The sequence below is a fragment of the Oncorhynchus clarkii genome, chromosome 33 (assembly GCF_045791955.1).
Source record: "Oncorhynchus clarkii lewisi isolate Uvic-CL-2024 chromosome 33, UVic_Ocla_1.0, whole genome shotgun sequence".
Lineage (NCBI taxonomy): Eukaryota > Metazoa > Chordata > Actinopteri > Salmoniformes > Salmonidae > Oncorhynchus > Oncorhynchus clarkii.
The window spans coordinates 2,734,288-2,870,617 of NC_092179.1; the positions used below are offsets into that span (position 1 = coordinate 2,734,288).

Genomic DNA, 136,330 nt, shown 5'->3' on the forward strand with positions numbered 1-136,330 from the left:
CATCTCGGCTCCTCCCATCTGCATATAACTACTACTGTACACACTTTCTATTCATGTACTGTCCATACATATATTTATATTCCAGACTAATATTTATTTTGTTGAGTGTATTGTTAGGTATTAATGCACTTTTGGAGCTAGGTACATAAGCAGCTGCAAAATGTGTAAGCGACCAATAAAACTAGATTTGAAATACAATGATCTATAATCACATGAAATAAGAGAAAAGACAAACTACTTTAATTCTAGAGAACTTTATTTAGAATTCAAGCCAAAGTGACAAATTAAAAAGCTAACTTTCTATAAGGGGTAGGGGAAACCAGGGAGAAGCAATACAGAAAAGCCACACCAATCACTGTTCACACAAACACATGTTCAGATTTGTTTTTATTGGATATTCCGCTTTACCAAGCAAAATTGCATTTCCCCCCCTCAAACCTCTGCAAAAAAAGAAACCCTGCAAAAAAAGTAAAAAAAAGATATCCAACTGAAAGCAATTAGAAAGCAGGATCACAGAATTGTGTAGAAATGTTAGTTGCTAGCCTTGTCGTGCCGTATGTACACAGCAGTGTAGAGAGATGGTCGGAAAATTATTCCTCCTTACCTTTTGTAAACTAACTGCTACTTTTGAAATTAATTTACTATTAAGGCTAATTCAGAAGCCAAATTAGTAATTCATTAATTCTCTCCATCAATTCCTTGCCTCAATGGCAACCAAATTCTATTTATATATACACAAATTATTTTTACTTGGGAGGAAAGAACAAACTCATTAAAGCAATCTTCTGGGATTCTTAAGTCACACCCCCTTTTTATCAATATTACAACAAAAGAATACCAAAAATAGCTTTATTTATAAATTAAATCTTTTACATACATCTTTTCCCCAAAAGTACATATTTTTGCAAAGGTAAAATGTTTAAGTTCAGGCATTCATCATTCATTCATTTACACAGCAAAAAAACACCTGACATTCACAGGCAGATTCCAAATACAAAAATGTATTCAAAGTTATGGCTGAGGGCCCTGCCTCAGAGGTGGTCAAATATAAAAAATACCTCTTCCTTACAAAACAAAGGGAGGAATGGAGGGAGAGCAGCCCGTAAAAGAGGAAAAGAAAAAGCAGCATGGTTTTTCTTTGTTTTTTTTTTAGGAAATTGCACTCGTTTCTCCCTCCATTTTCACCTGAACTTCATCCTTCACATTTTGAGCCTCACCGCCCGTCTCAGACAACGAAGACTCCACTTCCTGTTTCACCGCAGCACAGCAGGAAGTGACCTCATCGCTCTCACGTTTAATGAACGCACCCAGCGGGTTCTCCATCAGCTTAATGGGGGACGGGGTGACGTCCAGGAACGAAGATGTCTGGCGGGACAAGGAGGAAGAGAAATGACCAGTTAAAGCAGCATAGAAAGATTTGGAACATTTCACAGACCAAACTAAACAAACAGATCAAGTGACCAAGTGGTTACTTACATTGTTGTAATCTTCAAAACATGAAGGATGATATGTCTGTGGAAAAAGACAAAAACTTATTTGATTAGTATTTCCTTCACAAAGAGGACAATTTTGCTATGAGTGATTCCTCTAAGGTAATACAAGCTAACCACAGTACTTAAGTTGCAGTCTTTCTTCAAATGTATGTACAATGTATGTATCCACAGGTTGTGTTGGTACATTAAGAGAGGAGTCGGAGATCATGCTACGAGTGATCTTTTTAGTGAACACCCACCTTCTCGTCAACTCTGATGGCATCTCTCAGGTGCCACTCCTCTTCCTCCTCCTCCCAGTACATCTCAAACTGCTCCTGGCAGATCTCACACGTCTACACACAGACAGTGGGGGAAAGAATGGAATCTTACAACATTCTGACAACGTGCAGTGTCTACCATTAAAATAATATGGCAATATACAGGCTACAGCAGCATGATACGAGAACGCCCCAGCGCCTGAGGATAGAACCAGAAGACAGGGAACACTGCCACCGAAGCCATGGCACTGGACTTGTTCTACCTCCATAACACATACACACGAGTACAAAGGAACAGCATGCATGCCAAGAATGGAGGATCAATCAACTTTAACTATAAGTTCATCTTCACGGTTAAAGCTTTAGTTGTTTTAACTTCTAGAATGGCAAAAACAGCAACAAAACAAAGATCCAATGAAATTTGAGCGGAGTATGGGTCAAGACTAGTACAAGCCAATGAAAACAGTCAGTTGTAGCCCTAAGAGGCCCTGTGTGATATCTGGGATGTAACCATTAGTCCAAACAGTTGCGTTATGCGAAGAAAATAAGAGTTTATATTGGACAAATTCAGGTGTGTCCCTCCTGGTTTTGTTTGCTTCCATTTAATAAATGTTGTGCAACAAAATCAGTTGTAAAGAATATATCCCTGGTTGTAGCCCTGAGAGTGAGACTTATTTACATGAACTATACATAAACAAAAGTATGTGGACATGCCTTCAAATTAGTGGATTTGGCTATTTCAGCCACACCTGTTGCTGAAAGTAGGGATGCACAATATACCGATGCAAATTGGAAATCGGCCGATATTTGCTAAAAACACCAACATCGGTATCAGCCCGATGTCTAGTTTAACGGCGATGCGCAAAACCAATGTCAAAGCGGACGTGCATACCTATATAACATAGGTACATAAAATTTTGCGCTACACGTCCAACACAGCATTCCTGACCTAGCCCACAATGTCCGCTGTGTGGATCGAGCTGTGAACAAATCGAGCAGTCATCTGAAAGAGTAAGAAAATTCTAGCGAGACAATCCATTAACGCCAAGATAATGGAATTCATTGCCCTTGACAAATCAACCGTTCTGTTGCGGGTGATGTTCGCTTTCGCGACTGGTCGAGCACCGGTACACACTACCAAGTGAGCCATTTTTCAGATGTTGCCCTACCGGAGTTAAACCTACCGGAGTCATTTTCAATCGTTGTAAGTATTAGCTAGGTAGCTACTTGTTGTTCGCCTATTGAAATTGAACTTCAGTTCATGAAAATAAATAGCCATCCAGCCACTTAACCCTGTTGCCCAAAGATAACATTATAAGCAGCCAGCTAGCTTCATCTGGCTAGTGAGGCTCGATCGAACTGGGTTACGTGTTGTGAAGCTAGCCACAAGAAGGATTAGGCACAAGTGGAATTTGCGGTTTGCCTTCAAAATAAAAGTACCTCGGAAAGTGACACAGGTTACAATTGGTGGAATTATGCCATGTTTAGACTAGATAATGTGAAACATGGTTGGAATGTGAAGCAATGAAATGGGGTATCAGTCTACTCGGTGACAGCCACGGAACACAACTGAGAATTTATCCAAATATTAGTGTTGTAGCTCTTATCGCGGGACTGTGACTGTGTGAAATCACCTCCCCAGTCAGCCTATTGTATGTATTGACATTCATATTGCACTGTACAGCTTTACCCAAGGATTGGGGATCAATGAAAGGGGGTATCAGTCTACTCAATACCCAATATATTTTTTCCCCAACATCCTCCTCAGAGTTATCAGACTCCAAAACATCCACGCAGTATTGGTTTTCCTCTGGAATCGTGTTCAATACACAGGAGTTGACAATAAATGTGGCTCAATTCACAGTTGTTTCAGAGTCCCGCAATAAGAGCTATGACGCTAATGTTTCTCTGGGTGTCACGGAATAGACTGATACCCCATGTCATTGATACACAATCCATAGATAAGGCTGTGCAGTGAAGTAAGTATGCCCCCAATGCAATTCTAAAGTCTCATACATCCAGTGTGTTTTCAACAGCTTTTTGTCAAATTAACCTTGTGACTAGGGGGCAGTATTTTCATTTTTGTAAAAATAACGTTCCCGTAGTAAATGGGATATTTTGTCAGGACAAAATGTTTGAATATGCATGTAATCGACAGCTTAGGATAGAAAACACTAAAGTTTCCAAAACTGTAAAAATATTGTGTGTGAGTATAACAGAACTGATGTTACAGGCGAAAGCCCGAGAAAAATCCAATCCGGAAGTGCCTCATGTTTTGAAAGCGCTGCGTTCCAATGCGTCCCTATTGAGCAGTGAATGGGCTATCAACCAGATTACTTTTTCTCCGTATTCCCCAAGGTGTCTACAACATTGACATAGTTTTACGCATTTATGTTGAAGAATACCCGTAAGCGGCTACATTGCGCAAGTTGTCACCTGATGCTCCCAGAGTGATTCTCACGTAAAATACAGAGGTAGCCATTATTCCAATCGGTCCTACTGAAAAACGAATTGTCCCGGTGGATATATTATCGAATAGATATTTGAAAAACACCTCGAGGATTGATTATAAACAACGTTTGCCATGTTTCTGTCGATATTATGGAGCTAATTTTGAGTTTGTGACGGCAATTTCCGGGCGATTTCTCAGCCAAACGTGAAGAACAAACGGAGCTATTTCGCCTACAAAAATAATCTTTCTGGAAAAAAGGAACATTTGCTATCCAACTGGGAGTCTCGTGAGTGAAAACATCCGAAGCTCATCAAAGGTAAACGATTTAATTTGATTGCTTTTCTGATTTCCGTGACCTGCTGCTAGCTGGACAAAATGCTATGCTAGGCTATCGATAAACTTACACAAATGCTTGTCTAGCTTTGGCTGTAAAGCATATTTTGAAAATCTAAGATGACAGGGTGATTAACAAAAGGCTAAGCTGTGTCTCAAAATATTTCACTTGTGATTTTCATGAATAGGAATATTTATGATACTATAAAGTAGGGTTATTTTAGATGACACCTAGCTATATAGTTAGCTATATAGTTAGTTAGTATAACTACTGAAACAGATAGTTTTTTTGCTATGTTTTTGGGGAAGAACATTGTTTGCATCAATGAGCTAGCTAGCTTTCTTTTATGACCAGCACTGTAGGTGCCGAGACAACTTTACCAGCATCATAGCATGTGTATCGATTAATCGTTGTGACATATGAAATACGAGTGATAGTGTAATCAATGTGTAATAACTACGTAAAAAACTCACGAACGTGTTAAATTATTATGTGACGTGCAGTCATATTCGGGTCCTGACTGGTCAAATAGTGTTATTTGACACATCAAATAGTGTTATTTGACACATCAAATAGTGTTATTTGTATCTTTCTTGACACCAAAGACCCAAACGGCGTTCCATAGAATTCCTGGTTGAGAATGAAACAACTGAAACAGCACAGCAAGTAAGTGAAATAAATAGGTTTTGATTATGATTTGATTATGTTTTACTGGTAATGGAAACATACATAAATGCCAACAAAATAACTTTTTGGTCAGTGTGGTGTGTAACCTTTATTTAACTAGGCAAGTCAGTTAAGAACAAATTCTTATTTACAATGACCGCCTACCCCAGACGACACTGGGCCAATTGCGTGCCGCCCTATGGGTCTCCAAATCACGGCCGGATGTGATACAGCCTGGATTCGAACCAGGGACTGTAGTAGCGCCTCTTGCACCGAGATGTGCCTGAGACCCTTGCGTCCATGTGTCTGTGTTAACTATTTACTGTACTAGAATGCTTAAAAGGTCCCTAATATTTTTAATATCGGTATCGTTTTTTTTGTTGTCAAGGAAAGTATTGGATTTATATTGGCCAAAAATGCATCACACTAGCTGAAAAGTGTATAAAATCGACCATACAGCCATGCAATCTCCATAGACAAAAATTGGCAGTAGAATGCCTTACTGAAAAGCTCAGTGACTTAACATAGGATCCTATGACGGTGCAACCTTTGCAACAAGTTAGTTCATCAAATTTCCGCCCTGCTAGAGCCGCCCCGGTCAACTGTTAGTGCTGTTATTGTGAAGTGGAAACGTCTAGGAGCAACAACGGCTCAGCCGCGAAGTGGTAGGCACACAAGCTCACAGAATGGGACCGCCGAGTGCTGAAGCACGTAGGGAGGAGGAATAATGGTCTGGGGCTGTTTTTCATGGTTCGGTCTGGGGCTGTTTTTCATGGTTCGGGCCAGGCCCATTAGTTCAAGTGAAGGGAAATCTTAACGGTACAGCATACAATGACATTCTAGGTGATTCTGTGCTTCCAACTTCATGGCAACAGTTTGGGGAAGGCCCTTTCCTGTTTTAGCATGACAATGCCCACGTGCACAAAGCGAGTTCCATACAGAAATGGTTTGTCGAGATCGGTGTGGAAGAACTTGACTGGCCTGCACAGAGCCCTGACCTCAACCCCATCGAACATCTTTGGGATGAATTGGAACGCTGACTGCGAGCCAGGCCTAAATCACTTCCATCACTGAATGGAAGCAAGTACCTGGAGCAATGTTCCAACATCTAGTGGAAAGCCTTCCCAGAAGAGTGGAGGCTGTTATAGCAGCAAAGAGGGGACCAACTCCATATTACGGCCCGTGATTTTGGAATGAGATGTTCGACAAGCAGGTGTCCACATACACTATATGACCAGAAGTATGTTGCTACCCACCTCATCCACCACATCTGCAGCTGCTTTAACACTCTGGAACTCCTTCTCCTTGGCGGCCTCCTGGGTCTTCTGCACTACCTCCTCATTAACCTTCTCAAAGAACAGGCTCTTGGCCCGCTCCTCCAGGTCCGCTATCTCCTCAAACTCTATCCAGTCCTGAGGACAGGGAAGAGACAGATGATGGGCAAGGGTTAGAAAGAATTTGATAAAACATGATCAGCTTTTTATTACAATGCAATAACTAATCATTTTCATTGTAAAAAAGTGAGTGTGAGTGGGTATTGTTCATATTGGGGTAGAAGGTAATGGTTTTACAATGAGGTAGTTCTAGCTGTGGTGGCTCAGACACAAGGTGAGAGTGTGTGCGTGTCCATCTCTCTTACCGTGAGGCTGTAGTACCAGCGGCGGTGGGTGACCTTCTTGCTGATGTCTTTCTCGGAACGGTTCAGCCGGTAGTGCCAGTCCAGGTGGTCAGCGTAGACGTCTGTCTGAGAGGCGGTGAAACGCATGCCGCAGGAGTAACACTGGATCCCTGTGTACAGCTTAGTCACCACGCTGTCATAGCGCCTGGGGAAAGGGACAAACAGAACCAGTGGTTAATAGTCATACATTTGACATAAAAAGACAAATACATTACCATTTTATGAACACATGTGGACCATACATTTGATTTATCTAACTCAGAGGATCACTGGACAAAGCATAACTAGAGAATTCTCATGCATAAATAACTAGAGTGAAGCATTCATTGATGTCAATGGTAGATTGACATCTTCATAATCAGACCAGCATGGTGCATTTCAGCAAACGTACTGTTTCATGTCTTCGATGACGAAGCCGGTGAGGTCTGGGACATTCTCATCCTCCTCCTGCTCTTCCTCTTCCTCCTCTTCTACCATGGGAGGGGTCGGTTGGGTGGCGGCTGACTCTGTACCGCTGTTTGCTGCAGCAGTGTCTGTACTCTGAGCTGGTTTGATGCCTCCGGTAGAGATGATGCCGGTGGAAATGAGCTTGGACAGCAGGTCGTTTACATCTACCTGCCCAAAGTGACTCTCTGGAGGAGGAAACTGGGGAGCTGGTGAAGAATGACAAACCAGAAATCAACTGACATAAAGCAATTACCAAACACTTGTATTGTGTGTTTTTTCCCCCTCTTTACTTTATTTTCATTGAATATTTTAGATCTGTTGCACTGTTTGAGAGGAGTGTTTTCAAGTAAGCAGTTAATTGTACTGCGTACACTACGCTGTACATCACAAACTTGATTTGATCCTTACCCAGTGACGGATTTACAGCAATAGGTACTCATACTGGACATGCGATTCATCTGATCTAAGAAGGCCAGTTTCACAGACCCAGATTAAGCACTCCTGGACTAAAATGCTTTTTACATTGAGAATGTCCATGTTTTTGTTTTTAAGTCATCCAGATCTCTCACAGATTTATAAAGATGAATCCCTTCAAAATGCAGAGGATGAAAGACTATCATGATACCAAATGCTGTAACATGAAATAAAGAACCCTTTATCAAACAACAACATTGAGAACCGAAAGTAGATCTCGGTGAAATAAAAAAGTGAACATGATCTTACCAGGCTGGTTGAAAGGCACTGTGCTGGGAGGGATGAAGGGCTGGCCAAGGTTAGAAAGCATATTCATCTGGAACAAGGACAAAACAGACATTTAGCCTTCAACTGACCTAAATAGCTTGTATCCAGTCCTCTCCCTCCCGAGCACATCTGGCGTTTGAGTTAAATATAAGATGTTCATTTGGCATTAGGATATCAGGGCCTGCTTAGAGAAAATAATTGTAAGCAAAGCCTCAGTAGAGTAAGGACTTCGGTCACGCTCCATATTATGAAGTTTAAGAGATTCAAGATTGCAGAGGTGAAAACTATAGTTGAAGCTTTAGCTGGGAGGAACACTCTCCATCCAATGAATTGTTCTGTTCAATATATGAATGATGTGACTCTTTAAATTGTTATGAAGTGCTTCACCAAGCTACATTTCACCGTAATGAGAACCCACTGTGGGTGGTAACTAATACAGAATGAGCCAAAATATTTTGTTCTATATCAGTGGAGGACTTTGGTGAAGCCCCATCCAATAAATTTTTATGCTCATTTATGAACTGAATGGGAGCGAATTACCTTTAGTGCATCAGATGGAGTTTCACCATTTTGTTTATATCTATAAACTATTTGTTTATTTCTATAAAGTAGGACACCAGTGAGGATTTCTTTCACTGGACAACATGTTACAGCTGTTGATAAGCCATTGATAAAAATGCATAGGATTTCCCCCCCCATGCCATTACATTAAGATACAAGGGGGACTCGGGAGATTAATTAAATCGTGATAATCTGATCCAGGAAGGAATGTTCCGAATGACAGTCAAGTGACAAACATCTGTTATGATAATGCATGCAATGCAACAGCTGAAGTGCTGGGGGGAAAAAATGTTGTGAGGAATTTCCAGAATATTTCAGTCTCATTTGTTACGCCGGTGAAGATAATTGTGACTGGATCCACATTGGATAAAACATCCCTAGCAAATCGATGTTGATCATCTGGTATAGTCTGCTTGACCATCAGATTTAACAGAAAAAGCAACGAGTTCATGTTTTCATGCCTCGGATTGGACACAGTCTACTGTGCTCAATTGTGTAGAATAGACCACTGAACAACACCCAATGCTATTCCAACAAATTATTCTGGATATAAAAAAACAACATAGCCTAGTGGGCTTATTCAAAATATGATCAGGTAATGAAATAACATGACAAATATATTTAGCTTCCCATGTTAGACCTGCAATTTAAAGAAATATAAGGGGCTTGCAAAGCTACAGGACTGTTTTGCTAGCACAGACTGGAATATGTTACAGGATTCTTCCGATGGCATTGAGGAGTACACCACATCAGTCACTGGCTTCATCAATAAATGCATCGATGACGTTGTCCCCACAGTGACTGTACGTACTAGAGGTTGACCGATTAATTGCAATGGCCGATTAATTAAGGCCGATATCAAGTTTTCATAACAATCGGAAATCGGTATTTTTGGGCACCGATGTGACTATTTATTTTTATACCTTTATTTAACTAGGCAAGTCAGTTAAGAACACATTCTTATTTTCAATGAAGGCCTAGGAACGGTGGGTTAACTGCCTTGTTCAGGGGCAGAACGACAGATTTTCACCTTGTCAACTCGGGGGATCCAATCTTGCAACCTTACAGTTAACTAGTCCAACGCAATAACGACCTGCCTCTCTCTCGTTGCACTCCACAAGGAGACTGTTACGCAAATGCAGTAAGCCAAGGTAAGTTGCTAGCTAGCATTAAACGTATCTTATAAAAAACAATCATAATCACTAGTTAACTTCTTAAGGTATTGGGGGCAGCATTTTCACTTTTGGATAAATAGTGTGCCCAATTTCAACTTCCCCCTACTCATGCCAAGAATATAAGATATGCATATTATTAGTAGATTTAGATAGAAAACACTAAAGTATCTAAAACGGTTTGAATCATGTCTGAGTACAACAGAACTTATGTAGCAGGCAAAACCCAGAGGACTAACCGTTCAGATTTTTTTTTTGAGGTCTCCGTCTGTTCAGCGAGTTCTCATTGGGAAACGATATTTCTCAGGCACTTGTTTTCAGTTCCTACCGCTTCCACTGGATGTCACCAGTCTTTGGAATTTGGTTGAGGTTATTCCTTTGTGCAATGAAGTACGGCCATCTTGGAAAAAGGTAACGCTGTTGAGAGTGCGCAAGACTTGAAAAGTAGCGTTAGTTTCCTCTCGTCCTCTATTGAAAACAGATAGACCAGTCTTCAATTTGATCGATTATTAACGTTTAAAAATACCTAAAATTGTATTACAAAAGTAGTTTAAAATGTTTTGGGAAAGGTTACAGGCAACTTTTGAGATATTTTGTAGTGACGTTGCGCAATTTGGAAGCTGTTTTTTTTTCTAGATCAAACACGCCAAATAAATGGACATTTTGGATATATAGGGACGGAATTAATCGAACAAAAGTACCAATTGTGATTTTTATGGGACATAGAGTGCCAACAAAAGAAGCTCGTCAAAGGTAAGGCATGTTTTATATTTTCTCATGTTCTGAGCAAGGAACTGAAACGTTAGCTTTCTTACATAGCACATATTGCACTTTTACTTTCTTCTCCAACACTGTTTTTGCATTATTTAAACCAAATTGTTTCATTATTTACTTGAGGCTAAATTGATTATATTTATGTATTATATTAAGTTAAAATAAGCATTCATTCAGTATTGTTGTAATTGTCATTATTACAAATTTAAATTATTATTTTAAAAAAATTAAACGGCCGATTAATTGGTATCGGCTTTTTTGGTCCCCCAATATTCTGTATCGGCGTTGAAAAATCATAGTCGGTTGACCTCTAGTACGTACATACTCCAACCAGAAGCCATGGATTACAGGCAACATCCACACTGAGCTAAAGGGTAGAGCAGCCATTTTCAAGGAGTGGGATTAACCCGGAAGCTAACGAAATCCTGCTTTGCCCTGCGACAAACCATCAAACAGGCAATAACGTCAATACAGGACTAAGATCGAATCATACGACACCGGCTCCGACGCTGGTCGGATGAAGCAGGACTTAAACTAATGAACTACAATGGGAAGCGCAGCCGAGAGCTGCCCAGTGACACAATCCTACCAGATGAGCTAAATTACTTTATGCTCGCTTCGAGGCAAGTAACACTGAAACATGCATGAGAGCATGAGCTGTTCCAGACGACAGTGTGATCCCGCTCTCCGCATTCGATGTGAGTAAGAACTTTAAATAGGTCATTCACAAGGCCGCAGGACTCGTAGCACTCATGTCTGTAGCCATGAAGTGCTTTGAAAGGCTGGTCATGGCTCACATCAACACCATTATCCCAGAAACACTAGACCCACTCCAATTTGCATACCGCCCCAACAGATCCAGATGATGCAATCTCTGTTGCACTCCACACTTCCCTTTCACACCTGGACAAAAGGAACACCTAAGTGAGAATGCTATTCATTGACTACAGCTCAGCATTCAACAACATAATGCCCTCAAAAGCTCATCACTAAGCTAAGGACCCTGGGACTAAATGCCTCCCTCTGCAACTGGATCCTGGACTTCCTGACGGACCCCCAGGTGGTAAGGGTAGGTAACAACACATCGGCCACGCTGATCCTCAACACGGGGGCCCCCCCAGGGGTGCGTGCTCAGTCCTCTCCTGTTCAGTCAAAAGGAACACTCAAAGGCACGACTCCAACACCATCATTAAGTTTGCAGATGACAACAGTTCTAAAGCTGCACCATTGAGAGCATCCTAACGGGTTGCATCACTGCCTGGCATGGCAACTGCACGGCCTCCGACCGCAAGGCACTACAGAGGGTAGTGCATACGGCCGAATACATCACTGGGGCCAAGCTTCCTGCCATCCAGGACAAATATACCAGGCAGCGGCAGAGGAAGGCCCTAAAAATGGTCAAAGACTCCATCTAGCCACCCTGGTCATACCGTTCTCTCTGCTACCGCACGGCAAGTGGTACCGGAGGGCCAAGTCTAGGTCCAAGAGGCTTCTAAACAGCTTCTACCCCAAGCCAAGCAATAAGACTACTGAACATCTACTCAAATGGCTACCCAGACTATTTGCATTGCACCCCCCCCCACCCCTTTACGCTCCTGCCACTTGGGTTTATTATCTATGCATAGTCACTTAAACAACTCTACCTGCATGTACATATTACCTCAATTACCTAGACTAACCGGTGCCCCCGCACATCGACTCTGTACCGGTATCCCCTGTATATAGCCTCGCTATTATTTTATTTGTTACTTTTATTTCTTATTTTTGGGGGGTATTTTTTCTTAAAACTGCATTGTTGGTTAAGGGCTTGTAAGTAAGCATTTCACTGTAAGGTCGACACCTGTTGTAGTCGGCGCATGTGACAAATAAAATTGGATTTGAAGTAGCTCAGAAATTCAAGTAATGGAATAGGCCTACCTTTCTAAAATCAGACATTTCCTCCGTTTGGTGGTTTAAAAGTTATAGTAATTATTGTAGTCAATTTATGTACTCCTACTCCCTTATCTGTGATTTCATTTATCAGTTTTTGTGACAGATGTGTCCACATCAGTTTGTTTCCCGCTAAAGGGTGCTGCGCTACTCTGTTGCAGTAAATCCATGTGCGCTTATTATGAGGATGACATTCAATGTTGCGTCCAATCTACTTAACCAGGCAATGTGCACATTCTCACATATTTTACAATGTAATAATTATAATATCAATGCATTGGCAAGCCCTAAACATTTATTCTTAAAATGGTAATGGCCTACTGACACTTTTTGCATGCGGGGGGGTTCTATATTAGGCCTAGATATGAACATTTCCATAAATTATACAATTATATAACATTGAGGTCCTTGAAAATTACAATTGTGCTTCAAGCAGGGTGCATAGACACACTGGCAAGTCAAATTCAAGGATGCATAATCCTGTCGTATAAGTGAAGTAAAGGGCTAATTTGCATATGATTTTTTTAAATATTATTTTAGTTTCAAACTGAAATTTGTATCCCAATGTCACCCATTGGCCCCATTATTTATAGAACATAAATATAGAATATAAGCAGGACAGTTAAAGTGTATGAATGTGATGGCGTAAAAAGTGAATGTATGATTGAATGCGGTTTAGGTTAGAGCAGTGCTGTGCGTTGCGATAGCTATGTGTTGACTATAGTGACAGAGTAGCATTAGTGCATAAAAGTGTGAGCCTAATAAAACACTAACCACACAAAGACACCAAACGATACACACATACGTGCACGTACAAACACAAATATGAAATCTTCTCAATTGATGAAATCATTCAAGTCTAATGTACTTTTCAACCTTCTTGACCTTTCTGATAATCACTATGTGGTGTACGTCCCAAATAGCACCCAGGTCAAAAGTGGTGAAATAAATAGGGAATAGAGTGACATTTGGAACTCATCCCCTATGTCCTAAATCAAGAAGAGGTTCTCACCGGCTGCTGCATGTTCCCTGCCGGTGGCAGAGGCACACCAGGGGTGTAGAACGGAGGTCTGACGTAGGAGTTGTTGAACCCAGCCTGGGACACAGGGACGGGAAACACCGTGAAGTTAGCCCCCTGTTGGCCCACCACGTTCTGTTGCACTGGGAACGTCTGGAACTGCTGGGGGCCTCCGGGGTTGACTGGGTCGTACATGGGTGTCCCTAGTGGCCGCAGCGGGGGCTGCAGGTTGGGAGTGGTGTGGTACCTGGGAGACACCTGCTGGCCGGAGGGGCAGTCAAAGCGTGGGGGCATGCCCTGGGGGGGCAGAGAGGGCAGGGGGTCGTAGCGCATGGGGCCGGGCTGGCCCATTGGGGTGGAGGGGTTCCCTGGGCCATCGAAACGCATCGGGCCTGGCTGGTTGGGAGCGCCGTCGAATCTCATGGGGCCTTGCTGGAACCTCATTAGTCCTTCGAACCTTCCAGGGCCGGGCTGCATGTGGGAGCTGTTGAAGTTCATTGGACCATCGAAGCGGTTGGACTGCATGGGGCCGTCAAAACGCATTGGCCCAGGCCCCTGTCCGTCAAATCTACCGTCATATCGCCCCGATAGCCTACCTTGCTGCGGAGGCGGCGGGCCGCCGTCAAACCTTCCCCCAATGCCTTGTGGGTCCCCTCTCATTGGAACGTGAGGCATGGAGGGGCCGTCGTATCTTCCTGGTCCGTCAAACTTCTCTGGTCCTTTATGTAGAGCGGGGCCGTCGAACCTGCCGGGGCCCTGAGGGTAGGGCCCATCATACCTTGATGGGCCGTGTGAGGAGCACCCTGGTCCATCGTACCTACCGGGCCCCTGGACGCCCTCGTAACGGCCCCCAGGGTGAGGCCTGCCAGGCTGACCTATGTGACCAGGCCCGTCGTACCCAGACTGAGTGCCCTTGTGGGGTCCGTCATAACGTGGCGAAGGTGGTCCTCCTTTAGGACCACCGTCATATCTCTGGGGGCCATCTGCGGCGTGAGGAGGGGTGTGTCCTGGAGACTCAACGTGTTTGCTGCGTACTGAGGAGAGCACGGGCCCACGGGGGGGTCCTCCTTGGTGGTGGGGTCTGGGTAGAGGGGGGGTGTCCAGGGGCCCTTCGTCACACGAGTGCTCGCTGTTGGGGCTCTCAAAGCGCGGGACAGGGCTCATCTCTGCCGCGTCCATCTGCTGTAACGGGGACAGGCGCTCCCGCTCGTATGCTGGTACCGGTAAAGGAACCGGGGACTTCCTAATGGGGCCGTCCAGTGCCAGGCTGACTGAGTTCTGGAGCACCGGGCCGCTGGGGGGTTTGGGGGGGATGCGGTCGTGTTTGCGAGGGTCATCGTAACGGGGGTACGGAGGTTTGACAGCATGGTCTTCAGACAGCGGACCTCCTCCGTACCGCCTGGGAGGGGCATTGTAGCCGCTCTTAGGCTCCTCCCTCTCATCGTACGGTGGTCTGTGATTGGGCAGCCGCTCACTGAGGGGGGAGTTTCGCTCTCTTTCACCAGCTAAGAAATAAAAACAATTACTAAATGAGAACAGGAACCATTTATCATCGGATAGTAATCAAACTAAGTCATAAAGCACTGCATTTACAGACATACTTCTGATTCATAATATATTCCCCTGGCTTGGGTGTCCAACCATGTGTGCGTATAACAAAATGTATTCATAAATTAGTCCCATCATTAGACATAAAACTCCACTTGCCTTTGAGTCTGTCAGTGGCGGTGGACTCCCTGGGGTCTTGTATCCTCCTGAAGCGTAGCCCTGGCAGAGACTTGAGCCTGGGGAACTCGTTCCCGTGGCTGTACTCCTGGATGATGGCTGCTGGGGTGGGCTGCTCTTCCTCTACCTCCTTCAGCCTGTCCTTAGGAAGCCTGGTGAACTTCATCCCTGAAGGAAGGGCGTTAGTCTCCCTGTTAACCTCAGTCTTGGCACCCCCAGGGCCGTCCCCGGGCCTCCCCAGCACCCCCTCTACCTCCTCCTGGCTGTCCTCTCCGTCCCAGCCCTCCCCTCCTTGCTCCTGCTGCCACAGCATCACCTGGGTCCTCCTCAGCTTGGACTTGTGTTCATAGTAGGTGAGCTCTGCGTCGGATAAGTCTGCCCCGGAGGACACTCCCCCTGTGGGTGTGGCCAGCAGGGGCTTCTTCCTGGTTGGTGGGAGGTGGTGTGGGTGGGCGTGTCCGTGACCATCCTCACTGGAGCCCTCCCAGGAGTCTCCTCCTCGCTGCTTCTCTTCCTGGTACTGGAACAGCTGCTTGATCTGGTGAGCCACATTCAGGAAGTCATCATGGCTGATCTCTCCATTCTCCAGATGCTTACTGGCCTACAGGGAGAAAGGGAAGAAGAAGATCAAGTTATCTAGTAGATTAAGTTCACTTTCTCCCAATTTAATACAAATGTTGAAGTGTGCACGTACCACACCCCTGCTAAGATTCCTCTCCAGAAATGAGCGCATGTTGGCTCTTTCAAAGGCCTGTATGGCTCATTATTGGGCAGGTGTACCATTTTAGCAATGAGCATTCTCCTGTAGCAGCATAGTGGCTTGGCTATAGATGGCTGAAGCATGGGGTCGGGTTGCCCATCTGCATTTGTTTAGGCTAACCCGATGAGCTAATCAATAACTAGACCACAAATGAAGTATCAGAATTGTGGCTTCATACCAATGCCAGCTTAGTATAATAATACTCAATACCATAACAATACTACAGCGAAAAAATGCCTTAACCTCTTGGGTAGGGGCAGTATTTTGGATGAATGAGGTGCCCAATGTAAACTCCCTGTTACTCAGGCCCAGAAGATAGGATATGCATATGCATGGTAGTATTGGATAGAAAACACTAAAGTTTCCAAACTGTTAAAATAATGTCTGACCATTTCTGTATTTTTAATTTGGCGCTCTGCAATTTCACCGGATGTTCGGACGCTTCCGTCCCACCTGCCCATCAGAAGTTAGTCAAATATACAGCACGGTTACTGTATAAAACACGTGATCAACTCTCCATCTGGAGAGCTAGGTCACTGGGTGTGCAGGCTTTTGATCAGCACTGCTTAAAACACACCCGAGTCAGCATAACAAGGTCCTGTTGAGCAGTTGATTTGTAGAATCTGACGTGAGAGTAGAGCTGGAACAAAAGTCTACACCAGCGTTTCCTTTAGGAAATGTTGCCCTGGACAACGTGACCGGAAAGATTTCAATATAGCGGCCATGAGAGAAATGTACCAGACACATCTGCATTGGGTGTGTTACTCATTAGAGCATCCACCCACGCTGCTCAGAATGACACAAATCACACTTCTGGTAATTCATCTTAACAAAAAAAAAATGGCAAACTGCAATTCGCAGGAAAAAGGGAAAACATTAACAGCGCACCTGATGCAAGCAGTATGACAGCGGTAAACACCCTATTTCTAAATTTGAGGTTACTCTAAAGATGCAACAACTAGGATGAAGGGTTGCTAATATGACTAGGATTATGCATTTGGCTTCTGGACAACCAATTAAACACGAAAGAAACATCATGAGGAAGTGTCATTAGACAGCACGCATGGCAAAATGCCTAGCTGATTTGAGTTGCGGCTGTCAGTGAAAAGCATCTAAAATGTGTGAAGATAATGGGTCTTAAAAATAATTTAAAATGTTGAAAAGGGAAGGGGTTTGTGGCAAAGATAGCCTATCGGCGTCTCTTCAGAATGCATCCACTCAGCTGTCTCCCGACAATTCTTGTGGGTTCATTGTTTCATGTGAATCGTTTGCTCTTTGATCGTTTTTATTTTCAGAATTTTTTTAAACATTTTTTAATCCCTATTACATTTGTCACCAGTAGTAAATGTACCGGAACTGTTAATCCTGGTCATTTGGCTACATACATTTTTTCACTTAATAAATTAGGCCTACAGTCATTTACCGTTCTCATTCTCAGAGTGGAAACGTTGTTTGCCGAGTTCACAACCTTCTACACTTGAGAAACAAGTTTTGATTTATTTCATAATAATTTATGAGTTGTAAATGTTTTAATTGTCTTGTTTGGAGTGCTCCATGTGAGCAATGAGCATGGGTTAGGTTTCTCTGTCATGTTAATGTTGAGGGAGCACACACGCCTGAGCAAGCATAGAAGTAGCCTAGCTGGCCTGCTGCACGCAATTCTAGGTTTGTGCCCATTTGGGATGTTTGATTTCTGATCATCATGTTCACCACTAATAAGCTTTTCAGTAATATTTTCTTCACCTCACACAGTAAGTCAACAAAATCTTATTATTTTATTTTTTTACAGCCATTGCAAATGGCCTAATAGTTTCTCACAGTAGGTCTATTTGAAAAATCTTCCCAAAAATCTCCCCGATAACCACCAAATCCCTGTGTGAAAAAGTAAAATATAATCTAATGATCACATATATCCAATTGAACTGTCATAAAATACAACTTTCCCTTGCGCAAAAAACAGATGTTTGTCCAGTGCTCAATGGCATGGGAAACTCTGGGACCAGAATAAGGCTAGTTAATAAAATGTTGCAAGCTCGCAAGAGATAGCTACAGGACAGATCCAGTTGACACAATGTTGCACTTCACTAGCAATAACTCAAGTCAAGACAGATAGAAAGGGATTCAAACAGGCTGAGTAGAGATAAATGGGATTGAAAGTGAAATTTTCCTCAGTATATTTTGTATTATTTATTTGACGGCTTTATGTAAGCTACTTTTACTTAGTTGATAATGGAAGTTATAGGCCAACGGCTGCATTAGCCATCTGAGTTCCATGCGCTCATTTAGGCCATTCAGATGCCAATAATCATGGTATATCAGTGTGTCCATATGGCAAAGAAAGGTGCTCTCGCATTAGTGGAACAGGTTCAGGGAATGCTGGATATTTTGATGTGCAACATGTCTAAATGGGATCCAGAACAATCAGATATTTTGGGCTCTTTAGAAATGCTTTTGCTTGCATGTGTTTTGGACAAAAATACTAAAATCATCAGGGATTCAGCTAAAAACACATTTTATTTAGGAAATATGTATTCCCACAAAACAAATGTAATCAAGGTATGAAATCGTTATTTTACAGTACAATCTATTTTGGGGCTTAGTTGTTGTCAATTGGCAGTGTACAAATTATTCAAATTATTTTCAGTTAGCTTCGACAAAAATTGTCCAGCGGCTGAATCTAGTTCCCTGGCCAAAGGCTGCCTGTAGGGCCTATGCTACATGATTTACCAACTGAGGAAGTGGAAACTCAAAACACATGATCTAAATTGCTAACTCTATTGCTTGATGGCAATGAAATTGATCTAACAGTAAATGTAATCCTATAAAAACGTTCCATAGGTAGGCCTATATAGGCTACTCGATGTAGGCCAATTCAACACAAATGGATCGCTCCGTATCATCAACTACACGGTTTGCAAAGTGGTGTTATTTCCTTTATTGACAGTTAAGAAATAATTGCTACTCACATTAAGCAGAGACTCCTCCTTTTGAAAACAGCAACAGTAGTTTGTTTTAGAAACGTTCTTGCTCGCAATTACATTTCAAAATGTAGCTCAACTGTCATGTCAGTATGCTGTCGCTTATCAGAATTGCATCTCTCCCTTCACGCCATGTGCAAAGGGGGGTGGGAGTGAGAGCCAGCAGCGAAACAGGGACAGGGCAGATACTTTCATTGCAGGAAGCAGGTTAATGAACATTGCTGTCAACCAAATAATAGCATTCGAACCAAAAAAACAAACATCTTGAAAGTGCACCTCAAGTATTATTTTTTTGAAATGACAAAATGTGCCATGGTGGGAACAATTAAGCAGTGGCACAATATGGAAACACAAAAAATGTGATGGAGATTTAAGACTTAACTTCTTATGGCTGCAGGGGCAGTATTGAGTAGCTTGGATGAAAGGTGCCCAGAGTAAACTGCCTGCTCCTCAGTCCCAGTTGCTAATATATGCATATTATTATTAGTGTAGGATAGAAAACACTCTGAAGTTTCTAAAACTGTTTGAATGATGTCTGAGTATAACAGAACTCAAATGGCAGGCAAAAACCTGAGAAGAAATCCAAACAGGAAGTGGGAAATCTGAGGTTGGTCGATTTTCAACCCAGCCCTTATTGAATACACAGTGGGGTATTGGTTGTTGCACTTCCTAAGGCTTCCACTAGATATCAACTGTCTTTAGAAACTTGTTTGAGGATTCTACTGTGAAGTGGGACCGAATGAGAGAGGAATGAGTCAGAGGTCTGCCAGCAGTCACTCGCATTTCACATGAGGTAGCTGCGTTCCTTTGCTTTTCTGAAGACAAAGGAATTATCTGGTTGGAATATTATTGAAGTTTTATGTTAAAAACATCCTAAAGATTGATTATATACATCGTTTGACATGTTTCTACAGACAGTAACAGAACTTTTTGGCATTTAGTCTGCAAATAGGGAACGCGCTTCATGACTTTGGATTTGTTTAACAAACATGCTAACAAAAGTAGCTCTTTGATTTGTTTTATAATGTCCATTTATGTTCAAACATTTATTGTGGAACTGGGATTCCTGGGAGTGCATTCTGATGAAGATCAAAGGTAAGTGAATATTTATAATGCTATTTATGACTAATGTTGACTACCCAATATGGCAGATATCTTTTTGGCTGCTTTGTTGTCTGAAAGCTGTACTCACATTATTGCATGGTTTGCTTTTTCCGTAAAGCTTTTTTGAAATCTGACACAGCGGTTGCATTAAGTGTTTTTAATACCTTCTCTACCTCCTACCTACCTCTATCGTATCGTATTAAATCCTATAAAGTATTTATTTACCAAAAACCTTAGCTATGTATCAACAAAATTTGGAATCCTCAATTTAAATGATAAAAATTAGCAGTTATCTGTCTTCTGGGGTAAGTTTAAATCGGAATATACTTTTGAGGTTTCATTTTTCTATTATCCTTATTAATATACTGGTCACTCTGAAACAGTAATTATTCAATTGGACACGGGAGAATAAGGTAATAACGGCCTCATTCGGTGGGAAATGTTCAAATTGTTTCGCGTTCCCCGTTTTTATTATGGACCTTACTCAATAATCAATGAAGTTAGAAAGTCCATTTCCCACAATACCCCATGTTAAATTCAACGTTGTGGTTAAATATACAGATTTAGTAATTTTATCAAATGTTCTAACAGATTAGTACAGTTCAAATCAGGATATGCATTTACATAGGGATATACATTCACACTGTTACTCTTTAATTAAAAATTCCTCAGCTATAGTACTTTTTACTAAATGGAAAGCAGATCCTTAATATAAGAAATTCTATCAACTATGTATTAATCACAGTTGCACATAATAGGGAGTGTATAAATTGTATACATTCAGGGTAAATCTTAAGGAGAAGTGTATCTATATTTCCATGTCTAACAATTTTATTTTCATTGACATTTAATGATGTGGCTCTCTGCAATATCACCGGATGTTTTTGGAACTAGTGAACATAACGCGCCAATGTATACTGAGATTTTTTTATATAAATATGCACTTTATCGAACAAAACATACATGTATTGTGTAACATGATGTCCTATGAGTGTCATCTGATGAAGATCAAAGGTTAGTGATTAATTTTATATCTATTTGTGCTTTTTGTTTTTTCTGTGTTTTTCTGTGGCTTGGCTGTGACCTAACATAATCAATCGTTTGTGGTGCTTTCGCTGTAAAGTCCATTTGAAATCTGACACGTTGGTGGGATTAACAACAAGATTACCTTTAAAATGGTGTAAAATACATCTATGTTTGAGGAATTTTAATTACGAGATTTCTGTTGTTTGAATTTGGCGCTCTGCACTTTCACTGGCTGTTGTCATATCAATCCCGTTAAGGTAATAGGGTGCTATTTAAGAAGCACCTGTGTTGAAGGCATACCTTTTGAGCAATTCTCCTTTGTATACTTTACAATTAAATGCGGCATCTACTACCTACTCAAATTGTGGGGAGGAAAAGCTGAGGAGATGTTTTTTTTGTGGGCGTACCTTTTTGAGCAGGTCTCTCTTGCTGGCAGAGTGAAGCACCTCTGGGATCTGCAGGTTTGCATCGACACTAAGGCGATGCTGTTTGGGGGTGGTAGGTCTCTTGCTGCTGGAGTATGACGGCCGTCTCTGTGGAGGACCTGCCCCCTTCCCATGAGCCTCCTCTGACGACAACTTCAGACTGATGAAGGAATTAGTTAATTTATTTGACAACTTTCAAATACATGTGGGCAGTTTCCTGACCACAGAGATTCTCTTTAGTCCAGGACTAGGCCCAATCTGTCTGAGGAACCACCCCTCAGTTGCCTCAGTCTTGTGAGTACAAAAATATACAGATATGCAGACATGCAGTGGTTAGGAGTGAGAACACACCATGTCCCAGATTATACAGGTACACACCCTAACTAGCACCACCAGATAACAAGCTGACTATATGTGTGAGGTTCAGAGGCAGATACAGTGCCATGAAAAAGTATTCGCCCCCTTTATGATTCTCTATTTTTGCATATTTTTGATACTGAATGTTAGACCTTTAACCAAAACCTAATTAGGTTAGGTCTACATGAAAATGGTTAATAAGCAACAAATTACATGTTTTGGAATAGCCTAGTCAAAGTCCAGATCTATTCCCAATTGAGACGTGGCAGGATTTGAAACGAGCAGTTCATACTTAAACTCACAAATGTCGCTGAGTTAAAGCAGTTCTGCATGCAAGAGTGGGCCAAAATTCCTCCACAGCGATGTGAGAGACTGATCAACAACTACAAGAAGCATTTGGTTGCAGTCATTGCAGCTAAAGGTGGCACAACCAGTTATTGAGTGCAAGGGGGCAATTACTTTTTCACACTGGGGAATTGGATGTTGCATAACTTTATTGATTAAATAAATACGCAATTGTTGTGTTATTTGTTCACCTGGGTCCCCTTTAGCTAAAATGACATTTTGGTTGAAGATCTGATATGACATAGCTTCAGCGTGTAAATCAGCTAGAAAGATGTGTCGGCATCGAGCAATTGTCTCTGGCCCCCTCCCAGTTAGGGGGAGTGATGAGCTCTACAGCAGTCTCACAACTCAATCGCTGGTTGAAAACTGTTTTCTGCCCCTCCCAAAAGATAGAATTTGTAGATAATTGGCCCTCTTTCTGGGACTCACCCACAAACAGGACCAAACCTGACCTGCTGAGGAGTGACGGACTCCATCCTAGCTGGAGGGGTGCCCTCATCTTATCTACCAACATAGACAGGGCTCTAACTCCACAATGAAATAGGGTGCAGGCCAGGCAGCAGGCTGTTAGCCAGCCTGCCAGCATAGTGGAGTCTGCCATTGAGACCGTCCGTGTCTGTGCCTCGACCTAGGTTGGGCAAAACTAAACATGGCGGTGTTCGCCTTAGCAATCTCACTAGGATAAAGACCTCCTCCATTCCTGTCATTATTGAAAGAGATCATGATACCGCACATCTCAAAATAGGGCTACTTAATGTTAGATCCCTCACTTCCAAGGCAGTTATAGTCAATGAACTAATCACTGATCATAATCTTGATGTGATTGGCCTGACTGAAACATGGCTTAAGCCTGATGAATTTACTGTGTTAAATGAGGCCTCACCTCCTGGCTACATTAGTGACCATATCCCCCGTGCATCCCGCAAAGGCGGAGGTGTTGCTAACATTTACGATAGCAAATTTTCGTCTTTTGAGCATCTAGTCATGAAATCTATGCAGCCTACTCAATCACTTTTTATAGCTACTGTTTACAGGCCTCCTGGGCCATATACAGCGTTCCTCATTGAGTTCACCGAATTCCTATCGGACCTTGTAGTCATAGCAGATAATATTCTAATCTTTGGTGACTTTAATATTCACATGGAAAAGTCCACAGACCCACTCCAAAAGGCTTTCGGAGCCATCATCGACTCAGTGGGTTTTGTCCAACATGTCTCTGGACCCACTCACTGTCACAGTCATACTCTGGACCTAGTTTTGTCCCATGGAATAAATGTTGTGGATCTTAATGTTTTTCCTCATAATCCTGGACTATCGGACCACCATTTTATTACGTTTGCAATTGCAACAAATAATCTGCTCAGACCCCAACCAAGGAACATCAAAAGTCGTGCTATAAATTCACAGACAACACAAAGATTCCTTGATGTCCTTCCAGATTCCCTCTGTCTACCCAAGGACGCCAGAGGACAAAAATCAGTTAACCACCTAACTGAGGAACTCAATTTAACCTTGCGCTATACCCTAGATGCAGTTGCACCCCTAAAAACTAAAAACATTTCTCATAAGAAACTAGCTCCCTGGTACAGAGAAAATACCCAAGCTCTGAAGCAAGCTTCCAGAAAATTGGAACGGAAATGGCGCCACACCAAACTGGACGTCTTCCGAATAGCTTGGAAAGACAGTACCGTGCAGTACAGAAGAGCCCTTACTGCTGCTCGATCATCCTATTTTTCCAACTTAATTGAGGAAAATAAGAACAATTCGCAAAGCTAACTAAAAAGCAGCATTTCCCAAGAGAGGATGGCTTTCACTTCAGCAGTGATAAATTCATGAACTTTGAGGAAAAGATCATGATTATTAGAAAGCAAATTACGGACTCCTCTTTAAATCTGTGTATTCCTCCAAAGCTCAGTTGTCCTGAGTCTGCACAACTCTGCCAGGACCCAGGATCAAGGGAGACACTCAAGTGTTTTAGTACTATATCTCTTGAACCAATGATGAAAAATAATCACGGCCTATAAACCTTCAAGCTGCATACTGGACCCCTTTCCAACTAAACTACTGAAAGAGCTGCTTCCTGTGCTTGGCCCTCCTATGTTGAACATAATAAATGGCTCTCTATCCACCGGATGTGTACCAAACTCACTAAAAGTGGCAGTAATAAAGCCTCTCTTGAAAAAGCCAAACCTTGACCCAGAAAATATAAAAAAACTATCGGCCTATATCAAATCTTCCATTCCTCTCAAAAATTTTAGAAAAGGCTGTTGCGCAGCAACTCACTGCCTTCCTGAAGACAAACAATGTATACAAAATGCTTCAGTCTGGTTTTAGACGCCATCATAGCACTGAGACTGCACTTGTGAAGGTGGTAAATGACCTTTTAATGGCATCAGACAGAGGCTCTGCATCTGTCCTCATGCTCCTAGACCTTAGTGCTGCTTTTGATACCATCGATCACCACATTCTTTTGGAGAGATTGGAAACCTAAATTGGTCTACACGGACAAGTTCTGGCCTGGTTTAGATCTTATCTGTCGGAAAGATATCAGTTTGTCTCTGTAAATGGTTTGTCCTCTTGACAAATCAACTGTACATTTGGTAATCCTCAAGGTTCCGTTTTAGGACCACTATTGTTTTCACTATATATTTTACCTCTTGGGGATGTCATTCGAAAACATAATGTTAACTTTCACTGCTATGCGGATGACACACAGCTGTACATTTCAATGAAACATGGTGAAGCCCCAAAATTGCCCTCGCTAGAAGCATGTGTTTCAGACATAAGGAAGTGGATGGATGCAAACTTTCTACTTTTAAACTTGGACAAAATAGAGATGCTTGTTCTAGGTCGCAAGAAACAAAGAGATCTTCTGTTGAATCTGACAATTAATCTTAATGGTTGTACAGTCGTCTCAAATAAAACTGAAGGACCTCGGCGTTACTTTGGACCCTGATCTCTCTTTTGAAGAACATATCAAGACCGTTTCAATGACAGCTTTTTTCCATCTACGTAACATCGCAAAAATCAGAAACTTTCTGTCCAAAAATGATGCAGAAAAATTATTCCATGCTTTTGTCACTTCTAGGTTAGCCTACTGCAATGCTCTACTTTCCGGCTACCCGGATAAAGCACTAAATAAACTTCAGTTAGTGCTAAATATGGCTGCTAGAATCCTGACTAGAACCAAAAAATGTGATCATATTACTCCAGTGCTAGCCTCCCTACACTGGCTTCCTGTCAAGGCAAGAGCTGATTTCAAGGTTTTACTGCTAACCTACAAAGCATTACATGGGCTTGCTCCTACCTATCTCTCTGATTTGGTCCTGCCGTACATACCTACACAAGACGCAGGCCTCCTAATTGTCCCTAGAATTTCTAAGCAAACAGCTGGAGGCAGGGCTTTCTCCTATAGAGCTCCATTTTTATGGAATTGTCTGCCTACCCATGTCAGAGAGGCAAACTCGGTCTCAACCTTTAAGTCTTTACTGAAGACTCATCTCTTCAGTGGGTCATATGATTGAGTGTAGTCTGGCCCAAGAGTGGGAAGGTGAACGGAAAGGCTCTGGAGCAACGAACCGCCCTTGCTGTCTCTGCCTGGTCGGTTCCCCTCTTTCCACTGGGATTCTCTGCCTCTAACCCTATTACAGGGGCTGAGTCACTGGCTTACTGGGGCTTTTTCATACCGTCCCTAGGAGGGGTGCGTCACTTGAGTGGGTTGAGTCACTGATGTGATCTTCCTGTCTGGGTTGCGGAGATCTTTGTGGGCTATACTCTGCCTTGTCTCAGGATGGTAAGATGGTGGTTGAAGATATCCCTCTAGTGGTGTGGGGGCTGTGCTTTGGCAAAGTGGTGGGGTTATATCCTTCCAGTTTGGCCCTGTCCGGGGGCGTCTTCGGATGGGGCCACAGTGTCTCCTGACCCCTCCCGTCTCAGCCTCCAGTATTTATGCTGCAGTAGTTTATGTGTCGGGGGGCTAGGGTCAGTTTGTTATATCTGGAGTACTTCTCCTGTCCTATTCAGTGTCCTGTGTGAATTTAAGTGTGCTCTCTCTAATTCTCTCTTTCTTTCTCTCTCTCGGAGGACCTGAGCCCTAGGACCATGCCCCAGGACTATCTAACATGATGACTCCTTGCTGTCCCCAGTCCACCTGACCGTGCTGCTGCTCCAGTTTCAACTGTTCTGCCTTATTATTATTCGACCATGCTGGTCATTTATGAACATTTGAACATCTTGGCCATGTTCTGTTATAATCTCCACCCGGCACAGCCAGAAGAGGACTGGCCACCCCACATAGCCTGGTTCCTCTCTAGGTTTCTTCCTAGGTTTTGGCCTTTCTAGGGAGTTTTTCCTAGCCACCGTGCTTCTACACCTGCATTGCTTGCTGTTTGGGGTTTTAGGCTGGGTTTCTGTACAGCACTTTGAGATATCAGCTGGTGTACAAAGGGCTATATAAATTGATTTGATTATGATTTGCTAACATTCAGTACATTTTTTTTTGAGAATATGAATTAGAAATACTTTTTCAAGGCACTAAATACCATTAGGTGAGGATAAGAATACACTGACGTGATGCAACATATACTAGTACACTGAGAACATACCAATATCAAGACTTCGGTACATTCCTAAAAACACCCTATTTCCTACATAGTGCACTACTTTTGACCAGAGCCCCATGGCCCATTTGGGAGACAGACAGTTCACAGGATATATCAGCCTACTCACTGTTTGTTCTCTTCCCAGCCACTCCTCCAGCGCTTGGCATTCTCCTTGGTCTCCTTGCCCTCTGAAGTAGTGCGGGGGGAGGAATGCGTGTCCCTGGCCTCCACCGGCCTCTCCTCAGCCGGCCTCTTGGTTCTTCTGGGCTCAGACGAGCTCTTCTTGGGGGTTACCCTCTCCTCTCTGGTGGTCCCGTGCTGGGGGTCCTCATGGTGAGAGGAGTGCTTGCCTCCTGACTGCCTCCCTCCTTTCCCAGGTTTGTGTAAAGGAGGAGAGGGGGAGATGCTCCTGGCTCTCCTCTTGGGGGACCTCCTCTCAGTCTTTCTCTTAGGTGAGTGCAGGTGCAGCGAGGGGGAGCGGGAGCGTTTCCTGGCGTTGGTCCTGGCATTTCCTCTGATCTGGTTCTCCGGTTTCTCTACAGGCTCCGGTTTCTCACGCTCCGGTTTGCTGACTGAGCCGTTGGCCATCTTCCCCCTGCCTGATGCCTTCATCAATGCATCATCCATCTCTTTCTCCTTATCAGTGCATTTCTTCTTCTCTTTCCCCTCTTCTTTTGGGTCGGCCTTGTCATGGAGATGTTTCCTCAGCCTGGGGTCTTTCTTGCCCGTGGCATCCGCTGTCGTCTTCACGTTCTCAGCCTCATAATGCTTGCTCTTCCCAAGCACCCCTTTAGCCATGGGAGAGAGGGACTTGGACTTGGTTTTCACTTCTAGAAGTTCTTTCTTGGGGGGCCGTGTCCTCTCGGGCCTGCCGGGTCGCTCTGGCAGTTGTTTCTCTGGTGTGTGTGCTGGTCCTCCCATACCATGGCCTTCTTTCTTATGGCTGGTTGATTCTTTGGCCTGGAGGGCCCCTGGGCCGGCCCGGTTGAGGCGGGGGTCCCTGGTGGGGGGTTTAGGGTCGGAGACAGGGGGGAGACAGGGTTTGATGACAGAGGGAGGCAGGGTGGACTTTGGCACTATTGCTGGAGTTGACAGTACCACGTTTGCAGCCTGAAATGTAAAAGAGGGGCAGGACTGAGAACATCTTGTGTTTAGTAAACGAGACAGTGCACCAGAAGACATGAAGAAAATATAACAGAAACCTACCTGTTTAAAATGTTATTATTAATAGATTTTAAATGTTTAAGTTACAAAACACCAACACTTCTGAAAGTGTCTACACTCACCCTGCGGACCAAACATATACATACACACATATATACACACACACACATATATATTTTAAAACATTTAAATTCGATTTTCAAAAGGGGGAAATGGGTACAATAGTGAGTCTCACCAGTTGTGCCTTGGTCTGCTCCAGCTCAAGCTCAATCTTCTTCTGCTGTAGCTCCAGTAGCTGTTTCTGCTTGGCCAGCAGCTGCTGCCTTATCACCTGCTCCTGGGTGATGCTCTTCTCACTGACGCTGGGGACCACTGCAGGCTGGGGAGCAGGGGCTGGGGCACGGACTAGGGGTGCAGGGGACAGGGCCCTAGGGGAGGTCACCTCCTCAGGCTGGAGCGGGGAGAAAACATTTAGGGATGGGAAGGACTCAGGTCGACAGGTAGCGGAGTGTGTGTGTGTGTGTGTGTAGAAATGTCCAGTGTTGCAAAGGGTCAGGATGTATTTTACTTTATGGATCATATTGTCACGAAGGTTGTGCAATAAACAGCAAAACTTGAATAACTTTGGCGCAGTTTCTACTTTCCTCTATCCACAGACGCTTTCAGAACAGCAGATCCTCCTCTCGGACACATAGATATACAGACAGTTTACTCACATGTTTTAAAAACTTAGGGTTGACATGAATGCTGGCGTTCACAGTAGGGGGCAGTGCTTTGATGGGCCAGGCCGGGTCGTGAGAGTTGACTCTCACGTCCAGAGCGTAGAGTTTCTTCAGTGGGAAGATCTCATCCCAGGTGGAGCGTAATTTGAACAGACTTTTCCTAGTGTTCTCATCCACCTACAAAACAGAGGACACAGCTTGGACCACAGCTCAACGCAAAGACCTGCAGCACAGTACTTCACAAACGAACACATTCTACCTTCAAAGGCCTATAGTTTAGCAGTAAATTGAATTCAGGCAAGATCAAGAAGGCACTTAGAAAATGTGTCTAATTACACTAACAAAGGTGCTTTGTATTAACCGTTAAACCGTGTGAAATATTACACATTCTGTATACAACACTGCATTTTAATGCAAAGACAATTAATGACTTGGATATTGTCCAATCAAGCACTTCCCCAAATCAAAGGGGAACCACAAACACCATTTTATTAGTAAAAATGCATTATACAAGGCAAGAGATAGACTAGACAAAAGCAAGCAGTACAGTGGACAGATAATTTTATAAAAGGTGCTTATTAATCTTCAAGAATGCACAAAAATAAAGTAGTATATACCTTTTCAAAAACACATATAAATGAAGTGACTAGGTTTTTAGCAAACACTGCAAGGTATTCGCCTCCAACATTCTTCACTATGGAATCCACTAAGTACAAAACTGGAAGCTTCTCGGCAGCTGGAGCCTAGGGTAATAGAAAACTCAACAAGTTTAGAAAACAACAGGGGTTAATACCAACATTTCAGATAAAAAAGGCATCACATTGATTATGTATTAGTTAAGCAAAAAGTTAACGTAAGAAGTTGTGTTTGGGCTAGGAAAAAAAAAATCCTTGTCAGTCTTGGGTAATAACTTCAAAAAGTTGTTTTTTTAACATGTAAAAATCAAATTGATTGTCCGTGGCATGATAGATCATAAGAAAAAAAATTATTGTAGGAAAAAACAGTTGCAAAACAAATTGTCATGTAGGGGGGAAAACTGTTATTAAAATCTGTCTATTTCCACCGGTTACAGGCACTTTTTTTTATCCATAAGGAAAATAGCAGTCCAAAAAAAAAAAAAAACTTTAAAAAAAAGTGACGAGTCTTCATTCTGGATCAAAACATTGAATGTCCATAAAAAGTACTTTGTTCAACTATTACTTGTGTCTTGTATTGGGCACAGGAAAAAATAAAAATATTGTCCATCCAGAAGAAATGGTTCAAGTCACCCCCCCCTTTTTTAATTACCTCAAAAGAGGGTCTCTGGCAGAGAGATCACTCCATGTACGTTCCCGTTTTATTGAATGAAGTCCCTGTTATAACATCCCACTGAGGGGCAGTCCATTTGAAGAAGTACTATCTACCTTTTAGAACAAAAATAGGATGTAACATACTAAGAGGAAGTCGACAAGAATAGAGCAGGATTTGGGGGGGTTCATTTAAAATGTGCAATTGCAAGATAAGTCTTGAACAATGTGCCATGAAAAGCAAATCACTAGGACTTTACTTGATAAATGGTCATGAGCAAACATGACAATTTCAGTTGTAAACCCAATTCACATGTCAATAAAACACAAAATAACTCAAAATATACAAATATACTGCATTTAAGCCAATAGACACTCCCATATAAATGGTGAACGCCTTGGTTCTGATAAGTGACAATGATCATCACATTGATCAAAAACGGAGTTTAACACCAATCAGGCAATAACCAGAGATATGATTCTGTACCAATAAATTACACTGGGAAATAAAAAAGACAAAAAGCATATTTCATATTTTTTATTATCACATTTTACCATTCATTGACATTTCAAAATTCAAAGAGATAATATCAAAAGCAGCTGATAAATTGAAAGAGACCAGTTTACTTTCACAAGAAAACTATTGACACTATCCTAAATTTCAACAGCTACATATTCGATCTGCATCTTTGTGTACCTATTATTTGTTTTGTTATTATTACTCCTGCTAGCTAGATACTTTTGTCTAACAATAACTAACCAGCAGTAACGTTAGGCCTGTAAGGCCACATGAAGTTACAAACAAATGACCTTTCTTGCTACTGGATCAGCCGATCGACCCGTGCATGGCAGTAATTAGTGATTTTATTGGAGGTGCAGAAGAGGTGGATTTGGCTCATGTGCACTTGGTCAAAAACAATAGTTTCTTTCCACACGATACATTTTTTCGGTTACAAATTTTGTGGAAGTACATACCAGCCGTTATAGTTGCTCAGCGAAGCTCCATTCCTTGGTAAGTAGCGGACTCTTTTTTTTTTAAATATATATTTTTTTACATTATTAAGCCTGAAAATCTGCTTCATGGCCTTAAGGAGACCCTATATTCAACGTATCCTGTAAATCCAGATTCTGGTTCAAGTAATTTATGTAGAAAGTGAAACGAGGCCTAAATGTATGCAATAACTATTTTGCATTGTTAGGTAGGCCAGTGTGTACTGGCTTAAATTTGGAAATTGATGTGGCCAAACCACGTGTGTAAACCTGTCAAACTTGTGGAATGCTTTGCACTGGCATGCTAGCGTTAGCTAACTGAAATAGCCATTAAGTTGCCTCCGTCATGTCGCCATATTTGATTCGGTTTCGGTACCGTTAACGTGTTTCCAAATAGTGTTAAGTTCTGAAATGTGAAAAATACCCCACAGCATAACGTCTTTATATAATATCTGACAAATAATGGTGGCTTCCTAACGTTACTCTTATCTGGCAACTGAATTTCTGGATTATTTCCTAGCAAATGACAATCGGCTTCGGGAAATGGCATGTTAACGTTAGCTAACTAGCTCAGGGGATAACATTAGCTAGCCTAGATAATGTTACATTACCTTTCTAAATGTAATCAGCATTAAATTGCTATAACGTTATTTTGTTGAAACTGGTACTGTTGACAAGAAACGTTAGCCAACGTTGTGTCGCTACAACAAGAACAGCGATTCAACAGTGTTGCCGCCATGATGTTGCCATGGGCAGCTGTTTCAAGGCTACTGTTAGCTTACACATAGCTTTCTTCATCGAAGTTAATAGCTGAAATTGAAAATTCTATATTCATAAAAACCTTGGTGATTTGTGCTTCAATTATTGCGACGATATCCTTGGCGAAGTGCAGATTCTCCTCTGCCAGAATGGTCAGCATGTTGATGTGAGGTTTACTGTTGAATGTCAAATCTTCGAGGGAGGACTGATACTCTCGGCAGGCATCTTCCCTCGCCGCGTCGTCCATCTTTGCGATGTGTGATCGATCAAATACTAAACCAATCTTATCAGAAACATAACCATTTATTACGAGGCAGTCCATAAACACATTTGACTTTATATTTATTTTCCAACTCGTTACGAATTATTTTGTATTCCCTTTGCATCTGTAATCGACGTTTCCACTCTTCTTTTTTATGTCAGAAGATGGCGGCTGCAACTCGATCAACTAAACGCGTCATACAAAATAATTTTTATACAGCCTCAGTTGGTGTCCTCCTATTGGATAGTTTGAGTTGCGTGCGCGTGAACCTTTTGCGAACGACTCATTCATTCAACCTAATTGGTCAAAATGTTACCATCTCCGGTTAGCCAATCAAATTCGAATGCATTGCATAATAGACGGATTACATGCTGACTAAACCGGCTCCTCTCGTGCGCATGTTGTTTTGTCTGTCCCCCAGAAGCGTCCACGACTAGCAGGTTAAAGTACCAAAACCAACTATATGAATTTGGGGAGGGGTCGAAATATTTATGGGTATTAAAGCTAGCTCGCTGTTGCTAGCGAATTTGTCCTAGGAGATAGTGTCCGGAAGTGGGAGAAGATGGAGCGAGATGGATCTGAGCCGAGATTCTGTACATTTTGTCATTGATCAAACATTTGATCTCCATACAGTTTTCTGTTTCCAAAACTAGAATCTGTGACATAGTGGGCTGCATTTAGTAGACTTTACCCTATGCCAAATTTGGTAAAAATTGCATCGTTTAGAAGGAGTGCAAGGGTAAATTAAGTTATTGCACATGCGCACTTCGAGTAGGGGTTCCCTAACGGAAATAAGCAAATAAATGCTAGAATGAGCCAATATGATCTCACTAGATCGTGCTTGGCTCTGCCCACTATGATTAATTTGCTCCCATTAGACCAGAACCTGTAAATTCCATCTTGGGTTAGTTATAAAAAATATTTGGGAGAGGCAGGATTTGCGAGCTATGTAATAGCGTGAGCAGTTTGGATTGAATAACATGTACATTTATTTTACAATACTCTCGCAAGCAACGCAGTTGGTCACGAAACGACAACGTCACGAAAGCGCCGCTGCAGCCAGGTCGATGGTGGAAGCAGAATTGGAGCTTGAATCTGATGGCGGTGGAAATAAGGATAAATGGACTTTCGTTTAAAAATTGTGAAAAATACATCTACTTCTACAGACTCCCGATTTTATATAGAAGAAATACGTTTTGGATCCGTTTGAAATATCAAAACTGGTGTAGAAAGTTAAATCAGTGAAAATCCCTGAAGTGGATATTTTTTGTATCTGTTGGTCAGAAGAAACATGTTGGATCTCACGCAAACTAATGGATATGATGTGTTGTGCTTCGATTTAGGAAGCAGGGCACCTGTCAAACGAGTCATTCTGGAGTACAGAAGAATTCGACATTGCTCTAATGAAAAAGATTAATGGAGTGGTCGAGGTACGTAAAATAAATTGCATTGTAAATGTCAGGAAGGACAAGTTTGTCTGTTTCTCCAAATCTGAGTGCATATGAGATATGTGAACTACCCTGGCAGAGTGTTTATTCCAAGAACTTTGCAATGTACCCACTGTAAACTATTTGGACTTACAGTATATCAAGTGTATACAGGATGAGCCTTGACTAGAATACAGTATATACATCATTGGGTAAAACAGTATGTAAACATTTAAGTGACCAGTGTTCAATGACTAATTACATAGGGAAGCAGTCTAAGGGGCAGGGATGAGTACTGGGTGGTAGCCAGGTGGTCCCTGTATTGAGGATCAGATCAGCATGGGGGAGGTGTTGTTAGCTTACCCTCACCACCTGGGGTCAGCCCATAAGGAAATCTAGGATCCACAGGGAGGACTTCAGACTCAAGGCTACGAACTTGGAGGGCACATTGGTGTTGAAAGCTGAGTTGTAGTCGAACAGCATTCTCACATACTGTAGGTATTTAATTTTGTCCAGGTGGGATAGGGCATTGTGTAGTGGGTCAAGGGTGTCGAGTATGGTGGAGGAGGAATTGTTACATGCTGACCAGACTGGACACGTCGCATGCGCGAGCGCCGCAAAATAAATGTAGAAATCCATGTTATTCAATTATTGCACCCACACTGCTCGCGAGCGTCTGCGATGCCAAGGGCTAAAGTAGAACTCCTTTCTATTTCTGACGCAGATCGTGCTGAAAGTCCTGCCTCTCCCATCTCCTCATTGGTTTATAGAAGCAGGTACCCACGTGCCAGCTCCTCATTGGTTATACCCACGTCGGTGATTGAAAGACAAACTGTTTTGCCGGTTGTCCTGGTAATACTATGAAAGTTTAGGTGCAAAGATGACTTGAAACGATTCGGTTGGCCGTTTTATGTGTGGATTAATTGTCGGAGTAGAGGACCTTGTGCATTTCAGGTAAAATAACAACTCAATGTTTATATCCCAGGACAAATTAGCTAGCAACTGCAAGCTAGCTAAATAGGACAAATTAACGTTAGCTAGCAACTGCAAGCTAACTAGCTAAATTGCCATACATGTTTAATGCTTTTCGACCTGTCCCCAAATTAATGTCATTGGTTCAGTTTGTTTTGATATTTTAACCTGCGTGTGGTGATCGCATTTGGTGTAGGGGGACAAAATACATTTATGCACGATAGTGCACGCACGCAGACGGTTTGTGTTCTGTGTTAGTCTGTTGCATCACTATCGGCAGCTTGGAAATGAAAGATGAACTGAAATCAAAATCAGGAATGGACAATGATTGAAGTATTCAATAAATGTGGTTCATTGGGAAAAGTTATTTATTTCCAAGTCATGTGGAATCCATATCCAAATACAGTTCTTGGAAGTATTGAGCCATTTGTATAACCTATAGATATAGTGCCTATAAATAGGTTTATTGTACATTGTATCACTCAACAGTTATGTTCAAAATATCTGATTAACTTTGTTTAATAGGTTGATTAATTGATTTTAAATGACTCATGCTTGGCCTTATAGTCTTAGCTCTCCATGTACTCTAGATTGCCATTTAAAAGTAGAAATACATAAAAGTAGAAATTGAAATGACATGAAACCAACATTGATTTAACCAGTGTGCACCCAGTGGGATCTATGTACAATGCAATCAAACCCCCACAGCAGAGACGGTCACTTCCAAAGGCGGTAAAATCCCAAGGCAATCGCTAGGCAGGCGAAAACGGACGCTACCAAAAAGAAAAGCAGAGGGGGGTATATCATGATCCCACTTAAATTCATACCATAGTTGAATATACAGAAATGTGTCAAACACACACAAGCACATATCTTTAACTCTGCATCGTGGGAAAAGGACCCGTGAGTAAGCATTTCACTGTTAGTCTAGACCTGTTGCGTACGAAGCATGTGACAAATAACATTTGATTTGGCATACAAACGTACGCACACACACACACTACCTGCAAGGTAGCGGATGGTTTCCAGCTTCAGCGACTCCAGTAGAGTTTTCAGGGAGGCCACCTCTAGATCAATCTTTTTAGTCGTCTCCATCGTTTCGTGGTCAATGACTGCGTTCTGAGGAGAACATTAACATATACTCATATGGCTGGTTTCACAGACATGGTATAAGCCTAGTCCTGGACTAAAATGTGCTTTTTAATACAGGACTAGGCTTAATCTGTTTCTGGGAATCCGCCCCATAAAGAAATGCAGCTGTTATAGCCTGTGGTGGGAGTATAGAAATATCATCATGGACAAGATGGCATTTTACCTTCCTGTGGAACTCTGTGCTGTTCTCCATAAGTTTCTTCTCCTGCTCAGTAAACTGATAAAGAGACAGATGCCCAGTGAGAAAGAGAGAGAAAGCATGTGGCAGAATGTCAATTCAAGGTCTCAGGAGTAATAATCAATTACACGCGTATGCGCACGCACACACCATGTCAGTGACCCTGCTCCTCTCCAGGTTGATGTCCAGCTTGGCCTCAGCTCGGACCTTCTTACTCTCCTCCTGAAGTGAAAACAGGATACACAAGTTATTGTTTGCATCCCAAAATACAACTTATTCTCTTTTATAGTGCACTACGTTTGACCAGGGCCCAAAAGCAGTGCACTATGTAGGGAATAGGGTGCCATTTTGGATGTATCCACACAAGTCACATGATGTACTTACTGAGTGAGAAACCACTGAGCTATCTGATAGCACCACAGAGATTACTGATAAACTATTACATGATTCATAAGTTATAGTTTAACAATAAACAGATGAAATGACTCAGAATTACATAGAACATACAGTAATAATATAGTGAATGAATTACATTTTATTTTCATGTCAAATCACCAATTGGCAACCCATCCCTTATGGGATTAATTGACACAAACAAACATTACAATAATTATTTGCGCATCACATAAAGAGAGAAATGTAAGGTAAAAATCAATACATAATAGCAAATAAGGTTATCCAAAGAAATATATACATAGAGCAGTAAAATAATACACACACACACAACCGTTCAAAAGTTTGGGGTCACTTAGAAAAGTTTTTTTTAAAAAGTGTCCATTCAAATAACATCAAATTGAACAGAAATACAGTGTAGACATTGTTAATGTTGTAAATTACTATTGTAGCTAGAAACGGCAGATTTTTAATGGAATATCTACATAGGCGTACAGGGACCCATTATCAGCAACCATCACTCCTGTGTTCCAATGGCACGTTGTGTTAGCTAATCCAGGTTTATCATTTTAAAAGGCTGATTTATCATCAGAAAATCCTTTTGCAATTTTTCGTTATGTTAGTACAGCTGAATTTTTTTTCTTCTGATTTAAAGAAGCAATAAAACTGGCCTTCTTTAGACTAGTTGAGTATGTGGAGCATCAGCATTTGTGGGTTCAATTACAGGCTCAAAATGGCCAGAAACAAATAACTTTCTTCTGAAACTAAGTCTATTCTTGTTCTGAGAAATGAAGGCTATAACATGCGAGAAATTGGCAAGAAACTGAAGATCTTGTACAACACTGTGTACTACTCCCTTCACAGAACAGTGCAAACTGGCTCTAACCAGAATAGAACGAGTAGTGGGAGGCCCTTGGTGCCATACTGAGCAAAAGTACATTAGTGTCTAGTTTGAGAAACAGATGCCTCACAAATCCTCAACTGGCAGCTTCATTAAATAGTACCCGCAAAACACCAGGCTCAATGTCAACAGTGAAGATGCAACTCCGGAATGCTGGCCTTCTAGGCAGAGTTGCAAAGAAAAAGCCATATCTCAGACTGGCCAATAAAAAGAAAATATTAAGATGGGCAAAAGAACACAGACACTGGACAGAGGAACTCTACCTAGATGGCCAGCGTCCCAGTGTTGCTTCTTCACGGTTGATGTTGAGACTGGTGTTTTGCGGGTACTATTTAATGAAGCTGCCAGTTGAAGACTTGTGAGGCGTCTGTTTCACATTTCTCAAAACAAGAATAGACTGACGAGTTTCAGAAGTAAGTTCTATGTTTCTGGCCATTTTGAGCCTGTAATCGAACCCACAGATGAAGGTCAGTTTTATTGCTTCTTTAATCAGGACAACAGTTTTCAGCTGTGCTGACATAATTGCAAAAGGGTTTTCTAATGATCAATCAGCCTTTTAAAATGATACATTTGGATTAGCTAACACAATTGTTGCTAATAATTCCATTAAAAAATCTTCCGTTTCCAGCTGCAATAGTCATTTACAACATTAACAATGTCTACACTGTATTGATGTTATTTTAATGGACAAAAAAGTGCTTTTCTTTTAAAAACAAGGACATTTCTAAGTGACCCTAAACTTTTGAACGGTAGTGTACATGCATAACATATAGAGATAAATAAATAGGTAAAGAAACAGAAGGCATTTGAACCCAGTCTAAACAGAAGGCATTTGAACCCAGTCTGGCACAAAGAGAAGATTTATGTGGGAGACAAGCCTATACACAATCTACATACACACGTGCCATTTATGACATAGAAGCTAAATATTTTTTTGAATTTAATTATAGGTAGACATTTTTCCTTTTATTGCAGGCTTTATCTAAATATTTTGCAAACGGAAATATACAATGGATAAAAAAACATTTCAGTTTCTCCCCATCGTTCAGCCACATAATGCCGGTGTGGTGGTCTTTCTGGAATAAGAGCAAGCGTATATCTTGGTAGAAAGGGCAATAGGGGCCTCCCGGGTGGCGCAGTGGTTAAGGGCGCTGTACTGCCCCGCCAGCTGTGCCATCAGAGTCCTGGGTTCGCGCCCAGGCTCTGTCGTAACCGGCCGCGACCGGGAGGTCCGTGGGGCGACGCACAATTGGCCTAGCGTCGCCCGGGTTAGGGAGGGCTTGGTCGGTAGGGGTGTCCTTGTCTCATCGCGCACCAGCGACTCCTGTGGCGGGCTGGGCGCAGTGTACGCTAGCCAAGGTGGCCAGGTGCACGGTGTTTCCTCCGGCGCATTGGTGCGGCTGGCTTCCGGGTTGGATGTGCGCTGTGTTAAAGAAGCAGCGGCTGGTTGTGTATCGGAGGACGCATGACTTTCAACCTTCGTCTCTCCCGAGCCCGTACGGGAGTTGTAGCGATGAGACAAGATAGTAGCTACTACAACAATTGGATACTACGAAATTGGGGAGAAAAAGGGGTAAAAAAAAAAAAAAGGGCAATAGAGGATAAAATCAGTTTCATTCTCTATTTCGTCAAGGTTACAATAGTTAGTCTTTCCTCTTCCATTTCACCCTTTTCAATAAGCAGAGGAAATACCTGACCTGTTTCAATACGCAGAGGAAATATCCCTGATCTGTTTCAATATGCAGAGACAATATCCCTGATCTGACCCGTTTCAATACGCAGAGACAATATCTCTGATCTTACCTGTGCACATGGCGATCTCTTGCTTTTAGGTAGGTTATACATAATATCACTCACACACAAATTCACCCTTAATAAAACAAAAGGTTCTCAACTTGGGTTTAAGATTAATCTCCTCCACCCATTATTTTTCATATTGCATCAACAGTTTTTTTAATCATATCCATGTCGCCCTTAATTTTTATTTTTTGTAAAGATGTTCACAGTCAGACTGTTGAAAAAGATCAAACATTTCAGTTGTCCATGTTCCCCCTATAGATAGATCCCATTGAAAAACTTTACTATCTCTTCTGGCATTTGGCATATCCAACATTCTATTCCATAGTCTCACCACACATGCCTTCCATCTCACCGCACAGGGTTCCCAGCCCATGTCCCCAGTTATTGCGAGTATAGGTGCAAACTTGTGGACACCTAAAAAGTAACGTACTGCTCTGTTATGGACATGTTCCTTTCTAAAATACCTCTTAGCACCCCACACTCCTGCTGAATAGTCCAGAACAGGACACACCCATGTGCCACCAGAGACTCTGGGTTCGCGCTCAGGCTCTGTCGCAGCCGGCAACGACCAGGAGGTCCGTGGGGCGACGCACATTTGGCCTAGCGTCGTCCGGGTTAGGGAGGGTTTGGCCGGTAGGGATATCCTTGTCTCATCGCGCACCAGCGACTCCTGTGGCGGGCCGGGCGCAGTGCACACTAACCAAGGTCGCCAGGTGCACGGTGTTTCCTCCGACACATTGGTGCGGCTGGCTTCCGGGTTGGATGCGCGCTGTGTTAAGAAGCAGTTGGGTTGTGTTTCGGAGGACGCATGGCTTTCGACCTTCGTCTCTCCCGGGCCTGTACGGGAGTTGTAGCGATGAGACAAGATGGTAACTACTAACAATTGGATACCATGAAATTGGGGAGAAAAGGGGGTAAAATTTAAAAAAAGAAAGGTAACATGTTCATCACAAAAAATATTTATAATAGTAGTATTTTTTTGGATCTCTGTTATCACTTCTCACCATCAGCCTGTTCCTTATCTGATCCAACTCTGTCTTCATTTTCTGCAGAGAGACATACAGGTTTATGTAGAATGCATATTGTTATTATTATTATTATTATTATTATTATTATAGATCCCTAGTGCACTTGTTAGCTCAGGAGAGATAGACAGGCAGTGATTGTGTGGAGGAGGAAAGGGTTTATGTACGTACAGCGTTCTCCGAGCGCAGGTTGGCAAACTCACTCTTCTCCAGGATCACCATGTCTTTCCTGATGGAGTCCAGGTGAGCCATGATCTGCTGCAGCGCAATCTCCTAAACAAGATACACAGGATAGAGAGCGAGAGAAGGGGGGCGGGGGGTGTCTTACAACAGAAACAACCTACAAGGGAGTGGTTGAAAGAGGGTGTAATGTGGGGGTGAAGGTTCAGAGTATTGCAATTCCATGGGTGTAACTGAAGCACACACTGTCATACATACCAGCAGTCACAAGTGTAAGTGATAGTCTGGTCTTCTTTAGCTTGGGTAGCAAGCGGGATGCTGTGGGTGTGGTGTGTGTGGTACTTGGTGTGCTGTGAGTGTGGTACTTGGTGTGCTGTGAGTGTGGTACTTTGTGTGCTGTGAGTGTGGTACTTTGTGTGCTGTGTGTGTGGTACTTGGTGTGCTGTGAGTGTGGTACTTGGTGTGCTGTGAGTGTGGTACTTTGTGTGCTGTGAGTGTGGTACTTGGTGTGCTGTGAGTGTGGTACTTGGTGTGCTGCGAGTGTGGTACTTGGTGTGCTGTGAGTGTGGTACCCGGTGTGCTGTGAGTGTGGTACTTGGTGTGCTGTGAGTGTGGTACTTGGTGTGCTGTGAGTGTGGTACTTGGTGTGCTGTGAGTGTGGTACTTGGTGTGCTGTGAGTGTGGTACTTGGTGTGCTGTGAGTGTGGTACCTGGTGTGCTGTGTGTGTGGTACCTGGAGTGGTGTGTGTGTGTGTGGTACCTGGACTGCTGTGAGTGTGGGGTGCGTGGTACCTCGGTTGCTGTGAGTGTGGTAACTGGTGTGCATGTGGTAACTGGTGTGCTGTGAGTGTGGTGTGTGTGCCTGTGGTACCTGGGCTGCTGTGAGTGTGGTGTGTGTGTGGTACTTGGGCTGCTGTGATTGTGGTACCTGGTGTGTGGTGTGATTGTGGTAAGTGGGCTGCTGTGAGTGTGGTATCTGGTGTGGTGTGTGGTAACTGGGCCGCTGTGAGTGTGGTGTGTGTGGTACCTGGGCTGCTGTGAGTGTGGTACCTGGACTGCTGTGAGTGTGGTGTGTGTGTGTGTGTGGTACCTGGAGTGCTGTGTTTTGTACCTGGTGTGTGTGTGGTACCTGGTGTGGGGTACCTGGTGTCCTGTGAGTGTGGGGTACCTGGTGTGCTGTGTTTGTGTGTGGTATCTGGTGTGTGTGTGTGGTACCTGGTGTGCTCCAGTCACCATGTCTTTGTACACTATGTCCATGTTGGCTGTTGCCAAAGTCACCAGAGCCGCTACTATGATTTCTGCTTGGCGCTTTTCAAAGCCTGAAAATAGAGAAATCATTAAAGATTTGATCATCAGCATTACAACAGTGTCCAGTTTCTTTATTACACTGTGGATCAATTATCACCTTATTTGCCTTTCCTGGTCTGGATGTGACTTCCACTTCAGAATAGATTTCAGAAAAGGCAACACAGAAGCAGAATTATAGATCAAGTCCAAAATGATGCACCCACCATTGCTCTCCAGCTCAATGACCATGGCATGAGAGTCAAAAGTCAGTTTCCTCTGTTCCAGAGGGGTCAGCTCCACTTTCCTCAGGTCGTACGCTGCTACAGGTGTTGCAACGTGGAACTCTGTACAGACAGACGGATGGAGTTGAGTGGCGAGGTGATGACTTTGAGGAGTGTAGCCTACCTCTGACTTCATCAAGTCAGTATCAGTCGATACTTGTTAAGAACATTAACAAAATGGAAGAAAATGAAACATTCTACAAGAACCAATATTACTTCCTAACAACACAACCTTATGGAACAATACTTGGGTAGCGTTTCAAAATTCACCGATAAATTGGGCCACATGGAAAACTAAAGGCATAGAAACTGTAAATAACTTTAACAGGAAATACATCTATTTCGATTACAGAATTAAAAAGTGATTTTGGACTGACAAATATAGTTTAAAATGAAAACTTACATATCACACAATTTTGAAGAGCAACCTTGACATTATGACCAAACCGGCTCCACGTGAGCACATGGTGAGTTTGTCTATCCCCACCAGACGCGATCAGGACACAGGTTGAAATATCAAAACGAATTCTGAACCAACTATATTAATTTGGGGCCAGGTCGAAACATTCATGGACATTTAGCTAGCTAGCTAGCTAGCTGATGCTAGTTAATTTGTTCTGGGGTGATTAAAAGATGAACGAGGTCCACACTCCAGTCAGTAGCGGTAACACACCTTAAAGTTTGTTGTCAACTGCCATATAAAGTCCACAGAAGAAGAACTAGGAGAGATTACTAGAAACTAACTTAGTTTCCCTTTTAATCTGTGGATTAATTGTCGTAGTAGAGAGCACATGATTTTGTGTGACTCAAAATGGGTAAAAATTCTACAAAGATCCAGCAAAAAAAAGGAGCTTGTACATTTTCAGGTAAAATAACAACCCAATGTTTATACATTGACCAGCTGGGGCAAATCTGTGAAGACCTGGGTGTGAGCAGCAAACTACATTCTCGTGGGATTGCTTTTCTCAAGGAGTACAGTACAGTCCTACAGCCACTCACATCCTCTATTGATCTCTTGGCTTTCTTATCCCAACAACAAGCTTGAAGTCTAAGCTCTCAGAGAAAATACCTCTTGCGACATTCTCTGTACACATCATCACTGCGGTCATTGAGGCTATAGACCGCCGGTTTGGACCTATGCTAAGCACCCATGAGGCAAAAATGGCATCTGCTACAGTGACAAAGTTTTGACTGTGTTGGCACAACTCTGGAAAGAGGGAGGAGATGCAGAGCACATTAGTTCAAGAAACAGCTTCTATGTAGAACACACACTCCGAAGAGGTTGATGAGGGAGCACAGAATGAGTCTGAGTCAGAAGACAACATTTTTTCCCCGGAGGTGCAACAACAAGTCTCTGCCTGGCCGGTTCCCCTCTTTCCACTGGGATTCTCTGCCTCTAACCCTATTACAGGGGCTGAGTCACTGGCTCACCCCCCTCAGCCTTGTCTCAGGATGGTAAGTTGGTGGTTGAAGATATCCCTCTAGTGGTGTGGGGGCTGTGCTTTGGCAAAGTGGGTGGGGTTATATCCTTCCTGTTTGGCCCTGTCCGGGGGTGTCCTCAGATGGGGCCACAGTGTCTCCTGACCCCTCCTGTCTCAGCCTCCAGTATTTATGCTGCAGTAGTTTATGTGTCGGGGGGCTAGGATCAGTTTGTTATATCTGGAGTACTTCTCCTGTCCTATTCGGTGTCCTGTGTGAATCTAAGTGTGCGTTCTCTAATTCTCTCCTTCTCTCTTTCTTTCTCTCTCTCGGAGGACCTGAGCCCTAGGACCATGCCCCAGGACTACCTGACATGATGACTCCTTGCTGTCCCCAGTCCACCTGGCCGTGCTGCTGCTCCAGTTTCAACTGACCTGAGCCATAGGACCATGCCCCAGGACTACCTGACATGATGACTCCTTGCTGTCCCCAGTCCACCTGGCCGTGCTGCTGCTCCAGTTTCAACTGACCTGAGCCCTAGGACCATGCCCCAGGACTACCTGACATGATGACTCCTTGCTGTCCCCAGTCCACCTGACCGTGCTGCTGCTCCAGTTTCAACTGTTCTGCCTTATTATTATTCGACCATGCTGGTCATTTATGAACATTTGAACATCTTGGCCATGTTCTGTTATAATCTCCACCCGGCACAGCCAGAAGAGGACTGGCCACCCCACATAGCCTGGTTCCTCTCTAGGTTTCTTCCTAGGTTTTGGCCTTTCTAGGGAGTTTTTCCTAGCCACCGTGCTTCTACACCTGCATTGCTTGCTGTTTGGGGTTTTAGGCTGGGTTTCTGTACAGCACTTTGAGATATCAGCTGATATACGAAGGCCTATATAAATAAATTTGATTTTGATTTGAACTCGTGCCCGTGGCACTGCAGAGGACAAGGTGAGGAAGTACCTCAAAGACAAGTCTTTGGACTCCTTGAAATCGTTTCCCATAGTCCAGAACTTGTTTCTGAAGTACAACACTCCAGTGCCCCAGTTGAGCGTCTTTTCAGCTATGGTGGAAACAGGATGCCTGGTGCTCATCTAGAGCATGTCCTTTTGCTGCAATACAACAGCAATTTCTGCCTTCAATCATCTGAGTAGGCTAGCTTCAGAATAGGCCTACTGCAATGCCATGTCTGATATGTTGGTTTATTGCACCTAGCTCGGACTAAATGTGTAAAAAAAAAAAAAATCTACCTATTTCTCAGTTTAGTCATTTAGCAGACACTTATCCAGAGCGACTTACAGTAGTGAGTGGAAACATTTTCATACCGGTGTCCCGTGGATAAGTGTTTAGCACCATCTATGTTACTTAAGCCCTTACTTATACCTGGTTTTAACATGTATACTTTGTCCTGCACATTGTGTTTGTGCCCACATTTTTAGACCGGTGTACACGATTAAAAGATGCATTGTGGTCTGACTGTGATCAGATCATATAAGTGTAAATGGACAAGATCAGGATGAAGGACGAATGATAGAGGCAGGTATACAGGGCTTAAATACATTTGTCAATGTTTTGCGATGTGTTCTAATGTGGTTCTGCAATAAATGTTAAATTGGTAATATTTTTTTCTTATGTTTTACAGGTGAAGTAATCCAAAAGAAACGGAAAGTAATCAGATTACGTTAGAGTTTAGGTAATCCAAAAGTTACGTTACTGATTACAATTTTAGACAAGTAACTAACGGATTACATTTAAAAAGTAACCTACCCAACCCTGTTGACAGTGAGATCAGTTCAGCACCCCACATTGCAGTCCAGGTGGATTACACCACAGACATATCCTGCAAATGTCAATTAACATTCATAGCACACTATGTCAAAGATAAGGGTGTTATACTGAAGAAAAATATAAATGCAAAATGCAACAATTTTGAAGATTTTGAGTTACAGTTCATATTAGGAAATCAGAAATGTTTTATAAATTCATTAAGCCCTAATCTATGGATTTCACAAGACTGGAAATACAGATATGCATCTGTTGGTCACAGATACTTAAAAAAAAAAGGTAGGGGTGTGGGTCAGAAAACCAGTCAGTATCTGGTGTGACCACCATTTGCCTCATGCAGCGTAACACATCTCCTTCGCATAGAGTTGATCAGGCTATTGATTGTGGCCTGTGGAATGTTGTCCCACTCCTCTGTGCGAAGCTGCTGGATATTGACAGGAACTGGAACACGGTTGTCATACACGTCGATTCAGAGCATCCCAAAAATGCTCAATAGGTGACACGTCTGGTGAGTATGCAGGCCATGGAAGAACTGGGACGCTTCCAGGAATTGTGTACAGATCCTTGCGACAAGTGGACATGCATTATCATGCTGAAACATGAGGTGATGGCGGCGGATGAATGGCACGTCAATGGGCCTCAGTCTCGTCACTGTATCCCTGTGCATTCAAATTGATAAAATGCAATTGTGTTCATTGTCCGTAGCTTATGTCTGCCCATCCCATAGCCCCACCACCACCATTGGGCACTCTGGTCACAACGTTTACGTCAGCAAACCCGCTCAGCCACACGACGCCATACATGTGGTCTGCGGACATACTGAGGTGAGGTCGGTTGGACATACTGCGAAATTCTCCAAACGTAGGACGTTTATGGTAGAGCAGTGAACATTAAATTATCTGGCAATAGCTCCGGTGGACATTCCTGCAGTCAGCATGCCAATTGCACACTCCCTCAACTTGAGATATCTGCGCATTGTTTTGCATGACAAAACTGCACATTTTAGAGTTGCTTTTTATTGTCCCCAGCACAATCTGCACCTGTGCAGATCATACTGTTCAATCAGCTTCTTGATATGGCCTCCTGGACAGATACTGACGGCTGTACTTTGAAATACTCAATGGAATCATACTACACATAACCCAGAGGTTTGCTGACCATGGTTCATTTCCAGAGTACTCAAAACAAGAGGGGTTTCCTGACAGAGAACTCACACCGCTGTTCCAGACATACCCTTTTTTGACAACAAGAGATTGGAAAATGAGCTGCAGATAGTCTATGCTGATGCCTCCTTCCACTAACCACCAGGTGAGCTGCTGCAATCACTTGTGAAAAAGGACCTGAATGGGTGCTTCTCCCTATAATTAGCCTACAACGTGTCAAAGTGCATTGCGGTTGCATTTCCCATTAAACTAATCTTGCTGCGTCGGACACACGGTTCTTGGTTTCAATGGCTCATTATGTAAGTATATCAGTCTAATCTCGAAAGGCAATGAAGTAGGTACAGAAGCAAGGTGAATTTTACAATCAAATAGGAAATCACCATCATAACCTAAACCTACTAGTGAAAAAAAAACTGTGTAACTAGTCAACCGTGAACACCATGTAAACTAGTGTTCTGTACTGTAATTGATTATTCTAACAGTAGTTGATTGTTGAAGGTGTAGAATGCTGTGTGCGGCGGATTGACAGGGGTGTCCTGTACAAATGAGCAATGCCAGTGGAACTCAGCGACGCAGCCAAATCTATCCCCAAAAAGGTTGAGCGAGATCTGTGGCAAACGTCACAAACCAAGTGACAAGTTCTCAACCAGCATTCTCCATACAACCTGTGTACCACTCACACAACATATTTAAAAAGAGTTTGGAAGGGGCCAATGTTCCAGTGGGGAGCATTCTGCACAAGTGCATAAAAGCTAAACCAAACAGTCCTCAAGTTCCAGCAGCAGCCACACAGCTCCAGCAGCCTCATGGTGAACATGGCATCAACATGCAGTGTCAGAAACGCTTGTCATTTTATGACGTTGATGTTAAGCTGGAGGAGTGTAAATGTGGCAGCCTTTAGGAGGTCACTAAAGCACAGAGTGCATCCCATGCGTTGTAGTCGGCAAAGGTTCCTGTGCGCACCTCAACAAATCCAGACAACTTTGTGCGGGAGCATCTCTTCCCAAGGTTCCATGGGAACTCAGCAACCACATATGGCAAGGAGAACGAGCAGGTTGCCTACACATGGATGGAGAGTTGTGGGTTTAGTCAGTAGAGTAGAGGCACAGTAGTGAGTGACAAGGAGCCATGGCTTTCTGCAAGCCCAGATAGTGTTAAACTCTCAAGAAATTCTAGAAATCAAATGTCCTGTTGTGAGTAAGAAATGTGAGTCTCTGACTAAACTGTTCTCTGAATAACTAACAGATGTGATGGATGGGGTTCCTCAGCTGCAACCTAATGGAGCCCTTGGGTATTACATGAAGGTGCAAATGGGCATGTTCTGCACAGGACTGGTGAGATGTAAACTGCTTGTCTGGCTCTATCCGAGCAGGTTGATATTGATGTGCCGTTTGATGTGAAGTTCTGTGCTGATGTTCTCTTTAAACTGAAGGTATTCTATTTCACACATATGCTGCCAAGGATAGATGAGTTTTAGTTAGGCAGACTAACTCTGTGGTCCAAATATGTTATTCTGTGGTATTTAGGCTCGTGCCTAATACTTCTGTGTTTTTGAATAGTTCTTATATTTTGAGCATTGTAAAGCTCTCTGTCAGCTCTACCTTATTATCCAAGCATAACTCTTGGTGTTTTTTTCCCCACAGCTCTCTTCATATACACATTTACCTGATTATATTTGCATAATTCTTGGTGTTTTTTTTGTCTTGCCTTGTACAGCTCTCTTCATACATGTTTATCTAATGCCTAAGGATAACTCCTTATGATTTATGAATATTTTTATTGAACCTTGCATAGCGCTTTCTTTTCATAATGACACTTCATTAACTTATTATGCGAACATACCGTAACTCATCTTACACTTGGAAAATGATGGTGTTAAAAAAACATTGAAATTGCACTTGACATTTTCTTTGTTCCTTAACTTTTTGAAATGAAGGACAAGGAGGCATGTCGAAGGGTTTCAAATGTGTTTCCTGTTTGATTCTGGTTTTCAAGTGCACAAATTAAGAAAACAGTGTGGCTGGCACTTGATAAACAGTTGTCTTCCCTCTTGGTGTGTTAGACATTTTGGTGTTGAAGAAAATGTATTGTAAATATATTTAAGAAGGCATGATAGCGGCACCTAGTGGATGCCTGTAATTATCAGAAACATGCAAAGTTACAGTACATTTCAAATGTAGGAACATACAAATGATTCAGATTAAATAGTACAAAATATACATTGCATTCGGAAAGTTCAGACCCCTTCCCCTTTTCCACATTTTGTTCAGTTACAGCCTTATTCTAAAATTGATCTTTTTTCTCATCAATCTACACACAATACCCCATAATGACAAAGCAAAAACCGTTTTAGAAATGTTTAATTTATTAAAAAGAAAAACTAGAAATACCTTATTTACATAAGTATTCAGAGCCTTTACTATGAGACCCCTGTTTCCATTGCTCATCCTTGATGTTTTTACAACTTGATTGGAGTCCACCTGTGGTAAATTCAGTTGATTGGACATGATTTGGAAAGGCACACCTGTCTATATAAGGTCCCACAGTTGACAGTGCATGTCAGAACAAAAACTGTAGAGGTCCGAGACAGGATTGTGTCGAGGCACAGATCTGGGGAAGGGTACCAAAAAAAATGTATGCAGCATTGAAGGTCCCCAAGAACACAGTAACCTCCATCATTCTTAAATGGAAGTTTGGAAAGACCAAGACTTCCTAGAGCTGGCTGCCTGACCAAACTGAGCAATCGGGGGAGAAGGGCCTTGGTCAGGGAGGTGACAGAGAGCAGAATGGTCACTCTAATAGAGCTCCAGAGTTCCTCTGTGGAGATGGGAGAACCTTCCAGAAGGACAACCATCTCTGCAGCACTCCACTAATCAGGCTTTTATGGTAGAGCGGCCAGACGGAAGCCACTCCTTAGTAAATGGTACATGACAGCCCGCTTAGAGTTTTCCAAAAGGCACCTAAAGACTCTCAGACCATGAGAAACAAGATTCTCTGGTCTAATGAAACCAAATTTTGAATTATTTGGCTTGAATGCCAAGCGTCAAGTCTGGAGGAAACCTGGCACCATCTCTATGGTGAAGCAGGGACTGGGAGACTAGTCAGGATCGAGGGAAAGATGAACGGAGCAAAGTACAGAGAGATCCTTGATGAAAACCTGCTCCAGAGCGCTCAGGACCTCAGATTGGGGTGAAGGTTCACCTTCCAACAGGATTGGCTTCGGGACAAGTCTCTGAATGTCCTTGAGTGGCCCAGCCTGAGCCCGGACTTGAACCCGATGGAACATCTCTAGAGACCTGAAAATAGCGGTGCAGCGACGTTCCCCATCCAACCTGACAGAACTTGAGAGGATCTGCAGAGAAGAATGGCAGAAACTCCCCAAATAGTAGTGTGCCAAGCCTGTAGCGTCATACCCAAGAAAACTTGAGGCTGTAATTGCTGCCAAAGATGCTTCAACAAAGTACTGAGTAAAGAGTCTGAATACTTATGTAAATGTGATATTTCAGTTGTTTTTGTATACATTTGCAAAAATGTATATTTGTATACATTTGCAAAAATGTATACAACTTGTTTTTGCTTGGTCATTGTGGGCTATTGTGTGTAGATCGACGAGAGAGAACATTTTATCAATTTTAGAATTAGGCTGTAACAAAATGTGGAAAATGTCAAAGGGTCTAAATACTTTCCAGATGCACTGTACACACACAGTATCTCATGTGGGTGAAATGAGTGTATAAAGTTACATTTCAGATGTATGAACATTCTCACTGCTCACTCTGCATCCTCATGGATGATCTCACCCTGCATGTTGGCAAGTGCTGCACCGATACTGAGGACACCTTGGAGTTGTCTGATAACTCTCAACATGAATATGCACATTAGCTATCCTTCTCGTGCTTGTGGCTTCCTTTCTGAGTGAAGGCTGGTATGGCAAGGTTTACCTTCCTCTCATTCAGCAGATCTCAGATGGTGAAGCCCCTGTCTGTCATAACCTCATCGCCAGGCCTAAGGTATACCAGGAAGCCAGAGTTTTGGGTGATGATCTTGTCACTGCATCTGCCTCCATATGCAGGAGAAACTAACATGGCGCAATGTCCACCAAATACTGGAGAGTATTGCTGGACTGATAGTGGCTGTATGACTTCCCTCTGGAATCAATGTTGTGTGCTTTCTGAAGAGTGGTTTCAGAGCAGTCGATGATGCAAGTGGTGTTGGGGAACTAAGAGAGTGCTACACTACACCCTGGGACACAAAGCGTTCAGCAAGATCACCCTGGAGTAGATTCAGCTTCATCAAGGTTAAGAGTATTTGATCACTGATATGCACTCTGCAGAAATGCTACATGGTCAAAGAAAAGGATGGCCAGTATACAACACTGAGCTAATGTCATTCTTTAGGATGGTATGGGTCAATGGCTCTGCACCACCACATTGGGTTTGTTTGTGGCAGGTGGGCTTGTTGACTGGTTCTCTTGATACTTAGCTGTGTTCAGTCAGTGCTGAAACTTCCCATTGAGTATCAGCATCTTTACACTGCGGTGGCATTGGTACACTCAGATAAGAGACTGCATCACCAGAGTTGTCTTCATCTGTCAAAAAAAAAGAGGCCACAAGTTTAACAAAATAAAATACACAGACAACCTAACCCATGACCAGTAGGCTAAAAAAGAAAAGACTTGAGATAATGTTTAATAATTTAGGTAGTTACAGACATTTCATGAGCATCACCAGTGGCATGCCAGCAAGGATGGGGATAATCATGGCATGGGGGAGACATTGTCAGACAGAAGTTTTGGATAGCTAACAATATAGGGACTAACTAAGTTAGATAAACTTGTTCTCAACTAGCCTACCTGGTTATATATATATATATTTTGTGTTTGTTTTAACTAGCTAGACTAGTAAGCTAGCAACACTGTATCAAGTTGGGCTGCCCTCAAGCTAGCTAACTGAGTTAGCTAGGCAACAATTATATAGCTACAGTATGTTAAGACTTAGGAGTCTTAACATAGCTAAGCTAGCTAGTTAAGTTAGCTAACTAACTCCTGCCTGATTCAGGACACCCTATCTGTGATAATAGCTAGCAAGTAGCAGCTAGCTAACAACTACCTGTATGTGTTGATGACCTGATGAGATGTCACTTTCTGGTCTGTACTGGAGTATCATAGCCCAGCCACTTCTCGGGGAAGGGATGCTCTTCAGTTGGCCTCTTGTCCACGAAGTGATAGGAACAGACGTTGGGTCAGTTTGGTGGTTTCTTCAAGTTCAATGCTTTGAGCCAAAGCCAAAGAGACTCATCCTCCTTAGGAGGTGGGTGCAAATCAAAAGGCACCTAACAACTGCACTCACTCAACAAAAAAAAAACACTCCTCCATGAACAGCTTCCATTTATGCCAGTTATTATGGAATCCCCTTACCGAACATAAAATGCCAGTTTTGCATGAGTTCATGTTTGGGAAGTTGTGAGAAGCGATAGCGATTTAGATTGCAATTTGCTTTATCTTGGTCAGGTCGCAGTTGCAAATGAGAACTTGTTCTCAATAAGCCTACCTGGTGAAATAAAACAAAACAAATAAATAGTGAGCTAGCTAGCTTCGAACTATTGGCCGGAAGTGCTTAAGTCCCCCATAAAAAACAAACAGACCCCACCCATATTTCTGTTGAAAATTAGGTAAATAAAGTCTGGATGTTGTAGACGGAGCTAGAAAGTTGGCTGTCAGAAGTATTACTATGTAAACTTACTGTCTGCATATTTCAAGACATGGCCTATGGGGGTGTAGTGAGATACCCAATGGGTTGGACATTTTTTTTTATACTAAAACCGTAGAAATCAATCAACCCACCATCATTAACACAATGGAAAATCTTATGATTTATTTACTTTTTTATTGAAAGTGCGTGGGCTATGGAGTGAAACAAAATGGTGCAGTTTCAGGCCATGTGGTGGAAAGTGATGTGGGGGCTGAAGATGTGTGGTGTGTGCTAGTGGGTTTGGGCAGGTGTGATAGTTGATAGTTGATGATACAAGCATTGAATAATAACGACTCAATGTAGTCATTGGTAGCCCAGCTAGCAATGAGGAATTGGCCCTGAAGCGGCCCTCTTCCGAATGCATTGATGCAGTGTCTTAGACCGCTGCACCACTCTGGAGCCTCCACCCACAAAGTATCAAAATACTATACTACTTAAACAGGAATCTTAAATGTTAATTGTAATATATTTGGGCCAGATATCTCTCACCGGAATCAATCGGAGCTCAATCCCCGCATCCTAGCCATACGTAATATGCCTAAAGTGGCCCAGATTCGGGCCACGTGACGTCGGCCGAGCCTGACTCTCAGCCGGAATCGGTCCAGATCCACTGCGCTAGCTGGGAGGCTAGCTAAACTCCGCCAAAAACGAATCTAATCTAACTAAACGCCTTGCCACTCAACTTCATTGAGCAGTGTGGATTTGAGAATTATTGGCTAATAAATAGACACACGTTTCGTTAAGGATAATAAACTTGTGCACACTTGTGTAGTAAACAAAAGCTAGGCCTGCAATGGTTAATAGCAAAGGAAAGGAGTATACCTAGCCACTTGCACAACTGAATGCATTCAAATAAATTGAAATGTGTCTTCCGCATTCAACACAACCCCTCAGCGTTAGTACACATGTATAGAGTAATTACCTGCAAGATTACTAATATACCAAAACGCTTACCTCTCCAACTCTGTGTTCCCCAGTATGTGCCATTGTTCAGATGCCTCTGACAGTGCCGAAATACTGACCGGAAAAGAGTTACACAGTGTCTGTTTACACTGGTCATCGCCCCAGACACGGAGACTTTGAAACTCACGGAGCAACAAATTATATTTCAGTTACAACACTCTTACGATCTGAGTTGTATTACACATGTGTTATCTATATGTTGAAGTACAAAGTGTGATATCTATCCCACCTCGACTCATACACAGAGGACAAGCAAGCGTTTATGACACCGGATGGTACGTATTGCAGCCTACGAAGTTTTTCTTCAACGTTGCGCAACATTTGACAATTTCAGCACGGTGACGGTCCATATCTAGCTAACAATTCAATATTTCTAATGGTCTTCTTTTGCTTTGTTTGTATAATTGAATGTGCTAATTTGACAATGTGATTGCGGGGAGGACCGCGTAACAAAGCCTACCGATACTGTACATCAAAATACTGTACATCTCAATAAAGTTTATTTTTACAACCCCCCCCAAAAAAGTGTCATGGCGACGCCCAGAGCAGACGACTGGAGTTGGTTTCCTGCATTAGCACTCGGCGTTTCTTTCCTGAAATGTATTTTGATAAACGCATAGTAAGTGAAACATTCAAATAATTTATAATAGATTTCTAAACATGCATATTTCAAGGTATCGTATCTGTTCCACTTCATTGATTAGTTGTGTCGCTAGCTAGCGTTAGCTTGATAACTGCATTGGCAGCTTTGCCACTGTATTGAAAAAGTTATTAAACCATACACGTTTATACACATAACTATAAACTAACTATAAATAAGTGGTTAGGGCATTTATTCTCATCAGGAAAATGTCATAAGAGCATCAAAACTCCTAACTACACTGTCCTAACTGTGTAACGTTTTTTTTAAACAGAGGTACATTGTGTTGTGTTGTTGACTATGACGGTGTTTTCTGGATATTTCAGTCATTCCACAGACTTTGAGGTTCACAGGAACTGGCTCGCCATCACTCACAGCCTTCCTGTGTCAAAATGGTACCATGAGGTTTGTACATGCATGCGTACATACATACAAATCATATATTATGCATGTATAAAAGTGTCACTCACCCCTTAATTGCTATTTCTAGCTACAAATCCTATAGCGAAATCATTATTTTACGCCAGATAGAGTGACGAAATCAAACAGCGATTGAGGGAAGAGCGTCGCGTAGGAGTGACGCCACCTGTCGGCAATGTTCCCTCTAAATATCAGCCATCGCAAAAAAATATATATCAGCCACCGCATAGAAGCATGAGATTGAACCCCTTAGTTAAGACAACCAACGTTTCTCTTTACTGTGGGAATTGTAATTGAATCGGTACAGAGTCAATGTGTGGGGGCACAGGTTAGTCGAGGTAATTGACATAACATGTAGTGGTGGAATCAACTCAACATTAGCCACTTTCTCATAAATAGACATGTGCAACATTGGTCATCATGCTCAGACTTGAAACATAATGCAACATACCGAAACTGTGCAAAACTAACTAAGCAAGAGATTTAGTTGTAGGCAGAACGCTTTGGAGTAGGATTCTATAGCATTGACAGGCATGACTCAGGCCTATATATAGACCATTGCCATAATGCATCTGTGCCATTCACTTTGAACTGGAATGTGTTTACTGCATAAGTGGTCGTGAGTAGATAAGTTTGTTTTGAGATCAAAGCAAGAGCTGCATGTAGCCACGTGTGCACATTTGTTCATATCCTTTGCTAGTTAGTAAGTTATTATCCCAGTTATAGATAATTTGTAGTAAGCAATTGGGGTGTGATTGCTTCTTACAAGAGCACAAAATGTGTACATTTCTAGACATCTTTGAAAAGTGAGTTGGGTAAAGAGCTTTTTTTTTGGTCTTAAAGGGGCAGTGTTGTATTTTGAGACAGGCATGAATAAGCTAAGTAGCCAATAGTATGGGAATAATGCATTTTATAAAGTGGTTTCTTGAATCAAACAACGCAACAACATTTTCAATCACCTCCTTGTCTGAAGGACAAGTGGATAAACAGATTAATGTCAAGCCCTGCATGTTTTTTTTCCAAAAGTTTCATGGAATGTAGGCCTACATTGAACACCACACATTGGCCACTGTAGGCTGAATGATAGAACAGCTATTTCCATGCTATGGAATGAAATGCATTTCTCTATTGTTTCTGATGGTAGGCCACTCTGGTAGGCCTACATTATGATCATCCCCAGTAGCCTACTTGACTACTTTCTGAAACTGTAACTTAAAGTGGGTACAGCTTCAGTGGTCAAAGTAAACGCACGCTGGAAGATGTACAGAATTTTCACAATGTTCAAGTTTGCGCTCATCAGACCTGAAATTTGCTCACTGCCCCCACAAAATAGAGGGAGCATTGCCTGTCGGAAGTCAAATTTTACCTATAGATTACAAATGTTTATGACTGTGTTTTTGTCTTTCTGTGTAGAACACCTCAGAGTGGACCCTGGACTACCCTCCTTTGTTCGCCTGGTTTGAGTATAGCCTGTCCCACGTGGCTCAGCATTTTGACAAGGAGATGCTGGTGGTGCAGAATCTCCTCTACACCAGTCCTGCTACCATCCTTTTCCAGAGGCTCTCTGTCATCGTGACGGACATAGTCTTCATTTACGCTGTCAAAGAGTGAGTGTTTTCTCCAGGGGAAGGGAAGAAGCTAAAGGAATGCAAATAAATATGTTTTATGCATGGAGGATGCCTTAAGTATTAAAGTATTATAAATAGACATGTACTACTGCGTTGGTCATCATACTCAGACTTTTAAGGTATAATGCAGCTGTGTTTATCATTTCTGGGTAACAATTAAGTGCCTTCTGTGATTGTTTACAATTGAAATGGTCAAAAATAACGTCTTAGCAGAAAGTATTTTAAAAAGCAATAATTTTGATAGGACTGTCTGGGACAATCCGACCGTCTGGACTGTCTGATTGAGGTAGAGTCCTGCATTGGGTTGGATACACATGATTTTCCTGCGGTTGAGCTGCAAATAAATCAGCTGGCAGGTGGAATGAAAACATTCTTTCAACTCGCAGGTCGGCTCGCGATTCAGAACAATTATATTGCAGGTCGGAAATGTTTTAAATGAAGATAATATTATTATTTTACAAACCGAGGAGCTTGTTGTGTTTTCCATTAGGCTATGTGAGCGGTGAGGCAGATATGACCTAGGCTACCAGCCACCCAGCGAGAGAGTGGAGCAATAACTGTCCATTATTTGGCTATTTGTGTGGTTCTCAAACATTCCTAATATGTCCACCTGCAGAGCTTACAGTGGGGCAAAAAAGTACACTGCTCAAAAAAATAAAGGGAACACTAAAATAACACATCCTAGATCTGAATGAATGAAATATTCATATTAAATACTTTTTTCTTACATAGTTGAATGTGCTGACAACAAAATGACACAAAAATTATCAATGGAAATCAAATTTATCAACCCATGGAGGTCTGGATTTGGAGTCACACTCAAAATTAAAGTGGAAAACCACACTACAGGCTGATCCAACTTTGATGTAATGTCCTTAAAACAAGTCAAAATGAGGCTCAGTAGTGTGTGTGGCCTCCACGTGCCTGTATGACCTCCCTACAACGCCTGGGCATGCTCCTGATGAGGTGGCGGATGGTCTCCTGAGGGATCTCCTCCCAGACCTGGACTAAAGCATTCGCCAACTCCTGGACAGTCTGTGGTGCAACGTGGCGTTGGTGGATGGAGCGAGACATGATGTCCCAGATGTGCTCAATTGGATTCAGGTCTGGGGAACTTGCGGGCCAGTTCATAGCATCAATGCCTTCCTCTTGCAGGAACTGCTGACACACTCCATCCACATGAGGTCTAGCATTGTCTTGCATTAGGAGGAACCCAGGGCCAACCGCACCAGCATATGGTCTCACAAGGGGTCTGAGGATCTCATCTCAGTACCTAATGGCAGTCAGGCTACCTCTGGCGAGCACATGGAGGGCTGTGCGGTCCCCCAAAGAAATGCTAGCCCACACCATGATTGACCCACCGCCAAACCGGTCATGCTGGAGGATGTTGCAGGCAGCAGAACGTTCTCCACGGCGTCTCCAGACTGTCACGCCTGCTGGAGGTCATTTTGCAAGGCTCTGGCAGTGCTCCTCCTGCTCCTCCTTGCACAAAGGCGGAGGTAGCGGTCCTGCTGCTGGGTTGTTGGCCTCCTCCACGTCTCCTGATGTACTGGCCTGTCTCCTGGTAGCGCCTCCATGCTCTGGACACTACGCTGACAGACACAGCACACCTTCTTGCCACAGCTCGCATTGATGTGCCATCCAGGATGAGCTGCTCTACCTGAGCCACTTGTGTGGGTTGTAGACTCCGTCTCATGCTACCACTAGAGTGAAAGCACCGCCAGCATTCAAAAGTGACCAAAACATCAGCCAGGAAGCATAGGAAGTGGTCTGTGGTCACCACCTGCAAAACCACCCCTTTATTGGGGGTGTCTTGCTAATTGCCTATAATTTCCACCCGTTGTCTATTCCATTTGCACAACAGCATGTGGAATTTATTGTCAATCAGTGTTGCTTCCTAAGAGGACAGTTTGATTTCACAGAAGTGTGATTGACTTGGAGTTACATTGTGTTGTTTAAGTGTTCCCTTTATTTTTTTGAGCAGTGTATTTAGTCAGCCACCAATTGTGCAAGTTCTCTCACTTAACTACAGGCGTCTCACATCTTTTTTTCATCATAGGTACACTTCAACTATGACAGACAAAATGAGAAAAAAAATTCCAGAAAATCACATTGTAGGATCTTTAATTAATTTATTTGCAAATTATGGTGGAAAATAAGTATTTGGTCACCTACAAACAAGCAAGATTTCTGGGTCTCACAGACCTGTAACTTCTTCTATAAGAGGCTCCTCTGTCCTCCACTCGTTACCTGTATTAATAGCACCTGTTTGAACTTGTTATCAGTATAAAAGACACCTGTCCACGACCTCAAACAGTCACACTCCAAACTCCACTATGGCCAAGACCAAAGAGCTGTCAAAGGACACCAGAAACAAAATTGTAGACCTGCACCAGGCTGGGAAGACTGAATCTGCAATAGGTAAGCAGCTTGGTTTGAAGAAATCAACTGTGGGAGCAATTATTAGGAAATGGAAGACATACAAGACCACTGATAATCTCCCTCGATCTGGGGCTCCACGTAAGATCTCACCCCGTGGGGTCAAAATGATCACAAGAACGGTGAGCAAAAATCCCAGAACCACACGGGGGGACGTAGTGAATGACCTGCAGAGAGCTGGGACCAAAATAACAAAGCCTACCATCAGTAACACACTACGCCGCCAGGGACTCAAATCCTGCAGTGCCAGGCGTGTCCCCCTGCTTAAGCCAGTACATGTCCAGCTCCGTCTGAAGTTTGCTAGAGAGCATTTGGATGATCCAGAAGAAGATTGGGAGAATGTCATATGGTCAGATGAAACCAAAATATAACTTTTTGGTAAAAACTCAACTCGTTGTGTTTGGAGGACAAAGAATGCTGAGTTGCATCCAAAGAACACCATACCTACTGTGAAGCATGGGGGTGGAAACATCCTGCTTTGGGGCTGTTTTTCTGCAAAGGGACCAGGAGGACTGATCCGTGTAAAGGAAAGAATGAATGCGGCCATGTATCGTGAGATTTTGAGTGAAAACCTCCTTCCATCAGCAAGGGCATTGAAGATGAAACGTGGCTGGGTCTTTCAGCATGAAAATGATCCCAAACACACCGCCCGGGCAATGAAGGAGTGGCTTCGTAAGAAGCATTTCAAGGTCCTGGAGTGGCCTAGCCAGTCTCCAGATCTCAACCTGGGGCGGCAGCGTAGCCTAGTGGTTGGACTAGTAACCGGAAGGTTGCGAGTTCAAACCCCCGAGCTGACAAGGTACAAATCTGTCGTTCTGCCCCTGAACAGGCAGTTAATCCACTGTTCCCAGGCCGTCATTGAAAATAAGAATTTGTTCTTAACTGACTTGCCTGGTTAAATAAAGGTTAAAAAAAAAAAAAAAACACATAGAAAATATTTGGAGGGAGTTGAAAGTCCGTGTTCAAATCAAATCCAATTTTATTTGTCACATACACATGGTTAGCAGATGTTAATGCGAGTGTAGCGAAATGCTTGTGCTTCTAGTTCCGACAATGCGGGGTGAACAGGCAGTGGCTCGGGTGGTTGTTGTCCTTGATGATCTTTATGGCCTTCCTGTGACATCGGGTGGTGTAGGTGTCCTGGAGGGCAGGTAGTTTGCCCCTGGTGATGCGTTGTGCAGACCTCACTACCCTCTGGAGAGCCTTACGGTTGTGGGCGGAGCAGTTGCCATACCAGGCGGTGATACAGCCCGACAGGATGCTCTCGATTGTGCATCTGTAGAAGTTTGTGAGTGCTTTTGGTGACAAGACAAATTTCTTCAGCCTCCTGAGGTTGAAGAGGCGCTGCTGCGCCTTCTTCACGATGCTGTCTGTGTGGGTGGACCAATTCAGTTTGTCTGTGATGTGTACGCCGAGGAACTTAAAACTTACTACCCTCTCCACTACTGTTCCATCAATGTGGATAGGGGGGTGTTCCCTCTGCTGTTTCCTGAAGTCCACAATCATCTCCTTAGTTTTGTTGACGTTGAGTGTGAGGTTATTTTCCTGACACCACACTCCGAGGGCCCTCACCTCCTCCGTGTAAGCCGTCTCGTCGTTGTTGGTAATCAAGCCTACCACTGTTGTGTCGTCCGCAAACTTGATGATTGAGTTGGAGGCGTGCGTGGCCACGCAGTCGAGGGTGAACAGGGAGTACAGGAGAGGGCTCAGAACGCACCCTTGTGGGGCCCCAGTGTTGAGGATCAGCGGAGTGGAGATGTTGTTGCCTACCCTCACCACCTGGGGGCGGCCGGTCAGGAAGTCCAGTACCCAGTTGCACAGGGCGGGGTCGAGACCCAGGGTCTCGAGCTTGATGACGAGCTTGGAGGGCACCATGGTGTTAAATGCCGAGCTGTAGTCGATGAACAGCATTCTCACATAGGTATTCCTCTTGTCCAGATGGGTTAGGGCAGTGTGCAGTGTGGTTGAGATTGCATCGTCTGTGGACCTATTTGGGCGGTAAGCAAATTGGAGTGGGTCTAGGGTGTCAGGTAGGGTGGAGGTGATATGGTCCTTGACTAGTCTCTCAAAGCACTTCATGATGACGGAAGTGAGTGCTACGGGGCGGTAGTCGTTTAGCTCAGTTACCTTAGCTTTCTTGGGAACAGGAACAATGGTGGCCCTCTTGAAGCATGTGGGAACAACAGACTGGGATAGGGATTGATTGAATATGTCCGTAAACACACCAGCCAGCTGGTCTGCGCATGCTCTGAGGGCGCGGCTGGGGATGCCGTCTGGGCCTGCAGCCTTGCGAGGGTTGACACGTTTAAATGTTTTCCTCACGTCGGCTGCAGTGAAGGAGAGTCCGCATGTTTTAGTTGCGGGCCGTGTCAGTGGCACTGTATTGTCCTCAAAGCGTTGCCCAGCAACAGCCCCAAAACATCACTGCTCTAGAGGAGATCTGCATGGAGGAATGGGCCAAAATACCAGCAACAGTGTGAAAACCTTGTGAAGACTTACAAAAACAAATTGACCTCTGTCATTGCCAACCAAGGGTATATAACAAAGTATTGAGAAACTTTTGTTATTGACCAAATACTTATTTTCCACCATAATTTGCAAATAAATTCATTAAAAATCCTACAATGTGATTTTCTGGATTTTTTTTTCTCATTTTGTCTGTCATAGTTGAAGTGTACCTATGATGAAAATTACAGGCCTCATCTTTTTAAGTGGGAGAACTTGCACAATTGGTGGTGGCTGACTAAATACTTTTTTGCCCCACTGTATGTTCTCTAACACCATGCGACTTACGTTGGCAAGTTTATTTTTCCACACTCAGCTCAAGTGAAAATGGCTCATTTAAGGAGAAATAAAAAAGGTTATGATGGTGAGATACACCATCGTGGAATCAAGTGCTGTGCGAGTGAAATCCCCAGTTTGGAAGGATTTTTGAGTCATTGTGGACAAGGAGGACAACAACCCAACACAGCCTGCAAAAGTGCAAGCAGATATTTGTTTACAATAATTCCGTTAATTATTACATTACTTCAGGCTTTTCTTCATTTAAACCATACGCAGGCCATATAAAGCTTAAACATGTGTGGCTGGTAAATGTTTGAGTAGACAATAGCCTACTAAATAAATGTAGGCTATTTTTGCAGTCTATAGCCTATTTGATTCTGGAATAGCCTAATAAATTAATGTTATTTGGCGGGTCACCGATCGGCTCTCGGAACAATTATATGTGGGTGGATCAGGTTGCGGAGAAAAATCTAATGAAAAACCATCTAACTACTTAGGTAAACATATGAATTACCTGTTTCACAACGTTCGGCGCAGGTGTTGGAAACTGGTTCGCCATACACCTGCGCGGAACGTTGTGCAACAGGTAATTCATATGTTTACCTAAGTAGTTAGATGGTTTGTCATTAAATGTATTAGATAGACATGCTTCTAATATCCTTACATTATTGACCCGTGACTGACAATTTTGAAGTATGTTAGCAAAACCCTAAAACGAGGTGATGTCAGACCGTCTGCTTAAGTAGGCAATAGAAAAAAGTCTGTCTATCATGTTCATTGATTGGGTTAAGATGAACCGTCACTCCAAAACTAGCTAACCAATGGAGACTCATTGTCTACGCCTCCCTCTAAACCCTGCCCTTCACGGGAAAATAATGCCAAAACTCGCAATTGAAAAGACTGGCAGTGAAAGCGAAGAAACAGACATTGATAGCAAAGATACGAGTAGCAAAACCAAAAGGTAGTGTATGCAGGCAAAATGTATTCAATAGGATTGGTTGCTGGGAAAGTTTAACCGAAAATTATTTTTGCATTCGTTTTCAAATATATGTTTTAATGATTTGTCAGAGTTTTGCACTCGCTTTAAAATTATTTGCTTACAAGTTTTGGTTTTGATGTCTTATTTTTGTTTCCAATTCTATACATTTTGCTTTCAATTGTTTGTTTTTTGATTTCAACATCCACCCGTCCTCGAAAATATAATGTTTACATTCAACATCACAATTTATTTTATTTTGAATTCAATTCATATGGCGTGAAATTGACCCCATACACAAGACTACTGGATTCTGCTCCGACTAGGGAGTCTGTTAGTACTTGTCCCCCTAAATGTTGCGTGTTGGTATCGTTTGTGTTTGCTAAAAGCTAACTACAGTGCCTTGCGAAAGTATTCGGCCCCCTTGAACTTTGCGACCTTTTGCCACATTTCAGGCTTCAAACATAAAGATATAAAACTGTATTTTTTTGTAAAGAATCAACAACAAGTGGGACACAATCATGAAGTGGAACGACATTTATTGGATATTTCAAACTTTTTTAACAAATCAAAAACTGAAAAATTGGGCGTGCAAAATTATTCAGCCCCTTTACTTTCAGTGCAGCAAACTCTCTCCAGAAGTTCAGTGTGGATCTCTGAATGATCCAATGTTGACCTAAATGACTAATGATGATAAATACAATCCACCTGTGTGTAATAAAGTCTCCGTATAAATGCACCTGCACTGTGATAGTCTCAGAGGTCCGTTAAAAGCTCAGAGAGCATCATGAAGAACAAGGAACACACCAGGCAGGTCCGAAATACTGTTGTGAAGAAGTTTAAAGCCGGATTTGGATACAAAAAGATTTCCCAAGCTTTAAACATCCCAAGGAGCACTGTGCAAGCGATAATATTGAAATGGAAGGAGTATCAGACCACTGCAAATCTACCAAGACCTCTAAACTTTCAGCTCATACAAGGAGAAGACTGATCAGAGATGCAGCCAAGGGGCCCATGATCACTCTGGATGAACTGCAGAGATCTACAGCTGAGGTGGGAGACTCTGTCCATAGGACAACAATCAGTCATATATTGCACAAATCTGGCCTTTATGGAAGAGTGGCAAGAAGAAAGCCATTTCTTAAAGATATCCATAAAAAGTGTTGTTTAAAGTTTGCCACAAGCCACCTGGGAGACACACCAAACATGTGGAAGAAGGTGCTCTGGTCAGATGAAACCAAAATTGAACTTTTTGGCAACAATGCAAAACGTTATGTTTGGCTTAAAAGCAACACAGCTCATCACCCTGAACACACCATCCCCACTGTCAAACATGGTGGTGGCAGCATCATGGTTTGGGCCTGCTTTTCTTCAGCAGGGACAGGGAAGATGGTTAAAATTGATGGGAAGATGGATGGAGCCAAATACAGGACCATTCTGGAAGAAAACCTGATGGAGTCTGCAAAAGACCTGAGACTGGGACGGAGATTTGTCTTCTAACAAGACAATGATCCAAAACATAAAGCAAAATCTACAATGGAATGGTTCAAAAATAAACATATCCAGGTGTTAGAATGGCCAAGTCAAAGTCCAGACCTGAATCCAATCGAGAATCTGTGGAAAGAACTGAAAACTGCTGTTCACAAATGCTCTCCATCCAACCTCACTGAGCTCAAGCTGTTTTGCAAGGAGGAATGGGAAAAAATTTCAGTCTCTCGATGTGCAAAACTGATAGAGACATACCCCAAGCGACTTACAGCTGTAATCGCCGCAAAAGGTGGCGCTACAAAGTATTAACTTAAGGGGGCTGAATAATTTTGCACGCCCAATTTTTCAGTTTTTGATTTGTTAAAAAAGTTTGAAATATCCAATAAATGTCGTTCCACTTCATGATTGTGTCCCACTTGTTGTTGATTCTTTACAAAAAAATACAGTTTTATATCTTTATGTTTGAAGCCTGAAATGTGGCAAAAGGTCGCAAAGTTCAAGGGGGCCGAATACTTTCGCAAGGCACTGTACTTCTCGGCTTGTGTAGCTAATGCTTCTTTGCTTGGGTAGGATTTGTGTTTGCCAAAAGCCTACCTCTTCTGCTCTGCTTGTGTAGCCAGCGTTTCCTTGCTTGATTAAGATGACCAGTGGTAAGAGTAAGTTCAAAAAGGCTAACCAGTCAGATTAGAACCTCCGACCATGCCATAGGGAATGTGGTTTCACAATGAAAATGTAAAGATACTTACAAGTGCTGTCCTGTTTGCCGGGGGTGGAAACACCCTCAGGCTGCCTTGGCTCGGACCATCTCGTGTGACTGGTGTCACCGGCTGAGTTCAGACTGTTTTATGCTGACTTCTTAGGAAGGTTTACTGGAGAAGGGCATCTCTTTGAAAAGAACGGTGTTACGGCGGCCTCAGGGCTGCCGTAGACAGTTCGGATTTGTTCCCCGCCTGTCATGCGAGAGACTTGGAATCTCTGCATCCCTGAAGGTTTTCGGGAACTGCATTCTGGAAAGGATGTGGTACTGTATCTCTGACTGGTTCTGAGAAAGAGATGGATGAGCTAGCTCCGGCAGCTTTATATCTATGCCACGGCTATCGCGCTGGGCTTGCAGAGCAGCAACCCGGCGCTATGGCTTTCCTCCTGGGTAAAGTTTTACAACCTGTGATGACTGCGGTAGAGCTTGACTCTCTTTCAATTTATTTTTACCTGGAATAACTCACTTTCAGCCAAGTTGCATGAAAGTGGAACTGTTTTATAGGGGGCGTGTCTAGTTTGCATGCCGGTATGGGAAGTTAAGCTAGCCACCTCATCTGGGAGGGTAATCTTAGTCGTTTGCTTCCGAAAAGAGCACGGCTGGTTTCAGTGGACCAGTGTCATAAATAGCCTACCGGAGCGGGGGGAATGTGTTTTGGGCAAACCAATTTCGCCAAAGGACTGCACAGAGAGGCAGCAGCGTACATACACATTAAACCCAGCAAAAAAAGAAACGTCCTATCACTGTCAACTGCGTTTATTTTCAGCAAACTTAACATGTGTAAATATTTGTATGAACATAACAAGATTCAACAACTGAGACATCCTCAGACTTGACTAACAGAAATGAAATAATGTGTCCCTGAACAAAGGAGGGGGGGGTGTCAAAATCAAAAGTAACAGTCAGTATCTGATGTGGCCACCAGCTGCATTAAGTTCTGCAGTGCATCTCCTCATGGACTGCACCAGATTTGCCAGTTCTTGCTGTGAGATGTTACCCCACTCTTCCGCCAAGGCACCTGCAAGTTCCCGGACATTTCTGGGGGGAATGGCCCTATCCCTCACTCTTCGATCCAACAGGTCCCAGACGTGCTCAATGAGATTCCGATCCAGGCTCTTCGCTGGCCATGGCAGGACACTGACATTCCTGTCTTGCAGGAAATCACGCACAGAACGAGCAGTATGGCTGGTGGCATACTGCTGGAGGGTCATGTCAGGATGAGTCTGCAGGAAGGGTACCACATGAGGGAGGAGGATGTCTTCCCTGTAACGCACAGCGTTTAGATTGCCTGCAATGACAACAAGCTCAGTCCGATGATGCTGTGACACACCGCCCCAGACCATGACGGACCCTCCACCTCCAAATCGATCCTGCTCCAGAGTACAGGCCTCGGTGAAACGTTTTTTCCTTCGATGATAAATGAATCCGACCAAAAAAAAGCGACTCGACTCGTCAGTGAAGAGCACTTTTTTGCCAGTCCTGTCTGGTCCAGCGACTGTGGGTTTGTGCCCATAGGCGACGTTGTTGCCAGTGATGTCTGGTGAGGACCTGCCTTTACAACAGGCCTACAAGCTCTCAGTCCAGCCTCTCTCAGCCTATTGTGGACAGTCTGAGCACTGATGGAGGGATTGTGCGTTCCTGGTGTAACTCGGGCAGTTGTTGTTGCCATCCTGTACCTGTCCCGCAGGTGTGATGTTCGGATGTACCAATCCTGTGCAGGGGTTGTTACACGTGGTCTGCCACTGCGAGGATGATCAGCTGTCCATCCTGTCTCCCTGTAGCGCTGTCTTAGGCGTCTCACAGTACGGACATTGCAATTTATTGCCCTGGCCACATCTGCAGTCCTCATGCCTCCTTGCATTATGCCTAAGGCACATTCACGCAGATGAGCAGGGACCCTGGGCATCTTTCTTTTGGTGTTTTTCAGAGTCAGCAGAAAGGCCTCTTTAGTGTCCTAAGTTTTCATAACTGACCTTAATTGCATACCGTCTGTAAGCTGTTAGTGTCTTAACGACCGTTCCACAGGTGCATGTTCATTAATTGTTTATGGTTCATTGAACAAGCATGGGAAACCGTGTTTCGAATGAAGGTCTGTGAAGTTATTTGGATTTTTATGAATTATCTTTATCTTTGGTCCTGAAAAAGGGAGTTTACTTGAAATCATTAGCCACTTTAATAAATGGAACACTAGTCAGTCACTTTAAATAATCACTTTAATAATTTTTACTTATCTTGCATTACTCATCTCATATGTATGTACTGTATTCTATTATATCTACTCTATCTTAGTCTATACCGCTCTGACATTGCCCGTCCATATATTTATATTTTCTTAATTCCATTTGTTTACTTAGATTTGTGAAATTGTTAGATATTACTTTTTAGATATTGCTGCCCTGTCAGAACTAGAAGCACAAGCATTTCGCTACATCCGCAATAACATCTGCTAAACACGTGTATGTGACAAATACAATTTGATTTGTCTCAACTATGTAGTCCATGCAGTCTCGTAGGTGGTTGACCGCATGCTCCGCCCAGTGGCGGGCATTCAAGGTGTCACCGGGGGTGGGTCCTATCGCCTGTTTTGAGAGAGAAGATTTCCTCTCTTTGGAAGCGGGCTATTCGGGTGGTTCCCATGTCGGAAGCACAGAGCGGTTGGTACAACCTGTATTTCCGAGTTCCAAACAGCAATGGATTGCTGTGTCCCATCCTGGAAAAGCGTGGTTTGGACAAGCACCTCAAGGAGTGCAAGTTCAAAATGCTCACACTTCGGTGGCTAGTACAGTCCCAGCAATTGGTTTACATACAGTGCCTTCACAAAGTATTCACACCTTTTGACTTATTCCACATTTTGTTGTGTTACAGCCTTAGATGTAGATGTTTTGTCACTGGCCTACACAAAGTACCCCATGGCGTCAAAGTGGAGTAGTGTTTTTTTTTTTACAAATTTTTTACATTTTTACAAATTTGCTGAACAAGTCACAAGTTGCATGGACTCACTCTGTGTGCAATTATAGTGTTTAACATGATTTTGTCAGGACTAGCTCATCTCTGTACCCCCACACATACAATCTGTAAGGTCCCTTAGTCAAGCAGTGAATATCAAAAACACATTCAACCACAAAGACCAGGGAGGTTCTCCAATGCCTCATAAAGAAGGACACCTATTGGTAGATGGGTAAAAATAAAAGCAGACCATTGAATATCCCTTTGAGCATGGTGAAGTTATTAATTACACTTTGGATGGTGTATCAATACACCCAAATGATACATCAGACACTGTCTTCTCACTCACTAAATTAAAGCTGCAAAAGTTTTTGTCCTGAATACAAAGTGTTATGTTTGGGGAAAATACAACACATCATTTAGTACCACTCTCCATATTTTCAAGCATAGTGGTGGCTGCATCATGTTATCTGTATGCTTGTAATCATTAGGGACTAGAGTTTTTCAGGATAAAAAAGAAACAGAATGGAGTTTAGCACAGGAAAAATCCTAGAAGAAAATCTGGTTCAGTCTGCTGTCCACCAGGCACTGGGAGATAAATTCACCTTTCAGCAGGGCAATAATATAAAACACAAGGTCAAATCTACACTGGAGTTGCTTACCAAGAAGCCAGTGAATGTTCCTGAGTGGCTGAGTTAGTTTTGACTTAAATCTGGTTTAAAATCTATGGCAAGACTTGAAAATGGTTGTCTAGCAATGATCAACAACCAATATGACAGCTTGAATAAAAAAAAAATAAGAATAATGGGCAAATGTTGCCCAATCCAGATGTGGAATGCTCTTAGAGACTTACCCAGAAAGACTCATAGCTGTAATCGCGGCTAAAGGTAATTCAAACATGTACTTACTCAGGGGGTTGAATGCTTACACAATCAAGATATAGTAGTATTTTTCATAATTTCTTAACAATAAAAAAAATAAAAATAATATCCACTTTGACGTTAAGAGTATTTTGTGTAGATCGTTGACAAAAAAATAAACAATTAAACCATTTTAATCCCACTTTGTAACACAACAAAATGTTGGAAAAGTCAAAGGGTGTGAATACTTTTTGAAGGCACTGTAGATACACATCTGGACGCATCTCGCCATTGCCATCAGTTGCTCAAGGTATCCCAGTCGCGCCTGAGTGCGTTGACTCCTTGTTGTCGCAAGGGGTTCCCATGGCCCGGGTAGTGTCCCGCAGGGTGAGCACGACGTCGGTGGCGTACATCAACAGGCAGTCTCTCTCCTAACCCATTATCTGCTCTTAGTGCGCATTTCCAATCGCTCAGGGTGACATACCCTCCGCATCTCTCAACGTGGGTGCGGATATACTTTCCGGGGGAGGTGCGCATTATCGCACTGTCAGGTGGTTTGGGCTTGCTGAAGAGCAGTACTGAATTGAGGAAAGTAATGGGAGCGCTGATGTTATATCTAGGAAGGCGGGGCTTGCAAGGGCAGGCTCTGCATTTATTAACCCATTGGGTGTGTTTTAGTTTTCTTCAGGTGAATGTGATTGGTCGTTGACTCCCCATAGTATGTTATACCTTGTTCCCTCATTCAGGGAACAGTAGTTATATTCATAACTGTACATTATTGGCAGAGAGGAGGGCACACTTTGTTATTGGTCTGATAATTTATAGCAAAACCCCACCCATGCAAAACAAGCTGAAATTTCAGGTCCTTTTCAAACAGCTCTTACACTAAAAGGGCATCATTTTCACAATTGCATAGTATTATTCCAACCTAATAGTGTGGAAATATATTTAACACACAGGAAAATCATGTTTTTGACTGCACTGTCTCTTTAAAGATTTTATTTGTTAATATTTATTTTTTGTGTTTGGTATATACTGTACAGTGTGTTTCAGTCCCCCATTTATAACCACTGTTTTTCTCTCTTCCTGCAGATGCTGTAGAAGTGTGAGGGAAGAGAAGGGTTCCAAGGACCTCCTGGGGCATCCATTTTTCATCCTGGCAGCTCTGCTTTTGTGGAACTTTGGCCTCCTCATCGTTGACCGTATCCTTCACTCACTACTCTGAGACCTGGGTTGTGTTCTTTAGGCCTCCAATATGAAAGAAAACACACTGAAACATGGAAGGATTACAGAGACCTGTCCAATAAGAAACTCATATAAAACTCATGTTTTAAAACGGTGTGCCCTTAGAGAAAAGCCTGCACACTGAATATGCTCCCAATTACCACCTTAATTTACTTTATCATTATCAGGTCAAAAGGTAAGACCACCAACTGCCCTAATGAACATGACCCAACTGTGTTGACAAGGTCAATGAGCTTACATGACCTAGTTCATTATGGCAATTCAACTCTATAGAGCTGTAACTAAGCAGTCTAGTGAAACTAACGCTAGAAAAATAAGTGGTTAATAGGGATCACTTAATGCTGTTAGCTACCATAACAGGTATTAACCAGCATGTCTCTCAAGTCCTTAGTGTTTCCATCCAGACATTCATTTCCAGTACAATGGATTCCTGTTTGGAATACTACTGCTATCAGTGGCAAGACATTTACAGGTACTGTACCTACCCAACCACCCTTCTCCACAACACCAATGATTCCTGCTTAACTCGACCACGCTGAATCATGTGCAAAGTTAAGATCCTTTATTTAGATAAGTTTAAGAAACATGAATGGTTATGCCATTTTGTTCTTCATTTGAATGTAGTATTGATCAAATAATATTGTATTTGTCACATGCACCGAATACGAGAGGTGTAGACTTTACCGTGAAATGCTTACTTATGCCTACTGTCCCAACAATGCAGAGTTAAAAAGTCTGAAAAAATGTCACAAAAAAATAACAATAACGAGGCCAAATAGAAGGAGGACCGGTACCGAGTCAATGTGCAGGGGTACGAAGTAGTTGAAGTAATATGTACAGTGCCTTCAGAAAGTATTCACACCCTTTGACTTTTTCCACATTTTTGGTGTTACAACCTGAATTAAAAATGGATTAAATTGAGATTTGTTGGTCACTGGTCTACACACAATATCCTATGTCAAAGTGGAATTATGTTTTTCTAAATGTAAAAATATTGATTAAAAATGAAAGGCTGAAATGTCTTGAGTCAATAAGTACTCAACCCCTTTGTTATGGCAAAGGAGTCAAAATTTGCTTAACAAGTCTGTGTGCATTAATAGTGTTTAACATTATTTTTTTAATGACTACCTCATCTTTGTACCCCACACATACAATTATCTGTAAGGCCCCTCAATCGAACAGTGAATTTCAAACACAGATTCAACCACAAAGACCAGGGAGGTTTTCCAATGCCTCGCAAAGAAGTGCATCTATTGGTAGATGGGTAAAAAAAAAAAAAAGCTGACATTTAATTTCCCTTTGAGCGTGATGATGTTATTAATTACACTTTGGCTGGTGTATCATTACACCCATTAACTCCAAAAATAAATGTGTCCTTCCTAACTCAGTTGCTGGAGAGGAAGGAAACCGCTCAGGGATTTCACTGTGGTGAAAGGCCAATAGTGACTTTAAAACATTTACAGAGTTTAATGTCTGTGATAGGAGAAAACTGAGGATGGATCAACAACATTGTAGTTACTCCACAATACTAACTTAATTGACAGAGTGGAAAGAAGGAAGCCTGTACAGAATAAAAATATTCCACCGGACACTGTCCTGCTGAATTCACCTTTCAGCAGGACAATAACCTAAAACACAAAGCCAAATCTACACTGGAGTTGCTTACCAAGAAGAAAATATAAGTGGTGCAGTGGTCTAAGGCACTACATCGCAGTGCTAGCTGTGTCACTAGAGATCCTGGTTGGAGTCCAAGCTCTTTCGCAGCCGGCCGCGACCGGGAGGCCCATGGGGCGGCACACAATTTGCCCAGGATCTTCCGGGTTAGGGGAGTGTTTGGCCGGCAGGGATGTTCTTGTCCCATCGCGCTCTAGCGACTCCTGTAGCAGGCCGGGTGCATTGCACGCCGGTCGCCAGGTGTACGTTTTATTTTTATTTTTTAAGCAGCATTGTGTCAAGAAGCAGTGCACCTTGGCTGGGTTGTGTTTCGGAGGACGCATGGCTTTCGACCTTCACCTCTCCCGAGTCCGTACGGGATTTTCAGCGATGGGACAAGACTGTAACTACCAATTGTATACCACGAAATTGGTGAGAGAAGACAATAAAATATTCATGTTCCTGAGTAGCTGAGTTACAGTTTTGACTTGTTCTTTAAAAAAATAAAAATAAACTTTTTTTTTAACTAGACAAGTCAGTTAAGAACAAATTCTTATTTACAATGACGGCCTACCAAAAGGCAAAAGGTCTCCTGCTGGGATTAAAAATGAAAATAAAAATATAGGACAAAACACACATCACGACAAGAGAAACACCACAACACTACATAAAGAGAGACCTAAGACAACAACATAACAAGGCAGCAACACGTAAAAAAAACAGTATGGTAGGAACACAACATGACAACAACATGGCAGCAGCACAACATGGTAGCAGCACAAAACATGGTACAAATTATTGGGCACAGACAACAGTACAAAGAGCAAGAAGGTAGTGACAACAATACATCACACGAAGCAGCCACAACTGTCACTAAGAGTGTCCATGATTTGAGTCTTTGAATGAAGAGATGGAGTTAAGACGATCCAGTTTGAGTGTTTTTTGCAGCTCGTTCCAGTCGCTTGCCACAGGGAACTGAAAAGAGGAGCGATCCAGGAATGTGTGTGCTTTGGAGACCTTTAACAGAATGAGACTGGCAGAACGGGAGTTGTATGTGGAGGATGAGGGTTGCAGTAAGTATCTTAGATGGGGGGGGGGGGGGGGAGTAAGGCCTAAGAGGGTTTATAAATAAGCATCAACCAGTGGGTCTTGCATCGGGTATGACCATTTTACCGAGTATAGAGTGCAGTGATGTGTCCTATAAAGAGCATTGGTGGCAAATCTGATGGCTGAATGGTATATAACATCTAGCCCCTCGAGAGCACCGTTACCTGCCGATCTATAAATTACGGCTCCGTAGTCTAGCATGGGTAGGATGGTCATCCTAAATCTGCTAGAAAACCCAGCGCACAATCTGGAATTGGTCTTGCCAGAGCTTAAAGAATAATGGGCAAATGAAAGACTCAGAGCTGTAATAGTTGCCAAAGGTGATTCTAACATGTATTGTAACTCAGGGGGTTGAATGCTTATTTAATCAAGATATATTAATGTTTTATTTTTCATTATGTTTTTCTTTTTTTTTTCTTTTTATAAATGTTAGAATTCTTCCACTTTGATATTCGAGAGTATTTTGTGTAGATGATTGACAAAAAAAAAGGACAATTTTTTATAAATGTTAGAATTCTTCCACTTTGATATTCGAGAGTATTTTGTGTAGATGATTGACAAAAAAAAAGGACAAATAAATCCATTTGAATCCCACTTTGTAACACAACAAAATGTGGGAAAAGTCAAAGGGTGTGAATACTTTTTGAATGCACTGTAGGTAGGGGTAAAAGTGACTAGGCAATCAGGATAGCTCAACAGAGTAGCAGCAGTGTGTGTGTGTGTGTTAGATGACAGTGAAGTACTGTATGTGTGGGTAGAGTCCAGTGAGTGTGCATAGAGCCGGTCCAAGAGAGTCTGTGCAACAAAAAAAGGTCAATACAAATACTCCGGGTGGCCATTGGATGAACTGTTCAGTAGACTTATGGCTTGGGGGTAGAAGCTGTTCAGGAGCCTTTTGGTCCCAGATTTGGCGCTCCGGTACCGCTTACCATGCGGTAGCAGAGAGAGCGGTCTTTAGGTGGCTGGAGTCTTTGACAATTTTTTAGGCCTTCCTCTGACACCGCCTAGTATAAATGGCAGGGAGCTCGGCCCAAGGGATGTACTGGGCCGTACACACTACCCTCTGTAGTGCCTTACGGTCAGATGCCAACTTTTTGATAATCTGAGGGCCCAGGACAAATCTTTTCAGCCTCCTGAGGAGGAAGAGATGTTGTCGTGCCCTCTTCACGACTTGTGTTGGTGTGTTTGGACCATAATAGGTCCTTAGTGATGTATACACCGAGGAACTTAAAGCACTCGAACCGCTCCACTACAGCCTCGTTGATGTGAATAGGGGCGTCCTCGGCCCGTTGTTTCCTGTAGATCAAATCAAATGTTATTAGTCACATGCACCGAATACAACAGGTGTAGACCGTACAGTGAAACGCTTACTTACAAGCCCCTAACCAACAGTGCTGTTTCAAAAAACATGGATAAGAATAAGAGATAAAAGTAACAAGTAATTAAGGAGGAGCAGTTAAAAATAACAATATTTTCAGAGGGGTGCCGGTGCAGAGTCAATGTGCGGGGGCACCGGTTAGTTGAGGATGATCAGCTTCTTTGTCTTGCTTACATTGTGGGAGAGGTTGTTGTCTTGACACCACACTGCGAGGTCTCTGTCCTGCTACCTATAGTCTGTCTCATCATCGTCGGTGATCAGGCCTTCCACCGTCGTGTCGTCGGTAAACTTAATGATGGTGTTGCAGTCGTGGGTGAACAGGGAGTACAGGAGGGGACTTAGAACGCACCCCTAAAGGGGCCCCCGTGTTGAGGGTCAGCATGGCGGATGTGTTGTTGCCTACCCTCACCACCTGGGGCTACCTGTCCGGGAAGACAGGATCCATTTGTAGAGGGAGTTGTTCAGTCCCAGGGTCCTTAACATAGTGATGAGCTTGGAGTGCATTTCATGGCTACAGATGTGAGTGCTATGGGACGATAGTCATTTAGAGAGGTTCCCTTGGCATTCTTGGGCAGAGGGACTATGGTGGTCTGCTTGAAAAATCTAGGTATTACAGACTGGGTCAGGGAAAGGTTGAAAATGTCAGTGAAGACACTTGCCACCTGGTTAGTGCATGCTCTGAGTAAGCGTCTTGGTAATCCGTCTGGATTTTTTTTATAAGCGGATTACTGTCTTTTCATACAGACATTTGAAGCTATTTTATGACATTATTTCTGGTTGAGCAGGGCAGACACCTGGAGGGGGCGTTGCTCTTCACTGTTCTCCTGAACCTGAAACACATCTACCTGTACATTGCTCCTGCCTACGGGATCTTCCTGCTGCGGAGCTACTGCTTCACCGAGGACAACACAGGTAACAGAGATAACACCAGAGCTAGCAGGTTACACAGGGTAACTCAAGAGTTAGCTGTTGGGTGAAAAACAGAAAAGGAACATTTTCAGGAGAAACACCAGAGATGTTACCTGGGTAACAGTAAGCGTGAATACAGGTTGATGACATCTCAAATGAATTTGATTCTGAATAATAAGATAATATGATTGTAATTAACTCACTGATCAAAGATTTTATATCCAACCAGACAGTTTATTCACTCTGTTCCTCTCTGTTTTGTGTTTCCTTCAGATGGCTCTGTGAGATGGAGCAGTTTCAGTCCTGTTCGTCTGGTAGCTCTGGGATCTATTGTGATCTCTGTTGGCGCCCTGTCCTTTGGTCCGTTCATTGCTATGGTACAGTAGGTACTCTGTCAGTACAACAGCAGAATTCTAGCAGAGCATGCTGATGTAGATACCATTTATGTCTATTTTTACCTCTGTCAGGTTCGCATTTATGCAGGATTTGTCATTTTTCACCCAGAAAAGGAAAGATAAAACACTTGCTGCATTTTGTAAATGCACATCTAAAATGTGACTTGTTTCAGGAAACTAGGCGTATGTCGCGTGTCATTAGTCCACAAGAGAGGAATTTCATTAAAATGCATTTTTGGGCAGAAATGCCTTCTGGAATATGTGAACTTACATGTGCCTTAATAACAAACTTGTATGTCGCCTGAAAAATACGAATACAATTGTTAATTTACGAGCCTAGTTGGTTTACCCATGGAAAAAGACAGGAACCTTCCCGCTAGCCATGATTGGCTGAGATAATGGATGGGCTGGACATGCCAAGAGATGATTTCGGATTGGTCTGCCATGTAGCACGCTTCTGTCTACAGCATGAGCTGCTCAATATGTGTAGATAATCCTTTCTAACTCGGCTTTTTTGAAAGATATTATGAAAAACTGCAAAAGTGCACTCCACTTTCTGGAGGACCGAGTTTTGAAATCAGTGGAATGCCCGATGGAAGCAGAGTATGATAGCTAAGGAGATGGAGAAAATTCAGGTGTCTCATTGCAAATGCACAGGGAGTCGAAAAGAGAACACCTATAAAACACCTGTCTCGGAATAACATCCTCAAACTAAGGGCAACCATGGCATCCGTGACAGCGAGGGAGAAGCGTTCATTTATGTATACAGGTAAGAGAGTCTAGCTTGCTACATTTTCAGATATTATAACCCGGACAACGCTGGGCCAATTGTGCACCGCCCTATGGGACTCCCAATCTCAGCCGGTTGTGATACAGCCCGGGATAGAACCAGGGTCTGTAGTGACACCTCAAGCACTGAGATGCAGTGCCTTAGACCGCTGCGCCACTCTGGAGCCTTAAACTTAACACTAGCTAGCTAGCTAACAAGCTAGAAACAATTTTTTTATTTTATGAAGTTGCTTTTATTTGTCTGGTTTACTAGATTGACATATACAAAATTAATTTTCAAACGGGTGGGTTTATTGGTGTTAAAATACACCAGTTATGCCAATTATGTTCATGATGACGTTCATGATGTCACTGCGACAACTGTATACAGACATGTCGATAGACGTACCAAAACATTCAAGGGCCATTTTCTCAAAAGTGGGGTTACAAGTTTATCAACGTTCAAAGAATTACTTTCCCTTTGTTTCTTAACTGTAGTGTATGATATACCATTTTCTAGCTCTGAGTCTCTACTTTTATTGGCAGTACAATGGCCTTACTGAAGAGCTCATTGACTTCCAACGTGGCATTGTCATAGGATGCCACCTTTCCAACAAGTCAGTTCGTAAAATTTCTGCCCTGCTAGAGCTGCCCCGGTCAACTGTAAGTTTTGTTATTGTGAAGTGGAATGTAGAAGCAACGACGGCTCAGCCGCAAAGTGGTAGGCCACACAAGCTCACAGAAGGGGACCGCTGAAGTGTGTAGCGTGTAACAATCCTCTGTCCTCGGTTACAACACTCACTACAGTTCCAAACTTCCTCTGGAAGCAACGTCAGCACAATAACTGTTCATCTGGAGATTCATGAAATTGGTTTCCATGGCCGAGCAGCCCTAAAATAACCCCATGTGCAATGACGAGCGTCGGTTGGAGTGGTGTAAAGCTCGCGCCATTGGACTCTGGAGCAGTGAAAACGCATTCTTTGGAGTGTTGAATCACGCTTCACCATCTGGCAGTTCAACGGACTAATCTGGTTTTGGCTGATGCCAGGAGAACACTACCTACCCGAATGCATAGTGCCAACTGTAAAGTTTTTGGTGGAGGAGGAATAATGGTCTTGGGCTGTTTTTCATAGTTCGGAATAGGCCCCTTAGTTCCGGTGAAGGGAAACCTTAGGCCTTTTTTTGAGATGTTTGACGAGCAGGTGTCCTTATACTTTTGGTCATGTAGTGTGTGGCCTCTAGCCAAATAGCATTGCACTTTTATTGTCATTCGATGAAATCATACTAAAATATGTTGTGTGAAGAAAAACCATAGTTTCACGCCCTTTCTCACTCTATTGAAGAAAAAGAAAAAACACTGACTTTCAATGTAAAACTTGAAATAGTTTAAAACTGATTTATTTTGGTCTGTTTTTTGAAAATGTAGTTTTCTGGAAGCTAATTCGACCCCTTATATTTTTGCTGCAGCTCTCTGCCCCCCTGATTGCTGAATCATTAACCCATATTTTGCCGATTTATATCTGGTACTATCCCCAAGGTTTGGAAGGCGGCCTATGTAAGCCCCCTTCACAAAGATGGTGACCCTTGTGACCTAAATAATTATTGCCCTATTTCTAAACTTTCTTGCCTAGCTAAAATATTAGAATCCTTAATTCATTCTCAGCCAAGATATTTATTGTCTTTGAAATGTATTCTAAATGTACATCAGTCGGGTTTTAGACCAGATCTCTGCTGCATCCCTAGTTATAAATTATGTGGTTAACTGTATGGATAAAAGTCAACATTGTGCTGCCCTCTTCATTGGCCTGTCAAATGCTTTTGATACTGTTGATCACTTACTGCTAATTCAGAAGCTTTCCTCAATTGGCCTAGACCAGGCTGCATGTAACTGGTTTAAAAATGACTTGACAGATCCATATTGAGTTCTATATACTGATGGTGTTAAATCAGGTTTCCTGGATATTACGAAAGGTGTCCCACAGCGGTCGATTCTGGGTCCTGTATTTTTGACTGTTTACTTTAACAATATTGACTTGTCTGTAAAAAGTTGTCACCTGCACTTGTATGCGATGATACTGTTGTGTATGCTGTTGCCCCCACGGTTGACCAGGATCTATCTGAACTACAGTCTGCCTTCATTTTATTACAGAAAAACTTTATTGACCTGAAATTTGTATTGAATGCAGGTAAAAGTAAGTATATGTTGTTCTCTAGAGCGCAAAAAATACATAGTGTACATATTGATTGTGTCCCAGCTTACAAATATCTGGGTGTCTGGATAGATAAAAAGCTGTCTTTTAAAAAGCATATTGATGGCTTAGTAAAGAAGCTGAGAATAAAACTGGGCTTCTATAGAACTAGGTACTGGCCGACGTTCCTATCGGTGCTAGACAATTGCAGTTGCCACTTCATTAAAGCCGCTAGATGCAGCTTATCATAGCGCCTGCGGTTTATTACAGGCGGGAATTTTAGTACTCATCACTGCATTCTCTACCAGAAAGTTGGTTGGCCCTCTTTGATTTCACGTAAGTTGATACATTGCTGTTTTCATTTATAAAGCCCGTTTACAAAAAGGCCCACTGTACCTAACATCATTACTAAACTTTAGACATACAAGTTACCCACCCACCCCACCCGGTCTTCGGGATGGCTAACTCTGGAAATTCCTTTGGTCTCTTCTGAGTTAGGTAAATCAGCTTTTAGTTTGTTCCACCAGTAAGGTGTAAGAAATCTTAAGATCGTTCTTAAATGTGATGTTTTGGTGCCTCTAGGGGAATTCAGGAAGCTGATTGAGTACCTTGTAACTGATGAATGTGTTTGTTTTTTATGACCATGTTTTTCTTTCTGTTTGCATTTTGTATTTATATTGATGTGTGTGTTTTCTGTAATTTATGTAATTCAGGGCTCCTGTAAAAGAGACCTCGGTCTCAGTATGACTCTGATAAAATAAAGATGACATAACATATGTTAACTTTTTGTTGTACTTTATCAAACTGCTCTGTCAGTTATTTTGTATTAGTGATGCACTGAGCCAGGTCAAATAATTAATGTACTGGTGAATGTGATTGGGTATCTGCTGCTGTCTTAATAAAGGGATAGTTTAGTGACTGTAATTTCTCTCTCTCAGGGCCAGCTCCCCCAGGTCCTTTCCAGACTCTTCCCTTTTAAGAGGGGTCTGTGCCACGCCTACTGGGCCCCTAACGTCTGGGCCCTCTACAACATGGTGGATAAAGCTCTGTCTGTGCTGGGTAAGGCACTGTTTACTCTCTCTATGACTTCAGTATGGTCCCGTATTCACAAAGTGAATAGGAGCTGATATAGGTGCTGATCTAGGATCAGGTCCTCCCTGTCCATATAATCTTATGCATTATGATTTAACCCCCTAGAGTCGATTGACACACCTGTGCGTCAATCTAAGTAATATATATTTTATCAGTCAGTTTAAGATAGAGATATGTTTTGCATTGGATGCATCTCAATCCAGCACATCTGCCGATGTCGAACTTCAGACACTGCAATAACTTGTTTCTTAGGCATTTATGAATGTGTTTCAATGGGATATAGTAGTAAAGGCCAAATTCAATAGGGGGTTGTCAGAGAAAATGTTGGATTGCTAGAAAGTAGCCTATTAATTGTCTGGAGAGTATTTGTATTTATTATGGGCTGGAGAGTCACCGATTCATGGAATAATATTACCGGTTTGAAGGTATTTGAGGGTATTTAACAGGGGTTTAATGGCTGGTGTGTTTCTCAGGTGTGCGTCTGAAGCTGTTGGATGTGGCAAAGCTTCCCAAAGCCTCAATGACTGGTGGATTGGTGCAGGAGTTCCAGCACTCCATCCTCCCCTCCGTCTCTCCCTCCATCACACTCATCTGCACTCTGCTCTCCATAATGGTGAGCATCATCTCAGGCTAAAATTCTGCAGCCTTGTTCAGACATTCTGCAGCCTGTTCCTCAACATTTTTTGAGGAACAGAATCGGAACCGGAAACGAAAGTGATCTAGCTATACTGTTCCGGAACAGAACCAATATTTTAAATGAATGGGAACCGTTTAATAACATTATTTTACGTTCCAGGCATTTTTCTTCAGTCCCACAAAAAAACATAACAAGGCACCTATTTTCTGTGTCTGAAAATCTTTGCCAGTGTGTGTGCATGTGTAGACAACCTGCACCCTCCAAAAGCTGATGTTACAAGCGTGATTCAGAAATTAGGGAGAGATTTTTTTTACTTTTAAAGAGGAATGTATTAATGTATTCAATTCTAGTTACGGATACTATAGTTGTCACTTTTCACATTGGATTTATTAACTACTAAAAGGTAAGACATGTTTTTAATTCGGGTGCCGCGCTGAACACACAAGCTTGTTAGCTAACTAGCTAGCTAGTTTCTGGTCCAACGTTAAGCCAACTCTAGGAAGTTCAAAGACATTCAAAGTTCCTCCATAGATGCCGCTCCTCCGTAGGTATAATTATGTGGGCCTAATTCAAATAATGCATGTCATAACAAGGTGCCAAGCGCTTCAACCCAAGCCTCACCCTCCACCATCTCTCGCTCTCTCCCCACCCGCAAAATTTCAGTGGCATCTCACGCACTACACCATCGTGCATGTAAACAACTATAGCTTAGGTAGCCCAATTAGCAAGCTTCTCTATCCACACTGGTTGGTGAAGTCATTTAATGACGACTTCAAAGGTTTAAAAAGGAACAGAAAGGAACCATATAAACCTGTGCTTTTTGGGGGTTGGGACCGGTTCAGAACTTCATTTTACAAGTTTGAACAATGGAACAAAACAAAAAATAATAATAGTTTTGTTCAGAAAGAAACAATTTAAAAATAATTTTGGTTCCAACTGACACATTGGAGAGACGAAGCAGGTACGGGGAGTAAAACATTTAATACAGTTGAAGTCGGAAGAGCTACCCCCTACTTTTTTAAATTTCCGCCTGAAGACATACCCAAATCTAACTGACTGTAGCTCAGGCACAGAACCAAGGATATGCATATTCTTGGTACCATTTGAAAGAAAACACTCTGAAGTTTGTGTAAATGTGAATTGAATGTAGGAGAATATAACACAATAGATCTGGTTTAGATAAAACAATGAAAACAAAACATATGTTTTTTATTTTTATTGTTGTATCATCATCTTTAAAATGAACATGATAAAACAAACATTCAGATAGGATGGTGGGGACAAGTTCAGTGAAAAACATAAGAGGGCAACAGTACTTGTGCAAAGTTTCAGAATGATAACTTCCAAAATGAGTGTGCTACATGACATTTATCATGAAATCACCCAGGTGTCCCACACAAGTAGCCCAAATGTACCCAAGTGGCCAAATTGGTGAAGGTATACATTTTGAAACAAATAACTATATTCAAAATGCCAAAATGGTATTCTAACACACCCCCCCCCCCCCAAAAAAATATGAAGAACAAAAATAAATAAATTTACAAAATAACATGGGTAACTATTTACACACTTTCAATATTTGGAAGACCCTCAGTCTTCTATCAAATCAAAAAAATATAAAAAAATATTTAAAAAATATAGCCCTTCAAAGTGCTGTACAGAAACCCAGCCTAAAACCCCAAACAGCAAGCAATGCAGGTGTAGAAGCACGGTGGCTAGGAAAAACTCCCTAGAAAGGCCAAAACCTAGGAAGAAACCTAGAGAGGAACCAGGCTATGAGTGGTGGCAAGTCCTCTTCTGGCTGTGCCGGGTGGAGATTACAACAGAACATGGCCAAGATTTTCAAACGTTCATAGATGACCAGCAGGGTCAAATAATAATAATCACAGTAGTTGTAGAGGATGCAACAGAACAGCACCTCAAGAGTAAATATGAACAGCTTAGGGTTCCATAGCCGCAGGCAGAACAGTTGAAACTGGAACAGCAGCAAGGCCAGGTGGATTGGGGACAGCAAGGAGTCATCATGCCAGGTAGTCCTGACGCATGGCCCTAGGGCTCAGGTCCTCCGAGAGAGAGAAAGAGAGAATTAGAGAGGGCATACTTAAATTCACACAGGACACTGGATAAGACAGAAGAAGTACCCCAGATATAACAAACTTACCCTAGCCCCCCGACACATAAACTACTGCAGCATAAATACTGGAAGCTGAGACAGGAGGGGTCAGGAAACACTGTGGCCCCATCTGATGAGACCCCCGGACAGGGCAAAACAGGAAGGATATAACCCCACCCACTTTGCCAAAGCTCTACACAATATTGTGCTGCTGATGCCAGGTGCCATAGCAGTCTCTTTCTGCTATAAAGTGAGTATCAACAGGTATAATAAACAGATATATATATATATGAGTACAGGGAACATAAGGTTGAATATATTATTATAGACCTGCTAGATCTACTGTCTCTTTTATATTATGACATTTCATCTATATCTTCTGTCTCTATTATATTATGACAGACCAGCTAGATCTACTGTCTCCATTTCACTTTGGCCATTGTTGTGGGCCTGCCCTCCCCTCAACAGCCTCAAATAGGCTATTTCATGTGGGTTGGGGTGGGGCGGCAGACACACGCATCTCACATTTCATTACATTAGATTTTTATATATTGCTTCTAAAATAAAATAAAAATCACATATTTTATATTATTAATTTCAAACAAGGGCATTAGCATGAGCAGAATTTACCAGTCCAAAACATGTCCTCTCCGTTCAAAAATATTCCTCCACTTGGGAATCGCTAAATGAATCGTCCTACAACAATCTCTGTCTCACTTTTATGATCAATTTCTTCTAAAATTGTGTGTACACCTGTATATCTAGACTTCGATTTAGCTTTCCCTGACTTAGTCGCCATACTGATTGATATATAAACAGCTGAATCTGTGCGTTTACCAAACAATGCTGCGCGTAATATGCTGGAGCTTACTACATGGGTTGGTCTTCCAAAACATAACCATTGCATATTGCCATTTACCTCAGCTCATTGGCTATCTACCCAGCTAGATTTCAAGACGATCAGTGGTCATTGGGTTAAAATACAGTCAATCAACGAAACAACGAAACATATCATTGGTGCACAGTGATGTCATTACTTGTTGTCTTCAAATCGGTTTCTTTCAGTAGTTGTCGAGGGTGCAACAAGTCAGCACCTCAGGAGTAAATGTCAGTTGGCTTTTCATAGCCGATCATTAACTGTAGTCTGGCTTTTTTTATGGTGGTTTTGGAGCAGTGGCTTCTTCCTTACTGAGCGTCCTTTCAGGTTATGTCGATATAGGACTCATTTGACTGTGGATATAAATACTTTTGTACCTGTTTCCTCCAGCATCTTCACAAGGTCCTTTGCTGCTGTCCTGGGATTGATTTGCACTTTTCGCACCAAAGTACGTTCATATCTAGGAGACAGAACACGTCTCCTTCCTGAGCGGTATGATGGCTGCGTGGTCCCATGGTGTTTATACTTATTGTTTGTACAGAGGAATGTGGTACTTTCAGGCATTTGGAAATTGCTCCCAAGGATGAACCAGACTTGTGGAGGTCTACAATGTTTTTTCTGAGGTCTTGGCTGATTTCTTTTGATTTTCCCATGATGTCAAGCAAAGAGGCACTGAGTTTGAAGGTAGGCCTTGAAATACATCCACAGGTACACCTCCAATTGACTCAAATGATGTCAATTAGCCTATCATAAGCTTCTAAAGACATGACATAATTTTCTGGAATTTTCCAAGCTGTTTAGAGGCACAGTCAACTTAGTGTACGTAAACTTCTGACCCACTGGAATTGTGATACAGTGAATTATAAGTGAAATAATATGTCGGTAAACAATTGTTAGAAAAATTACTTGTCGCCTCCCGGGTGGCGCAGTGGTTAAGGGCACTGTACTGCAGCGCCAGCTGTGCCATCAGAGTCCCTGGATTCGCGCCCAGGCTCTCTCGTAACCGGCCGCGACCGGGAGGTCCGTGGGGCGACGCACAATTGGCCTAGCGTCGCCCGGGTTAGGGAGGGCTTGGTCGGTAGGGGTGTCCTTGTCTCATTGCGCACCAGCGACTCCTGTGGCGGGCTGGGCGCAGTGTACGCTAACCAAGGTGGCCAGGTGCACGGTGTTTCCTCCGGCGCATTGGTGTGGCTGGCTTCCGGGTTGGATGTGCGCTGTGTTAAGAAGCAGTGCGGCTTGGTTGGTTGTGTATCGGAGGACGCATGACTTTCAACCTTCGTCTCTCCCGAGCCCGTACGGGAGTTGTAGCGATGAGACAAGATAGTAGCTACTACAACAATTGGATACCACGAAAAAGGGGTAAAATTCTGCTTTTCCTTCACTCTGTGTTCCAACTAATCCCAAACCATATCAATTGGGTTGAGGTCGGGTGCTTGTGAATGCCAGGTCATCTGATGCAGCACTCCATCACTCTCCTTGGCCAAATAGCCCTTACACAGCCTGGAGGTGTGTTGGGTCATTTTCCTGTTGAAAAACAAATGATAGTCCCACTAAGCGCAAACCAGATGGGATGACGTATCGCTGCAGAATACTGTAGTAGCCATGCTCGTTAAGTGTGCCTTGAATTCTAAATAAATCACAGACAGTATCACCAGTAAAGCACCGTCACACCTCCTCCTCCATGCTTCACGGTGGGAACCACACATGTTGAGATCATCCGTTCACCTACTCTGTGTCTCACAAAGACATGGCAGTTGGAACCAAAAATCTCAAACTTAGACTCCTCAGATGATTGTTTGTGTTTCTTAGCCCAAGGAAGTCTCTTCTTCTTATTGGTGTCCTTTAGTACTGGTTTCTTTGCAGCAATTTAAGCATGAAGGCCTGATTCATGCAGTCTCCTCTGAACAGATGATGTTGAGATGTGTCTGTTACTTGAACTCTGTGAAGCATTTATTTGGGCTGCAATCTGAGGTGCAGTTAACTCTATTGAACTTATCCTCTGCAGCAGAGGTAACTCTGGGTCTTCCTTTCCTGTGGCGGTCCTCATGAGAGCCAGTTTGATCATAGCGCTTGATGGTTTTTTGCAACTGCACTTGAAGAAACTTTCAAAGTTCTTAAAATGTTCCTGCTTGACTGACCTTCATGTCTTAAAATAATGATGGACTGTCGTTTCTCTTTGCTTATTTGAGCTGTTCTTGCCATAATATGGACTTGGTCTTTTACAAAGTTGGGCTATCTTCTGTATACCATCCCTACCTTGTCACAACACAACTGATTTGGCTCAAACACATTAAGAAGGAAAGAAATTCCACAATTTAACTTTTAACAAGGCACACTTGTTAATTGAAATGCATTCCAGGTGACTACCTCATGAAGCTGGTTGAGAGAATGCCAAGAGTGTGCAACGCTGTCATCGAGGCAAAGGGTGTCTACTTTCAAGAGTATAAAATATATTTTGATTTGTTTAACACTTTTTGGACACTCCATATGTGTTATTTCATAGTTTTGATGTCTTCACTATTATTCTACAATGTAGAAAATAGTAAAAAAACATAAAGAAAAACCCTTGAATGAGTAAGTGTGTCCAAACCTTTGACTGTTACTATATATATTTAGAATAATGTGCACCAGCCTAAAGTAAAAGGTAAAAAGTTAATATACCCCCCTCTCTTCCTGCCCCCCCACCCCCCTCAGCCTGCAGTGTTGAGTATCTGGTGTCGTCCGCGTGGTGCCCGGGGGTTCCTGCGCTGCCTGGTGGTCTGTGCCCTGGGCTCCTTCATGTTCGGCTGGCATGTCCACGAGAAGGCCATCCTCATGGCCATACTGCCCTTCAGGTGAACTGCTGACATGCTGATATCAGATTCTGCTATCATTGACCCGTTGATAGCAACTGGGTCATATTCATTGGGGCACACTGTAGCAAAACGTTTTGCAACTGAAAATTATAATGGGCTTTCTCATTGGTCATCTGGTCGTCCCTCCCTGTTTCAGTAAATGTTCTTCCGTTTGGTGCCTAATGAATACAACTCTGTGGCATAGTTGGTTACGTCTTTATTGTAGAGCTCCTCTTCCTGTTGTAATGGGTTTTGTGTTGTTGTTTGGCAGCATACTAGCAGTTGAGAGCAGAGAGGATGCTGGGATCTTCCTGATGCTGACCACCACGGGGCATTACTCTCTGTTTCCACTTCTCTTCACTGCAGCAGGTAAGAGCCTCTGCAACTAGCCATCACTGGAGCCATTTGGGCTCCCTCTGAGAAGGCATTTTGTTATTTACAATTAGAAATTTCATATTGTATGATTAGGATCTTAATGTTTGTTTCTCAATCTTTGTTGTCACAGAGCTGCCCATCAAAGTCCTGCTGATGCTGCTGTTCACGCTCTACAGCTTCACCTCCTTAAAGAAACTGTTCAGGTGGGTGAACTTCCGTGTTAGAGTAGATTTTTGGTGGTATTGATACATACAGTGCATTCGGAAAGGATTCAGACCCCCCTGATTTTTTCCCCACATTTTGTTACATTAAAGCCTTATTCTAAAATGGATTAAATTTAAATTGTCAGATTGACCATCGGATTCTTGGTCACCTCCCTGACCAAGGCCCTTTTCCCCCGATTGCTCAGTTTGGCCGGGCGGCCAGCTCTAGGAGGAGTCTTGGTGGTTCCAAACTTCTTCCATTTAAGAATGATGGAGGCCACAGTGTTCTTGGGACCTTCAATGCTGTAGAAATGTTGTGGTACCCTTTCCCAGATCTGTGCCTCAACACAATCCTGTCTCGAAGCTCTACGGACAATTCCTTTGACCTCATGGCTTGGTTTTTGCTCTGCACTGTCAACTGTGGGACCTTATATAGACAGGTGTGTGCCTTTCCAAATCATGTCCAATCAATTGAATTTACCACAGGTGGACTCCAAGTTGTAGAAACATCTCAAGGATGATCAATGGAAACAGAGTGCACCTGAGCTCAGTTTCAAGTCTCATAGAAAAGGGTCTGAATACTTATGTAAATAAGGTATTTCTGTTTTTTATTTTTAATAAATGTGCAAAAAAATCTAAAAACCTGTTATCACTTTTTCATTATGGGGTATTGTGTGTAGATTGATGTGGAACTTTTTTTATTTTATCGATTTTAAAATAAGGCTGTAACATAACAAAATGTGGAAAAAGGGGTCTGAATACTTTCCAAATGCACTGTATGTCAAACTGATGACTAACTATCATTATACATTTGTAATGCTCTCAGTCAAGGTGGTCCTTGATCAGTGGTGGAAAAAGTACCCAATTGTCATACTTCAGTAAAAGTAAAGATACCTTAATAGAAAATGAATGAGGTAAAAGTGACAATCACCCAGTTAAATACTACTTGAGTAAATGTAATTGCTAAAATATTCTAAAGTATCAAAAATAAAAGTATAAATCATTTTAAATTCCTTGTATTAAGCAAACCAGATGGCACCATTTAAAAAATATATATATATATATATATGATATGTCCTGCTAAGCATTCAAAATGTAATAAGCCCTTTTGGGTGTCAGGGGAAATGTATGCTGTAAAAAATACATTATTTTCTTTAGGAATCTAGTGAAGTAAAAGTTGTTAAAAATATAAATAACAAAGCACAGGGGCCTGTTCCATAAAACATTTTAAGTACATTTTATTTTTTATCTTTACCCATAAAGTTTTCTTAACTTTGAAGGAAAAAGTTTTAAGTCAGTTTAAGGAAAATGTCCCCCTTAAATGAAGTGAAAAGTTATAGGTGTCCATGACGTCCCTTACGTGCTTCATTCAGTATGTAAATCAATATAAACAACATTTATGGAGGTAAATGTTGCTGTCCTCTGCCTTATTTTCAAAAGAAAATCACCTAGCTAGCTAGGTAGCTACTTAGCTAAACAATGGAAGGTGCACAATCCATGGCTTCAAAGATAGCTGGCTAGCTAGCTACCTACTCCGTAAGTTATCTTGTCGTGCCAGAAAGTAATATAAACAAGTTGAGAAAAAGTCAAAGAAATGTATTTTATTATCTTATGAATCCATTTGTTTCTCCTGTCTTAAATGTAGAAGTTCTATTTTTCTATCTCCCAAAATAAATATATATCATTGACTTCTTATGGCTGAAATCCCGCTACTGGGATCGATATGACAACAGCCAGTGAAGGTGCAGAGCGCCAAATTCAAAACAACAGAAATCTCATTAATTAGAATTCCTCAAACATACAAGTATTTTACACCATTTTAAAGATAAACTCGTTGTTAATCCCACCAGTGTCCGATATTCAAAAAGCCTTTACAGTGAAAGCACACCAAACAATTATGTTAGGTCACCGCATAGTCACAAAAAAACACAGCCATTTTTCCAGCCAAAGAGAGGAGTCACAAAAAAAAAAGAGATCATTTTCATCACTAACCTTTGATGATCTTCATCAGATGACACGCATAGGACTTCACGTTACACAATACATGTATGTTTTGTTCTATAAAGTTCATATTTATATCCAAAAATCTCAGTTTACATTGGCGCATTATGTTCAGTAGTTCCAAAACATCCGGTGATTTTGCAGAGAGCCACATCAATTTACAGAAATAATAAACTTTGATAAAAGATACAACTGTTATGCATGGAATTATAGATACACTTCTCCTTAATGCAACCGCTGTGTCAAATTTAAATTTTTCTTTACAAAAAAAGCACACTATGCAATAGTCTGAGTACAGCGCTCAGACAACAAAACAAGCCAAACAGATAACCGCCATGTTGTGGAGTCAACAGAAGTCAGAAATAGCATTAGAAATATTCACTTACCTTTGATGATCTTCATCAGAATGTACTCCCAGTACTCACAGGAATTCGCCCCCACCTCACAGTAGAAGCCTCAAACAAGGTTCTAAAGACTGTTGACATATAGTGGAAGCCTTAGGAAGTGCAATATGACCCCATAGACACTGTATATTCGATTGGCAATTACATGAAAAACTACAAACCTCAGATTTCCCACTTCCTAGTTGGATTTTTTCTCAGGTTTTTGCCTGCCATGTGAGTTCTGTTATACTCAGACATCATTCAAACAGTTTTCTATCCAAATCTACTAATAATATAAATATCTTAGCTTCTGGGCCTGAGTAGCAGGCAGTTTACTCTGGGCACCTTATTCATCCAAGCTACTCAATACAGACCCCAGCCATAAGAAGTCTCCATGGTAACCAGATACTTTTTCTGCTGTACATGCTTTCAAACTACCGTGAAAACTCTAAATGAGGAAATGTTTGATGGGCTTTATATAACACCCTTTTACATTTCCCCCGGTATACGGAAAAAATAATTCCTTAAAGGAGACACTTAAGAAGTTTTATGTGTAACCGATGTGAAATGTTTAGCTAGTTAGCTGTGGTGCGCGCTAATAGCGGTTCAATCGGTGACGTCACTTGCTCTGAGACCTTGAAGTAGTGGTTCCCCTTGCTCTGCAAGGGCCGTGGCTTTTGTGGCGCGATGGGTAACGATGCTTCGGAGGTGGCTGTTGTTGATGTGTGCAGAGGGTCCCTGGTTCGAGCCCAGGTTGGGGCGAGGAGAGGGACGGAAGCTATACTGTTACATATGCACTCGGGCCAAGTTAAAGTAATTTTACTTTAGTACTTTACACCACTGTTCTTGATGTTTAGTTGACAGTTCAATCAGGTGTGTAAGTGCTAGAACAAACTCTGCACGCCCTGTGAGTTCTGGGACCATGATCTGAGAACACTGCTTTTGTTTTATTTAAAAAAAAATTCAAACAATACAAAACATACTGTACGCATACAAACGACAGCATACAAATGCACAAAAACATCAAGGACATAACACCTGCCCAGACCCATCTGCTCACACCCCCATTTCCAGCGCCCGCATCACTTTCCTCCACAAGGCCTCAAACTGCACCATTTTGCTTCACTCCATCGCCCACGCCCTTTCAACATTTAAATAACAAAGCATTTGACCTTTCCAGTTTTTAAGTAAATGTTTTTTCAAGATGATTGACGAGAAAAGTAGTTTCCAACCCATTGGGTATCTCACTGCACCCTCATATGCCATGTCTTGAAATATGGAGACCGACAGATTAAAAGTTAATTTACATTGTAATACTTCTGACAGCCAATTTTTGGACTTCATAGCATTCCCCAAAGGCATAAATTATTGAATCTTTGATAGTTTTACACTTAAGACATGACTCTGTCGTTGTGCTGTAGAATTTGTGAATTTTGTCTCTTGTATAATACATTCTATAAATTAGTTTATACTGGATTAAGCGAACATTTTAGTTAACAGTAATTTAGTTAGTTATGTTCCAACATTCCCTCTATCTTCTGCCAATATCAGTTCTTTTTAAGTTTATATTTTTTTCTTAGAGGTTGTCAGTTGGATACGCTCTCTGCAAGGTTTTGTATATCTTATCTATCATTTGAATATCCTTTTCTGACTCATAGGATTCCCTCAAGATTACTCTGATGTCTAAAAGATTTCAAATCGAAATTCCGTGATATCAAACTTTTAAGTTGCATGTATTTGAAAATATCTACATTGGTCGGTCCAAATTGCTTTTTAATTCTGTCATGGAAATAAATGTATTTCCTATTACCAAGACATTTACAATGTCTATGCCTTTAGTTTTCCATGTCAAATCAAATCATTTCTATGCCTTTAGTTTTCCATGTCAAATCAAATCATTTCTATGCCTTTAGTTTTCCATGTGGACCAATTTATCAGTGAATTCTGAAACGCTATTCGAGGATTGTTCCATGCGGTTGTGCTTTAAGTGAGTGATATTGGTTCTTGTAGAAACCGTTTTATTTTCTTTCATATTGTTATAGTGTTCTTAACTATGAAGTTGTTAATGTTCTTAGCTTTATCCTAAAATAGACACGTGAAAATATTCTGGGGATGAGCGTGCACATCTTCAATATGTACCTATTGTTCGTCTTTTGTGCTTTTAACTATATGTTGCAAGCCTTGGGTGGCGAGTTGATACAATTCTAAGTCTGGAAGTTTAAAACCACCCTCAGACTTAGGAAGATGGGAAAATGTTTTGTTTTTATTCTATGCATTTTATTTGCCAATATAAAGTCTATTATGACTGAGGTATACTTTTTTAAAGGATGTTTTTTGGAAGGATATTTGGTATTACCAAAGATAAATGTCAAAACTTTGGGAGCTATGCCTTTCTGAAGAGGTTTATTCTACCTGTAAAATGTATGGGAAGATTGTCCCATTAAAATAGATCTGCTTTCATATTATTGAGTAATGGGATAAAGTTATCTTTATATATTTTTTGTTTGTAGTCCACTTCAAGGATTTGCTGTAGCAAATGAGTTATTGAGTTATTCTTTTTATTTTTCCTATTGCCGTTATTTTGTTTTTTTCTACGTTCATTTTATATCCTGAGATTTTAGAGTATTCCGAAAATATTTTTAGCAAGGGAAGCCATTGAGTTTTCAATATTGGTCAGGTATATCAGGAGATAATCTGCAAATAAATTTAGTTAATATTCATGTTTACCAATACTGATACCTTTTGCGTTTGGGTCCTGTCTAAAAGCACTGCTTTTTTACAGAGCACAATTAGCTCCTATCTTGGTATAACTAGTGTCACTGTGTGCTGCTTAACATCATAGCTTCCTTGCTCACAAATCCTTACCAGTATTGGTCTCAGGTACATGTGACCGCCCGTTTGAAAATGTACTAGCCAGTTGCACCATTGAAACAACACACGTGGAAACATTTCAAGCTGTGTGAGTTTACACTACGATCTTAACTCTGTTACAGGGGTTCCCTCCTTAACCCTCTGGAAACCACCTACCTCCTGGGCCTGGTTGCCGTAGAGATCCTCTGTGAGGTTGTTTACCCTCTGTCGCCGTGGCAGCATACCATGCCCTTCGTGCCCCTGCTGGTGACATCAGTGTACTGCTCTCTGGGAGTCTCTTACTCCTTCATACGCCTCTACGTCTCTCTATTGAGGCAGCACGGGACAGACAAACACAAACAACTATGAGACAGAGAGAGACACTAGTGAGTAGTGACCAATTCACAACCAACCCCTTTGTTGTATCCCAAATAGTATACTATTCCCTGTGTAGTGCATTACTTTTGACCAGGACCATATAGAATGTCATTTGTGATGCACTCTTTGGCTTACATTGGTGTGTAAAGAAATAAGGTGGTGTTTCAAACTTTCTGCGATGCTGTTACTAGTCCATCCAGAGCAGATCTTCAAGTGTGCATCTATAAGTGTAGATTTGGGATGGGAAACACCAAGGAACAGTCACTTATAAATGCACACTCGAAGATCGGCTCTTGAAGGATGTATCATAGCATGAATAATATGTCTGTCTGAATGTGTGAAAAAAAGAAAACTTGTACCAAATGTATCTTAAATGACAATGGAAAAGTCGGGAAATAGTATGGAGTGGGATGAAGTTCATGCTGTATTTCTTATGTTTACAAATAAAAAGATAATAAAATTATTTTTGTATTATGATTATTTTGTGTGCACAGTGTGTGTGTAAACTGTATGTACAGTTGGCAGAGGCAACCAGGTTTTTGGCTAAAATGTCCCGGGACTGGGTAAAGTTCATGATACCGTTGACCTTAACAAGGCCCAAGACCAGTGGAAGCAAAATAGTTCCATAACGTTAAAGCTCCACCACCCTATTTTACAGTAGGTATGGGATTATTTTCTGCATGTGCATCTTTCTTTCTACGCAAAATCCACAACTGGTGTGCGTGGCCAAAGAGCTTTATTTCCATATCAGTCTCTGGACATGAACCCCATTGAAAACCTTTGGTTTGAATTGAAGAGGGCAGTCCATAAGCACAGACAAAGGATATCAAGGATCTGGAAATATTCTGAATGGAGGAATGCTCTTAAGATTCCTCCCAATGTGTTCTCCAATCTCAATTTTTGCTAATAGGGTGCCAATCATTTTGGACCTGACCGTATGCATGAGTGTTTGTGTTGGTGTTCCCGACTGTACTGTGCAGTTTGCGTGCCCTGGATTCCTGTGAGGAGTGTGTGTGTGACTAGAAACAGTGGCCGTGCTAAGAGCTAAGCTCTTGAAAGCCTGCCAACACCCAGCCATGAGAAAGCCTGCCAGTACTGTGCTGTACCCAATGCACTGCCAAGAGGTCGCCCTTACAACCCAGCTCCCAAGGCTAATACTATACACTTCCTAATACACTACCAAGGAGTCTGCCTTCTTTGAGTCTGCTTTCTCAGAAACTCCTCTCAATGACATAGCATCAAGGACAGACAGGAGACCGCTCAGCTGCAAATTGATGTGAGGTTGGCCTCCAGCGCTCTCTCGCTCACTCTCTCTCACTCACTTCTCATTCCTTTGCCTCTTTCTGCACATGCTTCCCTCCCTTTCCAACCCATTCACCCCAACCCCTGACCTCACCCATTCCCAATCTCAGATGGCGCAGACAGAGAGGACCGCCTCGCTTCTAGTCCTTAGGCAACTTTGCAGTATTTTGTTTTATTTACGTATTTTTTCCCTTATTTCTTACATTGTCAGCCCAGAAAATCTGAATTATTATTACATACAGCCGGGAAGAACTATTGGATATCAGAGCGACGTCAACTTACCAGGACTATGACCAGAAATACAACTTTCCCAAAGCGGATCCTTTGTCCGAACCACCCAGGGCATTGGAACTGATTCCAGAGGCTGACCCAAAACGATGTCGCCACAGAAGAGGTAGACGGAGCAACCTTCTGGTCAGACTTTGGAGGCGCGCGCACCACCCACCGCTTCCGAGTATATTACTTGCTAATGTCCAGTCTCTAGATAACCAGGTAAACAAAATTAGGGCAAGGGTTGCTTTCCAGAGAGACATCAGGGATTTTAACATACTCTGTTTCACGGAAACATGTCTCTCTCGGGATATGCTGTCGGAGTCAGTACAGCCACCGGGATTCTTTGTGCGTCATGCCGGCAGAAATAAACATTTCTCCGGGAAGAAGAAGGGTGGGGTAGCATATTTCATGATTAACGACTCATGGTGTAATTGTAACAACATACAGGAACTCAAGTCTTTTTGTTCACCTGACCGAGAATTGACCTCACAATCAAATGCTGACCGTATTATCTCCCAAGAGAATTCTTGTCGGTTATTGTCACAGCCGTGCATATCCCCCCTCAAGGCGATACCACGATGGCCCTCAAGGAACTTTACCCGACTTTATGCAAACTGGAAACCATATATCTTGAGGCTGCATTTATTGTAGTAAGGGAACACCCCCCTGAAATGTACAAAAATTAATGGGAAGTCATTGGCACTGGACAAACCATATACACGGTGTCCAATACCACTCAATTTGGCGTTGTTTAATTCAAAGTTGATTGCAAATGCCATATGGCAAATGCCAAGTGTAACACTTTAAAAATCCAACAGGTGGCGAGTGCGCTCCACCGTGGTTTTTCATATTGCAAATGTAACGCAAGTCAACATCCAAAAGTAAAATTTTGAAAAACTGAACATCTTTTCAAAAACGGATCACCCCCTTAAAAAAGTGCTTTCTGGACCGTTTTTCAAAATCATTTCGATTTTTGTGTCAATTACACATGTATAAGAACTGTATCAACATACTTTAGTCATATTTTATTATCATTTTTTTTTTTTACTATATGATTTCATAGGAAGTCAAAGTCAAAAGTCACTTTTTTTGGCCAAATGCCATAAGAAATGTCCAAATGCAATATGAAAGATTTGAAAATGCCAAATCAGGATGTTATGTCCATTTGCCATGTACCATCACGAATTTGGCATGCTCAAAAATCCTGCAGGAATGCGAAATTGACTGGCCTGATGAACTCAGGATGGTCGGGCAGTGATAGTGGTTCTTCTCCATCGCTCGTTGTGTTGATTTCATCATGTCCATTTGGTGATGTTTTTTCACTGTTGCAAATGCACTGTGCATTTGCAAATGCACTGTGCATTTGCAATATGGTTCAATGGGCATTTACCATCACAAATTTGGCATGCTCAAAAATCCTGCAGGAATGCGAAATTGGCCCGATTGGGATGGCTGGGCAGTGATTCTGGTTCCTCTCCATCACTTGTTGGGGTTGATTTCAGAATGTCACTTTGGTGATGGTACCTCACTGTTTAAACATATTGCAAATGGACAAAAGTCACCAGCAAGTCAGTGTCCATCAGTTAATTAGATATCATTCTGACACCAGAATGCGAAAATGAAAAATGAATTGAAGTTATTGCAAATGTACGAGGCTGTTTCTCGGTCCGAGAACCTTTCTAGAGCCTACTCACCACGCACTATCGACCTGAGGTCTAGAACAGGTTTCTAAAGTTTCAGAACTCTATGTCTGACGGTTCTTTTTTAGCTCGAACAAAGGTAACTATTGCAGGCACTGTCTGTCTCTACGCACCCCAATGTGTCCCTCCTTCCAAGCTGTGTGTGTGTGTGATTTAGATTTTCTTTGAAATTTTATGGGAGTCATGACTGATTTACAGTTCATGAGGGTTGCCTAATCGCACATATGAGGTTTTGAAAAGATCTGACTTTTTTAACCCTTCGAAACAGCCCCTGTGACACCAATTATGGCACGTCCGGTTGGCACAGGAAGCTATAAGTAAACACATATCCTCATTGTGGTATGCTTTTACAGAATCCTGATTTTTAAGTCTTTACTCTAAGAACTGACTGATTTACACAGGGTTGAATGCACTATTTCTATCAAACTGCAGGTTGGATATGGAAAAACACTTTTAGGGTGATTTTAACCACTTCCGGTTGCTTCAGGAAGCTTAGAATCGACACAGGTAGACCTCATTGTGTCCTGATGGACTGTCATTGAAGACAGGTTCATAACCCATTCATAACCCACATAGGCTTCAGGTTGACTTTAGAGGAGCAGGCAATGTATTCCTATGGGGAGAGAAGTCATTGTAATCTGTGAGATCAAAAAACCCTGATTTACTGTTAAGGGTTAATGCCAGATGGTCAAGGTTAGGCTTGCACGGATCGAGAGGACCTCAGGACCTCCCGACCTGAGGTCGAATTGTGCTTCTCACCCTAACGGTTCTCTCACTGTCACCCAAAAGCAAATAACATTTAGGGCCAGGCTTCATTTTGGGCCTTCTTTTTTCAAGGTCGCTGCACTCAGAGCGAGCTACGGTCAAGCGGGGCGTCTCGTTGAACTCGGCACAGTCTGGAGACTATGGTGATGCCATTTTTAGTGTTGATTTCAGAATGCCATTTAGGTGATGGTCCCTCTCCGTTTAAACATATTGCAAATGTACAAAAGTCAACTAGCAAGTAAGTGTCTATCGGTCAATTAGATGTCATTCTGACACCAAACTGATACCAATTGACACCAAACCCACTTTTCCCAACTCATTTAGAAGACAACTATCACATATTTCAGAGCAGGCCCATAATTCACAGCGCCTTCAGTTTAAAACATAATAAAAACGTAAAACACATAGTTACGTTCTAGCTGCGGGTCCAGTTCTGACATTATGTGTAGGCCTATGTGAGGCGACCCCGAATCCCGAGTTTCAGCTTGATAGGTCCTTCGGTGCTGAAAATTGGTGCTGAAAATCCACTTTTTTCCATGCCTTGCTACGGGGTCCTTGAATGAGCTATCGGACAGAAACATTGGGGTCTGTCTCTATGGGCCGAGCCGGTTTCAATGCACCTAGTCTTGCGCCTCTGAGACTTTTCTAAATGTTGTCATTTTCGTAATGGTCAAAATGGTCTTTCTTTGAAATTTTATGAGAGAAATGACTGATTTACAGTTCATGGGGGTTGCCTAATCACACATATGAAGTTTTGAAAAGATCTGACCTTTTTAACCCTTCGAAACAGCACCTGTGACACTATTTTAAGGCACTTCCGGTTTACACAGGAAGCTGAAAGTGAACACATATCCTCCTTGGGGTAGGCAATTATAGAATTTTGAGTTTTAAGTCTTTATGTTAAGAACTGACTTACAGTGCCTTGCGAAAGTATTTGGCCCCCTTGAACTTTGCGACCTTTTGCCACATTTCAGGCTTCAAACATAAAGATATAAAACTGTATTTTTTTGTGAAGAATCAACAACAAGTGGGACACAATCATGAAGTGGAACGACATTTATTGCATATTTCAAACTTTTTTAACAAATCAAAATCTGAAAAATTGGGCGTGCAAAATTATTCAGCCCCCTTAAGTTAATACTTTGTAGCGCCACCTTTTGCTGCGATTACAGCTGTAAGTCGCTTGGGGTATGTCTCTATCAGTTTTGCACATCGAGAGACTGAAATGTTTTCCCATTCCTCCTTGCAAAACAGCTCGAGCTCAGTGAGGTTGGATGGAGAGCATTTGTGAACAGCAGTTTTCAGTTCTTTCCACAGATTCTCGATTGGATTCAGGTCTGGACTTTGACTTGGCCATTCTAACACCTGGATATGTTTATTTTTGAACCATTCCATTGTAGATTTTGCTTTATGTTTTGGATCATTGTCTTGTTGGAAGACAAATCTCCGTCCCAGTCTCAGGTCTTTTGCAGACTCCATCAGGTTTTCTTCCAGAATGGTCCTGTATTTGGCTCCATCCATCTTCCCATCAATTTTAACCATCTTCCCTGTCCCTGCTGAAGAAAAGCAGGCCCAAACCATGATGCTGCCACCACCATGTTTGACAGTGGGGATGGTGTGTTCAGCTGTGTTGCTTTTACGCCAAACATAACATTTTGCATTGTTGCCAAAAAGTTCAATTTTGGTTTCATCTGACCAGAGCACCTTCTTCCACATGTTTGGTGTGTCTCCCAGGTGGCTTGTGGCAAACTTTAAACGACACTTTTTATGGATATCTTTAAGAAATGGCTTTCTTCTTGCCACTCTTCCATAAAGGCCAGATTTGTGCAATATACAACTGATTGTTGTCCTATGGACAGAGTCTCCCACCTCAGCTGTAGATCTCTGCAGTTCATCCAGAGTGATCATGGGCCTCTTGGCTGCATCTCTGATCAGTCTTCTCCTTGTATGAGCTGAAAGTTTAGAGGGACGGCCAGGTCTTGGTAGATTTGCAGTGGTCTGATACTCTTTCCATTTCAATATTATCGCTTGCACAGTGCTCCTTGGGATGTTTAAAGCTTTGGAAATCTTTTTGTATCCAAATCCGGCTTTAAACTTCTTCACAACAGTATCTCGGACCTGCCTGGTGTGTTCCTTGTTCTTCATGATGCTCTCTGCGCTTTTAAGGCTGCCGGCCCGGATGGCATCCCTAGCCGTGTCCTCAGAGCATGCGCAGACCAGCTAGCTGGTGTGTTTACGGACATATTCAATCTCTCCCTATCCCAGTCTGCTGTTCCCACATGCTTCAAGATGGCCACCATTCTCCTGTACCCAAGTAGGCAAAGGTAACTAAACTAAATGACTATCGCCCCATAGCACTCACTTCTGTCGTCATGAAGTGCTTTGAGAGACTAGTCAAGGATCATATCACCTCCACCTTACCTGTCACCCTAGACCCACTTCAATTTGCGTACCGCCCCAATAGGTCCACAGACAATGCAATTGCCATCACTCTGCACACTGCCATATTGCACATGGACAAGATGAATACCTATGTAAGAGTGCTGTTCATTGACTACAGCTCAGCTTTCAACACCATAGTACCCTCCAAGCTCATCAATAAGCTTGAGGCCCTGCGTCTCAACCCCGCCCTGTGCATTTGGGTCCTGGACTTCCTGACGGGCCGCCCCCAGGTGGTAAACAACATCTCCACTTCGCTCATCCTCAACACTGGGGCCCCACAAGGGTGCGTGCTCAGCCCCCTCCTGTACTCCCTGTTCACCCATGACTGCGTGGCTATGCACGCCTCCAACTCAATCATCAAGTTTTTAGACGACACAACATTAGTATCTGGTGTGGCCACCAGCTGCATGAAGTACTGCAGTGTATCTCCTCCTCATGGACTGCACCAGATTTGCCAGTTCTTGCTGTGAGATGTTATCCCACTCTTCCACCAATGCACCTGCAAGTTCCCAGACATTTTTGGGGGGAATGGCCCTAGCCCTCACCCTCCAATCCAACAGGTCCCAGATGTGCTCAATGGGATTGAGATCCAGGCTCTTCGCTGCTATGAGGGTCAGGATGAGCCTGCAGGAAGGGTAACACATGAGGGAGGAGGATGTCTTCCCTGTAATGCACAGCGTTAAGATTGTCTGCAATGACAACAAGCTCAGTCCAAAGATGCTGTGACACACCGCCCCAGACCATGACGGACCCTTCACTTCCAAATCGATCTCGCTCCAGAGTACAGGCCTCGGTGTACAGTCCTCCTGTCTGGTCCAGCGATGGTGGGTTTGTGCCCATAGGCGACATTGTTGCCAGTGATGTCTGGTGAGGACCTGCCTTACAACAGGCCTACAAGCCCAGGTTCTCTCAGCCTATTGTGGACAGTCTGAGTACTGATGGAGAGATTGTGCGTTCCTGGTATAACCCGGGCAGTTTTTGTTATCATCCTGTACCTGTCCCGCAGGTGTGATGTTCGGGTGTACCGATCCTGTGCAGGTGTTGTTACACATGGTCTGCCACTGCGAGGATGATCAGCTGTCCGTCCTGTCTCCCTGTAGCACTGTCTTAGGTGTCTCAAAGTACAGACATTGCAATCTATTGCCCTGGCCACATCTTCAATCCTCATGCCTCCTTGCAGCATGCCTAAGGCATGTACATGTGTAGGGACCCTGGCCATCTTTCTTTTGGTGTTTTTCAGAGTCAGTAGAAAGGCCTCTTTAGTGTCCTAAATTTTCATAACTGTGACCTTAATTGCCTACCAGCTGTAAGCTGTTAGTGTCTTAACGACCGTTCCACAGGTGCATGTTCATTAATTGTTTATGATTCATTGAACAAGCATGGGAAACAGTGTTTAAACCCTTTACAATGAAGATCTGTGAAGTTTTTTGGATTTTTACGAATTAACTTTGAAAGACAGGGTCCTGAAAAAGGGAGGTTTATAGTTTATAGATTTTTATTCCATTCCTTCACTTAGATTGTGTGTATTAGGTAGTTGTTGTGGAATTGTTAGATTACTTGTTAGATATTGCTGCACTGCCGGAACTAGAAGCACAAACATTTCGCTACACTCGCAATAACATCTGCTGTGTATTTCACCCCCGCACCCTCTCCTCTCTCTCCTCTCTCACCTACAGTTTCCTGCTTCAAACGTAAGTATAATTCTACAATTTCTGATTCCTGTAGTGAAATATCTATCCCTGGCCATGAGGAACCCCCCAGGTTCAGATGTGATTAAATCAAAAGGAAGATTATAATCCAGATACAAGGATCCCATAGGGATCATCTGAGAGCTGAGTTGGGGTGTGTGCTGAAAGAGTAGGATCACAAACATCTTCAGTTGAGAACTTACTCTGTTTGACCACAGGCTGTTGTTATAGCATCAACCCCATCAAGGTCACAACTGTGACCATTCACCTTTCCCTGCGTTGAGATCAGCACTTCTTTCACCTTTTCACCTCGTGTGAGATCAGCACTCTGAGGCTTGATGCCATTTTCCTTCAAGAGTGGCTGAATAACGTGCCTTCAGTTGGTTCAATAATGCACCGGGGCTAGACTGGGAAGAAGAGATAATACTTTATGCTTTCTCTGTTAAAGGTAATCTTATGTACATCAACATGACGTCCCCATAACATCACCATAACATCACAATTTTGTCCCCATTACATCAACATAATATCGAACACCATAACCTTACAACATTTGACCTTTTAACATAAGCCTTTGTCATAATGTCATAACCTTTGGCCTATGTCATAATGTCACCATTATGTATCCATAACGTAACGTTTGTTCCAGGTCAAGCACTGATTGGTCCTCTAGGAACAGCCTGATTACTGTAATTCATAACATTGTTAACTTGGACAGGGGTGCTCCCTTATATGTCTGCTCTGTCTCCCTGTCTGGTCTGTCTCCCTGTACCTGTGTCCTTGTCTTGTCTTTGACCATGTCTGGTCTGTCTACCTATTTCCCTGTACTTGTCGTCTTGTCTTCCTGTACCTGTCTACTTGTCTCCCTGTACCTGTCTCTCTATCTGGACTGACTCCATGTTGCCCTGTCTGGTATGTCTCCCATTCTGCCTGTCTGGTCTGTCTGGACTGTCTCCCTGTCTGGTCTGTCTGAACTGCCTCCCTGTCTGGACTGTCTGGACTGCAACCCTGTCTGGTCTGTCTGGGCTGCCTCCCTGTCTGGTCTGTCTGGACTGTATGGACTGCCTCCCTGTCTGGTCTGTCTACCTGTCTGGTCTGTCTACCTGTCTCCCTGTCTGGTCTGTCTGGACTGTCTGGACTGCCTCCCTGTCTGGTCTGTCTGGTCTGCCTGGACTGTCTCCCTGTCTGGTCTGTCTATCTGTCTCCCTGTCTGGTCTGTCTGGACTGTCTGGACCTCCTCCCTGTCTGGTCTGTCTGGACTGTCTCCCTGTCTGGTCTTTCTCCTTGTACCTGTCTCCGTGTCTTATGTCTTCCTGTTATTGTCTTGTCTGTTTGGTCTGTAGAGACGGAAGGTCATGTCTCTGAGCAGAGCAGAGGGGAGCTTCTGTGTCCAGTTGTTGTAGCCAGTTAGTTATATAATCACCCCTGTTTCAGTGCCAGTACCCCGTCCTTCCCTTGCATGTCAAAGTCTAGCAGGGGGTTGGGATGGGTTGGTTATCTCATTAGGGTGTTATTTAAAGTGTTTCCCTCCTGTTCTGTGTCCTGCAGCAACACTAAGAGGTTTAAAGAGTCCTGTTCTCTGTCCTTCCTGAAGTCCCATACTGTATTGTACAGGGCCAGACTGGAGAGACTGATCGCAGCCAGGACGCAGCTCCTCACGCAACATTGCAACATCTTCTCTACTCTTTTCTTCTGTCTCTTGGTTCTCTGAGGGACACAGAGCCAGGGAGTTGGACAGGGACTGCAGCTCTCTCAGTCCCCTAGCAACCTACCTTCTCTACGGGTGAACCTCAGGACCTCTGCATCCATCAGCTCTCCAGAACCCAACCTAATCCAGCAGAACTACCCCATCTCACCCAAAAGGGTGACAGCATAGTCAGCCAGAGAAAAAGGGCTCTACTCTACCTCTACAGGTCATTGATCTCAGCCCAGCTTTCCGGTAACTAGTACTCATCCCTCAGAAGGCTCCATCGACCATCCCTCTTCTCAGCCCGGCGCCACCTCTCAGATATGGGGAACCACGGTTCTAACCTGGATGATATCCTGGCAGAGGATATGCACCACTGGTACAACAAGTTTATGAAGGAGTCTCCGTCAGGACTCATCACGCTGTTCGAACTCAAGGGCATGCTGGGTCTGCGGGGGATGAACGAGAACGCTACCAGCTACGTGGACCAAGTCTTCTTCACCTTCGACATGGACGGGGTGAGATGATCATGATGATGCTGAAGACACACACGTTTATAGAGGGACTGGGAGTGACAGTGCATTAGGATGGTATAAAGCCAATATAAGTAATGCATTTCAAGTTAAATGTGGGACCGCTATTGTGACATCGTGACATTCTATACTGCATGTTGGGAGAAGAGCAGGGGGAATTGGGTCAGTCTTGAGTTTGGAGTTACTGCAGGTGCCACATTCTAAGTTCTCTCTATTATTTTGTCTCTTTTGTCTCTCACTCAGTCTGCTTAGCTTTCACTGGAGCTGCAGGTCCCTGGTCCCAGATCTGTTTATGCATGATGTGTTTGGCATAACAATTAATGAAAAGCAGTGGGCATAAATTGACTAGCACTCAGGCTTGCAGGACCTTACAGTAGGTGTGCCATAGTTTCTTTCTGCCGACTGCACTATTGGGTTGGATGCAGAGATGCAATTGCTGTCATCCGCAGTTTTAATGCATTGGAGTGCATTTTCAGAGTGCATGACATTTTCAATTGTAGACTATAGCATGTGAGAGGTGGAAGATGGCAGAGCCACTTATAACACTAATATGCTAACATGCTTTGATATAGAGCTAAGAGCTGAACCATCAGCTGAGAGAACAGGAGCTTCCATTGGCTCACACACACACCAATGTGCTTACAGAGCCACTGTGTAGGGCCAATATACCTCAGCGGAGCCTGTGTGTGTTTATAGTGTTCTAAGTAGACTTGTGTGTGGTGTGTGTGTGTGGTGTAATTTCTGTAGGAGAATGTGTGAGGAATGAGCTGAGTTAACGCAACTTGAAGACAATAAACAACTTATTTGGTAGAAAATAGCTTATGTGGCATTAATATTTGACAGAAACATTTATTCTCGAGTCAAAATGTAGTACAACGTGTAAATAGGATAATGTTTGTCATAAAGTCAGTCTCATCCAAAACTGCGATTTGTGAGAATATTAAGAAAAACATGTCACAGAATGAAGGGTACCGTGACAGTTTTCCTTGGGTTGGATTTATTGCCCACGACCCGATCATTGCGTATAAATAATTTTGAATTCCTTATATTAAGCAAACCAGATGGCACAATAATTTTATTTATTTATGGATAGCCAGGGGAACACTCCAACTCAGACATTATTGACAAAAGAAGCATGGATTTTAGTCCACCAGATCAGAGGCAGTTGGGATGACCAGGGATATTCTCTTGAATTTGACAATTTTTTCTGTCTTGCTAAGCATTCAAAGTGTAACAAGTACTTTTGAGGATTAGGGAAAATGTATGGAGTACATTATTTTCTTTGGGAATGTAGTGAAGTAAAAGTTGTCTAAAATATAAATAGTAAAGTACAGATACCCCCCCAAAAACAACTTAAGTAGTACTTTAAAATATATTTTTCTTAAGTACTTTACACCACTGCAAATCTGTTTGTGCTTTTGCCTACTCCATTTTCATTGTCAAGCTAAACAAAATGATTGGCATGACAATTCCCAGGCTGGCCTCAGAGCAATACAAAATATACTTCATGTATTTCTGAGCACCTCCAAGACGTATGGATGGTCTAGTTACCACCTACCAATGGTCTAGTTACTTTAGGCAGATAGGCAAATAGGGAGATTGGTTGGGGAGAGTGGCTCATATTTTAGCCAGGGACATTTATATTGCAACGAATCCTTCAGAACTAAATTGCTTCATCCAGGGTAGGCTAACCCACTTAGCCTGATTGAAATTGCTGATCCGCCAGTTGAGGCCCAACTAAATCAAGCTCCCTCTAGCAAAGATTGCATCATCATCACCTTCATTTGAAAAAGACATCTGATGAATTATTTTATACATTTTATTTCTGTGTGTTAAAAAATGGTAATGTTAAAATATATTACACAATGACAGAATGTATTTTAAACTTCATGCAATGTAGCACTTCTGTATGACGAATAATAAAAAATATCGATATGAGTGGGAAAAAAGGTGGTGCACACCAAAGATGGCATTAACCATAAGTAATAAAATAAAGACTGCATTTCTAAAAGCCTATTTCACACCATAGCCTCTTGAATTTGCAAGATAACTTTTTTTCATTTTGATTTTGGCACAAATGAAAATGTGTCATTGCCTAGCTCTTGGATTGTCTCAATGAAGAGTTCAGTGTTCAACTTTATTTATCTATGCAAGTCAGGAACAAATTCTTATTTTACAATGACCGCCTACTTTAATTCATATGGTATTGTTCTACAGCTATTACTTTCCTAATGTAACATATCATTCTAAAAGGAGTGTTACAGATTTACATACAGAATAATATGAATTGCCTTGAGACCACATTGCAATTCCATAAGGAGTTGGCAAGAGAGCAAAAACAGCCTGTCACCCAGGCAAGTGGAATAGAATTTGTGACATGAAAACTGTTGAGTAGACGTAGGAGCAGCGATTGTGATCTTTAAATTTGCGTGTTGAGGGAGTGACATAGCTCTAACGTTATCACAGAAAGACACTTAATAGATAAACCTGCTAATTACCTTAACTACGTATGTACTGTAGGTAATCTGGGGATCATACCCAACTACGGTTAATTGACCTACAGTACGCTAACAATGGAAGAGTAGTAAAGTACACACTGCAGAGAATTATTTTATTTTTTTCGGTTTCAGTTTACAATGTCCAGACCAGACTGGACATGTTGGTATGATAAACTATGTGGGATTCCTCCTTCAGGGGTTGTTCCCACCGGGTGAGTGATCTAAGTGTGCCGTTCTTGAAGTGTGTCATTAGCGAAGTCATTTAGTTGGCAAGGGCTCAATGGAAAGCTTCGTACAGATGGAGAGAGCTTTAGTGGTGGTGCTGTCGTCAGGGGTGGGTTGTGGGCGGATGTACTGACCAAGACGGACAGGACACGGGTAAACCCAGGACATGACACGGGTAAACCCAGGACATGACACCACACCCACCTACAGTAGGTAAACTAGGTTAAACTTTATGGTGCATCCAGTGTCCCTAAGACCATGTGTCCAGAGATATATTTAGATATACAGTATGGCTCTATGTATCAAATATATGTAATTACAGCAGGTGGGATATATTAAATCAAATATATTATTCTGTGCACTGAGGAGACATTGTTTTGACAAACTGGCTGCAATGGCATGCAAAAGTATTGTTGTTTGTACCTTTCTTCACCCTTTCTCTATCTCTGTTTTAGGACGGGTACATAGATTTTGTAGAGTACATCGCAGCCATCAGCCTGATGCTGAAGGGAGAAATCAACCAGAAACTCAAGTGGTACTTCAAATTGTTTGACCAGGACGGCAACGGGAAAATCGACAAAGATGAGTTGGAGACAATATTCACGGTAATGTAAGCTACACATCTAAAGCAGTCAAGTCTTATGCTAATTGAGTAAATCATTTAGGTAATGGACAGGTATTTGTTGGATGTACGAGGCCTGCCAGGATTCTTTACCATGCTCCCATCAGCACTAGGAAACCTACTGTATGCATGACTAGAGCATGCTGCAAGAGGCTTAGCTTAGCCTTAGTTGACTTCAAGACAGGGTGACATCACCATGCAAGGTTAAATCTATTCTATTTTGCTAACCATATGCACAGCAAATAGTGTGCAACAACACTGCTTATCAGGGCTTCTAAACATTAATCAACATTATGTCTTAAAAACGTTAAAAAGCACCAGGTTGGTGACTTCCCATGACATAAAAGTAATGGTTAATTTAACAACTTCCTGGAAAAAGTTGAATGGCATCCAATCTAATCCTCAAATGTTCATTTGAAACGGTCAAAATAGAAGGCATCAAGGAAGATTCATTTAAAGAAGTAGGTTGGATTGAATTTGAAATTGGACGAAACAAGGCCACTTATTTAATCTTTGGAGATGAGCTCAACTAATCCCTCCCTCACACAGAGAGAGACAGGAAGGAACTCCCATGCTGTGACCTCATTGGTGGAATGACCTCATTGGTGGTGTGACCATAGAGTTAGAAGTGATAGAAAGGGAAAAGGTACAAAGCCCCTCAAACCATAGATTCTATACTGAACAAAAATATGAACACAAAATGCTGGTCCCATGTTTCATGAGCTGAAATAAAAGATCCCTGAAATGTTCCATACGCACAAAAAGCTTATTTCTCTCAAATGTTGTGCACAAATTTCTCCTTTGCCAAGATAATCGATCCACCTGACAGGTGTGGCATATCAAGAAGCTAATTAAACAGCATGATCATTACACAGGTGCACCTTGTGCTGGGGGCAATAAAAGGCACAACACAATGCCACAGATGTCTCAAATTTTGAGGGAGCGTGCAATTGGCATGCTGACTGCAGGAATGTTCACCAGAGCTGTTGCCAGATAATTTAATGTTAATTTCTCCACCATAAGCCACCTCCATTGTTGTTTTAGAGAATTTGGTAGTATGTACAACCGACCTCAAAACCGCAGACCACGTGTAACCACGCAAGCCCAAGATATACACATCCAGCTACTTCACCTGCGGGATCCTCTGAGACCAGCCACCCATACAGCTGAGGAAACTGTGGTTTTGTGCAACCAAAGAACCAGAAAACATCTCAGGGAAGCTCATCTGTGTGCCCGTCGACCTTACTAGGGGCTTGACCTGATTGCAGTTCGGCGTCGCAACTGACTTCAGTGGGAAAATGCTCACTTTCGCTGGCCACTGGCACACTGGAGAAGTGTGCTCTTCACAGATGAATCCCGGTTTCAACTGTACCGGGCAGATGGCAGAAAGCGTGTATGGCTTTGTGTGGGTGAGCGGTTTGCTGATGTCAACGTTGTGAGTGCTCCATGGTGGCGGTGGGGTTATGGTATGGGCAGGCATGAGCTACAGACAACGAACACAATTTAATTTTATCGATGGCAATTTGAATTCACAGAGGTACCGTGACGAGATGCTAAGGCCCATTGTCGTGCCATTCATCCGCCACCATCACGTCATGTTTCAGCATGATAATGCATGGCCCCATGCCGCAAGGATCTGTACACAATTCCATGTCCCAGTTCTTCCATGACCTGCATGCTCATTAGACATGTCACCCATTGAGCACGTTTGGAATGCTCTGGATTGACGTTAATGACAGCGTGTTCCAGTTCCCACCAATATCCAGCAACTTCGCACAGACATAGAAGGGGAGTGTGACAACATTCCACAGGCCACAGTCAACAGCCTCCATGCGAAAGAGATGTGTTGCGATGGAGGTCACACCAGATACTGCATTTATGATTTCCTTTTATGAACTGTAAAATCCTTGAAATTGTTGCATGTTTCGTTTATATTTTTGTTCAGCGTGTAATATATAATATACAGTACACTGTATATACAGTGCCTTGCGAAAGTATTCGGCCCCCTTGAACTTTGCGACCTTTTGCCACATTTCAGGCTTCAAACATAAAGATATAAAACTGTATTTATTTGTGAAGAATCAACAACAAGTGGGACACAATCATGAAGTGGAACAACATTTATTGGATATTTCAAACTTTTTTAACAAATCAAAAACTGAAAATTTGGGCGTGCAAAATTATTCAGCCCCTTTACTTTCAGTGCAGCAAACTCTCTCCAGAAGTTCAGTGAGGATCTCTGAATGATCCAATGTTGACCTAAATGACTAATGATGATAAATACAATCCACCTGTGTGTAATCAAGTCTCTGTATAAATGCACCTGCACTGTGATAGTCTCAGAGGTCCGTTAAAAGCGCAGAGAGCATCATGAAGAACAAGGAACACACCAGGCAGGTCCGAGATACTGTTGTGAAGACGTTTAAAGCCGGATTTGGATACAAAAAGATTTCCCAAGCTTTAAACATCCCAAGGAGCACTGTGCAAGCGATAATATTGAAATGGAAGGAGTATCAGACCACTGCAAATCTACCAAGACCTGGCCGTCCCTCTAAACTTTCAGCTCATACAAGGAGAAGACTGATCAGAGATGCAGCCAAGAGGCCCATGATCACTCTGGATGAACTGCAGAGATCTACAGCTGAGGTGGGAGACTCTGTCCATAGGACAACAGTCAGTCGTATATTGCACAAATCTGGCCTTTATGGAAGAGTGGCAAGAAAGCCATTTCTTAAAGATATCCATAAAAAGTGTTGTTTAAAGTTTGCCACAAGCCATCTGGGAGACACACCAAACATGTGGAAGAAGGTGCTCTGGTCAGATGAAACCAAAATTTTGGCAACAATGCAAAACGTTATGTTTGGCGTAAAAGCAACACAGCTGAACACACCATCCCCACTGTCAAACATGGTGGTGGCAGCATCATGGTTTGGGCCTGCTTTTCTTCAGCAGGGACAGGGAAGATGGTTAAAATTGATGGGAAGATGGATGGAGCCAAATACAGGACCATTCTGGAAGAAAACCTGATGGAGTCTGCAAAAGACCTGAGACTGGGACGGAGATTTGTCTTCCAACAAGACAATGATCCAAAACATAAAGCAAAATCTACAATGGAATGGTTCAAAAATAAACATATCCAGGTGTTAGAATGGCCAAGTCAAAGTCCAGACCTGAATCCAATCGAGAATCTGTGGAAAGAACTGAAAACTGCTGTTCACAAATGCTCTCCATCCAACCTCACTGAGCTCGAGCTGTTTTGCAAGGAGGAATGGGAAAAAATGTCAGTCTCTCGATGTGCAAAACTGATAGAGACATACCCCAAGCGACTTACAGCTGTAATCGCAGCAAAAGGTGGCGCTACAAAGTATTAACTTAAGGGGGCTGAATAATGTTGTTAAAAAAGTTTGAAATATCCAATAAATGTCGTTCCACTTCATGATTGTGTCCCACTTGTTGTTGATTCTTCACAAAAAAATACAGTTTTATATCTTTATGTTTGAAGCCTGAAATGTGGCAAAAGGTCGCAAAGTTCAAGGGGGCCGAATACTTTCGCAAGGCACTGTACAGTGCACTCGGAAAGTATTCCGTATTTAGCTTATTTAAAAAAAACATAAATCTACACACAATACCCCATAATGGCAAAGCAAAAACAGGTTTTTAGAAATGTTTGCAAATTCATTAAAGAAACTGATACTTTATTTACATAAGTATTCAGACCCTTTGCTATAAGACTTTAAATTAATCTCAGGTGCATCCTGTTTCTATTGATCATTCTTGATGTTTCTACAACTTCATTGGAGTCCACCTGTGGTAAATTAAATTGATTGGACATGATTTGGAAAGGCACACACCTGTCTATATAAGGTCCCACAGTTGACAGTGCATGTTAGAGCAAAAACCAAGCCATGAGGTCAAAGGAATTGTCTGTAGAGCTTCAAGACAGGATTGTGTCGAGGCACAGATCTGGGAAAGGGTCCCAAAACATTTCTGCAGCATTGAAGGTCCCCGAAAACACAGTGGCCACCATCATTCTTAAATGGAAGCAGTTTTAACCACCTAGACTCTTCCTAGACCAAACTGAGCAATTGGGGGAGAAGGGCCTTGGTCAGGGAGTTGACCAAAAACCCAATGGTCATTCTGACAGAGCTCCAGAATTCCTCTGTGGAGATGGGAGAACCTTCCAAAAAGACAACCATCTCTGCGGCACTCAACCAATCAGGCCTTTATGCCAAGCATCACGTCTGGAGCAAACCTGGAACCATCCCTACGGTGAAGCATGGTGGTGGCAGCATCATGCTGTGAGTATGTTTTTCAGTGGCGGGGACTGGGAGACTAGTCAGGATCGAGGGAAAGATGACTGGAGCAAAGTACAGAGAGATCCTTGATGAAAACCTGCTCCAGAGCGCTTAGGACTTCAGGCGAAGGTTCACCTTCCAACAGACACCCCTTACCTGACAGAGCTTGAGAGGATCTGCAGAGAAGAATGGGAGAAACTCCCCAAATACAGGTGTGCCAAGCTTTTAGCGTCATACTCAAGAAGACTCAAGAAGGCTTTAATCGCTGCCAAAAGGTGCTTCAACAAAGTACTGAGTAAAGGGTCTGAATATTTATGTAAATTCGATATTTCAGCAAATTTAAAAAATAAAACTGTTTTTGCTTTGTCATTATGAGGTATTGTGTGTAGATTGATGAGGGGGAAAAAACTATTTAATCAATTTTAGAATAAGGCTGTAATATAACAAAATGTGGAAAAGGTCAAGGGGTCTGAATACTTTCAGAGTGCACTGTATGTACAGTATACTGTATAGTATTTATGTAGTATATATTTTGTATAGTTTTTTACTGCAACTGCCAACCATAGGAGGACTCAGGAGCTCGTTTTAAATTAGTGTAGACAACCTGCTGCTGTCGCTCTGCTAATCGTCAGATGGGGGGAGGTAAGGAGTTAGGGGGCCCATTGGGTAACTGGCTTGATTGGTTAACTGATAAGTAAAAAAAAACTGTATAATAAATAAATGTGACTGGTCAGTTGTGCGAGTCAGGCTGAGCCAAAGATGCAAAAAAATATATATAATTACGTAAATGTTGTTATTATTATTATATTATTAACTACAGGAGCCCTGTCTCAATGTTCAAAATACACCAGAAATGTTGCTATTTGCTTGAGTAATTGGAGATGGAAGGGAGTTCCATCTCCAATTATGCGATCATGGCTCTGTATAATACTGTGCGTTGCCGTGAATTAGTTTTGGACTTGGGTAATGTAAAGAGACCTCTGGTAGCATGTCTTGCTGGGTATTTGAGCTGAATGTTATTTGATTATGCAAATCATATTTTTCATAACTAGAAGTGAAGCAATTAATCTCTCATCAACCCTCTACCATGAAGGACTGTCATGCATGTTGTTGATGTTAGTTTGGTATGTGCTGTTAAGGGCAAGGCGTGCTGTTCTGTTTTGAGCCAGCTGCAGCTTTGCTAAGTCTTCCTTTGCTGCACTTGACCATATTAATAGACAGTAATCAAAATGGGACCATATCAGAGCCTGAACAACTAGTACAGTTGATCTGTGTAAAATTCATAGATATACCCCTCCACATCTTCACAACAACTTTGTCAATATGACTTGACCATGATAATTGTGACTCGAAACTAGGCGTATGTCGCGGGTCACATGAGAGCCATTTGAACGTAATCTTTTTTATTCATCAAAATGCCTTTTTTTTTGTTGCCAGAAATGCTTTCTCGAACATGTGAACTTTCATGTGCCTTAATAACAAACTTGTATGCCATCTGTAAATACAAATACAATTGTTAAATTATGAGTCCAGTTGGTTTAGCCACAGAAAAAGCCAGCAACCTTCCGGCTAGCCATCATTGCCTGAGATAATGAGTGGGCTGGACATGCCGAGAGATGAGTTCAGATTGGTCTGGCATATAGCACGCTTCTGTCTTTTAAAAAATATATTGCTTAGTAGAACTGCATAAGTGTTGCGCTCCACTTTCACGAGGACCGACCTTTGAAATCCGTGGAATTAGAGTAAGATAGCTAAGGAGATAGAGAAAACACCTGTCTCCGGATTACATCTTCAAACTAAGGGAAGCAACCATGGCATCCGTGACAGGGAGAAGCGTCCAACCATGATGTATATGAGTTAGTCTAGCTAGCAACATTTTCAGAAATTACGTTTCTAATTTTGACAAAATCGTATTAATTTCAAATGAAAGTGTGATGTTAGCTAACGAGCCAGCCAGCTATAGCTGACGTTACGTGTATGATCGTATTATTCATATGTCAGAGCCATTTTCTTGGCTAGTTATAGCCTAATGTTAGCTAGCTAACATTCAACCTGGTTGGTTTGCTACCTGCAGATTAATGGAGGGTAGTAATGTCAAGAGTTGGGATTGTGGTTGATTGTTTACCTAGCTACATGTCTTAACAAAAGACTCCACTATGCAAGTACCATTTCAGGTGCGTTCGTAAATTCAGTCGGGCCATCTACGATTTCAGAGCACTCTCGTCTGAGTGTGCCAGAGCGCAGAATAACTGATGAATTTACGAACGCTCAACACCCCTTATATGGCCGGTGTCAGTAAACGGCGGCAAAAAAGTGTAATTAAATTGTTGCCAGCAGCACAGTTACAGTCACCAGTGCTCTGGATAACATGAAAAATGCCTAACCAGCTCTGCTAGGGCGAGTAAAATGGTCAGAGTGGGGTGTTCTCTCATTTGTGTCTGGAAGTAACTAGCAAGCAAGCAAATGTTAGCTTGGGTGCTTGACTACCATTGTGAGGTCAGAACACATGGATCAACCCTACTCTTCGGCCAGTGCGTCCAGTGTGCTCTCTGAACGCTCCGAGAGCGCAACCCTCTGAATTTACAAACTGACAATCTGACAGCACAGTTGTAGCCACCAACGCTCTGGATAACATAAAAACAGCCTAGCCAGCTCTGCTAGGGCGAGTAATGTTCAGTGAGCTGTTATCTAATTTGTGTCTGGAAGTAGCTAGCAAGTTAGCCAATTAGCTTCGGTGCTTGACTGCTGTTGCTAGTACAGAACGCTCGGATCAACCCTTAAAGATCGGGCTAAAGCTTAAGAGGATGTGAACGATGCTGAGTGGGTGTAGACAAAGATGAGCTCTCCAGTTGGTACCAATACATTCAAAGGCCATTTTCTCAAAAGTGGGGTTACAAGTTGATCAACTTTCAAAGCAGAATTACTTTCCCATTGTTCCTCAAACGCAGTGTATGATATACCATTTTGTAGCTCTGTGTCTCTGCTTTTATCCAATGTAAAAAAACACATTCAAAAACACAAATCTAATTTTGCTACATAAGATTGAATCAAGGCAGTCAGTCACAATTGACCATCCAATGTTATTACCTAGGAGTTTAGCTTCCTCAACTTGCAAAACTCACCACTGGTGTGCATGGCCAAAGAGTTATATTTGTATGTCATCTGACCGTAGCACCGGTTCCAATTCAAGTGCCAATGCTGTTTAGCAAACTCCAGGTATTTACATTTGTTGGCTGACATGAAAAAAGAGCTCTTTGGCCACGCACTCCAGTGCTGGGTTTTGTGTCAAAAGAAAGATGCTTATGCAGAATAAAATATCATACCTACTGTAAAATAAGGTGGTGGAACTCTGATGTTATGGGGCTGTTTTGCTTCCACTGGTCTTGGGGCCCTGGCGTCATAATTAAAAACATATTTTTTGAACCATTATTTAACTAGGAAAGTCAGTTAAAAACACATTCTTATTTACAATGACGTCCTACCAAAAGGCCTCCTGCTGAGACGGGAGCTGGGAATAAAAAATTAAAATCTAGGACAAAACACACATCACAACAAGAGAGACACCACAATACTACATAAAGAGAGACCTAAGACGGCAACATAGCATGGGAGCAGCACACCTTGGCAGCAGCACAACATGGTAGCAGCACAAAACATTGTACAAACATTGTTGGGCACAGACAACAGCACAAATGCAAAAAGGTAGAAACAACAATACTTCAGCCACAACTGTCAGTAAGAGCGTCCATGATTGAGTCTTTGAATGAAGAGATGGAGATAAAACTGTCCAGTTTGAGTGTTTTTCGCAGCTCGATCCAGTTGCTAACTGCAGTGAACTGAAAAGACGAGCAACCCAGGTATGTGTGTGCTTTGGGGACCTTTAACAGAATGTGACTGGCAGAATGGGTGTTGTATGTGGAGGACGAGGGCTGCAGTAGGTCTTTTGACAGGTATACAGAGATGACCAGGTTACAGAAGAGTGCAATGATGTGTCCTATAAGGAACATTGGTGGCAAATCTGATGGCCGAATGGTAAAGAACATCTAGCAGCACAAGAGCACCCTTACCTGCCGATCTATGAATTAAGTCTCCGTAATCTAACATGGGTAGGATTGTCATCTGAATCAGGGTTAGTTTGGCAGCTGGAGTGAAAGAGGAGCGATTACAATAGAGGAAACCAGGTGCAGATTTAACCTTAGCCTGCAGATTTGATATGTGCTGAGAGAAGGACAGTGTACTGTCTAGCCATGCTCCTAAGTACTTTTATGAGGTGACTACCTCAAGTTCTAAACCCTCAGAGGTAGTAATAACACTGGTGGGGAGAGGGGCATTCTTCTTACCAAACCACATGACCTTTGTTTTGGAGGTGTTCAGAACAATGTTAAGGGCAGAGAAAGCTTGTTGGACACTAGGAAAGCTTTGTTGTAGAGCGTTTAACACAAAATCCGGGGAGGGGGCAGCTGAGTGTAGGACTCTGTATCATCTGCATATAAATGGATGAGAGAGCTTCCTACTGCCTTAGCAATGTTGTTGATTTAAATTGAGAAGAGCGCAGGGGCCTAGGATCGGGCCTTGAGGTACTCCCTTGGTGACAGGTAGTGGCTGATACAGCAGATGTTCTGACTTTATACACTGCACTCTTTGAGAGAGGTAGTTAGAAAACCAGGCCAAAGTCTCCTCAGAGACACCAATACTCCTTAGCTGGCCCACAAGAATGGAATGGTCAATAAAAGTCAATAAAAATAGCAGCACAGCATTGCTTCAAATCAAGGGCAATGGGGACATCATTTAGGACCTTTAAGGTTGCAGTGAAGCATGGCTGAGTCAAAAAGGAATGCTGACTTAATGAAGTGGAAATTAAAGAGCTCAGCCATGTGCTCCTTGTCAGTAAACACCACATCATCGACATTAAGGGACATGGGCAGCTGTGAGGAGGAGCGTTTATTCTCCAGGTGTTTAACCGTTTTCCAGAACTTCTTGGGGTTAGACCCACAGAGGGAGAACTGCTCCTTAATGTAACTCACTTTGGCCTTCCGGACAGACTGAGTGCACTTATTTCTCATTTGCCTGAACGAGAGCCAGTCAGCCTGAGTATGCACGTGCTGAGCCTTTCACCAAATTGAATTATTGAGGTAGAGTAACTCTGCGAGCTCACGGTTGAAACAGGGGCTGAACCTGTTTTTTATTCAAATTTTCTGTTAACAATACCATTGAAAATATAAAAAAATAAGTTCCAAGCATCTTCGACAGAGCGGTATCAAGCTGATTCTATACCAATTTACAATGCAGGGCAATGAAGGAAGGCTTGTGCATAAACGTTTTTTAGCAAGCAAATCAGGACAGGTCGTTTAAACTGAGCGGCCATTAAGAAGACAAGCTGTAAAACAGTGATCACTAAGGTCATTACAGAAAACACCAGACTGATACATATCAGGAATATTCGTGAGGATGACATCAAGGAGAGTAGCCTTTTCTGGGTGTTTGGAGTCATACCTTGTGAGATTGGTAATAATCTGAGAAAGATTTAGAGGAGTCCCATTGCTTTAGGACCTGGCCAGGTGGTTTAAGCATGTCCCAGTTTAGGTCACCTAGCAGGACAAATTCAGGGGCAGGAGAGAGCTTAGGGCAGGTAGGGTACAGTCCCAGGACATTTTAGCCAAAAACATGGTTGCCTCAGCCAGGAGGCTGAAACTTGGCCACAAGTGGATCTTCGGGCAAGACAATAACTCCAAGCACACATCAAAAGCCACAAAGAAATGTTTAATTGACCTCAAAACTTTGCAATGGTCATATCAGTCTCCGGACTTGAAGGCCATTGAAAACCTGTGGTTTTCACTTCATGATTGTGTCTTCCAACAAGACAATGATCCAAAACATAAAACCTACAATGGAATGGTTCAAAAATAAACATATCCAGGTGTTAGAATGGCCAAGTCAAAGTCCAGACCTGAATCCAATCGAGAATCTGTGGAAAGAACTGAAAACTGCTGTTCACAAATGCTCTCCATCCAACCTCACTGAGTTCGAGCTGTTTTGCAAGGAGGAATGGGAAAAAATGTCAGTCTCTCGATGTGCAAAACTGATAGAGACATACCCCAAGCGACTTACAGCTGTAATCGCAGCAAAAGGTGGCGCTACAAAGTATTAACTTAAGGGGGCTGAATAATTTTGCACGCCCAATTTTTCAGTTTTTGATTTGTTAAAAAAGTTTGAAATATCCAATAAATGTCGTTCCACTTCATGATTGTGTCCCACTTGTTGTTGATTCTTCACAAAAAAATACAGTTTTATATCTTTATGTTTGAAGCCTGAAATGTGGCAATAGGTCGCAAAGTTCAAGGGGGCCGAATACTTTCGCAAGGCACTGTAGCTCCTCCTCTCCTTCCAGAGTGGGGAACCCCGGGACACGAAGCACAAACCTATTACCGTGATTTTCACAACAGTGAGCAAATAATAGGCCCCAGAGTCTGCAACACCACTAAACAAGGGGCACCACCAAGCAAGCAGCACCACGAAGACCAAGGAGCTCGCCAAACAGGTCAGGGACAAAGTTGTGGAGAAGTCCACATCAGGGTTGGGTTATAAAAAATATCTGAAACTTTGAACATCCCACGGAGCACCATTAAATCCATTATTTATAATTTTTAAAGAATATGGCACCACAACAAACCTGTCAACAAACCTGGGGGGGGGGGGGGGGGTGAATAGTTATGCACGCTCAAGTTTTCAGTTTTTTAGTTTTATTTCTTGTTTGTTTCACAATAAAAAATATTTTGCAACTTCAAAGTGGTGGACATGTTATGTAAATCCAATGATAAAAATCAAGGCAACAAAATAGGAAAAATGTCAAGGGGGTGAATACTTTCGCAAGCGACTGTATGCACCATTCAGTTACTAGTTCCAGCTCTTTGTTGGACAATTATATACAAATTAATTCATTAACTGAATCTCAAGGAGGAATATACAGGAAATGTAGCTATGCCAACTGCACATGTAGCCGATAAACTCTGAAAAATCAAGTGACTAAATGGACGTAGTCTCTTTGGCTCTATTGTTTGTGTGCAGCACAATGGAGCTGTAGGCTACTCCAGTAGGCTGTAGGCTACTCCATAGGCCTGCATCTGTTTGCATTTATTTAATTGGAGAATTATTATATGGAGAGTTGAACAAATATCTCTCTTTAATATACTATAATGATGCCTAATAATCAAATTCATTTGATTCTAAATAAACACAGTGATGGCAAGTGCGTTTTATGTTGTTTTTGTCTTGTTATTGACCCTGAGAGGGATAACCTATTCCTTTCCGTTGGGTTAAAACAACAAACAAGAAGTAGACCTATCACGCTGGCCAGGACAAATGATTAATGTATACTTTAGAAGTGTCTCATCTATCTCAGAAGGTAGAACCAGCCCTAGACAGGACTGCATAATAATAATCACTATATTTACTTCATAAACACGAATTATACTAATTGACTGTACATAGCATGGACAAATACACTGTGTACAAAACAACATCTCATGAAAGGCGGGGACTGTGAACAGGGCGGGATTAAGAAATCATAGACCCTGGGGCATTGGTTTAGGCATACCAGTAACTGCCAAAATAAAGGAACCACTTGAGTAAACGAGGGATACAAAGTACACTGAGTATACAAAACATGAAGAACTAATTTTGACATGAAACTGTGAGATCTTGTTGAGAATCAATGGGGAAAGGAGAGGGTGGGAAAGAGGAACATAAGGGATTTATTGTTTTAATTTCTACCGTGTGTTTTGTGAATACATGCACACTAACATGCTTGAGGATTCATACAACACTATTTTCATTGTAGCTGTTTAGGTAGTTTATCAACACCTTACATAATGTATGGAGTCAATATGAGACAAAAAATGTGACCGACTGGCTTGATTCGGTCTTATGTAGCAACATTTTAAATTGTGTTTTTTACGTTGGATAGAAGTAGACTCAGAGCTAGAAAATGGTATATCATACACTACAGTTAACAAACAATGGGAAAGTAATTCTGCTTTGAAAGTTGATGACGCCTTTTTTGAGAAAATGGCACTTAAATGTTTTGGTACACCTACTGGAGAGCTCTCCTTTGTCTACACCCATTCAGCATAATTCACACTCTCTTAGGCCTTAGCCCCACCCATCTCTTTAAGGATTCACATGTGAGGCCATGTGCTAAACAGAGTGAATATGGTAGTGTACTAAACAACACACAGATCATACACTACACAGATCATACACGTAATGTTAGCTAGCAAGCCAGCCAGCTAACATTAGCTAGCTAGCTAACAGTATTCTTTAAAGTGCAATGAAATTTAATTTCTGACATAATGAGGAACATGTAATATCTGAAAATGTAGCCAGCTAGAATCTCTTACCTGAATGCATGGATGAACACTTCTCCCTCGCTGTCACAGATGTCATGGATGCCCTTAGTTTGAAGATGTAATCTGGTGTTTTATACAACAGCCTTATGTGAAAAGTGGAGAGCCTTAACAACACTTTTGCAGTTTTTTGTAATATCTTTAAAAAAAGCCATGTTAGAAAGGATTACCTACACATACTGAGCAGCTCATGTTACACAGTTGAAGTTGGAAGTTTACATACACATTAGCCAAATACATTTAAACACAGTTTTTCACAATTCCTGACGTTTAATCCTAGTAAAAATTCCCTGTCTTAGGTCAGTTAGGATCACCAATTTTTTTTAAGAATGTGAAAGGTCAGAATAATAATAGAGAGATTGATTTATTTCAGATTTGATTTCTTTCATCACATTCCCAGTGAGTCAGAAGTTTACATACGTATTTGGTAGCATTCCCTTTAAATGGTTTAAGTTGGGTCAAACATTTCGTGTAGCCTTCCACAAGCTTCTCACAATAAGTTGGGTGAATTTTGGTCCATTTCTCCTGACAGAGCTGGTGTAACTGAGTCAGGTTTGTAGGCCTCCTCCTCGCACACGCTTTTTCAGTTCTGCCCACAAATTTTCTATAAGATTGAGGTCAGGGCTTTGTGATGGCCACTCCAATACCTTCCCTTTGTTGTCCTTTGCAACTATATTTGGGGTCATTGTCCATTTGGAAGACCCATTTGCAACCAAGCTTTAACTTCCTGACTGATGTCTTGAGATGTTGCTTCAATATATCCACATAATTTTCCTACCTCATGATGCCATCTATTTTGTGAAGTGCACCAGTCCATCCTGCAGCAAAGCACCCCAACAACATGATGCTGCCACCCTCGTGCTTCACGGTTGGGATGGTGTTCTTCGGCTTGCTAGCCTCCCCCTTTTTCCTCCAAATATTATGATGGTCGTTATGGCCAAACAGTTCTATTTTTGTTTCATCAGACCAGAGGACATTTCTCCAAAAAGTACGATCTTTGTCCCCATTTGCAGTTGCAAACCGTAGTCAGGCTTTTTTATGACGGTTTTGGAGCAGTGGCTTCTTCCTTGCTGAGCGGCCTTTCAGTTTATGCCGATATAGGACTGTGGATATAGATAATTTTGTACCTGTTTCCGCCAGCATCTTCACAAGGTCCTTTGCTGTTGTTCTGGGATTGATTTGCACTTTTCGCACCAAAGTACATTCATCTCCAGGAGACAGAAGGCGTTTCCTTCCTGAGCGGTATGACGGCTGCGTGGTCCCATGGTGTTTATACTTGCGCACTATTGTTTGTACAGATGAATGTGGTACATTCAGGCGTTTGGAAATTGCCTATCAGAAGCTTCTAAAGACATGACATAATTTTCTGGAATTTCCCAAGCTGTTTAGAGGAACAGTCAACTTAGTGTATGGAAACTTCTGACCCACTGGAAGGCCACTCTAAAATGTGCAGTTTTGTCACACAACACAATGCAACAGATGTCCCAAGTTTTGAGGGAGTGTGCAATTGGCATCCGGACTGCAGGAATGTCCAACAGAGCTGCTGCTAGGGAATATAATGTTTATGTCTCTACCATAAGCCACCTCCATTGTTGTTTTAGAGAATTTGATAGTACATCCAACCGGCCTCACAACCGCAGACCACGTGTAACCAGGACCTCCACATCCGGCTTCTTCACCTGCGGGATCGTCTGAGAGGTGGGGGGGCTATTCCCTCCCAGGCCCACCCATGACTGCACCAGTGCCGTGTCATGTGAAATCCATAGATTAGGACCCTGATTTCCCTATATGAACTGTAACTCAGTAAAATCTTTGAAATTGTTGCATGTTGCATTTATATTTTTTGTTATATACAGTGGGGCAAAAAAGTATTTAGTCAGCCACCAATTGTGCAAGTTCTCCCACTTAAAAAGATGAGAGAGGCCTGTAATTTTCATCATAGGTAAACTTCAACTATGACAGACAAAATGAGAAAAAAATCCAGAAAATCACATTGTAGGATTTTTAATGAATGAATTTGCAAATTATGGTGGAAAATAAGAGCGGCTTGTTCTAATCCAATCCCGTTGCAGCAGGCTCAACCGATACCCCGCCCGTTTCTTTACAGGCAGAAGAACTAGCCAATAGTTGTTTAGAGCACACAGCGCTTCACACTGTTTGAGTGAAAGAGAGATGTGTGCTGGCAGCTGAATTTAGCTTTTTTGCGATCACGGATAATACAAAAAATACTTGTCATAATCGTATTCCAAAAATGCTGGATATCCGTTGCGATACTTGTTTTGTCCAAGTACTCGGCACACCCCTAAGAAGCAGCGCTTGTCGTGAATGCAGTCTCCTGCTGTAATGCTGATTTTCCATGATGCGGATTGAATAGATTGAAAAATAAATCTATGATGATGGTGGCATGTTTTTAAAGACAAACTAACACTTTGTTTTGCTAGCCTTTTCCAATAGTTATTTGTGGTTGTATTAATAGTTTTTTAGGCAATATGTTATTTTGATTCATGCATTTGCAGTTTTTAGGGATTTCTGTGTCTTGTATCAACTGTTTTGAAAATCGACAACATTGTTTCAAGAATTGCATTCAAGCAATTAAGAAATGTTTCTCTCTCTCTCTCTCTCTCTCTCTCTCTCTCTCTCAGGCAATCCAGGACATCACGCGGAACCAGGATGTCACCCCAGAGGAGATTGTGTCGCTCATATTCGAGAAGATCGACATCAACGGAGAGGGTAAGAGTCACCACCTGTCTGTCCTCCTGGAGGTTATTGTGAGTTGACCCCTGACTTGTCCCCTCCTCCCCCCTCAGGTGAGCTGACCCTAGAGGAGTTCATTGAGGGGGCGAAGGGTCATGACGACATCATGGAGATGCTGAAGAAGATGATGGACCTCACGCCCGTACTCATCATCATTGTCCAAGGAATAGTAGTCTGAGAGAGGCCTGGCCAACCACTGCCAGAGCCACTATGTACACCTGCGCCCGGGGAGAGAGATGACAGAAAGACTTAAGTCCATTACAAACATTTACCCCACAAACTAATAATTGTGACATTTTCCCGCACAATGAACCTGAGGGAATGCGTTACCTTATGAAACAAGACTGTTGTTCCCCAATGAGGCTTCTATGTCACACTGCCAGGTCTGGGGAGACAATATAGTCCGTACATAGTGGATCCTAGGAAGAGAAGCAGCTAACAGGGTTCCGAATAACTAATTAATAAATAGTCCCAGACTGCTGAAGACTGAGGCATCCCAGTCCTATACTGCAGCCCACTAACCACCCACAGATGACGGGATGGATGAAGGGAGGAAGACATTGAGAGACCCTTTTTCAACACCATCACAACAAACAAACTGAATGAAAGAGAACATTTAAAGGGACAGCTATGGAGAGCGGTAAAGATACCATCTTCACATTCTACCTGTTTGTGTTTGCTCTCTGACCACTCAGCAAGATGAAGACTTGGATTCTGAGAGAGAGAGAGAATTCTCTATCATAAATCATCACTATAGGGCCAGGAGTTTTCCTGACCATTTGACCGCGACAAGGAGATGCTTTGGGCTTTAATTATAGGCTATGTTCAGGAGTCAGGTCACATGGTCAGGTAAAGGTCTTGTGTCGAATCATCTCCTCTGTAGGTATGACCGTAAACAGGCACAGATAGAGACCCTAGGGGTTCTGAAGTGCCTGCCCTTTTCCCCTCCTTTCGATTGGTGGAATTACTTTGTTATTTTTTCCCCAGCCCTATCCCCTCTTGAGACACCAGGAGAGCCGAGAGCGTCATGTTGCCATTTTTAAAGTCACGCACCCTCCCCCCATCCTTGACCTTTCCTTAATAAGTCTATATAACACAGAATTGTATGAATTCTTCGGGGAATGAATACTACAGGTCGGAAACTTTCCACAGGGATGTTGTTCATGCTGACGCGATGGCATCATGCAGTTGCTGTAGCTTGGACAGTGGTACACCACCACCTGCCTGTACCGTTGACATCAGGCAGGATGGGTCCATGGACTCATGCTGCTTACGCCAAGTCCTGACTCCGGATTGGTCGGACCAGGCAGTGTTTTTCAACTCCTCGATTGTCCGGTGTTGGTGATTGCGTGCCCACTGGAGCCGCTTCTTCTTGCTGGTAGGAATGGAACCCGGTGTGGTCGTCTGCTGCAATAGCCCATTTGTGAGGACCGACGAGTTGTGCATTAGCCTACAATGTGTGATGTTTTTTTGCTGAAAATGAAGGCCTATGCAAAACAATTAATAATGGTGAATTTGGCAAAAGGAGAAGTAGAACACTTTGAATTTAAAACCTGCTCCATCAAAGGTCTGTGCACGACCCTGATCACAAATCATGAATCTCTATTATCAATCTAGTCCCGTCTTTCAGGTCTTCGGTCTGTTATGTTTGCTCGGTGCACACAAGTCTCTATCATATCTATCTCTATCACTATCTACTAATCATAGTAGTCATCATTGGGCTAGCTAGCAACATGACGGAAGTAAAACATCAGAAGTAGGCTTTCAAGATCATATCATGATTTTCCAAACATTTTGGAGGCAAAGTAGACTACTACAGTGTATGATTTACATATGATGTGAAAGGTGTGACTACAGTGTGACTCTGTAGTTCATTACTTCCTGTATGTTTCTCAGTTATCTGTAATACCGTTTCCAGAGCCACTGTGGAAGGAACCAATAATTCCTTTCATGACAATTTCACAACAATTTCATTATGGGAATTCTAATGAATGCTGTAAGTATTGTTTAATTTGTCTTACATATATTTTTATATTCTGAGAATGAGTGGGTATGTGCTGTATACTGACAAGAAGGCTAGAATGAAAGGCTTATGTTTTTATATATTATTATATGAAATCATATATTCATATATTATTATATGAAATCAGATTTTGATTTGTCAACTGACATCTGCAAAAGTACAACGGGTGAACAAAATGAATATTCCTTTGAGCATGGTGATGTTATTAATTACACTTCGGATGGCGTATCAATACACCCAGTCACTACAGAGATACAGGCGTCCTTTCTAACTCAGTTGACGGAGAGGAAGGAAACCACTCAGGGATTTCACCATGCCAATGGTGACTTTAAAACAGTTTGAGTTGAATGGCTTTGACAGGAGAAAATGGAGGATGGATCAACAACATTGTAATTACTCAACAACACTGACCTAAATGACAGAGTGAAAAGAAGGAAGCTTGTTTAGAATAGAAATATTGTTTGCAATAAGGCAGTAAAGTAAAACTGCAAAAAATGTGGCAAATAAATCAACTTTTTGTCTTGAATACAAAGCGTTATGTTTGGGGCAAATCCAACACAACACCACTGAGTACCACTCTTTATATTTTCAAGCATGGTGGTGGCTGCATCATGTTATGGGTATGCAAAGACTAGAAAGTATAGAACTAAGCACAGACAAAATCCTAGAGGAAAACCTGGTTCAGTCTACTTTTCAACAGACACTGGGAGACAAATTCACCTTTCAGCAGGACAATAACCCAAAACACAAGCCAAATATAAACTGGAGTTGCTTACCAAGACGATGTTGACTGTTCCTTAGTGGCCTAGTTCCAATTTTGATTTAAATTGCCTTGAAGATCTATGGCAAGACTTTAAAATGACTGTTTAGCAATGATCAACAACCAACTTCAGAGCTTGAAGAATTTTTTAAAGAAACGTACCCAGAAAGACTCACAGCTGTAATCGCTGCCAAAGGTGCAAAGTTTTGACTCAGCGGTGTGAATACTTAAGTAAATTAGGTATTTCTGAATTTCATTCTATACATGTTTTCACTTTGTCGTTATGGGCTATTGTGTGTAGATAGGTGAGAAAAAAATCAATTGAATCAATTTTGAATTTACGCTGGAACACAACAAAATCTGGAATAACTCAAGGGGTATGAATACTTTCTGAAGGCATTGTACGTTGACTTCTATTACATATGTGCAGTCATGGCTACTTTGGTTGTCAGACTTGTGTATAAAATAGGAATCTCTAAATATGTCATGTGCGACTGCACAATCCACCGACTGAGCAAAGGAACATGCCCTTAACTGTGGTTGTCACAGAGCCACAAAGTCATAATTATGTCTAATTATGCCTGCCCATTTCTACATATTTTCTTTTAATCTTAACCACACTGCTAACCCCTTTTTATTTTTTATTTTTATCTCATTGCTGCAACTCCCCAACATGCTTGGGAATTGAAGGTCAAGCCATGAGTCCCCCTAAACATGACCTGCCAAACCATGCTTCTTAACACCTGCTCACATAACCCGGATGCCAGCCACAACAACATGTCAGGAAACATTATTCAACTGACAACAGAGGTCAGCCTGCAGGCGCCTGGCCCGCCACAAGGAGTCGCTAGAACGAAATGAGCCAAGTAAAGCTCCCCGGCCAAACCCTCATAACCCTGGGCCAATTGTGCGCCGCCCTATGGGACTCCCTATCACGGCCAGTTGTGATTCAGCCCAGGATTGAACCCGGGTCTGTAGTGACGCCTCTAGCACTGAGATGCAGTGCCTTAGACTGTTGCATCACTCGGGAGGCCCCACACTGCTAACCTTATATTAAATTAAGACCAAAAGCTATTTTTTTTGCCAATTTTTACTTTGTGGCCATGAAAGCTAGTGGAAATATTTAACTGTCAAAGAGCGACTGAACTTCCTGATTTGGCCTTGTTTTGAAGCTTGGTTAAGAAATGCTAAAAAATAGTTACCTTGGGGGTGTGGTTTGATTTGGGTGTTTCTTGGGGGTGTCTTTGCCATTCAATCACAACAAACAAGGGAAGTAGTGAGTACAGTGAGGTAAGCTAAGCGTCTGTAGCTTTTCTATGGAGAGAACAAAGTCTTGAACTTGAGGACCCCTGACTCGCTATCTCAAGATGGCCAGGAAATGCAGTTCTATGTGTAGGTTAAAGCCTAGTCTCGTACGAACCATCCTGATGTAAGCTCGTGAGATCAAGATGGTTCGTATCAGGCTAGGTTGAGGAGGGATTTGCTGCTTAGGTAGATGTGGTTGTCGTTGGCGTAGTATTGGAAGTCGAGGTTGAAGTGGTAGAGGATCTGACCAAGGGGGAGGATTTAGATGATGAAGAGTAAGGGGTCCGGCACACAAAATGTGTCTTGAAGATTAATATCTTATATTCTGAGAACATAGCAACCATGTTCTGTGTATGTTTGGTATGATGTTGACGGAATATTATCCTAACCCTCAAAATTAGACACAGGAATATTCCTGCAAAGTTCCAATGAAACATGTCTTGAACATTCATACGGAATATTCTGAGAAAATGGTAACCACGTTATGGGTAAGTTCTTTTTGACATTTAGGGTATGGTCTTATGGAAACAGTGCTTTCATATCACTGGAACATTCCTATGAAAAATGTAGGTAATGACCTAATGAAACTCTTAAGGGAACGTCTCTAAAATTGTGAGAATGCTGTTAGCTGGGGGTCTACTGTATATATTTTTAATGCAGACATCTCGGTTTTCATTTATCCATCGCTTGTTCAATTGCAAAGACATTGGCAACTTTGTATTAGTAGTCAACTTTGTTCCAAAGATAGCGGCGTCCACAAAGAGAACAATAAACAACTTGATTCTATGTTTAACGGAGATCTTCTGTGTATAAAGTGACACAGAAGGGCAAAGACGCATCTAACAACACACTTACAGTGCCTTCAGAAAGTATTCACACCCTTGACTTTTTCTACTTTGTCTTACAAAGTGGGATTAAAATTGAATTATCTTTTTTTTTGTCAAAGATTTACACAAAATACTCTAATGTCAAAGTGGAAGATTAAAAATGAATTATTATTGAAAATAAAACACCAATTTAAACTCAGCAAAAAAAGAAAAGTCCCTTTTTCAGGACCCTGTCTTTGAAAGATAATTCGTAAAAATCCAAATAACTTCACAGATCTTCATTGTAAAGGGATTAAACACTGTTTCCCATGCTTGTTCAATGAACCATAAACAATTAATGAACATGCACCTGTGGAACGGTCGTTAAGACACTAAAAGCTTACAGACAGGTAGGCAATTAAGGTCACAGTTATGAAAACTAAGGACACTAAAGAGGCCTTTCTATTGACTCTGACAACACCAAAAAAAAAATGCCCAGGGTCCCTGCTCATCTGCGTGAATGTGCCTTAGGCATGCTGCAAGGAGTCATGAGGACTGCAGATTTGGCCAGGGCAATAAATTGCAATGACTTTACTGTGAGTCGCCTAAGACTGCGTTACAGGGAGACAGGACGGACAGCTGATTGTCCTCACAGTGGCAGACCACGTGTAACAACACCTGCACAGGATCGGTACATCCGAACATCACACCTGCGGGACAGGTGCAGGATGGCAACAAAAACTGCCCGAGATACACCAGGAATGCACAATCTCTCCATCAGTGCTCAGACACTCCGCAACAGGCTTGTAGGCCTGTTGTAAGGCAGGTCCTCACCAGACATCACTGGCAACAACGTCGCCTATGGGCACAAACCCACCATTGCTGGACCAGACAGGACTGTCAAAAAGTGCTCTTGACTGACAAGTGTTTTGTCTCACCAGGGGTGATGGTCAGATTCGCGTTTATCGTCAAAGGAATGAGCGTTACACCGAGGCCTGTACTCTGGAGCGGGATCGATTTGGAGGTGGAGGGTCCGTCATGGTCTGGGGCGGTGTGTCACAGCATCATCGGACTGAGCTTGTTGTCATTGCAGGCAATCTCAACGCTGTGCGTTACAGGGAAGACATCCTCCTCCCTCACCCTTCCTGCAGGCTCATCCTGACATGACCCTCCAGCATGGCAATGCCACCAGCCATACTGCTCGTTCTGTGCATGATTTCCTGCAAGACAGGAATGTCAGTGTTCTGCCATGGCCAGCGAAGAGCCCGGATCTGCATCCCATTGAGCACGTCTGGGCCATTCCCCCCAGAAATGTCCGGGAACTTGCAGGTGCCTTGATGGAAGATTGGGGTAACATCTCACAGCAAGAACTGGCGATTCTGGTGCAGTCCTTGAGGAGGAGATGCACTGCAGTACTTAATGCAGCTGGTGGCCACACCAGATACTGACTGTTACTTTTGATTTAGGCCCCCCTTTGTTCAGGGACACATTATTCCATTTCTGTTAGTCACATGTCTGTGGAACTTGTTCAGTTTATGTCTCAGTTGTTCAATCTTGTTATGTTCATACAAATATTTTTACATGTTAATAGTGTTTCTGAAAATAAACGCAGTTGACAGTGACAGGATGTTTCTTTTTTTGCTGAGTTTACTACCATACCCCTTTCAAAGGCACTTAAATATTTTGTCTTGCCCATTCACCCTCTGATTGGATAAGTATTCAACCCCCTGAGGAAATACATGCTAGAACCACCTTTGGCAGCAATTAAAGCTGTGTGCCACTCTAGGTAAGTCTCTTAGAGCTTTGCACACCTGGATTGTACAATATTGTCACATTTTTCTTACAAATATTCTTCAAGCTCTGTCAAGTTGGTTGTTGATCATTGCTAGACAGCCATTGTCAAGTCTTGCCATAGATTTTCAAGCTGATTTAAGTCAAAACTGTAACTAGGCAACTCAGGAACATTCAATATCGTCTTGGTGAGCAACTCCAGTGTATATGTGGCCTTGTGTTTAAGGTAATTGCCTGCTGAAAGGTGAATTTGTCTCCCAAAGTCCGTTGGAAAACAGACTGAACCAAGTTTTCCTCTAGGATTTTGCCTGTGCTTATGAAAATGTGAAGAGTGGTACTCAGTGATGTGTTTTATTGGATTTGCCCCAAACATAACAATTTGTATTGAGGACATAAAGTTAATTTCTTTGCCACATTTTTTGCAGTTTTACTTTAGTCCCGTATTGCAAACAGGATGCATGTTTTGGAATATGTTTATTCTGTACAGGCTTCCTTCTTTTCACTCTGTCCTTTACAGTCCTCTGTCCTTTTAGTATTGTGGAGTAACTACAGTGTTGTTGACCCATCCTCAGTTATCACCTATCACAGCCATTAAATTCTGTAACTATTTTAAAATCACCATTGTCCTCTTAGTGAAATCCCTGAGCAGTTTCCCTCCTCTCCGACAACTGAGTTAGGAAGGACGCCTGTATCTTTCTAATGACTGGGTGTATTGATGCACCATCCAAAGTGTAATTAATAACTGCACCATACTCAAAGAGATATTCAATGTCAGTTTTCTTTACCCATGTACCAATAGGTGCCCTTCTTTGCTAACCATTGTAAAACTTGCCTGGTTTTTGTGGTCGAATCTGTGCTTGAAATTCACTGCTTGACTCAGGGACCTTACATATAATTGTATGTGTGAGGTACAGAGATGGGGTAGTCCATGCAACTTATTGTGTGACTTGTTAAGCACATTTTTACTCCAGAACTTATTTAGGCTTGTCATAACAAAAGGGTTGAATACTTATTGACTCAAGACATTTTTTATTAATTTGTAAACATTTCTAAAAACACAATTCCACTTTGATATTATGGGGTATTGTGTGTAGATCAGTGACACAAAATCTCTATTGAATCCATTTTAAATTCAGGCTGTTACAAAATGGGAAAAGTCAAAGGGTGAGAATACTTTCTGAAACCACTAAAGCTGTTCTACAAGTGGTCTCAGGCAGTCGGTAAATAATGAGCGTTTTTAAGTGGAACTTTAGTAACAATGGTTTAGGGAAAACGTTCTAAGATTTATGCTCCTATGAAGGTTCTAACGATGAAATTAGCCTTAAGATGCTTTTGGGAAACTGGGCCCTGCACAGGTTTGACTGAATAAGGTGTACTCCTCTGTCACGATGTAAACCTTTTTGGGTATAGCTAGTGGCTTCCCCCTCGCTCTCTCCTGCACCCAGGTTCTGTTATCTCAGGTCGTAAATTCCTGGAGGAGACTCTCCCCTGGCCGAAAGAGACACACAGAGAGAACAAAGGATTTCACATGGCGAACTCCTAAATCCCCAAAATGAGGATTTGATACAAAATGTCCACTTGTGGGAATGGTCCGTGGACACCTATGACAGATATGACGAGTGTGTTTCATTTGGTGACCTCAGAGAGGACAGGAAACACACATGACTATATCTCTGAATAAAGTTCAGAATATTTGGCCAAGGAAACATTTCTGGTTGGTCTCAGGGAAGGTAAACAGTTAGGAAGGGAGACTTTTAAAACAGGATTGAGTGAAGTAGCAGCATGTTAAAGAGCAACTAATGAGCATGGAGAGCCTCACAAGTTTGACAATGAGCGTTTACAGTTGAAGTCGGAAGTTTACATACACTTAGGTTGGAGTCATTAAAAATAGTTTTTCAACCACTCCACACATTTCTTGTGAACAAACTATAGTTTTGGCAAGTCGGTTAGGCCATCTACTTTGTGCATGACAAGTAATTTTTCCAACAATTGTTTACAGACAGATTATTTCACTAATAATTCACTGTATCACAATTCCAGTGGGTCAGAAGTTTATATACACTAAGTTGACTGTGAGTTTAAAAAGCTTGTAAAATTCCAGAAAATTATGTCATGTCTTTAGAAGCTTCCGATAGACTAATTGACATAATTTGAGTCAATTGGAGGTGTACCTGTGAATGTATGTCAAGGCCTACCTTCAAACTCAGTGCCTCTTTGCTTGACATCATGGGAAAATCAAAAGAAATCAGCCAAGACCTCCGAATATTTTTGAGACCTCCACAAGTCTGTTTCATCCTTGGAAGCAATTTCCAAATGCCTGAAGGTACCATGTTCATATGTACAAACAATAGTACACAAGTATAAACACCATGGGACAACAGCAAAGGACCTTGGGAAGATGCTGGCGGAAACATGTACAAAATGATCTATATCCACAGTAAAACGATATCTTATATCGACATAACCTGAAAGGCCACTCAGCAAGGAAGAAGCCACTGCTCCAAAACCACCATAACAAAAGTCAGACTACGGTTTGCAACTGCACATGGGGACAAAGATTGTGCTTTTTGGAGAAATGTCCTCTGGTCTGATGAAACAAAAAATAGAACTGTTTGGCCATAATGACCATCATTATGTTTGGAGGAAAAAGGGGGACGCTTGCAAGCTGAAGAACACCATCCCAACCGTGAAGCACAAGGGTGGCAGCATAATGTTGTGGGGATGCTTCGCTGCAGGAGGAACTGGTGCACTTCACAAAATACATATCATGAGGCAGGAAAATTATGTGGATATATTGAAGCAACATCTCCAGACATCAGTCAGGAAGTTAAAGCTTGGTCGCAAATGGGTCTTCCAAATGGACAATGACCCCAAACATACTTCCAAAGTTGTGGCAAAATGGCTCAAGGACAACAAAGTCAAGGTATTGGAGTGACCATCACAAAGCCCCGACCTCAATCCTATAGAACATTTGTGACAGAACTGAAAAAGAGTGTGTGAGCAAGGAGGCCTACAAACCTGACTCAATTAAACCAGCTCTGTCAGGAGGATTGGGCCAAAATTCACCCAACTTATTGTGGGAAGCTTGTGGAAGGGTACCTGAAGTGTTTGACCCAAGTTAAACAATTTAAAGGCAATGCTACCAAATACTAATTGAGGTTATGTAAACTTCTGACCCACTGGGAATGGGATGAAATAAATAAAAGTTAAAATACATAATTCTCTCTCCTATTATTCTGACATTTCACATTCTTAAAATAAAGTGGTAATCCTAACTGACCTAAGACAGGGAATTTTTACTACGATTAGATGTCAGGAATTGTGAAAATCTGAGTTTAAAATATTTGGCTGAGGTGTATGTAAACGTCTGACTTCAACTGTATGTACATTTCTCAATTATGGGGTGTGCATCTAATTCTCCTATAAAATGAATGAGTAAAGATGAAACTATGTGTGAAATGCTGTAATATGACGTTAAACCTTTAATGTGAAAGAATTGTAATTCCCTTTAAAGTTGAACTAAGTAATTGGCCCGCCCCCGTAAGCACAGGCATGATCTGGCGTCATGGAACCGCCCTTTTCTGCTGTTACGAATAAAACCCCTCCTGAGGAAATCCTCTTCAGACCACGTGTATAAACCCCCCCCCCTGAGGAAATCCTCTTTAGACCACTTGTATCTCGATGGACACTGAGGGGGCACAGGTTGAGTTTAGACCACAAAAACCTCAGTACAAGCTTAGGTTACAATGGTTGTTGAATTCCTAACCATACCACGTGGAGCATTGGCTACATGGTTAAACTCTGAGACTATCGAGCCCGACAGAATAAGAGCAAATCTTAGATACTAATTGCTAGTCTGCAGCTAGAAAATATGTCAATCTGGGATGCGAAGACCGACAACCGCCGAAACATCTATTCTATGAGATCATTTCTGAATGGTACTCTGAAGTACACATTCTAACCACGAAATACTTTCGATCTTCAGGGAGGCAGAGAGAGAGACGACGATGAACTGACTCTCCAACAGAAGGACTGACGATTCCAACAGAGATCACAATGACACACTGGGCGTAAATATATATATATATTGATTGCAATTATTCCCGAATGAATGAGCGTTCATGTGCAAAGGATTAGCATTTCAATTAATATAATTATCAACTGTGTAGTAACTCATTTTGTCTTTCCCGCCGTTCTCAGTCCTCACCCACTTCCCTTTGTCCGCCAAGCCATCATATCGGCTTAGCCCACTAGGGAATGTCCCATATAATTTCCTTGTAACTATAACTGTTGTTTGTTTATGCATTTCTGTGATTATTTAGTTAGTTAGTAAATTAATTATTAAGACAATTGGTGTATGGATGATTCATAGTAAAGGCTGGGTTCGTGCAGGTAACCAACAATTTACAACATTTGGAATGAGACTAACGTGAGGTAAAGAATAATTCATTAATTAGAAGGATAATTGATCAGATATTAAAATATCTGAAGAGTTATATTAGGAAAATTATAACTTTGTAATCTGAAGATTTCCCTTGGTGCCCCGACTTCCTAGTTAATTACATTTACATGATTAGTTTAATCACATAATAATAATTACAGAGAAATGATTTGATAAAATAACAGTCTTCAATTTAATGATGCCAAAGACACGACACCTCAAGGGTGATTAATACTAATTGGCACAGGTTTCTACTTTTCCTGTTATGTGTTGTTGGCTATGTGTGTATTGCGTTGTTGTGAAGAAGAGAGACAATGTGGTGGCACATCTGTGGCTAGGTTTCCACACAATTGGCTAAATAAAATATGCCATTTTTTTCACCAGAGATGTTTCAATCAAATTGATTTGTTGCGGATAAAAGTCTGTTTGTGATGACGTAGTGCACATAAGAATACATTTGCTGTTAATTCCCATGTCCCTAATAGAAAAAACAAGTTTAATGGGTTTCTATTGCATTGAACTCTACTGATGGTTTTGTGTTATATAGTGAGTGTGCCCACTCTGGTATTGGCACGTGTGCTCTAGCTAACAGCTCACAGATACAGTGTGGGTATAGTACATGATGGAATTACTATGGACAAAAAAAGAGCCAGATTATTTTCATGTCAAACGGCAGCCAATCATCATGTCACCAGAATAAGACCCTTGATATTTATTGGAAAGGAGAATCAAGCTCATCACCTTGCACTTTCACCACCTTGTAAAGTTCATCATAACTTATTTTATCTGTAGCCTAATAAACTGCATTCTTTCCCGAGTCGTAGCACACGTCATCGCGTGACTGCAAGTTTACTTTGATATTTGCGCATAAAATCATTTCCACCAGCATTTCTCGCATAACTAATTTTGCAGACACAAAAAATATTTTTTAAATGTGCTGTTTCCAGCAGCCCTGTCATGAGATTTTTTTATCCAACATGTACCTTACTCGCATAAAAACATTCGATGGAAACCTGTCTTGTGACACAAAATACAGCATTTTATTCAGCGAATTCTCCATTAGCACATAAGTAAATTTGATTTACATGAGTTAACTGTAAATTACATACTTATTATTTCATTGTCAAGACAATGGCAACACAAAACCTACATTTTTTGATTGTTTATGTCTGACCCATATATCACAGTCATAGAGTTAGCTATGTGCTCAATCATAAATAGTATATAGGCTATAATCTATACATTACCAGGGGTGACAACAACAGACATCAGGAAACCTCCACAACTGTTGTCCCTCATCATACAATCACACATAAATCCAAATAGGCATTTGTCAATCATATAACATACTAACATATACATCATATATACTATATGTATATGTTAAAAATACTGTACTCAATTACTTGATTCAGTGCTTGGTTATGGGGATAATTTAAGACACTATTGATAAGGGTTTACCACTTGGATAAAATCAGGTTTAGTAAGGAGAGGTCAGGTGCATAATGGATAGAAAATAAGTACTCGTGCTTTCAATGCTATTTGTATTTTTGTATATCTTTAAAAAATAATTTTGACAACAACATCAACAGTGCAGTGCAAATACAATACAAATGGCCGCTCCCATTAGTGGGTGCTCTGGAGAGTGGGTGCACTTGACCCCAGCCCAAAGGGATTTTCCAAGGGTGGGAAGGGACCAAGACCCGCCTGACATCCGGGCGAGCATGGAAGCAAGCGCACCCATAACCACCAGGTATTTTAGTGCAATTTCATGAGAGAATGAAAACAATTTTCAAGACGTGTGCTCTTTTAATATATATATATATATATATATATATATATATATATATATATACACACACACACACACTGTACATACACTACTGTTCAACATTTTGGGTTCAGTTATAAATGTCCTTGTTTTTGAAAGAAAATTACATTTTTTGTGGTTTAAAATAGCATCAAATTGATCAGAAATACAGTGTAGACGTTTTTAATGTTGTAAATGACTGGAATGTAGCTGGAAATGCAGATTTTTAATGGAATATCTACATAGGGCATACAGAGGCACATTATCAGCAACCATCACTCCTGTATTCCAATGGTAAGTTGTGGCTCAAAATGGCTCAAAATGGCCAGAAACAAAGAACTTTCTTCTGAAACTCATCAGTCTATTCTTGTTCTGAGAAATTAAGGCTATTCCATGCGAGAAAATACCAAGAAACTGAAGATCTCGTACAACGTTGTGTACTACTCCCTGCCTACTAGGCAGTTGCAAAGAAAAAGCCATATCTCAGACTCGTCAATAAAAAGGAAAGATTAAGATGGGCAAAAGAACACAGACACTGGACAGAGGAACTCTGCCTAGAAGGCCAGCATCCCGGAGTCGCATCTTCACGGTTGACGTTGAGACTGATGTTTTGCGGGTACTATTTAATGAAGCTGCCAGTTGAGGATTTGTGAGGTGTCTGTTTCTCAAACTAGACTCTCTAATGTACTTGTTCTCTTGCTCAGTTGTGCACCGGGGCCTCCCAATCCTCTTTCTATTCTGGTTAGAGCCAGTTTGCGCTGTTCTGTGAAAGGAGTAGTACGAGATCTTCAGTTTCTTGGCAATTTCTCGCATGGAATAGCCTTAAATTCTCAGAACAAGAATAGACTGACGAGTTTCAGAAGACAGTTATTTGTTTCTGTCCATTTTGAGCCTGTAATCGAACCCACAAATGCTGATGCCCCAGATACTCAACTAGTGTAAAGAAGGCCAGTTTTATTGCTTTTTTTTAATCAGAATGACAGTTTTCAGATGTGCTAACATAATTGCAAAAGGGTTTTCTAATGATCAATTAGCCCTTTCAAATTATAAACTTGGATTAGCTAACACAACGTGGCATTGGAACATAGGAGTGATGCTTGCTGATAATGGGCCTCAGTACGCCTATGTAGATATTCCATTAAAAATCATCTGTTTCCAGCTACAATAGTCATTTACAACATTAACAATGTATACACTGCATCAATCTGATGTTATTTTAATGAACAATTTTTTTGCTTTTCTTTCAAAAACAAGGACATTTTTAAGTGACCACAAACTTTTGAACTGTAGTGTATACAGTATGTGCAACATGATTACATGACACATTTACAGTGGGGCAAAAAAGTATTTAGTCAGCCACCAATTGTGCAAGTTCTCCCACTTAAAAAGATGAGAGAGGCCTGTAATTTTCATCATAGGTACACTTCAATTATGACAGACAAAATGAGAAAAAGAAATCCAGAAAATCACATTGTAGGATTTTTTATGAATTTATTTGTAAATTATGGTGAAAAATAAGTATTTGGTCACCTACAAACAAGCAAGTATTTGGTCACCTACAAACAATTTCTGGCTCTCACAGACATGTAACTTCTTCTTTAAGAGCCTCCTCTGTCCTCCACTCGTTACCTGTATTAATGGCACCTGTTTGAACTTGTTATCAGTATAAAAGACACCTGTCCACAACCTCAAACAGTCACACTCCAAACTCCACTATGGCCAAGACCAAAGAGCTGTCAAAGGACACCAGAAACAAAATTGTAGACCTGCACCAGGCTGGGAAGACTGAATCTGCAATAGGTAAGCAGCTTGGTTTGAAAAAATCAACTGGGGGAGCAATTATTAGGAAATGGAAGACATACAAGACCACTGATAATCTCCCTCGATCTGGGGCTCCACGCAAGATCTCACCCCGTGGGGTCAAAATGATCACAAGAACGGTGAGCAAAAATCCCAGAACCACACGGGGGGACCTAGTGAATGACCTGCAGAGAGCTGGGACCAAAGTAACAAAGCCTACCATCAGTAACACACTACGCCGCCAGGGACTCAAATCCTGCAGTGCCAGACGTGTCCCCCTGCTTAAGCCAGGACATGTCCAGGCCCATCTGAAGTTTGCTAAAGAGCATTTGGATGATCCAGAAGAAGATTGAGAGAATATCATATGGTCAGATGAAACCAAAATATAACTTTTTGGTAAAAACTCAACTCGTCGTGTTTGGAGGACAAATAATGCTGAGTTGCATCCAAAGAACACCATACCTACTGTGAAGCATGGGGGTGGAAACATCATGCTTTGGGGCAGTACTTCTGCAGAGGGACCAGAACGACTGATCCGTGTAAAGGAAAGAATGAATGGGGCCATGTATCGTGAGATTTTGAGTGAAAACCTCCTTCCATCAGCAAGGGCATTGAAGATGAAACGTGGCTGGGTCTTTCAGCATGACAATGATCCCAAACACACCGCCCGTGCAATGAAGGAGTGGCTACGTAAGAAGCATTTCAAGGTCCTGGAGTGGCCTAGCCAGTCTCCAGATCTCAACCCCATAGAAAATCTTTGGAGGGAGTTGAAAGTCCGTGTTGCCCAGCAACAGCCCCAAAACATCACTGCTCTAGAGGAGATCTGCATGGAGGAATGGGCCAAAATACCAGCAACAGTGTGTGAAGACTTACAGAAAATGTTTGACCTCTGTCATTGCCAACAAAGGGTACATAACAAAGTATTGAGATAAACTTTTGTTATTGACCAAATACTTATTTTCCACCATCATTTTCAAATAAATTCATTAAAATCCTACAATGTGATTTTCTGGATTTTTTCCCCTCATTTTGTCTGTCATTGTTGAAGTGCACCTATGATGAAAATTACAGGCATCTCTCATCTTTTTAAGTGGGAGAACTTGCACAATTGGTGGCTGACTAAATATTTTTTTGCCCCACTATATATCAATATCACTTACTAGGAATTATTCACAACAGTGTGTCAGTTTTTTGCAAAAATATATCCAGCAAACATGTTCACATTGGCAAGATGTGGGCAGCATGTAAAAATGTGGGCCCCATGTAAAGGCTGCCAATATTAGGCCAATGCTCCTTTGCTCATCGTCTCAACGTTGGCCCCAAAGGCATTTATGCAGAGTGGGCAGCCCATATCTGGTAAAGGCAGCACTCACGTTGCCTG

General features: G+C 42.2%; 4 protein-coding genes and 1 non-coding gene across 8 annotated transcripts; 2 read left to right on the forward strand and 3 right to left on the reverse strand.

The window, feature by feature from the left end:
- Window positions 1-238: 238 nt before the first annotated feature.
- LOC139393324 (PCF11 cleavage and polyadenylation factor subunit) lies at window positions 239-32,214 on the reverse strand. 3 transcript variants are annotated; one of them, XM_071141882.1, is made up of 15 exons: window positions 31,847-32,214; window positions 29,347-29,472; window positions 28,724-28,906; window positions 28,243-28,458; window positions 26,971-27,953; window positions 21,523-21,700; window positions 15,230-15,848; window positions 13,517-15,027; window positions 8,051-8,117; window positions 7,272-7,533; window positions 6,842-7,025; window positions 6,459-6,614; window positions 1,733-1,825; window positions 1,477-1,512; window positions 239-1,365 (listed from the first exon to the last, which is right to left on the reverse strand). In XM_071141882.1, exons 1-15 carry the CDS (start codon window positions 32,084-32,086, stop codon window positions 1,150-1,152), a joined length of 5,070 nt encoding a protein of 1,689 aa, XP_070997983.1. In that variant the 5' UTR covers window positions 32,087-32,214; the 3' UTR covers window positions 239-1,149. The 3 variants fall into 3 exon arrangements, with proteins under 3 accessions (XP_070997983.1, XP_070997981.1, XP_070997982.1); XM_071141880.1 differs by having other exon boundaries at window positions 26,971-27,977; XM_071141881.1 differs by having other exon boundaries at window positions 372-1,365; window positions 7,272-7,512; window positions 26,971-27,977.
- LOC139393345 (small nucleolar RNA SNORA57) lies at window positions 1,936-2,069 on the reverse strand. Its single transcript, XR_011629776.1, has one exon. It is a non-coding gene; the product is annotated as a small nucleolar RNA SNORA57 (small nucleolar RNA).
- A 2,556-nt stretch (window positions 32,215-34,770) lies between the features above and the next one.
- LOC139393340 (coiled-coil domain containing 90B) lies at window positions 34,771-53,191 on the reverse strand. The gene is made up of 9 exons (XM_071141974.1): window positions 52,694-53,191; window positions 41,566-41,685; window positions 41,270-41,373; window positions 40,046-40,147; window positions 39,854-39,895; window positions 35,906-35,977; window positions 35,741-35,794; window positions 35,430-35,544; window positions 34,771-35,198 (listed from the first exon to the last, which is right to left on the reverse strand). Exons 1-9 carry the CDS (start codon window positions 52,797-52,799, stop codon window positions 35,143-35,145), a joined length of 771 nt encoding a protein of 256 aa, XP_070998075.1. The 5' UTR covers window positions 52,800-53,191; the 3' UTR covers window positions 34,771-35,142.
- On the forward strand, window positions 52,786-91,487 carry LOC139393338 (ALG8 alpha-1,3-glucosyltransferase). 2 transcript variants are annotated; one of them, XM_071141973.1, is made up of 14 exons: window positions 52,786-52,977; window positions 53,229-53,321; window positions 53,669-53,747; window positions 55,176-55,369; window positions 68,733-68,842; window positions 69,290-69,357; window positions 73,809-73,935; window positions 74,206-74,309; window positions 78,223-78,343; window positions 78,850-78,989; window positions 84,698-84,837; window positions 85,109-85,206; window positions 85,343-85,415; window positions 90,793-91,487. In XM_071141973.1, the coding sequence occupies exons 1-14, from the start codon at window positions 52,886-52,888 to the stop codon at window positions 91,016-91,018; spliced, it is 1,665 nt and encodes a 554-aa protein (XP_070998074.1). In that variant the 5' UTR covers window positions 52,786-52,885; the 3' UTR covers window positions 91,019-91,487. The 2 variants fall into 2 exon arrangements, with proteins under 2 accessions (XP_070998074.1, XP_070998073.1); XM_071141972.1 differs by lacking the exon at window positions 52,786-52,977 and having other exon boundaries at window positions 53,009-53,321.
- Window positions 91,488-100,898: 9,411 nt separating this feature from the next.
- On the forward strand, window positions 100,899-120,989 carry LOC139393008 (guanylate cyclase activator 1d). The gene is made up of 4 exons (XM_071141320.1): window positions 100,899-101,402; window positions 104,596-104,745; window positions 120,102-120,189; window positions 120,267-120,989. Exons 1-4 carry the CDS (start codon window positions 101,208-101,210, stop codon window positions 120,389-120,391), a joined length of 558 nt encoding a protein of 185 aa, XP_070997421.1. The 5' UTR covers window positions 100,899-101,207; the 3' UTR covers window positions 120,392-120,989.
- The last annotated feature ends 15,341 nt before the right edge of the window (window positions 120,990-136,330 follow it).

Coding starts and splice junctions, on each gene's coding strand:
- LOC139393324 (XM_071141880.1), bottom strand. CDS start 32,086: ATGGACTGCCTCGTAATAAATGGTTATGTTTCTGATAAGATTGGTTTA. Junction 28,907..29,346: donor TTATATGTGTTTTTGAAAAG/GTATATACTACT, acceptor TCTGTTTTGTAG/GTGGATGAGAACACTAGGAA. Junction 1,366..1,476: donor GTTTTGAAGATTACAACAAT/GTAAGTAACCAC, acceptor TTGTCCCGCCAG/ACATCTTCGTTCCTGGACGT.
- LOC139393340 (XM_071141974.1), bottom strand. CDS start 52,799: ATGACCAGTGTAAACAGACACTGTGTAACTCTTTTCCGGTCAGTATTT. Junction 39,896..40,045: donor ACCTGCGCTCGGAGAACGCT/GTACGTACATAA, acceptor GTCTCTCTGCAG/AAAATGAAGACAGAGTTGGA. Junction 35,795..35,905: donor GGAGCAGGGTCACTGACATG/GTGTGTGCGTGC, acceptor TCTCTTTATCAG/TTTACTGAGCAGGAGAAGAA.
- LOC139393338 (XM_071141973.1), top strand. CDS start 52,886: ATGTGTTATCTATATGTTGAAGTACAAAGTGTGATATCTATCCCACCT. Junction 74,310..78,222: donor TTGGTCCGTTCATTGCTATG/GTACAGTAGGTA, acceptor TCTCTCTCTCAG/GGCCAGCTCCCCCAGGTCCT. Junction 85,207..85,342: donor ACTTCTCTTCACTGCAGCAG/GTAAGAGCCTCT, acceptor TTGTTGTCACAG/AGCTGCCCATCAAAGTCCTG.
- LOC139393008 (XM_071141320.1), top strand. CDS start 101,208: ATGGGGAACCACGGTTCTAACCTGGATGATATCCTGGCAGAGGATATG. Junction 104,746..120,101: donor AGTTGGAGACAATATTCACG/GTAATGTAAGCT, acceptor TCTCTCTCTCAG/GCAATCCAGGACATCACGCG. Junction 120,190..120,266: donor GATCGACATCAACGGAGAGG/GTAAGAGTCACC, acceptor CTCCCCCCTCAG/GTGAGCTGACCCTAGAGGAG.